Source organism: Tetrao urogallus (genome assembly GCF_951394365.1).
Source record: "Tetrao urogallus genome assembly, chromosome: 1".
Lineage (NCBI taxonomy): Eukaryota > Metazoa > Chordata > Aves > Galliformes > Phasianidae > Tetrao > Tetrao urogallus.
In genome coordinates this window covers 124,193,480-124,337,658 of record NC_136813.1, presented here as the reverse complement: position 1 = coordinate 124,337,658, position 144,179 = coordinate 124,193,480, and the positions used below count along the sequence as shown (strand labels likewise).

General features: G+C 39.2%; 2 protein-coding genes across 2 annotated transcripts; one reads left to right on the top strand and one right to left on the bottom strand.

Moving 5' to 3' along the window:
* Positions 1–28,212: 28,212 nt before the first annotated feature.
* Positions 28,213–37,354, top strand: NUP50 (nucleoporin 50; the record flags this gene model as incomplete). The annotated part of the gene is made up of 7 exons (XM_079549068.1): positions 28,213–28,281; positions 29,325–29,408; positions 31,355–31,547; positions 32,354–33,013; positions 33,955–34,033; positions 35,257–35,375; positions 37,152–37,354. 7 exons carry the CDS (start codon positions 28,213–28,215, stop codon positions 37,352–37,354), a joined length of 1,407 nt encoding a protein of 468 aa, XP_079405194.1.
* An 11,922-nt stretch (positions 37,355–49,276) lies between these two features.
* On the bottom strand, positions 49,277–111,763 carry KIAA0930 (the record flags this gene model as incomplete). Its single annotated transcript, XM_079549215.1, has 10 exons — positions 49,277–49,317; positions 52,441–52,596; positions 54,591–54,753; positions 56,922–57,116; positions 58,912–59,052; positions 59,524–59,625; positions 62,594–62,671; positions 63,943–64,050; positions 81,931–82,079; positions 111,619–111,763. 10 exons carry the CDS (start codon positions 111,761–111,763, stop codon positions 49,277–49,279), a joined length of 1,278 nt encoding a protein of 425 aa, XP_079405341.1.
* Between the last annotated feature and the right edge of the window lie 32,416 nt (positions 111,764–144,179).

Sequence of the window (144,179 nt, the reverse complement as noted above, 5' to 3'; positions counted from 1 at the left end):
TAAGACAGTAGGCATACAGCTCCTTCATTGCATTAAAATACCATTTTCTTATGTTATGTTCAAGCTATGCAGACTAAATATATTGGATGCTGAACTCAGAGAGGATGTGAATCTGTGGCCTCTACTCCTTCAAAGTCCTGGACCTCCTCAATACAGGGATGAGTGAAGGCAGTAATGCAAGTCAAAATGAAAATTTGCCTACAGAAAAATCAGTACATATTTCAGCTATGTTTAAACACAGACATCCCCCTCCTCCAGCAGTAATGATCCATTTGGTTTGGTATTAAAATATCACCTAATCCTCTCAAGTACATAGAGAATTCAAAGCATTTGCAACTTTGCAATTTCCAGTGCATTGCCCACAACATTTTTAGCCAGGTTATTAAATTCACCACACTCTTTTAACAGGGATGACTTTCCAGATTCACCATGATGACCAAAATGCCTCAGCTGACTGAGTCATCTTCCTTGTGTCACAAAAAGCAGCTAGACATAGAAAAAATAGCTTTCTGCAGACAGGCACAGTTGGCTGCACAGTCAGCCATATGTGTCAGCTACTAATGTATAGATTAACATGCTCTCTTGAGGAAAAAGCATAATCAGGAGTCTTTTAGAAATAAGAATATTATAGGGACAATGTAGTTACATTACTAATGGACAATACTGCTAAGAAGAGGCTTTTTATTAAAGCCTATTATTTGGTTTAGTGAAAATTATAGCTTAACTGCTGTTCAGACTGCTTCCCCCCTGAAGAGCACATTATTTCAAGTATTTCTAGATGTGAAATGAGGGCTTTATTGTCTCAGATTTTGAAGAAGAAAAGATGAGAACAAATCATAATGTTTCCTGACATTTTTTCTATACTTGTATCACAAGGATTTAAAAAATACCTTATACAATAGCTCTGAGTACCATTTTCCTGTAATACTTGCTTCCAACTAAAGTGAATTGCTATTTCAATTGATTTGGATATTATGGGTAGCCCCCTTATATTTTGATCCCTTGAGAGTCTTCTCTTTAACATTGAGTTCGAAGTTGTTGCGTTGTTGTTTTGTTTTGTTTTTTCAAAAATGCTTTCCCCCCCCCCCACAAATAACTTGGATCATTTGTCTCACTGTTGACATTCATTAATTATACACACTGGGATGAATCTACATCTAGCTCGGCTACCGGAAAAGCCTCTTTTCTCTCAGGGAATGGCAGTGGGACCACATCATATCATTGTACAAAAAAAGTGGGCTTGTTGCTGTGGACAGACAAAAAGGTGAGAGGATTCACAGCCAACATTGTGTTAATTATCTTTAATTCAGGCAAAGCCTATTCATAATATAACTCATGTTTATTAAGAAAAAAAAAAAGAAAAAGGAATGGCTGCACACTCAGAAAAATAGCTGGTGCTTTCTGGCTGGTGTTAAATGAGCTCACTGCAGTGGAAAGATCCAGTTAGTCAACGATGTATTTAGGAGGCACGATAAAGCACATTTTATAAAGCTGCTTGATACAAATTCCCTCATATTTTTGCATCTAGCTTAATAATCTCTAATGGTAAGGAAAAGGTTACTCTTTGGAGTACGGTAATTGCCAGTAACAAGGCCTGAGTTGGTATTGTTTTACATAATGATAGCGTGTCAAACTTTCTGTCATTTCTTCTCTGTAATGGAAATTCGCAATGGTAACATGGTAACATGCAGAGAAGTTAGCAAAGTAGTATTGAAATAGCTTTTACTTGCTAGGATAAGAGTCAAAACATGTATCTTATTAAATCCAGAATCAGTGTTTCCCCATCCCATAAATATTTTAGAGATCTCAAATCTAACTTCTTCACAAGAGCAAAAGGTGGGACTTCTGAACAAGAGAAAAAGCAAGAGATTGGCTTTTGAAGTCAGCACAGTGAAAACAAAGCAACAAAATAACAACAACAACAACAAACAGATATAAATTGTGCACTTCAGGCATGATCCAACGAGGGTAACACAAAATATACTGCCAACACTTAAAATATAAAGAAATAAAATTATTAACTTTTTTCTTAACTATTTTATGGCCCCCTGAGCAGTCACAAAAATTAAGAAATGATTTTATGTTAATGGACTTAGGCAAGAGCAATGCACACTAAGGGGACAAAATACCCATGGTAATGAAAAATTATATGCCACAATCACAGAGGTGAGTGTCTTGCAGATAAATGTCTGCTTAAGGCAGCCACAACTTGCTGCCTGCGTGGAAAGCATGAGCTCACTGAAGAAGAGCAGGGTGAGGTGAAGGAGGGCAGACTGCTTCCAGCTGCTCCTCCCATTTCTGGGAAAGGAGAGGGAAGCAGGAGGTGCAATATGTGCTCATTCATCTTTGTCTTCTGTCTCTGGACTTAGAACTTGAACTGGATTAGAGTTTTAGCATAAGCAGGATGGAAAAAGTGGTAGAAAGAACAAAATATATATGCACATTCAGATTCTACATTAGAACACAAAGAGATGGCAGGGCCTCTAACTCAGTGAGATAGTCAAGGGGAGCAACTGGGAAAGAAGAACCTTAACATCAATCTGCTTCTCAGAGGATGGCCATGTACAACCAAAGGGCATGGACTGGAGACATATAAACATGATTGTTACCATGAAGTCATTCTAGAAACAAGTTGCAGCCCTCAGACTATAGTGGAAGGAACAAGATTTTATTTCTACAGACTTTCCCAATCCTACTAGGATGACATTCCCCACTCTCACTTTTCCAAAACCCAAGTAACCTATTTCAGCTACACCCATGACCACAGAAATTACCATTGCTACTACCAGTAATGAGATCACATAAGCTACTCTTCCTCTCATCCTGAGAGAGGCAGAACTTCATTTTGCTTATACTCCTCAGTAATTTTGAACTTGCTGCCTACTTGTGTAGCAGTATTTCCTCAAACTCTTATCAATGTTAAGAAGCATTTTACCATTACCTGTTGGTAATATAAGAGAACCAGCCATGAAAAACTCTGTCTTCAGTATTGTGAGAATTGGTCTCTGTTTACTTACAATGAAAGGTAATACTTCTGTTTTCAGTATATATAATAACCAACAAGTAATTATTTGAATTGAGTTATTCATCCCTGTCCTTGGGAAGATGATGAATCAGCTTGTTATGGATGTCATCACCAAGCAAGTGGAAGAAAAGGAGGTTATCAGTAGTCAACATGGATTCACCAAAGGAAAATCATGCTTTGCCAATCCACTAGCCTTCTATGATGTCATGACCAGCTGAATAAATGAGGGGAGAGCAGTGAATGTTGCATACTTTGATTTCAGCAAATCTTTTGATGAACTTCCATAACATCCTCATGGAAAAGCTTAGGAAGTGTGAGGTAGGCGAGTGAACAGTTAGGTGGGTTGAAAACTGGCTGACTGGCAAAGCTTGAAGACTTATGATCAGTGATGAAGAGCCTAGTTGGAAGCCTGTCATTACTGGAGTTCCCCAGGGATCAATACCATGTCCATGCTGTTTAACATCTTCATCAAAGGATGAAGGGATAGAAAGCAAGCACCCTCAGCAAGTTTGCAGATTAAATTAAACTGGGAGGAGTGGCTGACACACCAGAAGGCTGTGCTGCCATTAAGTGAGACCTGGATAGGCTGGAGAGTTGGACAGAGGGGAACCTGATGAGGTTCAAAAAGGGCAAGTCCTATGAGTCCTATGCTGGGGAGGAATAACCACATACATAAACCAGTACAGATTAGGAAGTGATATGCTAGAAAGGAGCTCTGCAGAGAAGGACCTGAGTGTCCAGGTGGACAACAGGTTGACCATGAGCCAGCACTGCATTCTTGTGGCCAAAAATGCCAATAATATCCTGGGATGCGTTAAAAAGCGTTAGCCAGCAGATCGAGGGAGGTTGTCCTCTTCCTCTATTCTGCCCTGGTGGGACCACATCTGGAATACTGAGTCAGGTCTGGGCTCCTCATTTCAAGAAAGACAGAGAAATTCTGGAGAGTGTCTAGTGAAGGGTCATAAAGATGATGAGGGATGTGGAACATTTCTCTGAGGAAAGGCTGAGCCTTGGGACTTTTCAGCCTGGAGAAGAGAAGAAGACTGGGGGCGATCTTATCAATGTTTATAAATATCTCAAGTGTAGAATTCAAGAGGATGTAGCCAGGTGCTTTTCAGCAGTGTCCTGTGACAGAACATGGGCAATGGGCACAAACACTAGAACACAGGAAGTTCCATGCGGACATGAGGAAAAACTTATTTTGATAGTTATTTTATTTTGAAGGTTATGAAACATTTGAGGGCTACATAGCGCTGGAACAAACTGCCCGAAGAGGCTGTGGAGTTTTCTTCTCTGGAGATATTCAGAACCCACCTGAACTCTTTCCTTTGTAACCTACTGCAGGGAACCTGTTTTTGCAGGCAGTGGATTGGACTAGAACTGGCATACCCAATCCATGGCTGAGCACAGCCCATATGCAGGAGAGCTCACCCAACCTGTGGCTGCACCCTGCCCTGCACCATCATGGTGGCAGCTCTTCCCCTAACCCAACCCAGCCCAGAGTGTGCACTCATCATTCAGCAACAACCAAACATCAGTACGCAATTGAAATTCTCTGGGCTGAAACCAAGGCACGGGGAGGGCACAGTGCAGTGCTAACTCAAGATATAGCAAATAATCACATGCATTTTGAAACACTGCCTGAGATAGAAGAGTCTTGTGCACAAGGTGCCCTTGTGCAGGGGCTTGCAAATTCCTCCCCTCTTGATGTCAGTAGTTACTTTGTAAACTCTCACCAAATAAGGCTTTGGTTACAAAGGTCAATTGGCAACTTGAACTTATGAACTTTGGACTTACTGTACAAACTTAATAACCAGTTAATGTTAATGTCTCCACCCTAGGCAGCATAAAGTTGTAGGGAATTACACATGCGATACATGTTAGGAAGGGAGTCACATACAAGGGGAAACACATATTTGGCAAACTGGAAAGTTTGTATCCTCCAAGTACTTCAGAAAATGAAGAAAGGGGAAGGGACAAGGCAGACAGAAAGTAAGGATAAGAGGAGTCTGTCCTCCAATACTTTGAGAGACCTTTGAGGGCTGTTCCCATGGAGTCTCCCTTTATTCAAATAAAGAAAACTAAAGACTTTCCTTTATCTCTTTTTGGGATAACTGAGCAAGCCTATTTGAGAAAAAGTTTTGCCCACAACTTGGAGACTTGTCCAGGATCCTTCCACCCTCTGGAATCAATGAGCATTTGGGTGAACTGATGGGCAACTTCACTGATTTATCACTCTGGGGACTGTCAGCACTAGGGGATTGATTGGGCTTTTTAGACTGTCCCAGAGACAGATGGGACAATGGACTGGGAAGTCCAGTGAAGAAAGAAAAAGAAGGTAAAGGAGGAGGTGAGGATTCCATGAAGAAATCTCACCGGTGAATTGATATGGGGAAGGATGCCTGAGGATGCAGCTCTAGGTCAAGTATGGATTCTCCATACCTGTGCTAAGGCCACACAAGCTCCAGAAAACTGGACCTTCGAGTTGAAAGAAGACAGAGGATTGTGGATAACTTTTAAATGAAGCCCATCATCTAGTGGCCCTAAGCAACTAGTTTCCAGGAAAGCTTTAGAGGATAGTGGCAAGGGGACACATGAACCGGAACCACCATATTTTGAGTTTGGATGTTAATTTCTTACAGATAGGAATTCAGAGCAATACTTCCAGGAAAGTATCTACACCAGGGGAAAAACGGGTGTGTATGGTTAGCTTGGAAGCTGTCAATACCTCAGCTTTTTGTTTAGCGGGACAGTCGGTGGATGACACAATGACCACTTGCATGGTGGCCATATCAACCCACCCCCACATGATACAAACTTAATCTTTCCTCACTGATTTGACATTAACATCATGTATTGGATGATCAATAACTGTGGGGGAGGTAGCTACCCAGTGACATGCCAAAACATACACATTTAGGTTAGCAAAAGTAACTTATGCATCATGTTGTTTGTAGGTAGTGAGTTGCACTAAGCCCCAGTACAATTTAACTAATCCAGAATTACGGTGTAATGAGATGATGAATGCAACCTTCATCTCGGTGTATGTAGCTTTGCCAATGGGATGGTTCTTTCTCTGCAGGGGGGTCACATACTCCTGTTTTCCACTAATACTACAAGTGGCCCCTGCACTTCAGGGAGAATTATCACATCCATATCTCCTTATGATCATTCCTATATCTATAGAGGCTGGTGATTCAAATGGGGTGAGACTCTGCAATTTGATGCAAAGTGCGATAGTAATGTAAACCTATTGTCAAAGGGGAAAGCAGTTGCCCTAGCCCTATCTTCAGTGAGCGTCCCAGGGCTAACCATTCACAACCATTGACAGCTTACTGTAGTCACTTGTACCCTCACAAAAACAATTAATTTTACATCTCAGGCTCTTGCAGCCTCAAATAAGGAATTAGGAGAAGTCTGGCATGCCATCTAACAGTGCTACTCTTCCCGTTCTGTCACTAAAACACAATCATGGGTGCCAGGAATTTGAGAGAATGAGTTGCTTTAATATTAGTGATACTTTCTAGTTGAGAAAATGGAAGACTGAAGGTCTAGAACATGTAATGGAATAGTCGTAAATAAGATGAGGAGGAATGGCTCTCCAGTCACTGGGATTAGCTGGCCTTTTTCAGTCACTCCTCTTATCTAGATGGGGAGCTTGGCTGGCAAAGATCAGAACCATGTTGTTGACTGGGGTTTGCTTCAAGATATGGGCCTAGTGAGATGCATGATAATTCACATACTCTACTCCACTGAATAAACTGGGAGAGTACAGAAGGTAATGGCCCTAAGGCATACCTCCACACCCAGAACTATACTATAAATAATAAAGGCTATGTTAGAAAAAGTTTGCAAGTACAATTTTTGGGATAAAGATGATTGAATTGGCTTCAAGCTGCACCAGGGGAGATTTAGGCTGGACATTAGGAAATGCTACTTTTCTGAAAGAGTGGTCAGGCACTGGAATGGGCTGCCCAGGGAGGTGGTGGAGTCACCAACCCTGGAGGTGTTCAAGGAATGTTTGGATTTTGTGTTGAGGAACATGGCTTATTGAGAACTATTGGTGATGGGTGGACTGGATGATCTTGTAGGCCTTTTCCAACCTTGCTGATTCTGGGAACAAGCCTATTTGAGAAATTATATTTCCCAACATTGGCTAAACACTGTTCTGAAAATAGTGAAAAATAGACATTTTCACTTCACATTTTTATAAGAGAATTTGAGAATAGGTTTCAAGATTAAAAAAAAAAAAAGGTTTTTTTTTTGTATATTTGTGATTCCATTTTCAGTCAACATCAAAACATTACCCACACATTCTCAAATGGAACACACAAAGTTGCAATCAGGCATTCAACTCAAAAACTTGATCATGTCTCTTTACCTGACTTTTATTAGATGTCTTTTGCCATGGAAAAATATCCCCCATTTCACCATCATGCCTTATTCATGTTATCACTTTCTGGCAGTACAAACTTGTGAAGAACTATTTTCAAGGATGAAGTACAGGAATAGTAAAGTTTCATCAAAAATCTCTGATGTGCACCTTGAGAGCCCAGTAAGAATTGCATACTCTGATACTGAGCCAGTTTGATGTATTAGTTGTACAGAAACAACACCAGTTGTTCTCCAGTATTTTTAGGTCTTTGTTGTTCTCAGTTTTATATTTTAATAAAAATATTAAAGAATAAAATAAGTTTTGTTACTTATATATATGCACAATATTACATAATTTGCAAGGGCTGCTCTGAGTGTAATGTCTCCTATTTTATTATGTTGGCCCACGACATCAGAGGCAGATGCTGGTATTATCGAAGTAAAGGTTGAACCTTCCAGCCAATATTCCATTATGTTGTATTGCTGTGATGACAGCAGAGGGGCAGTCCAAGAAATGGGTCTGACATGAAAGTGCATCTGAAGTAAAGGTGTGTCACTGAATTCCTCACTGTGGAAAAAATAGCACCCATTGATATCCATCAATGCTTGCTGAATGTTTATTGAGACCAAACAATAGATGTGAGCACAGTGAGGCAGTGGGTCTCAGCAAAAATGCTATCATAGCAGCAGTGGAACAGTGGGTCACCTTTGCTATTTGCAAATTTTGACAAGCACAACATGCAGGCTCTAATTCATGGCAGGTGAAAATGTATAGCTAATGGTGATGAGTATGCTGAAAAATAACGTTACCTTGCTGAGAATATGCTCTATCAAATAGTGCTATTGTGCTCTTTGTATGGGTTGTAGTAACCAAGGAAATAAACAGGAGGCTTTACTGCATCCTATGTAGTCCAAGATGATTCCTCTTCATTCAGTGCAGCCCGGGCAAGCCAAAAGATTGGACAGTCATGGACTAGATGGTTTCCAGAGGTCCCTCCCAACCTCTGCAATTCTGCGAGTCTGTGACTAAAAAAAAAAAAATGGGATTAAAATGAAGACCTACTAGTCATATACAACTAATACAGCTGTACACAATAGAAAATTTTCTGAAAGGACAAACTATTCACCCGACTGGGGCATGAAAGATCATCTCCATCTACTAATTCAATGACTATGTATCTACTGGAAACACTGCAGGAAATACTGTCAGCTAGGAGCAGTAAGGAAAAATGGGGCAATGGAAAGATGTTTTGCTTCAAGACCATGTTGTCTAGCTACAAAAAAAAAAAAAAGTTACGTAGGCCTTGTTACAGCTACATGCAGTGTATGAAGAAGTCAAATGCTCAGATGCATTTAAAACTAAAATACATTCAGTACTCTACCAGGGTTGAGTATTGTTATCATTCATGTTTTCTACTTACAAAACAATGTATGCATATTTCTAGTAGACAAGGCCTGGGGGAAGAGAAAATTCAAATGAGATGTGCCATAGTTTGGCTGTCTGAGTCAGCCTGATTAGACTTTCATAAATTCAGGAAGATTTACAAATGGATTGTGTGCCTTTATTTTGAAAACATCCTTGTCTACATGACAATCAGCAAATCCAAAACAGCTGCCCTTTCAAGGACACTTGTCCTGAGCACAAGAAGGTGGAAAAAATATTGATAATGGAATTGAAAATGTTTCTAGCTTCCCTAAAGGAGGAAACAAAAAGGCAGTCTGGAGGCTTTGAAGAACTGCAGCTTAATATTAAACATGCATTCTATCGGCTTTGAAAGTGGATTCAGTTGTAAATACATAACCACAAAGAGAAATTCATGGTTGCTTTTTTTTTTTCCCTACAACTCCCTCAAAGCATAGTCTGTATTTTTCTTAAAATACAATTCAATGTCTTTTTGTAGCCTTTACACTTCACGTAAATTTACATCCCTCCACAATAGCTGCCCCAGATAGATTCCAGTATCCTTAGGTCTGTCCTTAAGAGCAGCTATATGGCTGATGTAGATGTAAGCAAAGCAGGAAGGACCCTTGACCAACCATGTTCACTGCTATCCTCTCATGTCTTGAGAGCCTGGCACCAGCCCATGAAACTGCTGTCTGATTTCTTTTCGTTTTATGGACATCTCTGTCATCCTACTGACAGCTGAATTTCAAACCAAAAAATTTGGCCTACAATGAGATTTCTCACTGTAACATTTATGCCTTACCTCATTACAGACTCTTCAAACCTTGCCAGAAAATGTGTTGCCTTTCTTCTCAGTTTTTTAATGACATCATTTTTATTTGTCCTTTCTTCAAGACTCATTCACCTGCCCTACCATTTGGGGTGTGTACTTCATACCCCACACCTGAACCCTGAGAGGTGCCAGATGTCAGGACACCACACCAGCTGGCAGCTCTCTGGGAGCAGTGGAACTCTCCATAGTGTAGCAGAGCAAGGGAAGACCTAGACCTGGAAACCAGACTCCTCTGTGGGAGCAGTGATGGGACAGGACATCAACAGGGTTGCACGCTGGCACTGCTGAGGTGTGGCTGGGCAGGGACTGATGTCCCTGGGCTGGAGCTGAGGATAAAATGCGGTCCTGGGTATGGGTGGGAGGGTGTCCCAGGTGGTGCTGGGCAAGGCCAATAAGACCTATTAGTCTCCCCAGCATCTGACATTGCCTCACAGACAGGTTACTTGTACTGTGAAGGTCAGTGAGACATAGAAAACCCTATATTGTGTTTAGACAGGCTAAAGCTGGCTAAAAATCCAGCTGCTTTTATATGCTAATATTCCCTATATCTCACATCTGGTCACTGAGGACAGTGACAAAGGCAGACAGGTTTACACTAGAGAAGCCTGTATAAATTACAAAGGCATTTATGAGATACCTTCAGAGCTACAGAGCACTGGCATCAGCATACAGAAAAGACATGACCTATCCATCCCAATCTATGCTGTGCTCTTTGCCCTGGAAGCCAGAGGGTGATCTTTCCTGCACCCACCAAATCAAATTAGACATAGGCTCTGTTATTCAACCCACTTTAATTTGTGGATTCATAAAGTCCCATGGCAACTAAAGCAGGATTGCCGCTAAATAGCAAAAATAGCTTCAACATAGGGTTTAATTCTGGTCTTTGTGCTGCTATTCTCTTGAGCTGGCAGAATTGTTTCTACAGCTGGATGGTGAACCTGATCAGAAAGCTCACCTAAGTTGAAACCAACCTGGTAAGAAAATATAAATTAGCATTAATTCACACCAGTTCTCTAACCTCAGCTGCAGGAAACATCTGCCAACACAGCGGAAAGAATAGTTCAAACTGTGAATGGTAGTAAGACTACTTTTTTCCTCTTTTTGGCAGCAATGCCAGTTTAAGTGATTATAAAACCATAGTCTGCCCTATTCAGTAAGACCTGTGGAGCTAGCTGGAAATACAAGATGTTACATGTCTTGTGATAAACTCTCAGAAGAGAGTTATACCAGAGAAAGATCAGGATGAATGACCTACCCTCATTATTTTATGATCAATATTTTGTGTTTTATTATTTTTTTTTATAGAAGGACAACATTTCAGCCTGCTACCTAATGATTTAAAGGCTAAATCATTATTTTGCTGAAGAGACTCTAGGGAAAACTGGTGTTACAAAGGGTACAGTGATGATATGTAACTACTAAACCAGCTACAAACTTCCTTTATGAAGTCCAGCTTTAACCGCCTTGCCTCCTGGGCTCGAAAGATTGACACGAACAGAAAAATACCATAGTTTCTGGAATGATAAAGGATAGTGCTTTTCCAAAGCCTGAAACCACGCTACTGATAAAATGATCATCTCTAAGAAATATGAAAATCTATTTTTTTCCCTTTTCCATCAAGTTAGAAACATCTTGTTAGTGCTCCTTCCTAGCCCTCTCCCACCCCATATCAACGAAATCTCCTTAAAATCTCACCTGCCAGCTCTATTTGAAGAAGATACAGAAAAACAAAGCCATTATAGATTTTTTTTTTCCTGTGGACAATCAGAAACTCACAGTGATGTCAAGATTTTTTTTTTCCACCATATTTTTTTCAGTGACTTCACTTAAAGAAGCATTTTGAGCTACTGCCACTATCCTCAAGTGTAAGTGAGGAGCATTTAGAGCAATGAACAGTAGATGGATGTGGGAATATGGTCTCCCATTACTTTAATATGACATTTACCACTAAGTGTGTGTGAAGTTGCTGTTAAGTGCAACTATTTAAACACAGAAGCATTCCTTTATGTTCAAACTGAAGAGACAGATATTCACTTGTTCTCTCTTAGCAAAAGAATAAAAAATATTGAGAAATGGACTTCCAGTCCCACGGGTGATATGATTTCCATTATTTAACAAGTAGGGGAGCTATTATGAAGATTGTATGGGTATTCCAAGAACGTATAGAGATCAAATAAGAACTCCAAACATCCAGCATGTATCTTCAAAACTGTGACAACTGGAGAGTGTTCTAAAAGTTCAATACCTTTCTAAGGTTGAAATATGTTCCTATACGCCTTTTGTTATTAATCTATTGTGTCCTGTAGGTCTTCGATCATCTTTCTATTCACTGATATCGTGATTTACCACAACACAAAACAGGGCTGCATCTTGATAACAATGCCTAGAGAACCTAGTTTCCCAAGTATGGATAAAATGATTTAAAACATACTCTGTACTTTGAAATTTATTAGAAGATATTTTTATCACAAATCTATAACTAAAATTAGTTTGCTTTTCAAGATTTAAAAAAAAGGAAAGAAATATCAAGATCTGATAAGAGAAAATTTATTCCTCCCTCCCCCTTTGGTATTTGAATGACTTGCCAAAAATATATCTACTGGAAGAAAATGCAGAGAGGTTATATATAGTGTGATGCATTTACATTTGCTGAAAACTCTTTATTTATATAGACATGCAATAAAACAGGTTAGTAGCACAAGCAGACATTTTTCAAATGAATGGAGATATTTGCAGTGAGATTAAATGCAGATAAAAATATTACACCGAACTGCAAAGCACTGGTCTAGACACCTCCCTCATATCCATGTGAACAATAGAGATATTTATCACCAAATTTAGAAAAGTCAAATACTTAAAAGCAAGAAAATGAGTATTTAAGTCTGCAGAAGTACTGGGATAAATAAATGTCTATTTCATCATAACAAAGCATCCTTAACTACAGAATTCAGAATAAACACTACTATCTGTGTAAACATTGCACAAAAAGTCCTGGAAAAAAAGTAGTGTGGAAGTATGTAATATAAAACATTGTTCAGCCTCAAAGACAAGACAAATGTAAATATTTTTACTATAAAACAGAATTGGAGACTGTTCATCTTGGACTGTAAGTACATTATTGTCAAGAAATAGTACATATAAATATTTTATCAAGTATTTGTTGACAAAGGACTTTTTTTTATCAGCTGAAAGCATGCCCACACTAATTTATGTGGTGCACTGCATATCCATATAACAGCAGACACTATCCAGAAAGTGTATATCCCATAACGTCCTCTATACTACCTTCAAGTTCGCTGCCTTGTAGAAAAGAGCTCTCATGCATCAAAGGATAGTTACTGTATATTGTAGGTACCCCATATTTCCATTCAGAAAAAAATTGTAGCTTTCCTTACACTTGATAACATCTTTAGATTTACTTCCAGCAGGAACCTGCTTTACTCTGCATACAGCATGATGATACTCTCATAACACTTAGCTTTTCCCTCAGTTAGTGAGAGACTCAAGCCTATTCAAACCCTGCTCTAAAAATAACAGAATTTTCTCCTTACCTTTTAATCACCTCAGTATTTTTTAGCAAGCGTGCACCTGATTGCCTCTTGAGTAGTGAACTTGTTCTCACAAATACCTAGCAGATACTGAGAATATTAGTGGCAGCTGAAGTCCTGAAATCAGATGAATCTACTAATTTTAAATGTTGAAACTGAGGTATAACTTCCAACAGATGGCAAGACTAGCAAGGAGAGCATCTTGTGGTGTATGCTTTCTAGAGGCTACTGTAGAACTAGGCAACTTCCTTGCAGCTTTTTCTATCAGTTTTCAAATTTAAGGGACAAACTGCTATTTCTGTCAATCTGAAGTACCTCTGAATCCCATATCAGTGAATTTTTATGAATTTTTATGAAAAAATATGTGGCTTTATGTCCATTTGAAAATTGTAAAGTCTTACTCAAAGTGCTAAATGCCTTTTTTTAAAAAAAAAACAAAAAAAAAAACAAGTGATTGCTATTGACTCCTTCTCATTTTTCATTGCCGGATCATAGATTACGATTTGCAGATGTCTCAAAAACTTATGGCTGTAAATTCATTCTGTTCTCACTGTGCCTAAATATATGAAGTACTCAGTAAAACTAACAGCTGTAAAACAAATCAAACCCAAACCTGAAAAAAAAAAAAAAAAAACACAGCTTCAAGATGTCTCTTTTATCAAACCACCTATCTTCCTTCCAACCCCATGTTTTCTAACTCATCATCAAAGTTGATGATTACTTGATAATGTCATTAGAGAGCTCACTTTCGCACAGGGTAGAGTAACACAGGGGATGTGACACCTATATCAATTAGATAATTGGAGCACAGGGCAAAATGAAAATACTATAATATATTGCTTTTAGATGCAAGATGCCTCATAAGCTTGAGCACTGCACATCTGCAGTACAAATTGTCTAGGATCCTGAATAATCCACCCATGGATAAATTAAAAACAGATTGACTGTACACCATTGCAAAGATTATATATGATACTGATGGTTACTGAGAACCTTGAAGAACTCCAGAAGAAACCTTATCTCCAAACTCCTCAAATTCCTGAATTTTTCACCAATTCTCTCAGTTCGATTTGCTATCAACCCTAGCAATAAGGGATGATAAGCAAGGTACCGATGACCATGCAGAAATTTAGTATCAATGCTTAGACATATGCATAAACACCTTGCTAAGATAATATCATTGCTTTTGCAGAACAAAGCCAAACGAAGACAAAAATAAGTATTCATTTGTAAAAAAAAAAAAACTAATTTTTTTTTAAAGCTTGTTATCTTCCCTTAAGCTATTTATTTTTGCTGTATCAGCTTTGCAAGACATTTTCCTCAGTAGTGACTTCAAATCTCAAATTAAGTGCTTAGATATCTTGAAAGCTCAGTAATTCACTTCCCTTAGGTATTAATGCTTCCAACAGAATATTTGATAATATATTAAAAGTAAAAATACAGTATCTTATGTAGAAATACCATTATGCCCCCTTTGATTTTTGCAAATAATACTGAAGTTCAGAGATGAATCAGAAACAATTATTTATATAACTGCTTATTTTGTTTAACTTGTCTTCATCTCGCCTTTACCTCGTTGCCCTGGAGTAAATGATATTTTAAGTTCATAAATTGATGAGATACAATAACCTTTGACTTTCAATACATTTCAAAACCCGCAGGGATTTTTGCTGTTGTGGTCAATAATACACTAACACTCCAAGGTTGAATGCAACCTGTAACAAAATCAGATTTGTTTTAAAAGCCCCAGAAGAAGACAAAACTACAGATTTTCTGGAGTAGCCCAAAACTCTGTCTAGTAGTGCGGATAGTGTATAATTGATGGATATCAAGATGTTACAATCACAAAACAAACAAGAGAGTTAGGCGAAGTGGACTATGATAACAAGAGAGAATAAATGGAAGGCTTACCCTTATGCTAAGCTCACCACAAAACACCATAAGGAGGGATCTCCAGACAAGATCCTTCCCTCTGGTAGCCAGCTCTTAAATAGGTCTACGAGGGATGGAGCCTGGCTCCACCCCTTCTGGCAGCACAGGTGAATTGCCTTCACCTGTGCTCCTCTGGCTGACTCATGGCTCGCCTCAGGTGATCAATCAGATGTTCAGGCCCTGACTCAGTAGTTCCCATACAGTATGGTAAGTACCATTTTCTGTCTTACACTTCCTTTTACTACAGACTCAGCCATTATCTTGGGATAAACACACATACCTAAGTTAAGCAAGACAAAAGACAACACTTTGTGGATGCTGATATTGTTTTCAGGCACATTACCTCTACGTTGGAACAAGGGCAGACAAAGAAGAGCAAGTTTTTAAAACAGACAAGCAAGTTTGGTTTCTCTGTGAAAAAAATTCTACAGAAAATAGCAGAAGAACCACAAATTCCATTCTGCCCAAATTAGGTGGAGTATGATACTTCTCACTGTATCAAATTCCATACCTGCTATGAAAGAAGTTATGAAAGGAAGTAACAGAGATACTAGGGACAGAGTTCAATTTTGAGATGAAGACATGTGATGTAGGTGACTACTTGCAGATGATTACATATACCTTCTGTGTATATGTTTGCATTAGAGCAAATGGAGATACAGTTAGTATTATTACAGTAGCATCCAGAAAGCTTGTGGGCTGACCATACAATGTCTAATTTAAAGCAACCCAGTGCTTCAATGAGAATTTAGAGCTGTCATGATATTATGCACCTATAGCACACACAGAGTCTCAGACTTAACTGAGAGCTTTAGAGCAACAAGAGAGATTCCAGACATTAAGGAAATATCCTTCTCTGTCGACTTAAGTGATTAGCACCACTTACTTCCGCAGAACTGCTCATCTCCACACAAATTAGGTTTCACACCAGGTGAAACCCCTGGCCTATAGCATGGGATGGAGCAGGGGAACCCTCATCTTGCTGTGCAAAGCAGGATATAATAACTTTCTACTAGCAGAGGCCCCCCCATGTGACCTAGGTTTGAAGAACAGGGAAACGCAATGTATTAGAGCTGGACCTCTCTGATCAGTGAGTTTGCATCCCCTTAAAATGTACTTATCTTTGAGGAGGCCTATTAGGTTAAGTTCAAAATCATACATCTCCAAACTTTCATTGACACCAGCCTATGCAGGCAATACAGAAACAATGTAATTGGCCCATTGTGAGTTTGGTTTCATCAGGAATCTTGCTAGGGAAATATATTTGTGTAGAGAGGAGCGAAGATGCAGAAGAGGAAAGAGCTTAAGAAGAAAAGACGCATGTCAGATTGTTTGGTGACTGTGTTAAAGATTTAGAGCTCTGGGAAATAAAGAACAAGATATAAACTCTGACAAATGCATGTTTGTTTGGGGTGTGACATTGGAATGAATCCCCTCAGGTTCCCAGTTGCTAAAATACCTCTAAGAACTCTATGAAAGGCATCGATGATTTATGAAAGTACGAAAACCACAAGGACATAAATTAACAGTGCTATCATTAATAGGGTAATGATGAAGAAGGAAGATTTACGTAACACACAAAAAGTCATGCACCAGCAACAATTTTGACTTAGGTCAAAATTATAATGCTGTCTTATGAAGTCAGCCTTACAGACTGCTGCATTCACAGGAAGCTAGGAAAACATTAAGGACAAGCAAGGCTCAGCACAGAACTACCTATGTCACATAAATTGAGAGATCACGGTAGGTATTAATGGGGAAATCTACTGACAAAAAGAATCATCACCATTCTTCTGCCTCAGAGTTTTGTGCTTCTACTCAAATGTGCACACAGAGTCCTGGATGCAAGGCCACAAATAATGGAAAGAAAAAGAGCATTCAACAACTTGCACTGAACTAATTGCAGAACACCTCGGGCTTCTGAAAGTTTGGCAATGCATGACAGCTAAGATATTTATATGTAGTGAGAAGCCTGGTCTTCTTTTAGCATGTTTTTTACCTAAGTGAGTATACAAAGTCTGATTTTCTTGAACGGTAAACTTGCTCCTTTTTTTAGAAAAAATATATACATACTATTTAGAAATCTTGTGCGTAAGAATCAGGACTTAGAACTTAACAACAAAAAAATAATGAACTAATGATTCATAAATAAATGTGCATCTGCCTTGCTGTCCAGCAGGTGATGTCACCAGCTATCCAGAGCACTTCATGCAGAGTGTCTTGAGATTTTTGGCTTAGAACTGGCAACAAATGCTATTAAGCAAATGGGGCTGATTTCTCCCCCCACCCCCAATATTCTTTCAGTCAATAACAGATGGAAATTTATTTTTCTAACAATTACTATAGGCTTAGAATAGGCCTAGAATAACAACTCTTATTTCCAAATGAGAAGATGGAAAGCAGCAAAAACAACTTAAAAAAAAAAAAAAAAATCCCACACAAGCATTGTAGCCATCTGGACACTGAAATGCAGCAATAATGTTTCTCTACAGATAGGCTCTTACAACATGCATACTCACCGTCCCACTGTGGATAGAATTAGGCTCTGTATTTCTATAAACTGCCGTATGCAGATAATAACATATCATGTTATCATAAAGAAACAGGTTTCTATAAATATAGAAAATGTTAATAAACCTGATGGTTTCCTAAAAATTCATGGAAGTCCAGCCAAAAATATGGCATCTGTTTGTAAAATGAGAAAAAACTTATATGTGAAAAATAGCTCAAGTAATTAGTATTTTTAAAATTAAGATCATTATTGTTACAAAGATCTGCAAAGTTGGTACAAACTAATCTTTCGTTTGAAGTCTGGTAGAGCAGAATTTGCATGACAGTCAGAGAATGACAAAAATTGACAGTCTTGACCTATTTTGCAGCTGAGATGGAAATGAAGAGTGCTTTAAGCACTCTTAGAGTGCTGAGATACATCACTATGACAAAATATTTCAGTGCTTTGTATTGTTTCACCTCAATACTGGTATGTTCGTAAATATTAATTAGGACTAATGACCCCACTTTGAAGTAAGTAATTACTATTACAATGATAATAAAGTAGAGTTCTATTAACAGAATAATCTTGAAAATGGCATGAAAGAAATCTCTTTCAGAAAAGGGATAGCATTTCCACAAGCATTTTTATAACTGAGTTAGCAGAGGCCAACTGCTTCCCCCAGCAACACAGGGAAGAGCACAGAGAAATCTTCCTCCCTTTCCCTTTCCCTATCCGTATCCCTTTCCTTGCCTTCCCCCTTCCCCTTCTCTTCCCTTCCCTTCCCCCTCTCCTTCCCCTTTCCCTTTCCTTCCCTCCTTTTTCCTTTTTCCTTTTTCCTTTTTCCTTTTTCCTTTTTCCTTTTTCCTTTTTCCTTTTTCCTTTTTCCTTTTTCCTTTTTCTTTCTTTTTTCCTTCCTTTTTCCTCTTCTTTCCTCTCCTTTCTTTTTTCCTTTCCTTATTTCTTTTTCCTTTTTCTTTTCTGCCCTTTTCTCCTAGTTTCAAATTGTTAAACATACACAAAAAATGAACAGAAACATGTAATTTCATTTTTTAACCAAAAAAAAAAAAAAAAATTGTAACAGGAATATCTTGGGGAATGAACTATTCCTAATTACACTGCTCCTATAATATAATGACACTCCTTAAGATGTTGTGGAGCTCTGCATCCTTGGGGAAATGGGTGTTAAGCCTTCCAGAGGTGCTGTGATAAACATGCCTTACATTCAGACTCCCAGAAATACATATAATGTGCTAACTAGCCTACAGAGTGTTCTTTGGTACTTGGCAGCAGTGGGAATGAACACATCAGATATAGTTTCTAGCAAAGAAAACTCTACATTGAGACTACAGAAACAGCAGTTGTGCTCTCTCTCCAAAAGCACTGTGAGAAAGGTGAGTTCTCATACATTCTCAAAGGTCTTCCTCACTAAGGAGGAGAGCTGTGTTTGGCACATTGGTTTTAGAGGAACTGCAAAAAATTGTTTTGAAAACACTCGCTAGTGGTAACTTTGGGTAAATTAAAAGGGAGATGACTAATAACTGTAGTCAGCACACCTTATGAACCACTGGATGAAATTTTGCAGTTTCTTAGCTATAGTAATGAAAAAAGTTTGGATATTCTTGTGGAAGTGCAGTTTATTTTTAATCTTTTTGTAAGAATTACATTTTATTCTCATTTTTTACATCAACTTTCACATTTCTAAATAAATCAATATTTTAAAATGCAGCTTCTCACATGACCCTTGACTTCCCAGTTATGTTTTTAGTTTTTCAGGAGTAGTACAAACTGCATTTCATTTCTACTTTCTCTCTGAAGACCAAGAGATAACGAGGTATTCTGAGAGGCTAATTATGAGATCAGTGGTGACACTTCAGCAAACCCAATTCATTGCTACAAGATATTTCCTTAATTTCCTCTTTACTATTTTGGATCAGAAATAACGTCACAAAAGCCAAGTCTTTTCGTAGATAGCTTTACTGAGGTACCTGAAGGTTTAACGGATAAACACTGCAAAATGGAGACAATGACAAGAAGAAATCATTGCAATTCTGGATCAACACTGAGTTTGTTACCTGCCAACAGAACAGTAAGTTATAACACCTGTATAATTACACAGCATTAGATACTTTCTAATCATCAAGTCTTTTACATAGTATAGAATAACACGTCCATTTCCAATTAAAATAGTTGTTAGAGACAACTCAGAAACCTTCTGGACAACAATGCCCAACCATACAAGCATGAAAAACAGAACCAGTAAGTGCCTAGCATCCTACTAAGTGACCCCAGAAAACTTCCTACTGAAGGAACATTTTATAAATGGACCTTTTCTTAAGCACTAGGGGTGCTTGAACTACAATGAATGAGAGTTGACAGACAAAGCAATCTAAAAAGCTACAATTCTGGAATAATAAAATGTGTAAACAGTGGATAAAACCTATATTTTAATAAAAATGTATTTAAAATTATGTTTTCTTTCTTTCCCGTTGGTTACTTTTTAGAATCGTATCTATATTTGATGTTTGGGGTTTTTATCAGCAAACTACACCTGAACCCCCTCATCTTCTATAAAAACAGAGGACCTGTCAAAGCCTCAGACCATACTCAGACTTGGCATAGTGGATGATGCAATCATGTGGGCAGTGACCTTTTCAGTTTAAATAGAGTGTCTTTCAAGGGCAATGCTGGATTTGTCTTTCAGTTCCTCTTCACATGCTCTCTGCCCCCTACTGAGACAGAATTATAATCTTTATTTTCAGCTTTCAGGCCCAAGACAGAGTTGGACATAAAGCCCTGCCTGCGGATGACTTTTGTCTTGTCTCATAAGGTTATTTCTCATTATTTTTGCTGCTAGAACAAGATGTTATTTAACATTTTCTATCATGGGTCTTGAATTACACCTGTTTCTCCTGAAACTTGGCTCATACTTTCACAGTGCTCTGGAGTAGCTGCAGTCTCGAGTCTTGGCTCAATCTGGCTGAACAAAGATTTCAGCTAAAAATGTTGGAGTGAATCAGTATTTCTACAGCATATTTGCAGTCAGTGTTTTAATTGGATCCATTCTGAATGTTTCACAAACAAATTCTCTGGGGAAATTTTCCCAGATCACTGTATCTGCTCCCCTGTACTTTCTGATGAGTTTTTTCATACATTTAATGGGTCAGAATTTCTCCTGTGCCAAAATCTGCTAAGGGCAGGCTATGGTTCCCTGAGCCCTCAGTGTACACATGAATCATGGGACTGCTAGCGCTTGTGCCAGCTGGCAGAGGGAACCAGTGGGCCAGCTGGCAGCTAAGGCTAGCTGGAGGGCAGGCACACCCAAACAGCCCTCCTCTCACTTTCTGCTCGCTGGAGGACCAGTGCCAGGGAGCAGTCAGATGCAATCTCTATCTGAACGTGCTGTGCTGCCTCTGAGGGGATATGCTGGAGGTAGACTCTGATCTTGAACTGTTACAATAAGGAAAGGAAAGGGTGTTGAAGCTTTTCTAGTGCAATATTCTGTATTTAAAAAGAACTGTGTGGACTTGTATGGGTTTTAAACATCAGTGTTCCCACGGGAATTAACGTGAAAATTCAGCTCGCTGAACAAGCAGAAAAGTATTTTCATTTACTGTATTTGGGTTTCCCACAGTGGAAACTAATCAGCCATTACAAAAGCACAGGAGTGATCTGTGGCTTACATCCAACCAGGATGGTTCAGATATCTTTCACTGTATGGGTAGGAATCTCTGGACAATTGTTCAAACCAATACACAGCTCTGCATTTCCATGAAAACCAAGGAGGCTGAATTTCCTGCATGAAGGATTGCAAGGTCTCTAAGGCATTTACTTTTTTACCCAAAAGCATATTATTTTTTGTACCCAATCTACTCATACCAAATTGTAACAAGACTGTTGTACTTTGCTGTAAGAGTAAAGAACCTGTGATCAAACCCAACCAGTTTATTGAGCTTTCTCCTTTCCTTCATGAGAAAAGCAGATAAAGGAAAAGATACTGCCAATATGAGTAGTTTGTTTTTTTTTTATTATTATTTTTATTTTTTAAATTTATTTAAAGAGGATTAAGTACTTAAGCTTTTAGTTTTTACTTTTACTTAAAAGCTTTAGTAAATTCTATCCACAGGTCTAACTCTATCTACAGCAGTAATTTTAGCAGACATTTCTGTCTGGGCATAAGTGACAACGATTACATAGCTCATTTCAGTTCAGTCTCCCAAAGTAAGACTCTGAGCCTCTTAAACACCCACACCTTTTACCAGGACTACTGAATTTAAGACTGCTCATGTGTCAGCACTGCATATTCAAGACTTTAATATACTGCTATTGCATGCAGTGAAATTGCATTATGCACCCAGCGGCAGCATTGCAAGACTTGGTACAGAAAAGCACTCTGGGAAGAAAATGGTATATAAAATTTATGTACCATAACACATGCGTTACATAAAGCAGAGATGATTAAATTTATACTGAAAGTTATTTAGAAATAGGTAACTTTTTAATGTTATGTAATTGTCTATCAGACTGCTCTACAAAGTGAGTATATAAGCCAGATAAAATGCATTCATAAATGAATGTGTAAAAGCTGACTAGAGACATTAAATTACTTGTTTGGGACCAGGCCACTATATCTGTAAGTGTTCAACATACTGGAAACTGGGAGACTTACACAAAACTATTCCTGAAAATTTTATCTAAATGACTGGTTTGCAGGAACACAAAAATACATTTTTACACAATTAGGCAAAAAATATCAGCCCTTCATTTCCCAGGTTACTTTATCTCCAATTTAAGCTCCAGTCTTTTAGACATACAAGTTCAGTAAGGTTAACTTCAACCTGTTGCATAACTTATTTATTAGAAAATGGCATCTTATATAGTATCATATTAGCTGCATTAAAATTCTGCTCTGAAAAGTACGCATGGCAGACAATATTCCTATTGTGAGTACTGTTATGTGCATTTATTATGCAGGCATGTGTACTTCCTCTGTTTGGATTCCAATATGCTGGGTGCTGCACAAAGCTAAGAAAAAATAGAGTCTATCCTAAAAGCTTTATTATCAGAACTGATAATGCTTTAATATATTTAAGAGGCACTATGAACATCACTGAGAAACTGCACGTGTAAATAAGACATGCAGGTCCCTCTCTCAGAGAACACAAAGCATAGCATTTTGACAGCATGCTGTAAGAAAATTGACAGGAAAAACAAAAAGAAGTAGGAAGACACATGGGAATTGTACTTGGAAATGCACTGATTTGTATTAAAAAAATGCTACATGTTCCCATGTATTTCTTAATGACTACGTTATTTCTGAAACAGAAGTAGATATATTGTGGTGTAACTTTGTTCAAGATTTGCATATGCATTTTTCTTCCGACCGTCATATCTGTCACAGAAGTTGTTTTACTTTGCGGACAGGTTGGCCTGAAGCTGTGCCTGTGTATCCTTCACAGTACTTTGAGATGGCTTGAAGTACATTTTAAGGATAATGCTGAACAAGACTTCCAGAAATTATACAAAATGTAACTGGAATATATTTAGTATTAACCTGTAATTAAAATTTCTAGTGATGAACCTCTGGTGATCTTTCTCAGTAGCCTGTAATAGTACTTAAATATACTTAACAACTTTTGTTATTTCTTCTGCTGTCCATTGCTACAAATAAAGCCTAATACTCATCCCTCAGCAGGATGTACAGGAGGTTTTTCCATTTTCCTAACAACATATTGAAGAACTAATCATCCTTTATTCCCCAGCTCTTCAAATTTCTGCATCAAACAAACAATTATTTTGACTTTGCTTCACTGGCCATCTTTCCTGCACTTTTATAATTTTGTTATGATTCTGGGGGTATCTTGCATCCATCTGAAAGCTTAGTGTCCAAATCTGGATGAATCTGGATGACCCAAGGGTTCATATTTATTTGACTCTACTCAACAGTAAACTTCTAGTCCTTAAACATCTCAGCTCCCAGCATCTGAAGACGTAAAGCAGTGGTTGAACTAAATGGTTGTTCCTGCCAGATGCAAATGAGTTTTTCCCACATTTCAGAGAGATGGGGTGGAAAGCAAACAGGAAACACTAGCATCCAGACAGTATTTAAAAATGATAGAGAAAAAGCACACCAAAGAGGAACTCGAAAGAGCTTGCCTGCAGAAGGAAGCACCTTTTGTGTTTTAGGGGCTAAGCAAGCCAAACAAACAACGTGAAGCTCAGGGAAAAAAAAGCAAAACAAAACAAAACAAAAGAAAAAAACACAAAACAAAAAACCTCCACACTTATAGTAACAAGTCCAGGAACAAAGATGTGAAAATCATAAAAATCAGATGATGGGGTCACAGAGTTCGTTAGTAAGGGCTTTGCATATTTTGCTTTTTTTTTTTTTTTTTTTTTTTTTTTTCTTGCACGTAGAAGGAAACTGCTGTTATTTTTGAAATTCCTTTTAAAGACTCTATCTTCTGACTGTCTTTGCAGCTGTGATGGGGCAAACCAGAGTGCACCCAAACTCTGGGGAAGGATGTCCTTAAACTACTAGGAACCTGCAAGTGTGACATTTAGCACAAACAATAAGGATAGTTTAGGGATATCAGAGCCATATCATAGAATCATAGAATGGCCTGGGTTGAAAAGGGCCACAATGACTATCCAGTTTCAACCCCCCTGCCATGTGCAGGGTCACCAACCACCAGACCAGGCTGCCCAGAGCCACATCCAGCCTGGCTTTGAATGCCTCCAGGGATGGGGCATCCACAGCCTCCTTGGGCAACCTGTTCCAGTGTGTCACCACCCTCTGGGTGAAAAACTTCCTCCTAAAATGAGGTAAAATGATTTTTCCAAGCTCAAAATATATATTTCTTTCTTTTTAGGAAGGAGAGCATTAATGTAGGAAAATACGTTGTTTCAAGGTTGAAACTCAACTGGGGAACAGCTCTCAGCTTCAGAACTCATGGGTCCTGTAGGATAAAAATCAGTGTTATCTACTGGGATCGTTTTTGTCTCTTTCTCTCCCAAGCATTGAATCTGTAATAGAGGAGCACGTTCTGACTGCTTTCATTTGCAGTTGCTCTTTTAAGGTTACACAGTCGCTGTACGTGATGCAAACTCGTTTGGAGACATTGCTAAGCTACAGGAGAGGCTGTTACTTCACGCTGGATTTAATCCCAATTACTGTCATACCATGGAGGCATACCATCATACCACAAGCGAGGCAGTTATAGGTCAGCCAGGCACAGGGCCGGGCAAACAACTGCCACTGTCCCAAACCCGACCTGAGTACAGCGACCGTGACTCGGCGGAGCTGCGCCAGGCGGGGACCGTAGAACCTCTCCTCACCGCGGCAGCGCCAGCTCCGGCCACCGGCACCAGCGGCAGAAAGAACGCGCCTACGTCACGTGACAGCGAATTCGAAAGAGCGGCGCGAGACGCCAACCACACGCAGGAAGCAGCCGGCCGGCCGCCCGCGAGACATGCCGGGGCGAGGCCGCCCATTGGACCGGGGCGGTCACGTGTCTCGCTTTCCAACGGCCGGCGGTGGGGCAGAGGCCCGCTCCGCCCCTCCGTCGCCCGAGCTGCGGCCGCGGGGCGGGAGGCGCATGCGTGTTGGGGCGACCGCCGGGCCGGTGTCTGTCTGGTTCCGAACGTCTGACGGCGGCACGAAATGGCGGCCTGACGCCGGGTTGCCGGACGGTGGGAAGACAGAACGGGCGGCTGAGGGCCCGGGCGGGGGATGGTGAGCGGGCTCCGGAGCCGGGCAACTCCGATCGCCAGCCGTAGCTTCGGCCACGCAGCGACAGTCATCGGGCCGGGCCGCCGTGCCGCGCGGGTGAGTGGCAGCTCCCCTCCGTCGCTGCCGGGTTTCCGGGCCCGCCGTGGCCACGCGAGCCCGCGGCGCTGCGGCAGAACGAGGCCGGGGCTGCGGGGGCCGTTGCCGGCGGGACGGTGCTCGATCGCCGCGGCTCCGGGCGGCCCTGCAGGCCCCGCCGCGTGGGAGCGAGCGGGGAGGGATCGCCTCCCCTCGGGGAGGGACTGCGGGCGGTGAGGGGTGACCCGGTTGGGCGTGTGTCACCCCGATAGGCGGCCGGCGGATGAAAAAGCAGATCGGCGTTTGCGGCGGGAGGCGGGCTGCGTAGGGAGCTCACCGTGTAAGGTGTGCGGGGCCGGGTAGGATCGCGGCTTTGAAGGGCGGGTGGCGTTTTGAGGAATTGCGCTGGGGGATGGCAGGAATACGTTCCGCTGCACGGGAAGGGGCAGAGTTCCCATTTAATCACCGTGGAGGGAAGAACCGACGGTGTTCTGCGAGACTGCTGCTAGCTTTTGCAGAGGAAGAAACGGGACCGCGTGTTAAAGCGAAAGAAGCCGTGTTGAAACGGCACGTCGTTTGAGGAAGCGAGAAGCCTGGCTCAGCTGCCCCGTGTGTGCCCTGTGACTTCCGGGCCTGATGGAAGGCTTAAGAGCGGGGGTGAAAAAAGCTCCATAATGCTGGTTGTGCAGCCCCACGCTAGCTGGCTTAAGGCTCTTGAGTACTATTGGGATGTCGGTGCTTTCTGTCGCTCCCACATCTGAGGTTGTGAGTTGTGACAGTGCAAGATTTTAACCCCCTGTTGTAGAAATAATATTGTGAAATGTCAGAGAAGTTCTCATAATACTATGTTAAATAATGCTATACGTATTAGGCGGGTTGTAGTAGCTCAACAAAACACGTGTTGAGCTTTTTAAATAAAAAGCCGTTTCTCATAATTCTTCCATCTCAACCTGCACAAAGCACTTGTGACAGAAAACTCCTGAAGGTTGTGCTGCATCTAAAAAATAACATAGAGATCGTTTTGTGTTGCTTCCTGTTTCACAGGTTAGAAATGCCTAGAATCCTTGTGCTGCTGTCTTCATATAGGTTGGATTCTCTTGTCAGCTCCTATTTTCAGACCTGACCTAGAGAAATCACATGAAGACAAGTAGGTATAAAGAACCTGGAGCCTGAGCCAATTAGTTTGCCACTTTTTCCTCACAGTGGAGAACAGGCTTTCTGGTTAATATCGTGCTTGTAATGCTTCAGTGGCTGTCATTAAGACTGGTAATGTGATCTTCTGTGGAATCCGATGGAGTAACTCTAGGTTAGTCTCATGAGCCTTTGAGCTGTGGCTGTTGCCAATGAGAGGCAGTCTTGCCTTCCTCTGGTGGCAAGTGTTTGTGTAGCCTGTATTCCCACAGGGAAACTGCACTGGGGAGCCAATTATAAAATAAGTATTTTTAGTTTTTTTCATAGGGTTAATTTAACCAGTTACCTTGTCTGCAGAGAATCATGTAGTGTGTGGTAGGACCTCTTTTTTTTTTTCCAGCAGAATGGGGCTTATGCCTTTTTAAAGCATTTACAGAGAACAGTTTTTTGTTTCTGTCCTTTTAAAAGATCCTATAGATAACTTGCCTTGTAAAATTCATGGCTTTCAGTTATGACCCCTGTAAGGCTGCTGCTATGCAGTTGGATTTACTGTTGTGCTTAAAAAATTAATAATAATTGGCTAAGCGAAATGTTCTGTAATCACGCATTATCATTTTTGGCTCTGTAATTCAATTCTTTGTGGAATTAGTTTTTTTCTGGACCAGCCTAACAGGGCTTTTTGAGGAATTTTATATCTTTCACTTGCTTAACATTTATATTGCTACAGAACTATGTACTTGATAAGCTTTCATATCTAGTGCCAGATGAAATCATCATCAAAACTTCCTTCCATATCAAATTTGAATGTAATTACTTGCCAAATCTTTCAGATAAAATAACTCACCTGGATTCATTCTTTGTTTTTGAACACAGCTGATAAGTTTACAAAAATGGAAGTCAGAAGTTAAAACTACAGATTTTAATTCTCTGAAGTTGACTTTGCAGTTCAAATAGCAAAATTACAGTTAGCTGCATACATTAATAGTTTTAAAACCCCTGATAACACCTAGGTGTCTTTTGGAAGAAAAGTCATCTGATTCATTTGCAATAGATTTTTTTTCAGCATTTTAATCAGTAATGTCTTAGCAATGTGGTTCTTTGTGGGAGGGTACTATTTTCATCCTTACCCAAAGTGAACTGGCTGTCCAGCTTTGGTCGGTCATTATCAGTATTGATTTTAGGTGCTGTCAAGGAACTTTTCTCTTGCAAGGATGTTAGTGTTTACTGAGTATCCTGAAGCAAGATGGACTGGGATGTGTAATCTTTTAACTAGATCCTTTTATGTGTTTTTGTTGTTTTTTTGCAGCCCATCAGCCTAATTGGTGACAAGGTATGGAATACAAGACTGAAAAGGAATTTTTCTAACTTGCTCCACTGCTGAAGAAAAATTACCCTGTGATTGAACTGCATGTTTCTATTGTTGCTTAAATTTAGTGTCAAGTATGGCTAATAACCACAACCCCAGTTTCATATGCCGTGTTGATTGTTGTTGCAACAAATGTTGAAAACACTTGGTTTTCAACTGTTGTTTCAATTTTGAGTTATTTCTGTGTGAACTCTGATTCCAATTACTTGTTCGGAATAACAAAAGTTGGAGATCCTTGCTGCTTAGAATGACTGGGCAATTGATCCTATGCGTTTCTGATATATCCTGCAGGCGTGGAAAAATGGCAAAGAGAATTGCAGAAAAGGAACTGACCGACAGAAACTGGGATCAGGAAGATGAAGCTGAGGAGGTAAGACTGTACATTAGATTCCTCAGATACATACTTATTTACGTGTAGATTTTATTCGTCTTGTGGGTAAAATCTTCAGTAAAATTTGTTAGAAGTGTAGGAGTTAAAGATGATTTTGTTTTGTTTTTACAGCTTCCCCTATGTGCAGATAATATGGCAAAGCAGCTTTTAACAGTCACCACCAGCTTAGAGGAATTTTACATTTCTAAAGGGAAATCCGGGCTTGTTAGTATGTCTAAAACTTTTGAACTGTTCAACTGTATGATGGATATTTATGCAGTTCACAAGAAAACGCTTTTGATTTCTTGAAATAGTTGACTCTGAGTTTCACAGATATAATGTAGTCTAGATATTTTCTTCACATATTTCCTGGCCTTCTTATTTAAAGCATGTGTTTTATCTCTAAACAAACTGTTCTAGTTTCTGTGCTACTAAAAGAAAAAAAAAAGCTTAGGCTTTATAGAATGTAAGAAAGAGAACTGATAGTACTTTTTCCTAAAACTGATAGAAGAAAGCTTCATCTCCTTATTCATTTTTGGGTAGTAATTAGTCATTAGCTAACTTTACCAATACTTGAACTTCTGTTTTTGTGGAATTTTTGTGGAAATTGTGGAAAACTGAAAGTATATCTCAACATACCTTCTCCAAACTGGATATTGTTTGTAACAGGGTAACTGTTACTGATACCGTACCTTCAGCAAAATTAGTTTCCTTGCTTAAAAAAAAAAAAAAAAAAAAAAAAATTGAATTATTTGCCATAAGAAAATTGAGATTGCAGTCTGTATAACAGAAAAATTGAATGCAAAACATGGAAAACAGAGCTGTGAAATATCAGCTAATCATCCAAGCACCTGGTGAGCTAGTGGTAGTACTGTAATATTCCTCATTTTTTTAATGTCTTCTTTTGCTCGTTAGGGAGAATTGTGTTCAAAGAGTACAGTTGTGTTCAAAAAGTATCTCAGGATTTCAGTCATCTCTTCAGGCTATGACAAACTGATGGATTCTGAGAATGCCACTAATAATTCCGTAACTTTATCTCCAAGGTGGGAACCTTCTCAGTGGCTAGTGAGGAAGTCCTGAAGAACAGAGCTATTAAAAAAGCAAAGCGTCAAAATGTTGGATCAGAGGTAATGTAATCACTGAGCATTAGTAGTATAATTTCAGTCAGTTGCAAAATATGACGTCTGTGTTCAAGACTTTACTTATCTGGGCTTGTAACAGTACTATATCAAGCTATTGTTTTAAAGGTATATGCGACTAGCCAACTGCTCCACTTCCAATCCTGGCAGTAGGCTTCTGGAAATCAAGCCTGGAAGCTACTAATTATTCATACTGGAGGCCTGGGGGATGTCCAAGGCAGTAAAAGCCAAATTATTAAGTTGGTCTAAGAGTGAAAGAAATGTCTGCTGTCAAAAACAATAGCACTTTTACCCCTTGAAGTGTGACGTACATTTTACAGTAACAAATGGAATGTAGAGAAGAAGTTTGCCTTCCTTACAGGCTTAGTTCCTTTGAAATCAATAACCAGTCTAACCATAATGGAGTCCTTTCAGAAGTCCTTGACAGATGCTTTGTCAATCATCTTTTTGTGAAACTGTCTTTCAAGATTGCACACCCCATATTAGGAATTGGACAGTTTTTACTTGCCATCCAGATTGCTTTTAGATAGGACAAGACTAGGCTCAATTTTGAGCTATGTAGCTTTTTCTTATGCTCTTCTTTTTCCTTCTGTCTAAGCACTATAAATGTGGCAGCTGTCCCATCTCACTTTTACCTGTGGTAGTTTTAGCCACAGATGTGGTAAAGGATGCAGTTACTTTGATGACTCTATTAATAACAGGATTATAGTGATATTAAAAAAAAAAACAAAAAAAAAAAACAACGAGCACCTTGGACAGGAAGGATTCAGGGGCAAAATAAAATGGATGGGACAGAATTAGTTGAGAAAGGGGACCAGATGATTGCAGAAGAAATGATATTAAGGCTGGGATTCAGCTGTCAAATATCAGAACTCAAAGAAGTCTAATAGGCTAGCCTAAAGTCTAAAAAGCAGAAGAGATGTCAGGATAGCCAACTCTGCATGATAAACCTGTGAAACATTTACAAAAAGATAAACTCAGAGTTTACTGAAGTTCATAAATGGAACAAGCAGAATGCTGCAAAGACAAGAGTCTGCAGTTTAACTGGGTTGTCTGGAGAGAGGTAGGACTGATCAAAGGGACAAGATAAAAATAGCCAGCTAGAAATGAGAAACAGAGGACTGAACTGGTAAAGGTGAAGCACAGAGGGAATCAGAGAGAGCCCAGGCCTGCAAGGCCAGATAGTGAAAGCAAACCTAAAATTGCTGAGTTCTGCTATTTCTCAGTGACAAAAGCAGATGAACCTCAGAAGACATTCTCCTTTTTCTGAACACTGAAAGAAGAGGAATTCTACTTCGGTAATAAGTGCTCATTACCTCAAAAGATATGTAGTAGATAAAAGTAGCAGTGCCTGTTTGTGTGTTAAATGTGCTATGTGACTATCTTACAAAAATGTGTAAGAAGCTACATCATAAAATACTATGGTAGTAGTGTTCAGAACTGGGTAATGAAAAGGTTGCAGAATGCAAATGCGTTACATTGTTACGCACAGTTTGTGTTTCTCTTCAGTCAGATTGAAACAATTTTGGTAAGTCTTAGATTTTACTACAAAGTATGCTGTTTTGATGAGGGCTGGACTCTAATTGTGGTTGTTCCTGAAAATGACTCTGCAGTTATATATTGCTCCATGATTATTTGAAGAAAACAAGATGCTATGAATATGCGAATAGGTAGACAAACACATCTGCTGCTCTGAACAATTTCTAGGCATCCATTTCCTGTAAATAGTTTATTTTCATTCCAATCCTCTGAGTCTTTTAAAAATAGTACCAGTAATGTGTCATAAGGAAACTATTAATCCTGTTTACATAGCTAACTTAGAATAAGGGACGTAAGGCATGAAATGACACATTGAAATTTAATATCTAGTGGCTTTAGAAGCACAGTGATGCATATATGACTGATTTTTTATTTCATTTTATTTTTCTATCCAGCCTGAAAGTAGAGGAGCGTTTAAAGGTTTTAAAGGCTTTGTATTGCCTTCTGGAAAAGAAGGAGGTGGCTTCAGCGGATTTGGTAATGGTGCAGGAATAAAGCCTTTAGAAGGCCTGTCTAATGGAAACAGCAGTATCTTCAGTACTCCTTTCAGCAGTTTAAAGACAACATCTGAAACAAAATCTGCTTTTGGTAAGCTTTAAATAAGTATACATTCATCAAAATGTTCAGCTGTAAAATCTGTAGAGTTAATTTAGTAGTGAATAAACAAATTCCAATAATTCTGTAGCTCTGTTTCTTAAAGATTTTAGACTAGTGGAGAGATTTGATATCAAATAAATGCAGTTTTAAGAGGTGGAAACTACAGTTGGATCTGATACTGGACATAAAAAATTTAGAAACAAAGGGAGTGGAAGACATTTGCTACAGTACACTCTGAATAGTATAAAAGAGCTGATGACACATTCCAGTTAAATCATCCCAACTATCTGTATCTTATTATTAAAAAAATACTGCTAATGGAAAATATCCTTTGAGTAGCGCTGACATCTTTGTAGTTTTGTTTAGTTTTGTGTTTAAGGTCTTGTTTCTATATCATTTACTTTTTTTCTTAAGCTTTGATTCTTTTACATCTAGTAAGACTGACTGCAATATAAGAAGCTTACCTCTTACATTTTTACCTACATTTTAAGATGCTAAATATTTTGGTAAATCTAACTCTAGTCTTGTGCTTTGGTATTTAGTCCCTTAACTTTACAAAGCCTTACTAAGTACTTCTGTCAACGTAGCAAGTTTAGATCTGTTTCATAGCATTGCCTGGTTTACTCAGCCTGTGCTACCTGGCACACAGCATTGTGATGCAATGAACTGTACATAACTTAATGTACATAACTGAACCAGACTTAAATGATTTGATAATTTGATACAGAAACAGAGAATGCTTTTTTTTTTTTTTTTTTTTTTTAAAGAAGTTCTGATCCGCATTTTTCTTTTAATAGGATCCCCCGTGTCAAATGGTCCGACTACAACCACACTTACTGAGAAGGCAGCTGCAAGCCCAAAAGCTAATGGTGGCAGCCAACCATCATCATCTGGCTATACTCAGAGTAAAGTCTGTAGCTCTAGTGTTTATCACAAACAGCTAGCAGCTTTAAACTGTTCTGTGCGTGACTGGATAGTGAAGCACGTAAACACAAACCCGCTATGTGATCTGACTCCTATCTTTAGAGACTATGAGAAGTATTTAGCAACTATTGAACAGCAACATGGAAACAGTAGCGATAGTGGCTCTGAAAACGAAAGCAACAAGACACCTGGCACGCAGTCTGTCTCCACATTTGGGAATTCAAAGCTACAGCAAGGATCAACTTTTCTATTTAACAACAAAACTGAGGATGCCTCTGACAAAAAAACCGAAGTTGCATCAGAAAAAAGAGACCCATCAATAGGAGCTACGTCAACTGTCTCATTTAATATTGGCAAGAGTGGTCACAGTTCAGGTTTCAGTTCCTTTGGTTCAGGAACACATAGTAGTTTCTCATTTTCTCCTGGAAATTCAGGTTTGTTTGGAAAAGATGCAAATCAGACAAAGTCTGTCACTGCAGTATCCACCAATACGTTGGAAGCTCAGACAGAAAGTGGGAACAGTGATGATAAAGGTAAATTCTATGTGTAAAAATCTTTTTAATGCTAGACTGTGAATGACTGTGACTTAAGAATACTGCAAAAATCACAGTTCCCGTGCGTGAAAGTTGCAGAATGATGCTACCCATGTGGGATTCTCAGTATTGCATACTGCTTAAGTAACACTGAAAATGTAGGATTATCAAAGCCTACGCATGTCTGTCAGACTTGTTTTCTGTAATAAATTCTTGAGCTGAATGCAAGACTGAAACCAATGAAATTTAAAGCAACTGGTATGTTCATCTTTGAGCCTGTAGGACATCTCAATTCTATTGCTTTTTCCTGTAGCTTTATTAAAAGATTACTCAATCAAATACATAAGATATGAAACACTTGCATGCATCTTATTTGCAAGACCGCAAGAGACAAAGTTGCTTGCTATTGGAAGGTCTGTAGCTAACTTGAATATTGTTAGCTGATAGAAATGCTGTAGCAGCTGAAAGAACTGCAGTGGCATAATCCTGCCCCTCTCTTGTCTGTCGTATCTGCAGCTGAGTACCTGTCTCCCAAATTAAACCTGGCCTTGTGCACTTATTATTACTGAAGGCTACTCTTATGTTAGAACGATTTTTTCCCCTGAGAAAAGGTTGTGACTTAAATTTGACTCATTAAGCTCTATTTGCTGTGTTTAAATGTTTTTTGATTGGTTGGTGGGAGTTTGATATTTTCATCTAATTGAAATTGAAGATGAGCATAAAGTTGCTTGACTGGAGGAAAAAAAAAAAGAAAAAGACTTTGCATAAGTGAAACCATCTAAGAGCCCACACTGACTTAAACATATTTTGGCAATCAGTGACAGGCTATGCATGTTTATATGTATTATGTTATATGTTTATATAACGTCTATAGTATGAATAACTAATTCTAACACAAGCCTGATATTAACACGTGGGATGTATTGAAACTTTATTTAAAGGTGGAGAAGAAGAGGAAGAAGAGCCACCAAAAGTCATTGTTAATGAAATAAAAGAGGACGATGCTTTCTACTCAAAGAAGTAAGTGTCTTTGCCTTAGAATAATGAATCGTAACTTTGGGAATAAAACATGAAGTTCTGCATGTAAAAACATAATTACAAAGACATGTAGGATTTTACTAATATTTTTGTGTCTTAAACACAGCTATTTGTAATAAGGGTTTTTCTTTGTAATTTTTTTTATTTTATAGTGATTGAAGGAATTTCTGCCTTTGTCTGTCTGTAGTGTTTTTATTATTGTTTGTTGAATAATGCCTTTATAATAATTGTTACTGCTTACTCTCTACAGATCCTGAATACAAGTCACTGTGTGTGTGTGTGTGTGTGTGTGTGTATATATATATATATATATATACATATATATATATATACACATATTTTTCTTTTCCCTGAAAGTAATGCTTGTCATTTCAGTACTGAAAGGAATAGCCTCCTGTTACTGAACTGATGTGTACCACTGTACTGTATTTTGGGGTGCATTACAAACAGCATAGGGCAAAAGAGGTGATTCTCCTGTTACGTCTAGCATAGGAGCAGCCTCGTGTTGAGTATTGTGTGCAGATCTGGGCTCCACAGTACAAAAAAGATCTGTGAGTGCTTACAGAGGAGGGCATCAAAGCCACTAAGAGCACAGAAGGGCATGTCCTATGTAGGGAGAAGCTGAGGACCAATGGGCTATTCTGGCTGGAGGAGAGGAGGCCAAGAGGTGATCTCCCTGCTCTCTGCAGCTCCCTAGGAGTGGAAGCAGAAAGAGGTGCCGGACCCCACTCCTGTGAACTGATTACAGGATGGGGATGGCACAGAGCTGCACCAGGGGATGGTCGGACTGGACATAATTATTTACTGTGAATACATTTATTTACTGTGGTATTTATTTCCAGTGGTCAGGCATTGGAGCAGGCTTCTTAGGGAGGTGGTTGATGCTTCATGTCCATCAGCATTGAAGAGGTGTTTGTATACCATCCTCAGTAATATCCTAAAACTTTTGGTTAGCTCTGAAGTGTTCAGGACTCAGTGATCCTTGAAGGTCTCTTCCAACTGAACTGTTCTATCTCTTAGAAAATAAATCAAGCAAAGTCAGGAAGAATAAGGATTTATTACTCCTAGCCCCGAAAGTTAACTGATTATTGTTAAACCGCTGGCTTACTGGGAGTCAGACATATGGCCATACATATCTACACATATATTTGGGGAAACTGCTATTTAATCTCTATACAAACTATGTTTGCTTTTCTTGTGCACAGATGTAAACTGTTCTACAAAAAGGATAATGAATTTAAAGAAAAAGGTGTAGGAACATTGCACTTAAAACCAGCAGGAAATGAAAAAACTCAACTCCTAGTCCGAGCAGATACCAATTTAGGTAAGTAAATTTCTTCTAACAACAAGTCTTGATGTAAGATTCTCTGCAAAGCATTAGGATTTTATACATAGTATAACTGATGAGATTCCTGATTTATTTTTTTTTCCCCTCTTGAATAATTTCAAGCAATTGGAACCTCTAACAAGTATTCTGAAATAATACACTTTAAGTAGTGCAAGGAAGTAAAAAGTTATGGTGTATGATGGGGTACTTTTTTCCCTAATTTTGTTTTAGTAGCTATTTGCCACCTCTGACTTGCTGAACGGCTGTGAAGCTCGGCTTTAGGACTCCACAATCAAGTATATTTGTATCAGAGGTGTGATGAACGTAGGTGATTATAATTTCTGCTATGATGTAGGCCATGCATCACCTGTTTTGATATTAATTGTTGAACAGCTTTGCTACATCTTCAGTACCTCATTTCAACAAATGTGAAATGGAGTTCATATTAAGTTGGCAACTTCCATAAAATACAGTAAATTATGCTTATAAAGATGTGAGAACTGAAGCCATGCTGTGCCTGCAAAGCCACTGGTAAACCTTATCTCAGTTTCACTTTATTAAATGCTCTGGCAGGTCTGTAAAAAGCCCCCACAGACCTATTAGACAAAGTTTTCAAATATATGGTGAGACTGAAACTCCTATGTTGGTCACTTCCAAATCAATGACTTCTTCTGATGGAAACGGGCAAGGTTTGCCTGATAAAAGGCCATTCTTTTTAGCAATAAAACTTAAAGGTAGCTAGAGCAGTGATCATTTTCTTTCAGCATTTTTTTAAGGATTTGAATATGCTGAATGGAGCAGGCGAAAACTTGCTTTCTCCAACTTACATACCCCATAACAGAAGTCTTAGTTTTTAATTCAGCTGATGCTAATTTTCATTATGTTGATTTACATTCCCTCCAACGTCATCTGAGGTGATATTAGGAATTTTTTTTTCTAGCTCATACACTTCAGCTTGATGACTCCAAGCACTGGTTTGTACAAGCAGCTACACTCATAGTGATGCACACTTTCCTTTTTGCTATCTTCACACAGTGCTGTATTACTTTCCTTAAATCTCACTGTGTTTGAAAAACTGAACTGGAAAGGAAGGCGAAGACTGACTTTTCCATAAACACTACTACCGTGTTGTGAGCTATTTACCAGGTTTACAAAACGTGTGCATCTTCTGTTGAAGCAGATTTGAGTTTGTTTGCAACTGTTTTAATAGACCACTAATACTGTGCATCTCAAACTCACTACAGAGTGACATAGAACCATTGTTAGTAAGAGGTAGACCACAACAGCTGTGGTATATGATTTACAGAATAAATACTTTGTATTTATACAATAGTTTGTCCATTTTTAGATTAATATGTCTGTATGTGTGTTAAAGCTAACTTTTTTTGCTTTTGCTTACGAGCTGTGCTTCTGAATGAGTAACTTGCATAAGCATAAACTAAGTAGTGACTCAGTTCCTTATTTGCTGATTCTCCCACGTTCCTTTTTCACTGTATGTCTCTACTGTCATTTGCTACACCTCAGCTCCCTCCCTTCAAAGCAGGAGGGCGTAGTGTTTTTCAGATTCCTCCTTTCTACTGAGGAAATAAATTAGGAACAGGGGCTGTGAGCAGATGCTTAAAGAATAAGACAAGTATATATGACACTTCAGAAGGAAGTGTCTTTCCTTCTTTCCAAGCAGACTTAAATCCCTATTTAATAAATATACTAACATCCAATACTGTAAAAAAAGCTGGAAAATGGCTAATTTTTTTTTTCTCCCTTTACATGCAGGAAATATACTGTTGAATGTTCTAATTCCACCCAAGATGCCATGTACAAGAACCGGAAAAAACAACGTTCTTATAGTTTGTGTTCCTAATCCACCAATTGATGAGAACAATCCAACTGTTCCTGTCACTATGTTAATAAGGGTGAAAACAAGTGAGGATGCAGATGAATTGCACAAAATCTTACTCGAGAAGAAGGAGGCTTAAGTATGTTGCAGTCAGTGATTTGAGAAAATATTGCCAAACTGCTGCTGCTCTATTTTTTTTTCCTTCCATATCTTCACTTGAACACTTAACTCTTTATTCTGATACTAAGAACTACTATAGAAATTCTGGAAAAATCTGTGAGGAAAAGGTAAACTAGCTAATAAAAATTTTAATAGAACAAGTTTTTGGACTGTGCTCCCTCATTTTTCAACGTTGAAATGCAGGACCTCTTCTGGATAAACTACACTGACTTAAATTAAAGCATGTTTTTAACACTGGTCAGTTTGACTGAATGGACTGAAATCAGAGTATAAAATATGGTACCAGAGATTCCTCACAGACTACAGTGCAATGCAACAGCCTCCTATTTTGAGAGGATATTCAAATGTAATCGTTGAAACTGTTTCTGTACTCAAGATTTTTATTTTTAATTGGTCTATCATGCTGGTGAGACTAATTTTTCAAACTGTCAATAACGACAATGTACCCAAACAATGATGATGTATATTGTACTGTGTTTTAACTCTTACAAACTTGTGTGATTCTGGGACTTGGAGACTGCATCTCCAGCTATTTAATACAAAGTTAGCTTGCATAGTCCTGTTGACCATAGTGTTTCTTAAAGAAGAACTGTCATTTCTGTTCTTACTGTAGCAACAAGCTAATGATGTGCAATAGTATAAGCAGACAACTGGAAGACTGTTTATCTTGGACCACAACCACAGCTGGCATTTACTGCCTTCTGACAAGTCAGAGGCAAAGGTTCTAATGTATTCTTCCCTAATCTGTTGGGCTAACACTGCAATTCAGCAGGGGCAGAGGGTACTTATCTTGCTAGTTGCTAGTACTCCACTGAAAATAGCTTTTTCACAAAGTTCAGGATTTGTAAAAATCCTTGTACTCTCTCTGGCCATTACCAAGAATGCATGCACAAATGTATGTCAGTAATTATCTTTCCTATGTGCTCAAACTACAGTTCATTGCTGCACTCCCTAAAGCAGTAGTTCACAGCTTTGGGATGAGCTTTCTGTCACAACGAGGGAGCACTTATTTAATCTGTAACAGGTTTTAGCAGAGTTGAAATAAACCATATGGCAGTGATTCACAGAGCCACAGAACAGAACATTGTTTTGTCCTAGGTTTCATCAGACTTTATTCAGTTAGTTAATCCGTTTCTTTTTCAAATCTTGTCCTGGTTGGCTGGCAACTCCTTCATAAATATTTTTCTGCTTCACTTCCATCTTTGAGAACTACGAGAGAGCTGGATGCTGATGTTCAATTTGACCTCTGATTTGTTACAGTGACCAGCTCTGGGGATCTGGAAGAAACATGCCACCCTGCTTCTGGCTAATAAGGCACAGAGGGAAAAACCAAATATTCACTAATGCAGCAGCAGGATGCAGTTCTCACAGGGGATGATACAATCTGTAACAGTGACAGCCTGTGGTGGGGAAAAAGCAGCACCATTTGAGTAGATTTCTTCTGTCTGCTTTCCATGAGGGAACAAATGGCTGTCTTTAGTCCTAATTTACTGCACAATTCAGGTTAAGGCCTCCCCCCCCCCCCCCGTTAACTACAAAGGAGAAAAACTTTACAGCATCTACAGCCCTCCTGACCAAAGTTCAAAAACAAAGGCCTTTGTTCAACATGTCAGCTTCATGAGATCACTGGAATTGCATTTTTAACACTCAAGTGTAAAGGGAGCATAGATACTGTTTCAAGTATTATTCAATAAATACAAAGCTGTGCCTTTTTTTTTTTTTTTCTTGCACCCAGCTTAGTGTTTAACTGTTAAAAATAATTGACGTTACTTTCCTCAATTTTGATTTTTCCTAAACTGGAGGCCAAAAGTTGAAGGCTTTCACGGTAACTGTGTGAATGAAAAATAGAACTAATGCCTGAAACTTTATTTATAGGCTCAGGTGTTATCATCCAAGGGCTCAGTAAATCTTGCATTTGTCTTTAGATTATAGTGTCTTAACCTGTTGCCATGAAGCAGCATTTATAGGTTAAACTGCTGGATGGGGTGAGCAGATTTTTGTTACGCATCTCAATTTAAGAGTAACTCAGTACAGATGGTTTCAGGGGTCTTATTTTTATGTTTATTTCCTAAATCTCATGGATTTATAACTTACTGCATATCCATTGAAGTGTGGACCAATTAAAACAGTTAATTAAGAGACAAACTGAACTTCCTAGGTATCCTTAATGACTTACCTCCAAAGCGAGGCAGTCGCAGGGTTTTTTGCACATGCCTCTGGCCCAATTCTAAAACTGCCTAATGCATCTTTGTTGTGTTTTCAAGGGTGGCCATTCCGAGGATGAGCAGAGAGTCTAAGAAAAAGGTAAACAGAGTAATAGAATACACTGATACTCTGGAGAACACTGTTCATGGTAGCAAGCAATATCTTCTGTTAGCTGTGGGAAAGACTATTAGAGATGAAACATCAAAATTCTTTAGCAGTGTACGTATTTATCAGTAAAGTGTAGGGAAAGGTAATAGAAATCTTGTGTTAATCACAAAGTCAGATATCTAGCTTTAAAAACATGGTTTTAAAAGTGGGAAAGATAACTGCAAATTAGAGATTTAATCAACATTCTTAGTGACCCTGCAATTATCTGACTATGAAGCAGTAGAAGTCAGTCAAACGTTTCACGTGGTGTTCAATTATAAAGCACAATCCTTCTCAGTACTGTTACTAAAACAAATCTATGATAAACCTTCAGTTTCTATCTAAATATTAAAATAAAATGATAGATGATTATAAAAAGCTAGGGATCATTACATAGAAAACTAAAATGAGTTAAAAGCAACTTAGCGGGGAGAACGGAAATCAATTTATGCCTTCATAACTAAGTGGCTACACAGGGGAGGACTTTGATCAGAATTCCTGTTCAACGAGGCATTCCTGTATCGTGGTTAATATCAAGGTAGTTATCAGACAGCTGATATTAAAAAAAAAAATCTTAAGTTTCCTCCTGTAATTTGAGTTAATGCCTAGACTGTTAAAGCTGTACATAGGTGTTGGAGTGTCTAATAGATGACATGCATTCTTCCTTTTGTTGCAATTTTGAAATTTCAGCAGCTTGAAAGCCTTTTCCCTCCCACCTTTTTGCTCCTCCAAAAGAAGAAAGTGAAGATCTCAGCTTCTTTTCACTTCTCCGAATCATCTCTAAAAGAGATTATTACAGTTGTTGTGAATTTTATTTAAAATACTAAGTTGCTATTTGCAAGTCCTTTGTAATGTACTTAAATGATCTATTTGGGAACACAACACCATCTTCCTATAATCTCTTTTTGCTGATGGACATGAAAACTCAAATCTGTAGTTTAAATGAAGATGTTGCAGAACACAAACCAATTAAGAGGTAAGGCTTTAGTAGCAGGAACTTTAGTTCAGCTCCCTTTGCAGCACTGTAACACTTACAATGTTCTTAAAGACTTACTTTCTGATGCCTTAACTTATTTGCATCTGCTAAAATTTTGTAGCTGGTGCCTGCGTGCAAAAATTTACTGTCATTAAACAATTTTCAGTGGCATGAGGTAGTATAAATTCAATGAAAATGCTGAATGTGATTATCTCTTAATAGACTTCAAACTGCTCTGAGTTTTTCAATGGATACTTACTTTTCACATAACTTGTAACAATGTTTTCATTAGTTCTCATGCATTGAGGAAGTGTACAAAAATCCTTGGAAAATGTGAATAAATGAATGAGAGAGATGTCTTGTGTGTATCCCTTTCACTTGGACCGTAAGCACTACGAACAGAAGGAATTCTACACTCAGCTGCTTGCAGGTGAGCTGCCTAAGCTGCTATCACATCCCCAAAGGCTTGGTCAGCAAAATACTGACCTGACGGGAGGTAAGAAAGAGCCAGGGTGGCCTTTTACTTGGCAGAGAAATGTTAGTTCTTGCATATTAAGAGAATTACTGTGGGGACTGAAATCTAAAAATCTCTCCAGCTTGAACATTAAAAGATGAAAAGCAGTCATCTCTGTTTGCCTGACAGTATCCAGTGAGTGACATTTTTAGGTCAAGCCTAAAAGCTCTACCCAAAAGCCAGGCCATAAAGTGATTCTTAGCTGTTTTGTGACAGTATGCTAAACATCAAAAACAAATTTAAAAACAGACTTGTAAAGAAAAGCCATGAACTGAGACCATGAGAGTTACACATATCATACAACTGTGCTTTCTTCCATTAGCCACTGTTGTTCTGTTCAGCCCTACCTCAGTTGTCTCTTTAGTTCTGGATGTGTCCATTCCCACAAACAGGAGCTACTTTTTGCATGAGGGAATATTAACTGGTGAGCAAACATTACATTGATTTTAACCTGGATAACTTAGTCCCTAACCTGGCACAAAATTTCATGCTCATTTGTACAAGTCAGTGTCCAAACCTGACAAGTTCATAAAATACTGATAACTTCCTGCATTTTCCATCACCCTCCAACCCTAGATGTTGCTGAAAACTTGAGTTAAGATATTATACCACACTGAATATAATACTGCAGTGTATCCATCAGTGAAAAACAGCAACAGCAACCACATTTTAGATGATTTAACATTAAGAAAGCGAAAGTAGTATAGTATTGGCTCAGGGTGAAAAGATTAGGTTTCTACTGATACGTCTCCATTTGAAAGCGTGTAATATCAAGAAAAGTTGCACAAAAAATACAAAGAGCAAACTGAATACTACCACAGTGCAAATTACTAAATGTAACACAAATAGCAAGATGGCAGTATCCTCCCATCTTCTAGAGTACTTGTAGCTGGAGTTCTAAACCAAAGATTTTACCATTTGCAAACCAGAAAACGGCAAGAGTGAGTGCAGATGACTGCAACTCCTGAATATCCAGACTCAAAGAGCATGTACTTCAAAACAGTCTGTATCATCAAAATCAATCTCTTTCCTCGTCTAGTAAACACCTCTCAGAGCAGACTGGCCACACAACTGAGTCATACAGAAGAACAGATCCACCCAAAAAGCACGTTAAGCCCAAGCTAAAGGCTACACACCTACTGCATGCTATTAAAACAAGTGAAGCAGACAAGTAAACTTTATCGCAATACAAACAACACATCCCCAGACAGATTATGGGTTCTAATCACTCTATAATCACTCTAGTGCTGAAGACAAACTGAAAGCCAAAGTAAGAGCAACAGCCAATTGAGCAGTTTTGAGTAACACAGCCTTCCAGATGACACAACATTTGAAACTGTGAAAAAGGTCAGACAGAAGAGCAACAAACTTCCTTGGCTATTCAGTAGGTGGTGAGTGGATTATAACCTCTACACCACTCCACAAGTTACGGTATGGAGCTGCACAAAACATGAGTGGCACATGAGAGCCAACAGAAGGATGGTGATGCCACAACATAAGAATACAGCTAGAAGAAAATTACACTATCTGACAGTCACTGATACACCTTTCCAAGTTTCTGGCAGGATTCTGCTCAGATAAAACATGCCGTTCATTTTTCAAAGATAGAAGATACAAATCCTTCTATTCTTACCCAAACATTCTGAATATTAGTAAGCATTATAATCACAATAAGTATTCACTGTCACCAGTTTCGTGGGAATTACAATTAGGGACAATCTTCACTGAGAGGTCGTGCAGAAACTGGTCATCTCCGGAAACCAGCATAGGCTTTAAAGACACTAGAATTCACAAGCTCAGGTAATTAACTGCATGTAGAAGTTTCCAACTTTGGTTTGCTATCTTCCATCATAAATGACATAAGATTTTGTTTCAGTTATGGTTTTTGAATTCCACCTAAACCAGTGGGCACTTCACACATTCCTCTGACCTGCAATGAGTACAGTCTCACAGAAAACCTGCAGATGGTTTCTCCACTGTAAAAAGCAAATATCCAATACTGAAGAGAAAACCATAGGTCACATACCAAATATAACACCACTGACAGTTTACGAAATCAAGTGTTTTCTTACCATTAAAATGAAGTCAGAATGATTGCAGTGAATTATCACCTATGCCTGGTACATACGGAGAAGATGAACAGGTTATCTATGGATATACTTAACAGGAAGTATGGAATTCAGAATTCCTCATGGGGAACCAAGCTTGAACAACACCCCTTCTTGTTTCTTGATCATCTATCTTTTTTTTTTTTTTTTTTTCCTCCCCCCAACCACAGTATAACGCCACACTTGCAGGGAAATGCAGGGATAAAGGAGTGGGCTCTACCAACCTCCTCATCTTCAAGAGCAAAGCAACACGTCCAGACTTAGTGCAGGCACTCTATTTCTACGTGGCATCAGGTGTTGATGAACACACTGATTTGCATATAAATTAAAGTTTGCATCAGTGCTACCACCTTAAATTTATAATTGGTTTGTGTTTCATTTTAACTGTTTTTATGCAGAAGCCTACCCCCTGAAGATGCCTACTGTGAAACATTAGTCACAAAAGTCAGCTAGAAAGGTAAGATGCAGTGCCTTGTAATTCTTCAAATAAAAAAATGACTCAATGTCATGGAAGTGCAACTTAAGATAGCAAAAGCAAGTACGAGCTAAAGAACAATTTTAACAATGCTGTATAGGCCCATATTGAAGCTCTTCCTAAACTTGTCAGGAAGGAATCCCTGTAGCCAACCAGTATTAAACTCTAGTCAAGCCTAAATACTTACAGCTACCCTGGCTTAGTTTAAAAGAAAATAACTGTTTAGAAGAACTGATTTTCTGTTGTTTGGTTTTTGATTTGTTGTTGGGGTTTTTTGTTTGTTTTCTGTAGGCTTTTTTTTTTTTTTTGCTTGTTTAATTTTGCTTTTATTGTGTCTACCTAATGGAGAACTCAGACATTTAAAACAGATTTGGGAGCAGTGATTTGAACCCTCTTTCCCTTCATACAATGTGATTCAGCAAGCAGAGTTAGGCTTTGCCCAAAGCGGAATAAAAATGAAGAGTAAATAGGCTATCTTTTCTCACAGGTGTCTATTTGGCAAGTATTACTTGTTAGAAGTGCCACAGAGTGCTACCAGTAAAGAATACATTCAAACTCAAAAAACAGCAGACATGGTTGAGAGAAAACACTTAAATGTTCACGGTCGTTTAAGAGGTCTGTTTATTGGCTGCAGGGTCCAACACCTTCTTTGCTGCTGCCATATGCAAAATCAACTCTGTTTTTGGTGCACAAAGGTTCTCCTTGCACTTTGTTTCTAGGGCTCAATACAGTACCATCAAGATTTCCAACCCAGCATCTTTTAATCAACACTGATGATCAATGAGGCAAAAAACAAACCATGCAACACATTTGTTTGATAAAATTAAGCTGAGAGTATTTTTATATATATATATACAAACACACACACACAGAACATTCAACACTGTAACCTTCTTGCAGCCTTACATTTACTTGACCAAGCATCCAAACACCTAAGTTCTGGTGTAAAATACTGTTTCATAACGTTTGGTGTAAAAGCTACTTATTTAACAATGCCTTTCACTGGATTCTACTGCACCTATTTTTGACACAGAATTTTTGTTACATACCAACGCCATACACTTTCAGTCATATCACACAGGACAAGATAAGGCATTCACAGACATCCAACTGCTCTGATTGCAAGATTTCAATTTTCCAGAGCTTTCAGCCATGACTTCTGAAGACGATGAGAACCTAACAGGAAGGGTGAGTCTGTAGGAGATGGAGAGCTCTTCCAAGAACTATAAACTTATTTCCTGACACTGCTATACACCACACAGAATTTAAGCATATTCTGTTCGTAAATAAAAATTCATTCTTAAACCTCATGGGGTAACAACAGGACTTAGGCACTTTTAAAGATTTTACATCTTTAATAAGGGGAAGCTTTAGACTACAGGGCAAGCAATCATCTGGGAAGTGAAACATTCGTGATTGGCAAGAAACAGCTGAATAGCTTAAACATGTAGACTCTTTATGCAGACTTCATGCCTACAGAGAACCTCAGTGACTAGCACAGGACTCTGCACATGAGGGTCTGCCAGAAGAAATCTGTTTGCAAAACCAAGGACCCAACTGTTAAATTAAAACATGGTAAAATAACACACTTCAGGCTAAACACTGTACGCTGAAAAAATCACTCTTGCAAACAACTCTCTTTCCAGGAAAGCACACTGTGCCCAGAAATGGAAAACTGGGTAACACGGATTCACATCTCAACATGCTCAAGCCTTGTACACAACAAAGCCTAAGAGAACAAAAAAGAAGGAACGTGAACCTACACAAACTGGATTTGCCAAGACAGCTGAAAGATCTGTTGAATTTCTAGAAATGGCTTCTTTTCAAAGGAGACTTGGATCCCATCCTGCGCTGGCTGGCACTAAGAGAATGTGATTTTACATACACTGTGGTCTCTAAGGCAAAGCAATAATCTGCTAATATAAAACAAGTAATTTAAGAGCTTTCTTTACAACTCAAAGGCTTTCTACATGCTAAATTTATAAGAGTGAAAAATCTGTGCAGGCTGAAAAAATATACAACCTTGTATATTGTCAGACGTCAAATGCAACATCAGTGAAGAGTTGAAGCGGTAAGCCTCAGGTCCCCAGAGAGAGTGAATGGACAGGATGAGGGAAGCTAACTCAGTATTGAGGGATGGTGAGATTCTGTAAATAAATAAAACGATTCTGCAAAGCAACACCAGTTCGTTAACAGTGCTGCCCTCTCAGATAGAGCTGTTGTCAAGCATCAACAAAAATACAATGAAAACCGCCACACTACAACAGTCAGGACATCAACAGCCATATATGGCTGCAGTCCTTACAGCATGCAGAACATTCCAGATCATTTCTCCGCAATTTAAGTGGCCAACACAGGCCCAAATCTATTGGCTTAGTGCTTCAGAGCATAGAATTTACCTCCCTCCCCCCAAAATAAAAGGGTGAGAGGTTTCTAACTAACATTCCCTTTTCTTTTTGGTATAGTGCAATAGCAAGCTAAAAGCCCAGCTGTGCCACCCTGACCCAGACAAAACTTATATCATCTTCCCTGCCAGTGTGTCTGTATGAGGATTATACATTACAAATTTTTAGGGATTACTTAAAAGAAAAATAAAATACATAACTTTTCCCCCTCTCACCTGATAACAAAGTAATGAAATTCATCACACACAAGAACTGTAAGTCAGTTGTTTAAAGATTGAATAGCTGAGAACGGAGTAAATCTAGTTTGCTCCCAAAAGTATCAGACATTCAATACATGTTTTGATCTCTGTTTACCAGCAATATCCATCTGGGCATACCTGTAGCCCTTTTGTACTAAAAAAGTTGAGTCTTCAATGCATATACTGCACATCTGCTAGCAGGATAAAATACATCAATTAACTCTTCCACAGGACTTTCACATTCAGCCCTTCAAAAACCAGACATCAGATTCATCCACATACACATAACAAAGCAAACACTACTTTTTGCTTAGTAGACTTGAGGTTTGCACTGTCCTTTCTCTAACATTGCCTTTCTGCTACTTCAGAATCTTTCCTCATTTGCCATTTGCCTAAAATCTTACGCAAGTTCTGCTCAAGTCTTTCAGACCACATGAAATCAAGCTGTCCAAACTTAACACACTGGTATCAAAATGCATTAAAAGTTACTTTTGACTAGGCAGTACTCAAGCACCTACCACTCAGGTTCCAATCAGTGTTCATTGTTTCTGTTTGACCAAACTGTTATCAATTGGCAGCAGCAGTACAAATACTAACCCTCTCTCCCCTCCCTCCCTAGTGTTTATTTGAAGGAAACAGCACTGCCTTTCAATCCAATATGAAAATGCAGAATATGGAACATCTTCAGAGGCTTCTGAGTAGGACAGGCCTCCTAGCTGAAGACTTCTTGGCATGGACATAAGGAAGGAGAGTATTTGAGCTGTCTGGCATTAGGTGCACTGTCAGGGATCTCAAGCAAGCACCTGGGCTGCCTATGAAGTTCCCTGAAAGAACATTTCAGTTGCTCTTTCAGGAGTCCACCTCTCTGGTAAGACTGCCCAGATATCTCACCTACATGCCTCAAGTTAGACTGCATGAACAGCCTCACACAAAGTGCACACTCCTACAGAGTAAAACTCAGTCTGCAACAGGCAAAGTGGCCGTGCTGGCAATGAAAGTAAATTTGTCATAAAGTACTGCAGTGAAAGTAAATGCTGTCATAAAACATCTGCAGCAAGCAGAAAATGGTCAGATGTCCCTGTTATGCACTCATGCTGCCAGTTTCAGAAATTGGACAAAGGTGACTGCTCCCAGGTCTAGCCTCAAACAAGAAAAGACCACCTTACCACGCTGGATTCATTGCGTTGGACTGAATGACAGTTAATCTATCTTTAATGCTGAAGTGGAGCTATTCCCATGGAACTTGGTCTGAGGAAAAAAGCAGAAAGTTCTATCTGACAGGTTAAATCATCAGATGCTATTGAGAGAATAACACAGCACTTCGGGAAAGGTTGAGTTTGAGGGAGACAAAAGGCCCAGGCTCAGAGCACACATCATATTGGTAAGTATGGCACCAGCATTAGAGTTCAGGTGCTCAGTGTCCAAAAAGTGAGAAAAATGGCACCTCCACTCTCTACAGATCTTTGTGCGTATATCAGAGTGCCTCATGCTCTAAGTGACAAGCTATCCCACGCTTTGCTTCACCAGTTAGGCAGCTATAAATAAAGTGACCTATGGCTAGATCCCACATCAATGTGGTGAATCCAGCTGCAGTAGACTCAACATCTCATTACTTAGATTTCACGTGTCAAGGACAGCAGTTGTGCTATTTTGAGAAAGCTGCATTTTACCTGTAAACATAAGGCGTTTTTCCTGAGAGCTCCTGACACAATTTTCAAACCTCCCACTATGACATTTTTAGTCACTTTTCAGAGCAGGATCACATTTAAACCTTCTGCCTCGAAAGAAAACTCCTTGTGCTTCAGCACGTAGCAGTACAGCAGAACGCGACCAGGAAAAGAAGAATCTGGAAAAGCTGCCCAGACATTAATCAGCTCTCATACCCTCCTTGGCCACAAACACTACCACAAGGACAACTTTTTGTACTATGGTCCAGTGCATGCAGGAGGATGTTGGTTATCAATAAGATTTTAAGTTTCTGGAGTTCACGTGAGGTTTCCAGTTTTTCCACATTAGCCTCTGACTTGCATGGACTCAGCTAAAAGAGATAAGCAGCATTAGTAGTGGATATGAACCTTAGCTTTACTATAGCAGCACATTTTAGCCTTTTCTTCCCTGGCTCAGTTTCTTCACCGGTTCTTGAGGATGAAAATGTTGCTGTTCTTTGGTAGATACAAGAATTTGTCAGCAGAGTTCTCCTGTCCTAACACTGACACATGAACAAATGGGAACATTTTAAGCCTCTTTCAATCTCTAACCTAACCCACTGCACATAACCAAGTGGCAATATGTTTTTATAGCATCTTTTCCCTTTTCCTCCCTCAGCAGGAATTCGTCTTATCCCTTCAGTCTCAACACATACACACGCTCACACACAGGAAGCCAATCCAACAAGGAGAGTATGGGCAAGAGTCAATGGAACAATGCTCATTAGTACATCATTATGAAATTGTTTCTTTCAAAGAATATAAAGTTTAACACATTCTGTACACATTGTTGGTTTCTTAGTTATAAAGTAAACATAGTAATAAACTGTTCATAAAGCAATGACACGTTTCAGACACAGCCCCTTCTTTTGTTTTGTTGAAAGTCCTCTTCCAGTCAGAAACACTCAAGTGATGTACTGCAAGTGTGCATATGGTGTATGACAGCAGAGGAAGGAAGAAAGAGGCACTTTTGATCGGCTGGTATTCTTTGACTTCCCTTTTTCTGCGGAGGTTTATGTTCCTGACACTAGATGGTAGTATTAGCACAGAAAACTGCTGAGGTTAGGCACTTGGCAACAAGGCTCCAAGGCTGTGCCCGCTCTCTGCTATGTCATCAGAATTGGTTTCTGCCGCACTTCCAGGATATCTGGGAGAGAAATAAAAAGAAACAGCACACTTAGGAGGACCTGGAAGTAGCCACCACACAAGCAATTCTGGACTGCAGCATACATCCCTTGTTACACCACAGAATTCAAAACACAACTAGCATGAAATTTTTCCTATAAATGAAGTCTGATCCCATTTCTCCCTACCTGAAAGATGCTAAGTCTCAAGTATGTCCCATCACACAGACATGATATATCTGACCTAAATATCACTTATAGCGGCATGAAACAACATGTGTCTCGACATGGAGAGAGTGGCAATCTTCCAAAGAAAAAAAGTTTAAGCATGAAAGGATATACCAATTATTTATTTTTCTTCTTGAAAGGAGAAATGCACCATCCTCAAAAACCTTAAGACGACTTTTGGCTCTGAAGATGTGCATACAAGCAATTTAACAGTCTCATCTATTTTATAGCCTGAAGTCTACATTCCTGCACTCTAAAGGCTGATCCCATTTGTTGGCTCCTCAGTTCTATACTGTCTAAGTGTGACAGAATATTAACCTTCAAGATACTTGTCTAATCATAGTCATCTTCCCAAATAATAAAACTAAAGTGTTGGCATGGAAATATGCAGAAACATCTGGAAACTGGGCTGCTAGGTCTTTTTCCAGGCTACGTGGAGAAAAAAAGAATGTGGAAAAAGGGAACGCATGCTTAATTAAGAGGCAGGTCACACACATCTGCACACAGAAGGTGACGTGAGAAAAAAAACTGATCCATGGCTCCAGAGGGTTTGAGTCACACTTATTAAAAAAAAAAAAAAAAAAGAGATGTAGTGGAGTAATCCAGTAAAGAGCCACAAAGGCGATTAAGGGATTGGACCTTCTGACATGCAAGGAAAGGCTGAGAGTTGGGTTGTTCAGCATGAAGGCACAGAAGGCCCAGAGCAGAGGAAGTCTTATTAATACACAAAGTCCAGATATTTTTGACTTTGATCCCTATCCCTAGGATTTTAATTTTGCAGTACAGGCTTCCCTAGGCTACCCAGGGGAGATCAACATCTCTCTGTAATGCTCCCCTCCTGTAGGAAAGCTAGCACGACACTAATGCATTCACTACACGAAGGACTGCAAATAGGCTCTACCTGATGTGCCATGCTAAAGTAAACACTCACAGTGAAGAACTGCAGATTAAAATCCTGCCTTATAACCCAGACATTTTACATTCTATTTCTGTGTGTCTCGATATATGCACTGACTCCTGCAACCATATGTCAAATAAATTAAGTCTCAGAAAGTACATTCAAGCTAAAAGCAAATATTTGGGCATGGAGGCATTTGTGCCATCACTTGAGCAAGTATTACATGCCAAAAGGAACAATGCATTTTGTGTGAACTCTAAAATGCCTGTGGCAAGAGAGAGAGCAAGCTTGATAACACCAGCTAATTAGCTATAACAATGCCAACACAATTGTTGTAACTAATAATTATATATTTTGCTGAAACAAATCAAAATCCACTTTTAATTATAGGAGGATCAATTCTTACTGGAAATTTTTAAATTCTTCTCAGTTGAAATCAATTCCTATTCTATATGCAGTGAAATGGCAAATAATGTAGAAGCATCTGTAAGTATAATTTTCTACCTTATCAGCTACAGTTTATTTACAGAGAAGAGAATGCTTAAAAAAATTAAGAAAGCGATAGTGCTAAAGTATCCCAGAGTCCCAGGAGCTCCCTCATACTGCTAGCTATATCCCAGAGGGGCTAGCACGTCTGCTGAAATAGTTTTCCTTGGTTCATCTGCAATTTTAGGCATACGAGGATTATTTGGGTAAAAAATTGAAACCTCAGTACCTGCCTTCAGGTTGAAAACTACAACTGATTGTGATACCATAGTCATAGAATTATAGAATAGCTTAGGTTGGATGGGACTTTAAAGATTATGGAGCTCCAACCCTTCTACTGTGGGCAGGGTTGCCACCCACCAGCTCAGGCTGCTCAGGGCCCCATTCAACCTGGCCTTAAACTCTTCCAGGGGTGGCACATCCACAGCTTCTCTGGGCAACTTGTGCATCACCACCCTCTGAGTGAAGAACTTTTTCCTAACACCCAAATTAAATGTTCCTCCTTTTAATTTAAAGCCATTTCCCCTTGTCCTATCACTATTAGGCCATGTAAAAAGTTGCTCCCCTTCCTGCTTACAAGCTTCTTTCGGGAACTGGAAGGACCACGATGAGGTCTCCCTAGAGCCTTCTCTTCTCCAGCCTGAACAAGATCAGCTCCCTCAATTCATCTTCCCAGAAGAGATAAATCCTCCAGCGCTTTGTAACATTTCTAATAACCCTCCTCTGGATCTGCTTCAATAGCTCTGCATCCTTCTTGTGCTGGGGGTCCCAGGCCTGGATTGCAGCACTCCAGATGGGGCTTCATGAGGGCACAGATAATCATCTCCCTCGTCCTGATGGCCACACCTCTTCTGATGAAGCCCAGAATACAGCTGGCCCAATGGGTTGCAAGTGCACTCTGAAAACCCTGAGCAAACACAGACTTGACTATCATCAATATAGTAATTGGCAGAGCTAGACCATCAACACAGGACTGATTGTTCATGGTGTGACACACAAAAAATCATTTAGTTTCGTTAACGAAATTGGGTGCCTAGAAGACTTACAGGCACTGTGGACTCCTGGATCAATCCAAGAAACTCAATTAGAAAGCAAATCTAGGACTCGGCATTGGCAGAGGAGGTCACTAAATTCTTAAGCTACCTTTCCATAGCCCTTTCAGTCAGAGGTCTCTGCTATATACATCTATTGCTCAGTGGACAGGCACAGAATGAATTGCCTTGCATTCAGGAAGTAGATGAACTTTATATCTATCTCAGTATTAAAGCCACTAACATTCCTCCGGAAGTAAAAACTACCATCTTGTTTGAACCCTCACAAAGGAAAATCAGCTCAAAGCCTGAGAACAATTTGACACCATTCTGCTTGTTCACACTGATTTGCTGCTACAGTCAGCAAATGGGGGTTTGTTGAGGTTACATTTCCTTTCATAAAAAAGCTTGTTCCTCTATCTCAGTAGTAAAATCCCACAACACAGGGGCAATCTGGGAGAACCAAACAATTCTGTTTATAGGTAATGCATCTTAAAATTCACCTGTTAAAATTCGATGCAATGGCAAAGTGATGTAAGTTAAGTGTGCATAGAGTAGAAAATTTTCATCTGTTCTGTTCAGTTTCAGCCACGAGCCCACCAGAGACCGTCCTGTTCCAGATAAGGAACGTGACCTCAGATTTGTTGCATTGTGCAGATCTGTAAAGGTAGAAGACAGCAAATTTTAAAGTGATTGTACTTTCTGTAATTCACTGTAAGACTCAATGAAAGCTTGTGAAAGCCAAAGAAAAAAAAGGAAACCCAACTATTCACCTTCAAGAGGTGAATCACACAGGCATGCCACTTATTTTTAAATTAGTTAGAACATGCCCAGTACAGAACTCACTATTTACATTGAAGCTAATGAACTATAGCAACAGCTGGCAGCAGCAGTAAACCATCATCCACTAATAGGCCAGCTAGAAAGGGAGGAGGAGGGAAGAACCTGCACAGGCAAAATCCTATGCAAGCCCTCCTTCGTATATAAAATAATAGAATATCCTTACAAAGTAGTTGTTCATGTTGAAGTGTAACAGAAACAAAATTCCATCTTATGAAAAATATTGTAATTTACAAGATGCAGGGAGAGTCAGTATTAGTAAGCAATTTCACTGTGGTCTCCGTGCATTCCCCAAACCAAACCAGGGATCCTTCTGCCAAAGTTAGTTTCCCCTAAAGTTAGTTTAGAGATCCACAAATATAATTTAAAACAAAAAAAATACTGAAACCCCTGTAAGCTCAAGAAGATTTTTATAGTGTAAACACAAATGCATGAGTTACATCTTCCCAGTGTTCTTAAGTGTACTCTCCATTCCTCTGGCGAACTTTGCCCTAACCCACAGCACTAAAAAGCACATGAAGTAAACATATTCCTGAACCAGTCTGATCCAAGCTCTGAGAAGCACTTGCTTAAAAAATAGGTTCTGATCAACCAGAGGCCTTACCAAAGAAAAAAGCAGCAGCACATAACATAGGATTAGAAAATGTTGATTTCTTTCCCTATAAATACATATGGCCAGTCTATTCCCTCTTCCCACATATTAGAACTACGTCAACAGCACCACAGTGATCAGGTCAGAATGACCTAATTCTGGTAGCTATAATAGGATCAACTCTCCTGCTGTGTCATGCTTGCACACAGCAAAATCAAGTGAAGTCTCTTGGGCTGTTCATGTGCACATCAGGTCTGTCTGTACTGGAGTCAGATCTGCAGCAGCAGATCCAGAACACTACTGACCTTCAAACAAGCCAGTTATTCTCCACCAACAAGGCCAAGAGATAGCAGAATTTCCCTACAATAATCCCAACTTTGGGTGAAATAAGGTCAACTTTTTCCCTTCTGGGTAAAAAAAAATAGATAGTAATAACAATAATGAAATTTCATTACTGCAGTGCCTGATTAAACACTGGTAAGACATTCAGGTTTCTACAATTTATTAAGAAATCTAATGTAGGTATTGCTTCTTTCGGAAAGCCCATTCTAGAGTAAATTAAACTTCCTAGCATAAGCTTTTAAAATACTCGTTTTAATAGCTATATACGTGTATTTTTAAATAAGGCCCAGGAACAGTAAGGTCAAAACATCCACAACTGTAAACAAAAGCACACATCTCAATATTTTATACGTACGCTCTAATATTTGCATGCTATAAAATGTTTGGAAAAATCAGTCATTTTTCCACTCAAACATTTTTAAAGGAATTGAAAATGAAAATAATAAGAATGTTCATCATTATGACCATTACCATACTAGGATCAGAGTATATTAGTATATTGAGCAGGCACCATCACCTGGAAGGAAAGCTGCTGGATAAAAGCTTTGAACCCCAGCCTATCTTCTGCAGCCTCCAGGAAAAAAAAATTGGGACAGCAGGACTCCATATGGGAAAGCTGCTCTTCCCATCATACTACATAGTAACTGATCCACACTGTAGCCTTTACATAATTAAACATGGAGACAAATTGGTTTTCCGCCTTCATATAGATGCTAAATCTGTGAACCCAGTTTTGGAGTGGCACCAGAGTTGGACTTTCCGTGGAGCTGTGTTTTTCATGCTGCAAACCTTTTGAAAAATCCAGCATTGGGATCCCTTTCCACAGATGTGTTTTCCCTTCTCTCTGAAAGTCTGTTTAGCTGATGTTACTTGTCTCACCTCCACCATCATCATCTCTGAAGAACTCCTCACTGTCATTCGCTGAGTGGGATTTTTTCATCTCAGCAATTCGATTTCGGGGCACTTTTCTCTTAAGAGATGGGGAGAAAAAGGATGGGCGATTGTTGCGTTCTGGGGTTGGTGGTGTGCTGAAAGACGTGAGCTGAAAGAGAATAGAAGAAATGCTGGAGAAAATTTTGCTCGTGTCTTATTAGAAGCATAGAACGTTTTAGTCTGAAATGTGTCACAAGGCAGTCACATTTAAAACTAAATCACAACTGCATCTAGCTGCAGTTTTTAGCATAGTGGTCAGAGAATGTCAACTGCAGAGTCACCTCAGCTTCAAGCTGCTCATCGAAATAAGATATTTTGATGCATCAGCACCCTTAACTATCACGTGAAAAATAAAATAATGAAAAAACCCTTTCTCTTCAGAGCTGTCATGTGATCACTTTACACAAAAATTTATAATCACAAAGGATTAATAACTTATTTAGGCACCAACAATGTCAATCTTATTTTTGCGTGTTGAAATGCAAAGAAGACTTAATAAGCTAAGAACGTACTTAGTGAACACAGAACTGTGCATCATCATGTAAGCACAAGGTAGTTGTTTTCCAGGTTAAATGGATGCCACATGAGATCACCGTAAACGTCACTGTGAAGCAGGGTCACCAGGCAATTACCTAACCCAAGAACATGACACAAAAGCCCAATCAATGCTCAACTGTACGTGTATTATTTCTCTATAGAAATAATTTCTTTCATCTCAGCCTTCCTTTCTCACACTGTTGATTTAACAATCCCGTAACGTTTCCTAAAATGAGATCTGATACTGCTTGTATTTGTCATTGTAAATATGGAGGGAAGTGATATGCAGTGGAGAATGATAGCTAAACCACATTGGTGTTGCACTGAAGAAGCCCTTATGTTATCCCTCTTTCATTAACATATATTTTAAAAAAAAAGGCATTCAATCACCCAAATGATCCTCCCATAATTGCACTTGATCTCTAATCTATGCTTGTCTCAATTTCTTTTTAATTCCATAGTCATTTCTTATCACACCTGGAGGGTAAACCAGAAACAGACAAAAGGCCATCAAAACCATTAGCAAAGAGTAACAACGATACATCAACAGAGACACTGGAAGCCTGCTAGCTATCAGCTCAGGAAGTCCCACCAGGCATGGTTTCCACAGACTGTATCTCTACAGTACAGAAGACACACATTCAATTAATGTGTTCAGTGTGACTGCTCATCTGCCCTTTTAAGAATCCAGAAGTCATACTCTTCCATGGGCACATCTGAAAGCAGCTCTGTGGGTCTATCAACTACAGGCTTAGTGATGTTAAGTAGGAATCAGTAATCACACAGCCTGGGTCAGGACACACCTGTACAGATATTTTGAAGGCAAACGCTGTCTAATCCCCATTAACTAGGTTAAATATCATTACTAAAAACAATGCGTAGGATTGATTAAGGGCCAAATCAGAATCTCTGGATACTTCATTGGTATTTTACTGCGCTTGCTTTAGAATTCAGCATATGCATAATCACAGTTCTGCATCTAGATGTATAGTCCTTGCTTTAATATTACAATCTTCCTGCTGCTGGCAAAATCTCTCCATAAAACTCCTCAAAAGTTACCTGGGAGGTTTAGTAAGAAAGCTACACCATACACAAATTCCATGTTTCTAGGTAAACCCCATCTTGTACAGAAATGGAATTAATTTTCATAGAAAATAGGCAGCTCCATCATTTTCAGCATCAACACTGCTGTTGTTTCAACAAAACACTCCTCCAGAAATATGAATCATGCATTCTTCTCTGTATTCAGTATTTGCTCAAGGAAAACTGTGACTAAAATCCATCTGCACATGGGGAGTGTATAAATAGGAGGGAGAACATCTGTTTAGATGGGTTGATAGTGATAGGACAAGGAGGAATGGTTTTAAACAAAGACAAGGGAGGCTTAAGGCTGGATATTAGGAGGAAGCTTGTCACTCAGAGGATGGTGGCACACTGGAACAGGCTGCCCAAGGAGGTTGTGGATGCCCCATCCCTGGAGGCATTCAAAGCCAGGCTGGACCTGGCTGTGGGCAGCTTGGTCTAGTAACCACTAGACCCTGCACATAGTAGGGGGGTTGAAACTTGATGGTCTTTGAGGTCCTTTTCAACCCAGGCCATTCCGTGATTCTGTGATACGTTGAATATATTCAAAATATACACATGCAAAACTAAGTTCAGAACCATCATGTCAGACAATTCCAGCTTTAGTCCCTCAACTGACTTTGAAGTAAAACATACGCTTAACCTCAGCCTACTTACTCTCTCATGAACTGGGGAGTCTGGATTTGAATCTTCTTCTGTTCCATAAGGTGAAGTGTCGCCAGTAGGAACTCTACTCACTGCCATCTCTGCATGTCCTTTCCCTTGGGGCCCTTTCATTCGGACAAACTCCATGTTGTTATATTTATAAAAGCCAAAGGACATTCTTTGAGCCATCTTTGCTGCAACACTCACCTACAGTGCATGAGATAAGAAAGAAATACACACAATTTAATTCCCAGATACAAAATATGATTTTATTTAAGTACAAGTAAAAACCTTGCGAATAATGGTTAATATCTTGATTCTTAGGAAGCATTTTAAGCCCCAATATGAAGCAAATTCTAAAGGGAAAGCAATGTTACAGATACAAGAACAGTGGCTCAGAGAAGAATCAACTCCTTCAGCTATCCCAAAAGCAGAGTTATCCAATGACGCACTGAGATAACAAGTCTTTTCCCAAACCAACACACCATGGCACATTGGAACACAGACAGGCACACGCACAGCTCCTCACAGGTGTGCAGGAATGTTTGCTTGAGTCAAAACATCACAGACAACTAAACTTGAGCAGAATGGGCTTGTGTGCCTACCTTACGGGAAGCATAATTCTGACATTTTTATATTCACATCGTCAAGCACAAAGCGTAATGACAGAGTCCTTATGCACAATTAACAGCTGCACGACAACATCACCTGCCACAAAACCCTGACAGCTTTTGAACTCATGGCAGAGAAGGGTTCTGTTTCCACTCAACACAACTGAACCAAAAACTGAACTGAGAAATGGAAAAGAGAACAGAACAATATGAAAATGGTCAGGGTTTAGTGAAGTAAAATAAGAAGGATCTATGCACAAACTTCAGTGGTTTATCACAACTTTCAGCACTTTAACCCCTTAAGGAGCCAAGCTTGTTCATAATATAACAATCCATACTGCACTAAGAATTAAAGCAGACAACTAAAACCCAAGTAACCTTCAAAATACACATAGCTTACTGCTGCTTTCTTCTGACAATACAAAGAAGTCAGAAGATTTACCTTTACCTGTAATCAAATATTAAAACAAACCATACCATTTTTCATCGAATAGAACTGCAGCATGGTCAAGCATAGTCAACATGGTCAATTCCTCAGCTATAACACGACACTAACACATCAAATGTTGTCTCTCTACTGCAAGACTTTCTTATTTAGTCCTTAGAGACTCTGCAGTCTCATCTGCTGATAATTTCAGACAATAAGATGATAGCAGGACAGAGAGAACTTTAGTTTCATGTTCTTTGGAAGAAAAACTACAAAACAACTCTCGTTTCAAATGGGGAGAAGAGAAATTGTTCAGAATCTCTATTGAAAAGGGTAAAAACAAAGAGAAGTGAAGAAGTTTACAGTCACAGTGGGTACTGATTGGCTTTCTTTTCTTTTTAATCCTTCAGTACTGTCTTCGCAGCAAATCTTTGGTGAAATTTATTGGCTCTTGCCACCTCTCAACTTCAAAACTAAGTACTGAATTTGAAGCTGGGAGAGATGGCATTTCAAATTCCTATCCAAAAACAATGAAAACTTATTTTGCAGGAATGAAACTCAGTGTAGTGTCCTCTGTACTTGTATACAGAAACATTTTAAATATAACAGATATCAGAGTTCAAGATCTCCCTGTAAAACATGCTTTTTCACAGGTAAGTAGAAAAACTCATGAGGTTTCAGAAAAACGGAAGGGCTCCCAGAACTGTGCTATTCACATCTATTTTGGTGTCACATCCTGCCACGGATAAGCTTTACTCCTTTTGGCAAATACAAGACTAATATATCCTGATCTGAGAAACTTCAGCCATTTGAGACAAAAAGCACCAACTACGGAGCAGCTTTCAAAGCCAAATAGGATAAATTATGATGAAGATGATCTAACAGGACAAAAAGCCAACAATCTCAGTACCAAAACTATGGTTAACATCACTGCTACAAGACGTTGTTGTTCAGATCACCTTACCCTGTTGTCATAGACCTTCTTGAGTGCTTCATAGCGGATGGATCCCTGGAAAATCACCCCTTGGAAAGTGTTGCTTTTGTCACTGGCCACCAGCTCCACACAGACCATTTCTCCTTCTCCCACAGTCATGTCACTGAAAACCTGGATGATGCAAGACAAAACACTTAAAGGAAAATTGCAGCTGTCGAAGTTCAAATACTTTCAGATTCCCTCTCCTTATGTCTAATGCAGATTCAGTGCCAATGGGAAAATGCAAGGAATCTGCAGGCTCCATCCAAGCCTTTCCAAAGATCACAGACTCTAGACAGTACTCACTGCACATCATGCATTAGGATAGGCATCTCTTAAAATCATCCTCTCTTGCTTCAATCCTTCATAAAAGACTTACATCAAAGCTCTAAATCCAGATTTCAGATATTAAATAATGAGGAAGATCTCATATATATAGTGTATATACACACACACACACGCATACTATGTATACTATATATAATAACCATGACTTGCACAGTATTCAAATAGCCAAAAGTATTTCTTCAAAAGTGCCAGAAAACAACTCCTTAGGATATTAGACCAGTATAGGACAAAACCCCACTGCAGCAAGTAACTCACCTCTTCAAAACTGTCAATCATGAAGAATATGTTGGGATAGCTGATCTTTGACTCTTCTCCTTTGCTATCCATTGGGTGTTTACTAGGAGATGCAAACACTTGCTGAGAAAGATATTGAAAAAGAAAATTACATCTTCTCAGTTAAATGTGCCCAGGAACAGGCACATCAATTTCCAGGCAAGCAATGCCTAAACACCATGGTCAACATTGCACAATCAGCCAGCACCTGCACTTAGGTTGGACATCCTGAAAGCAAAGCTCACCTTACAATAATGACAGAACCTTCCACTCATGAAATTCATGAGTTTTCACGTGCAAACAATCAATTAATTCATGGTAGATGTTTCTGTACGCATCTGAGCTCTCACCAACCTCTCATGCTTGCATCAGAAACAGCATTGCCAGCAGGAGCAGGGAAGTGATTGTCCCCCTGTACTCAGCTTTGGCACCTCAAGTACTGTGTCCAGTTTTGGGCCCCTCACTGCAAGAAAGACATTGAGGCCCTGGAGCAGATTCAAAAAAGGGCAACAAAGCTGGTGAGGGGTCTGGAGCACAGGGCTTATGAGGAGAGGCTGAAGGAGCTGGGAATGTTCAGCCTGGACAAGAGGAGGCTCAGGGGAGACCTCATTGCTCTGTACAACTACCTGAAGGGAGGTTGTAGTGAGCTGGGGTCAGCCTCTTCTCTCGTGTAACTGGTGATAGAAGTAGAGGGAATGGCTTTGAGCTGCACCAGAGGAGATTTAGGCTGGTTGTTAGGAAATACTACTTTTCTGAAAGAGTGGTCAGGCACTGGAATGGGCTGCCCAGGGAGGTGGTAGAGTCACCGACCCTGGAGGTGTTCAAGGAACATTTGGATTTTGTGTTGAGGGACATGGTTTAGTGAGAACTATTGGTGATGGGTGGATGGTTGGACTGGATGATCTTGTAGGTCTTTTCCAACCTTGGTGTCTCTGTGATTCTGTGATTCTATGGCAATGCTTTTCATTAACCAAAAACCATCCTGAGTTGTCGTTAAGTTAATGCAGTCTGCTGTAATGTAAAATCACAAACACAGCAAGAGAGTTACTGTGAAGCTGCTGACCTGACACTGTACAATGAATGTTGTTGTTTGCTCAGTCTCACAATAAGACCAGTATTACTCAGTAATGAGACATGAGGGCTCTCAAGAAGACAAGAACTCAATTTCTCATCCCCACCTTCCGCTTCTGTTTCTTTCCTTCGCCACCGTGCTTCCTGTAGTACAGTCTTCCCCCTCTGAAGCAATTCCTCATCCCCTCTTTGTTCATTTCCTCTCCAAAACTACTAACATTTAAAAAGCTGACAGCTGTAGATTTCAGCAGTCCAACAGGACTACAAACAGCTTAAAAAGGAGAGGAATTTATACTAAGTAGCTTTCTTTGCTTCCATTTCTGTTTACAAAGCTTTGAATTAAAGAAACACACCAAGTTTCCTCAACGCATTCACCATGGGCTAAAAGATCTGAATTCACCCAAGCTGTCAAGCTTGGGACATCCTTATTCCAAGCCTTTCAACCAAATACATGATTTACACATAGATCACTAAAAAGAAATTCTGCTGCTTCTTGAACTGATGCCTGAAACAAGGATATCTTCAAGGCATCTTTGTTCCTATGCCATACAATGTAAAGAAAAAAAACAAATCAAAAAACCCATAATATATACTTTCTAAAGCCACAACAATCAGAACAGTAATATAGATCTTAAGAAGTTGATTCATGCATGTTTCAATATAATGTCCTAATGCAAACATGCTTTCTACAGTACACAGAATTGCCCTTTCTCCTCTCTCTATACAACAGCTTCACAATATTAGGATGTCCAGGTAAATTTTAATGTTCCTAGTTTCTCCTAGATAGGAAGAAACAAAGCAAAATTTGTAAGCAGTCTCACATTATGAGCCTCAAGAAATGAGGAAGAGAAAACCTCACTCTTCCACAGAACATTGCCCAAGTGCTTTGGGCAGGCCTCTTATTCTCATCTTCCTAGTTTTCAAAGGCACGCTCAATATTTACAGATTTGTTTTTCTCAAAAGAATTTTGCAGAAGTTAACTCAGGGTGAAATCTGAACTTGTATACAGCAGAAACAGTAATGAGAAATAAAAGACTTGTTGCCTTAACAGCATCACATTACAACATTGACTAGGGATCCCTCCTTAAACTAGGAGGGATTTTTATGCCCAACGTGCAAATTGTAAATAAAATAATCAGCAGTGCTAGTTTTCTTTGTAGGCAAAACAATTTATTTCAATGAAGTAAAACTGGTTAAAGGATTTTAAAACACTGACTTATTTTAGCTAAAGCCACACAAGCAGCTGAGAGAACAAAAGAAGTTGAAATCTCTGGGACAAACAGTTTATGCAACAGAAACCTTTTAGAGTAGAATTTCTGTCAACCAGGAAAAAGTATTGCAAGAACTGCTGAAAAAATGGGTGAAGAAGTCTAGGGTTTCTTATTCCCATCCACTTCATGCTTATCATTCAGTCTCCTCCCCTACGTTAAACCCTGGATTAACTGTATGCTGCACACATCAGTGATGAAAGTCCTCTGTGGGCTGATGTAAGGAATAAGCAATTTAAGGAAGAAAATAAGAACTGCATAAAAAGCAATAAAAAGATAAGATGCCAATCAGTAAATTGCCTACTGTTTAATATAGCTACATTACAAATGTATCCTGCAGGATTTTTTTTTTTTTTTTTTTTTTTTTAAAAAAACTCATGATTTGTACAAACTGGGTGAACGTCTGATTTCACCCTAACAGTCCGACATACTCCTCTCAGCTCACTTTTTGCGAATCCACTAAGCAAAGATACAAATCTTGAGAGTGCAGAGAGGTCTTTATGGCTTTTTGAGATGGGCTATAAAGCACATTTAGAACCCACATTTAGCAGACTGCTAAGATTTATCAGCAGGCAGACCTGAGCTGTTTCAGAAGGATGAACCTGTGACAGAGCACAGCATGAGAACTGCTGTGCTGGTGTTGACACAATTTTTAGGATTAGCAAATACTGGATACCAACCTCTTATCCACAGTAAGAATAGGGTAATCTCACCTGAGATTTCTTTTTGTGAATGTGAATATCTCCTCCATCGGAGCGTGTGCACACAGCACATGTCACCACATAATCCAGCTAAAACAAGGACACCAGATAGAAAAATGAAGTTTTAAAGTCGGAAAAATAAAGTGTACATAGCAGAACACATTCCATCTTCATCTCTTTCAGCTCTCTGGCTAAGTAGTAAAATGTTTTGGTATTGCTATTCTCTTTATCATCCTGAAACCCCTACAGTTTTCTTGATAATAAAAAAACATAAATTTGTGGGCTAACTCAGCAATGCTGAAAAAATCTTCTATGAAGATGCTTGCTAGAGTGCACAACCTACGGGTAAAGAAACATCTGTCAGTATTGTTTAACACTAAAGCCAACTGGTCAACTGGAGAATGAGCATAACACACAGAACACTTTACAGTAGAAATGGAAAATATTTCCTCCTTTCAAAAGGGGCATAATGAAAACAATAATCAACATAAGCAAAAATGAAAAAGATCAGAATGCATTGATGCAGCCTGCCAAACAACCCAAGAACACTTAGAAGGTGCATGTGTAACAGCTCTGGACAGCAGTGTTCAGCTGTAGCAGCATCTCCAAATTCTGACTGTAGTGCTTCCGACAGATTATGTTTTAAATCAACACCAAATACATACAGAAAACACTCTTTGCAGTGAACTTCTGCAATTTGAGTTCTGGGAGGAAGGGGAGAAAGAGGGGGAGAGAATAAAAAATTTATTCTCCAGGATGTGCGCAATGAGGCAGCAGCCTCATTTTAAAACCATAATCAACAAAACTTCTCAGAGATCTGGAAAGACTCCAACAGCATTCACCTTCTCAAAGCAACAACATGACACACAGTAACTGAACAACACAAGATAATTTAAAAAAAATAGGATGTGCTAGTTTCATCTTTCCACCAACAGAAAGAAAAGGCTTAATAAAGCTCTGATGTATACAGCAGAAAAATCCCATTGCGGTTTCATTTAGCAGTTCCCTCTGTTGGCTGAACTAACAAAATCACTGCTGGTCAAATAGTTATTCACACTCAAAAACTATTATACTTGACAAAGCCTTCCATTCTGCAGAGCTTTCAGATAATATTCAGCTCAGCTTTACTGGATACATTCAAAGATTTTGAAGAAAGCTCTTATGACTCTACTAGAAAAGAACAATTATTCCTGGTTTTGTTCATTCAGACTCTAACAAAAGCAAAAAACATGTTTTGTTTCCATTTTCCAGAAATGTTCAAATCCTCCCAATAGTAGAGAGGAATGTGGACAGACTAAAGCTTTCCCTTAAACCTTTGCACCATTAACAACATGTGAAAATTAAGTAAGCATCACTGTTACCTTCTGTAGAATGAGATTCAAGTAGACACTCTCTTCCCAGTCAATGTCAGGATCTCCCAGCCCAGGAAGCTTCTTGGAATCTCTTCGATAAACTTCAACTTCAACCTGCTAAGAAAATAACAAATCTCTTTGAAAAATACCCAAAGGTGCCAAATGCATATTTAATATTGACTCCAGAAACTACACATTGCCAATAAAGATTCCTGACATGTTTTTGTAAGGATCAGATTTTGCTGCCCAAGACCATTCATGGAAGCAAAGCTTCATTTATTCCTTATGTGTGGGTATGTTTTAGCTATGGTGAAGTAAAGATTGCTGCCCATACCCTGACATGCATTTCTCTTAACATAATCCCTTGGAATACAAACACATTAGATGAATGCACACATTTATCCATCTGGTAGCTGTTTGGAGAAAAATACCATGCAGCAGGAACTGGAACTCAAAGCCATCACACCAGCAATGAGAAACCTTCATCCCAAGAAGCCTATAAATGCTCTGTGAAAAATACCATGAAAGCAGAATATCACCAGGGATAAAAAGAGAACACAACACATCTGCATGTCACTGTGGAGGCAGAAAGAAAGAATTAAGCTTGTTCCCAAGTGTAGTGGGAGACTCTACGATTAAGTTCACAAGTTAATCCCTCAGAAGGCACATTTTGGTAACCCTCTTCTACACGTTCGCACTGACAGTACTAGGCTGGACCAGTACTTACATACAACATTTTCATGTATTGAAAAAAGAAAAAACAAAAAGCCTAAGAAATCCCAGGAAGTAGAAACAACTCTGCAAAGGCTATCAAACTGAAGCAGTTGAAATAACAAAAAACCTGACTTGATGTAGTGCACATGGTTAAACAGAAGTCCAGTGTTTCACAAAAATTAAAATATCTATAGAACAGCTTTATCTCTGAAGTTGTACATAAAACAGAGACACAGGTAGCATACTTTGATATCAAAGCTATGCACTATCTTGATACACCTGGAAAAATATTTGTTCCTCTTTGAGAAATATTTTTAGTTAACATTAATGTTTCCTAAACATCTGTTGAGATTCCTGGAATACGGTGACTAGTTAACACAGTTACAAACAGGGTAATTCCTGAACCTGTTGTGGATAGCCCAAAGAAAAGAGGTAGAGCTAGCTTATTAGACAACAGATTATCATAAAACATTGACTACATGAACAAAATCAAACAGAGTAACATTAAGCCCCATAGTAAATGCATTTTTGTTTCAAGTCCTCCAAGAATGACAAAGCTACAAGACTGAAAAATACAAAGATGAACAAAATACTGCATGACACCATCATGCAGATACCATGAAAGCTGAATGCATTATTTTGTTATTAATTTTTTTTTCCTTACAAATATCTTCTAAAAATACTAGACACATATGTACTCCTTTGGTTTTTATTTCCAAAGCTCCTATGTTACTAACGAAAAAGATTATAACTGCACAGATCAGGTTACTGTGAAAACCTGAGACCAAGCTGTGAGCAGCTGATCTCATAAAAATTCCTCTCCAAATAAACTAAGGTGAGATTTGCACTTTTATGCCTAACAGCAAAGAACCACCATAGTAACAAGATGCCGGAAATACCTTGTGAGACAAAGTTGGGCTGTCTAGAAAGGAAGAAGGACTGGATGAAGGCAAGCGTAACTGAGCACAACTCAACAATTAAAGGGTAAAAGTCCAGGTACAGCTAACAACAGGTCAGGGGTGATGAAGCACACAGCAGACACCTCAGGCCATTCCACCTGCATCCACAAAACCTTTATTTTAACCCCTGGCAGAATCATCTCTTCATGATGAAGTCCAAATCTTTCTCTACAGAAGCTGATCACCAATGTTCTCTACTCATAAAATTAATTCACGCGCTGGTAGGGAGAAGTAGATCAGAGACATTTGACTACAACTTTCTCACATAACACCATTCCCACCCTGTGATAGATCATGACAGGCAGTGGCCTCTCTCTCATCAGCTGTGACTTCTTTTTTTCCCAAGCTGGGAAGAAGACTTTTCCCTACTCATTTAGCATCTGACTCCCAAGCAGCACAGCTTCTGGGTCAGAGCACTGCAGCTCACTGCAAATCCTTTCCACAGGTGCTAAGCCCTTGAGCTTCACTATAACAGAATGGGAAACTTATTCAAGTAAGATGAATCAAAACTTTTTTTTTTTGCCAGACAATAAGCCACGTGGGTCACAGACAGGTAACACCACCTAGGACATGGGCAGTGTCTTCCAGAGCTCACAAATTAACCTCCTTCTTTCACCACAGTGCCAGAGGCTAACAGCAGCCACTTGATTCAAGCCTGTTGATTTATTTCCCATAACATCAATTTGTATGATGCAATCCCAATGCTACTGGCACATTAGAAGGATGACTGGAGCTGAATCCACCTGCAGCAATTTGTTCAGCATCAGTCACTATGAAAGGAGAGATTCAAAACAAATAAATAAATCACTTTAAGCAAAAAAAAAAAAAAACAAAAAAACAAAAAAACAACAAAAAAAAAAACAACCTTCAAATATGAATTCTCAGTGTTTCATACACATTATTAGCTACTGTTTAGAATCAGCTATCGAAATTCCTTGACAGGTTGATCTGATTTGTTCAGTTCCCTAAAAAAATTCACTCAAGCATTCCTATACTCGTCTTCCTGGTACTACACAGCAGCAGCATACATGTCAAACACATAAAATAAAAGCCAGAAGCACCCGAACAGTCCCATTTTTCTGTAAGGTTACTTATGTGCAAAAGAGTTGCAGTTATGCTACCTCAAATATTGTAGAAGTGACTCTTAATTGGCATTAAGAGATTTCTTAATTTAATGAGAAAACATGAAAACCAGAGGGTAAGTACTAATCTTTTGTATTTAGGCGAACTATTTTAAGTGACTGCAGTGCTGCTAGGAGATACTTGGGATTGAAAGTATGGTAAACAGAAGATCAACATGTTCACTGTTCTGACTTTTAAGTGTTCTAACAAATAGGAGAGATATCAAAATCCCAAGAGGTCCCCAGTAATAGAAGCCAGTACTGTAGTTTAGATAAACTGGTGCTGCCAGTGCTGAGCACAGTGTTCTATGACTGAAGAGAAACACTTGCCTTACAAAAGCATTTTCTTAGATTCACACAGAAGTTGTATGGCAAAACCCTTGTTTTGTTGTTGTTTGGTTTAATATACGTACTTATAAATGTGTAAATGTACGTATGGATATATATACACAGCATATATAAAATCTGTGGGGGTGTGTGCATATGCACAAAATTTCTCAGGGTCTCATGGTTCTCAGTGAACAGTTTTGTGACTTTCTGGCCTTAATTTACATTGCCACCTTCAGCTTTCCAGAGTTAGGAAATGATACAAAGTGGAAAACACGCTGGCTTTCAGGGGACAGACGAGTTCTCTCAAGAAAACATCTCTACCTAAGCCAGGGATCCAGGTCTGCTGCTGATTCACTTGGCTGGCTTTACATTAGGCGTGCTTTGCTGCACGTGAGAAAAACTAATAAACTGCATTAAGTACTAATTACCTACTCTCAGCAGTCCTAAAGCCAACCTGAATTTCCTCATTGAAATCAGAATGCAAATGCACCCTTTTACAGTTGGAGCAAGCTGAAAACCATTATGCCATCTATATAAAGTTTTCAGCTAGTGAGTTAAGGCTAGAAAGAATTACGTTAGCTAGGATGACCACCTATGCATCACAGACATTTCACCCTGGTACTTTTTTATAATACCCAGTCAACCATATTTGACTAGGCAGCACCCAGGGAAATACCATGCTTTGAGAACAACTTCTTGGCTAAAAATATGCAACTTCATTTAATTCATCTACTATCCTTTTTCCATCCTCTGGTTCTTGACATGCCTGCTTCTACTACTCTTTAGTACTCAGTATATGTATATAAGTTGTTTGCATCAAAAAATCTACACACTTTAAATTTGTCATTCATTAGCCTTTCACACACAACTGAGCACAATAATTCCTTTAGGAGGTCTCTGTGCCTCCCACAGTTGGACAACTGGAAACTGTGTCTTTTTTTTTATCCCCTCCCACTCTCTCAGTATTTCACCAGTACTGGAGTTCCCTGGCACTAGCACAGCACTGGTACTCGCACTCTTACTACTCCACTGTTCACACACATCAGGCCTGCGCTTTTTCTGCGCAGCAGCTCCACGATCTCATGCTAAATTACTTATGCTTCAAGACTTGTACATTCTTCTCAGAACCCGCATGCACTCCTGGCACTGAAGTACTGACCTACATCAGTAACAAAGAGTTCCACGCTTCTCAGGGAGCATACTGTGCAGTGACAGTCTTGCCCTCACTAATACATGCACCACCAATCTGTGTCATCTACAAATCTGCATCTGCTCTGATGCTACCATCCCAGTCAGCGATCTCTGCTGAGCCTCTTCACCAGTATCTCCATTTGGTGTCTGCTCCCCGACTTTACTGACTTCATTTAGGAGTCTCCCATTGCCTCATTTCTTTGTCAATCCTGGCAAATTCTTGCACATTTCTTGCACACTAGCTAAGCTACGGTCCATCTCTAGGATTTCTTTTAACTGAAGACTTATCCAACATCGAAACTCAGTAGCAACCCTCAGGACACATCAGGAACACTGAGTCCGTACAAAGTAGGGTATGAAGATCATACAAGATGACAGAGTTTTTCAGTTTTCAGATCAGGAAGCAAATACTTCCTTGCTTGCTTTTTTTCTTGCTTTCACCTTCTCTCAGACTTCATAAATTCTGTCTTCCATTTAGAATCATAGAATCATTTAGTTCATTCTTGCAGCCAGTTCCAGCCTTTCCAAATTTCAATCTTCAAAGTTCAGATCATTTGTGGTGATGAAAAAAAATACATATATTTTGGATTACTTGCTACAGCTACACTAAATCTTTTTACAGTGAAAATCTTCAGAAAATGAAGCTCTAAAAGAGAGCCTAGAATGTAATTTTCAAAATAATGTAATTTGATTAAATTTTAGTTTGTTTTGCTGGATTCTTTTTAGCAGACCTGTGAAAGGTACATCTTTGCATTAGATTGCTTTCTTGCCAGGTGTCACAACTTTAAACTAACAGTGGGGATGGACTGATGGTTGAACTAGGTGATCTTAGTGGTCTTTTCCAACCTTAATGACTCTATGATTCTGTGATTCATGCAATGCCTGTGACTATGCTGCTGTGACACCAGAGGCACTGGAAAGAGCCTGGCAGGGCCATCAGTAGGCTATTGCAGAAGGGAACATACAGTATTACTGGAACTGCTGGAATTGATGATCTGCACAAAAGAACATTCTAATGAGAAGGAGCAAAGCATCTACTACAGTTTTATCCACAGAAACATGACTTTCAGAAATGTAATACAACTGGATATGTTTGCAGAACAACTCAAGTGACAGAAAAATTACAGATCTTATGCTGGAAACACTGAATATGACAGACATATTAGTTATACACATACAGACAGCTGAAGCACTTCACCATAAAACCCACCTGAACTCCAGCTTTAAAAATCTTTGAGATATACTGTATACGTTTCCTCACCATGTCCATTTATTCCCCAAATAATGGAATGCTATAATATTTAGACATGCTCCCCCTACTTTTCACACAGGACAGCATGAATTCTACATAGTTGCCAATGCTATGCTATTTGTTCAGTTCACACAGGTGTTGTCATTGCCTCACTTGCACGGTTTAACTCATAAGCCTTTGAAAAACTCCTGAAAAGAAATCTAATCAAAATCAATACAAGCTGTTAGTTGGGCAGCAGGGGAAGGATGACTTACAAGACTTACTATTTTGTTGATATTCAAAAGCCATCTCTAAAACAAATAGATTCTTACTCTCTTTTAAATGAAATCCAATGGGATTACAGGCATATCTCGTAGTAGCACCTCTTTTCAGTTTCCTAGATCACATTCATCAGAAAACAGTTCAGGGGAAGTAAGCTTGAAGAAAGAGAGGAGGAAGAGACTGAACAGCATCCAAGAATTTTTCACAGAACAGCTTAAAAATTCAGTTAGGAGATCCTCCTACCATCTCCAGACCCAGCTGCCATTCAGCCATTTAGTAATAAAGGCCAGTTTTAAAGAATTTACACTGACAAGTTTGGGGTTCAAAGGATCAAGAAAGACACTAAAAGCTGTTCCCCAACCCCCCCACGCCTTCTTCTTCACTCCTCCTTCTTGTACAAAACCAGAATAACACCAAACATATTCACTAGAGTACAGTTGTTTTAAAACTGTTTCATCACACAGTGCATTCAACTTTTGAGAAGCCCAACAGTTTCCAACAGTGGAACTTTTTCTTTTTCCTCTTGCATTTATCACATTGCTAGTTGTTGCTTTACTAGCTTCCCCTGCACCAGGCAGGTATAATTCCAAAGTGGAGCCTTAGAAGCACTCATGATGAATGTTATGTTTTTCTAAATTCACTGACTTCAGGAACTTATGCCCTTCTCTCCCATGCTTCAGATTCCTCCCTTCTCACTCTACAAACACAGTCCCAGTTTGTTCTCCTCTCTCATGCTTTACTTAAAATTTTTTACTTAACAGAATGAAAGATCCCTAAAAAGAAAAGATCAGCTAAAATAAAGAATAAAGAAGTAGTGCTAAATGCTTAGAACCAGTTATCAAGCAAAGTTTAGAAAAAAAAATTACATCAATGTTGCAGTTAATCATAAGTTTAGTTACATTCCTAAGCTGGGTAGGATGTTAAAGCTCCTTCTGCTTCTTGACCCTTTGAACATGTGTGTTAGACATAACTTGAAATACTTCATACAGCACAGAAGAGCTATTATAGCAAGTTTTATGGCAGTTTATGGATGTGAGGGAGACAGAATTTATTGCTCTAGCAGTTTCTTAATTGAACAAATTGGTCAGACAGCAAGAACAAGCTTTGGGGTACCAACAGCCATCTTCAGCTCCTTCCACCACAAAAAGCAATTTCCTTTTCCTCCACTTTCGCAAAGATAACAATTCTCACTACCACTACTTCAGTGTGTTTCCAAAAACCTATAAACTTCTGCATCATCTGCATGACTAACTCCACCAAGGCTATCATTGATATTTTTATCATGGATATTTATCATTGGTACAAATATACTTCATAGACAGCCTGTAATAAGCTGCTTGAATTAATTTTAAAGAGGCATTGAGAGCAAAGTCCAAGCACAAGTCCTCTTATAGAAGTTAATGACGCTATGCTATAAGAAAATGCTGAGGATCTCCAGTAGAATTTTTAATTTTACTTTCACCATACCTCTGAAGTACTTCAAATCCCAGTAAACTTCCTCTTAACTGTTTTAACTAAAAGAACGAAACACACGTGTGCATCCTCTAAATATTAATATTCTGAAAGATAAAGATGTTAGAACCCTAAATTTTGAATCAGCATTACAAAAAGTGTCAAGCTAATGTAATATACTGATGATGGGAAGAGAAAAGGTTTATATTGATTTCTGTATCTAAAAACCAAACAAACACCACAACAACAATCAATAAGCTGCAAGTTCCTGATTTAATGCAAAGCACTCTACCCAGTTTCATGGAATTTTTACTAGTACGTATCATGACTGAAATTAGCAGATACTAGGTTGTAAACTCAGCCCAAGTCAAAGCTCAGTACCAGGAAAGGATGTGAAGTAATGTCTGTTCATCTTGCTCTTAGAAAGGTGGTAGAGTGCCAAAATCTTGCAATGACTCTGGCTCCAGCAACTAGTCCAGCTCCTCAGACCCAAGGCTGGCTACACAGATCTGCCAAAAATCTGCCAAAAATCTGCCAAAACTTATCCAAGCTTACCCTAGTGCCTGAAGCTAGCTGCCCTTAGGGCAATGCTCTCTCTCTGAGCACTCTCTCCCCTCCAAAGCACAGAGATGCAGGATAGTCCACGCTTCTTTGCCAGCATGCAACAACAAATCAACATGACAATCCAGAAGGAAAACATAGCATCCCAGGAGCTGTCAGGACTTTCTGACACAGAAATATGGGATTTTTGCAGAAAAAGAAATCTTGGAAGTGTAGCATAGAGGTCACTACTCCAATTTCTGAAGATTTTTATTTCATATGTATTTAACAGGCAAGCAAAACTTGCAGACGTATGTGAGACAAACATTTATGTTTTTAACAGGCTGCCAAGCATCACTGTAGAGTATATATCCAGTAAGACAACATGAGCTGATCTGACCAAGTCAACCATGAAAATCCATCTGCTCATTCATCCGCTCGGCACTGACAGACCTGTCTCTATTAAATGGAAAGCAAATCAAAGCAGTCTGGCATTTTCTTGAGCATACAGAGAAGCCCTATGGGAATGGTGCATCCCCAGTCCTGTCAAATAGAGTAGCCAAGAAAGGACAATGACATTAACAACAAATTACATTCTATCCCTTGCCTAGAATATTTATAGCCAAGACAATATTTAAAAGGGGACAAGCGCATGCAATCATACTAAAATGAAAAAGATTCTTTCAAATGTAATGAGTTTTCATCTTAGGTTTATTAGCTACCTTAACATTCATCGGCAGTAACTCTAGAAGGCAAGGAGAAGGCCCTCCAAAACAAGATTCCAATTCCCTTTTCCCTCATACTATTAATTTTTTAGAATTTGCACCTGAGGCTCCTGGAACATATCCTGGAGTCTACATAAAAGGCAGCATAATGCCCCGTAGTTATGGCAGCCAGACACACCTAAACTGAAACAAACTAAAAGCTGAAACAAAGACCACTGCAATAAAAGGCTCGTGAACTGCTTTGTGTAAGATGTGTTCAGCTGTAGGCAAACAGTTTTTTAATCTAACTTGTTTCAATACTACTTTTGCCACAACCATCTCAGTACAGTCAAAAAGCCAGATCTACAGAAAGAGCAGTAAATAATCTAAAAAGTTGATTTTACGCTGGCTCTAAAGAAATCAAAACAGCAGAAAGGTTTCAGTCTCCAGTATCTTTCAGAGGTCCAAATGGGACAAGCTGCATGCTCAACAGCAGTTCTTATTTTTTCCATAACACAAGCACCCAGGAGAATCTGTTCACAGCTTTGGACTCTTTCATTTGCTGGCCTAAGAAATGCTGGGCGATTAACTTCTGCTATTTATTCAAGACCTGCAGGTGAGAAACTCAGCAACCCACATCACAATCCCAAAGTGAAGGCTTATGACCTTCCACTGCCGCCACCAAGTTGACATTTAACTTTAACATCAACTTGACTGACTTACTTCAAATGCTAAATGAATGTACAGGTATGGATTGGGGAGGGTACGTGCAGATGGAATAGAAGCCTTAGAGAAGGGTAGCGGAATACCCTTTTCATCATCCAAGTTTAGTATGGCTGATAACAGACACTGCTGTAATACTGTTCCTATTCCAGACTGCGCTCATAAGGATCACAGGACTCACAGAAGGCTACTAGCAAAGATAACTTTAAAATGAAAATGCAAACAAAAGTTTTGGCACATTTATCAGTAAATGGGAGACCTCCTTAAGTCTTCATTTAACTTCTCAGTCACAGCAGACAAGAGAACAAGCAAGTGTAGCTGGGGAGATTTATTTATTTATTTATTTTTTACTAGGGATCACAGAGATTTGGCTATATTATTCTGCAACTCACTGAACAGTTTTAGAACTTTCATTTAATGGGAATGAAAGCCTTGCCCACTGAAGTCAAAAGCAAAATGATCACTAGTTATAGAAGAGCTGGGACTTCCGTTCAAGATCTTCCAGGTATTCACAAGTTCTACCCTCTTACCTCAAGTATATTTGACAATGCTGTGTCCACAATCATCTTTGTGGATTCAAACAGATTGAAGTGTTTAAAAAGCAGGCTAGTCACTAAAACTATGATCAGATTTCAAAGAGGAATAGCTACATATGATGTTCATTAATAACAGATTCACCAAATACGACCTTTTCTTTTGGACCAAAGTTGATTTGCTAGATTTATCATCCTACTCACAGTCCTGGCACTAAAAGCTGCAGACCTTGCAAGACCTATTAGTCTTCACATAAGAAATACATAAAGCAACAGTAAGTAAATACGGTAAGTAAGTGCCAGGGAAGTTGAAAAAAACATCTGATTGCATAGTATATTTCTATTTGGTATAAAAGTGTCAATAAAATATTGCACTGTAAAATCAATTTATATTTTGATATCACTTAAAGACTCCACTTGTTGCTATGGAACTGGAAAGATATGTTTGGGAAACTCTTCGCAAGAGGAATCACTTGTATGATGTTTGGGGTTTTTTTTTTATTCCTAAGGATTGATATCAGTTAAGAAGGTTAATACCCACTTGGTAATTTCACCACATCTGATCAGGTTCAGCATGGCTCCTAATCACCCAAGTTTATATTTAATCAGGCAAAGAGAAGAGTGTTTTTCTTTTTTCCATAGCTAACTTGGGATTTTCAAGAAAGCAAGATGACCAGGATTACTGTTCCCTCTTTTGACACAGAAACAGGATTTAAATACTTCAGGTAATACCATGACTATAAACCAGGTGGCTTGGGAATTTTTTCTTGGACTTAACAAACAACTTTTTAGGATAAAGCCTCATACATCTGTGAACAGCAAAGAAGGGCTTTGCACTCTGCCGTATTAGTGTTTTGCCTGCACTGCTGAAGTGCTTTTTAACACAGGCTAAAGGGTAGAGGCAGTGTATAAAAACCATTATAGTTCATTTACTTAATTCCTAAGATGAATGTTTCTTCTCCTTCCTGTCTGAACAATGAGGTATCTCATATTTTCATACTTCTGTTCAACAAATAAATGTTTCCACAAATAAAGCCCTGACGATGTGTTGTGGTTTAACCCAGCAGCAGCTCAGATCTACACAGCTGCTTGCTTACTCCCTCCTCCCAGTGGGAGGGGAGAGGGAATGAGGGGAAAAAGAAAAAAAAAAAAAAAAAAAAAAGAACTTGTGGGCTGAAATTAAAAAAAAAAAAAAAAGAAAAAAAAAAAAAGATTTAATAAAACAGAAAAGGAGAAGAAAATGAAAACAGTAATGATAACAATATTGTATATACCTACAAAACAAGTGATGCACAACACAACTGCTCACCACCCACCAAATGATGCCCAGTCAGTTACTGAGCAGCAGCTGTCCCCCAGCCAAATTGCCTCAGTTTTTAAAAGCTTTTTTGCATGATGTCACATCATGTGGAATATCCATTAGGGCAGTTCAGGCTATCTGTCCTGGTTCTGTCCCCTCCCAGATCCTTGTGCCCCATCAGTCCTTTCCACTGGCAGGACAACATAAGAAGCACAAACGTCCCTGGATATGTGCAGCACTGCTCAGCAAGAACTAAAACAGGGGCCTGTTATCAACATTGTTTCTATCCAAAAGCCAAAACATAGTATCATACCAGACACTATGAAGAAAACAAACCTAACTCTATCCCAGCTGAAAACAAGGGTAGCAAGATCTGCTGAAATCCTACTCTTGTACCATTCAACTACACAATGTTCAGATATTTTTCACTGATTAAAGTGCAGTAACACAGAAAGACTGAGGCTGGAGGATAGTAAAGGTAGCTGTATCTGCAGATGCATTCACTCATCACAGTCCTTCACTGGATAAGCTCAGTTGCAGTCTGAGCCTAAAAACAACAAAGTCAATCTACATGTAAGCCTTCATTCTCTTCCACTTCCTTTCTTCCTGATACTCAGTTCTGCAAAGCTATTCTCACTACTCAGGTCAGTGTTAGTGCAGCTATAATTCCTTACAGCCTAATAATTCCCCTGTCACATATTGATCTGGTTGCAAATGACAACTTAATGGCACAAGACTGCATTAGAGTACACATTTTAGCATCCGTTAGAGTGAGAAATGCTCTGATTTGAGAAGTCTGACCTCCTGAAATTCAAGGTTAATTACACTGCTCGTTACTCCAAACTCATTCAGAAAAGACAAAGCATCACTGCAAATGTTGCCCAACTTCAATCTGTTTGCATCATCTCCTTCCAAGCAACAGCACATCTGGGGCAGGAACTGAATTTGTTCTATGACTGGTTCTGAATTGAATAGTGAAGTTAAAGTCAGACCTCACTTACCTCCCATGAGACAACAGTAGAAGGCACAGAGGATGCTTTCTCAATGGATTCTTATCGCCACTCTTCATCATTGGGATAACTAATATACCAGTAGGAAAGGAAGCACCTTTGAAACTGACTATAGCCCTCGTAACAAATAATTCCTCATCACAAATAACTCCTACCAGATATATTACATAATATTAAATAATATTAAAGTAATTCTAGCTGCTACCTAACACTTGTACTCTGTGAATTGCATTGTTAATTCCCAAATTCAAATTCCCTATAAATTTTCTAAACCAACATTCAAGAACTGAAAGGATAGATATGCGTCACTACTTCAGCACTATCAAGTGTGGTCACAGACTACAAAGTAAGCAATATTTTGGGATGAAACAGGCTGCTTACCACCGCCTCATTACCGCATTTGACAACCTCTTTGAAGTCCTCCACAGAGAAGCACAAGTACCTGAAGCAACATACAGTGTGCTGACTGCAGAATCCAGTAAGCAAAAAAAGAGAAGCTATGTCTCATCGTGAACTCAGGCAGCAGGCAGACATAGGAAAAATAAGGTTATGGAACATTAATAAAGTATCACATTTAAAACCACTTCTGTTGGATGTAGAAATGTATAAACTGGATTACTGAACAGAAAACATGAAAAAACTAGTAGGTAAATTAAATCTTTAAGTCCTAATTACTAGTGTCATTAGAGACCTGATTACAATATTCCAGAGCTTGCACAATAGTGCAAGTTTCAACACTGAAAGCAGGCATTTTCATAACCATAATGAGCAAGCTGACACCGCCTGCATAACCCTCAGATCAAGGCTATGTGCTATGCTGAAGCAGCAGTCTGATGAGGTTTTCAGGGAGCTCCAAGCAGACACTGCACCTTTTCCAGGCTGAGCAGCCCAGCCAAGCAGTGCTCAGCTGTCCCTCAACCTCGTGGTGACTTAGACACACAGCATTTGAGATACTGAATTGTTAATTCTCTTTAATCAGTAGGGTAAAGTGGCCTTGAGCTTCTGCTCTTCCAGATGAAGTTTCTCTGTCACAGAGAGCTTGATAAAAATACAGCACAAGCAGAGGTTACCAAGTAGCAGTTTTTTTTATGTTCATGTATTTAGACAACCAAATAGCAGCAGAATAACACTGGAAAAACAGAAATATGAGAGGGTTAATTGTAAAAGAAAAGCCAAATCTTTACATTTTAAATGTTGAGATCCCTACAAGAAATCATAATATTAATCTGGTAACACCAGTGCTCCTCTTTCACATTTCAAAAGGAGAACAATATGTTTACCCTCTCCTTTTCTGCAGAAGCCCCTGTTCCTACTCACTGTAACATCTCCATAAGCTTAGCAAAGCAAGAGAGTTGAAACAGAACAGTAGTCTTCCTGCTGACTTGCATATGTCGTAATCATTCTTTGTTCCCACAAAACTGTTCACGTACAAGACAACAATTTATCTGGCAAACAATATTCAGAATTTGGCCATTTCTTTCTCTGTCGTAATCAGATGGTGATGTGGATCTGTCAGCACATCAAGTATCTCTACAGGAGACATTCTATTTATTTACAGTGTTAAAAAGCATGGGTCTGAAGAGTTCCAAGAGGGACAGAAAAGTAAGAGAATCTAGCAGAAATGCAATGTTATAAATTCTAAGTTCAGGTTGTCAAATCTTCCAGCCAGGCAGATGGTTAATGTGAATTAGATATTCAGCTAAGAAATACTGTGAATTTCAGTGGGAGTCATGTGCCTGAAGTCATTTAGAAACTAACTAGTCTCCCACTCCAGCCAATATTTGTTGTGTCACAAGTCCAGATGCACATAAGTATGTAAACCATTGCTCCTGCACAGTTCTGTTTCTGAAACCACAGACAAATCAGTAGCTTAAGCTTAGTGAAGAATTAGCAGCCTGAGTGACTACCATATGCATTTGGCATCAAATCCACTAGCTCCCAACTGTAGGATGCTGTAGAAAAAAGGACCTACTCCAAAATCCAGGCAAGCTCACTTGTACTTATATCTCTGCCATATAAATTCAGCATCCTTGCCAGATAACAATGCCAGAAGGTGTACCCTGCTCTGCTGATACACTGTTCTTAGAGGTTTTACCTTAGTTTCCCTACTACACAGTTATCCATGCTAACACCATCCTAGTATTTTTCTTAATCCCTAAGAGAAGGTAAAGCTGCTTTCTATAGAATGATCAGAAGCTTGCAACTGTAACAAAGCATAATCCTTTATAAATGGCTACTGGGTTGGAAAGATTAAGAAATATTAAATTTTGATCTAATGCCATTTTAAAGTCAGAATCCCAAGTCCAACCACTGTAACCTTAAAGGTTTTGGCAACACAAAGGACTCTTTTTAAGTGAGGATCAGAGCTTGTATTTTCCAGTCAGTCATATTAGATACAGTGTAAGGCAGCGGCAAAAGGATTTTTCTACTCTTGACTTAATTGCACATAAAGAGCCATGGGCTAAAGGGATTTTACCTTAAAAGCATAGTAAATCAACTTTGAGAAGAGCTACATTCCACACTGCCCTGCTGTCACTGATCCTACAGGGAATCTATAATTTTGCTTAAAGACATAGGGGAAAAAAAAAGCATCTTCAAAACTTGGCACAGAGAACTGAAAGACTGTTACTGCAAAGTGCCAAGAAAAGAAAACATTCAAAGGCACTTACCTGGGATCCAAGAATCTGTAACACATATAGCATAGAATTAGATACGGCAGTTCTGCCCTGGCAGAGACCATATTAAGAGCTTAATTGCTGCTTCACTTGTATACACAGGGCTTAGAAATTGGTGAAGTGGAAAGGAGAAGCAAATGGAAAATTCCTTACACTATGAGGTCTATGAAGCAGGTCATTTAAAAGGCTGTTCAAAATGAAATTTCAGATACCAGGGAAGTTTACCATCAGCATCTACTGATAAAGGATTATGAAATCTATTACTTCAAATTGTTGTTAATATTAAAGCTGAATTCAAAACCCTTCTCACTGAGCCTTAAAAACGAACCTCTGACTGACGTCAACCCTAACAGTTTTTCCTCTGCTTTTCATTTATTACACTAACTTCACTTCAAATACTTTCATCAACTGTCTTCAGCTACAGTATTAAAAAAAAAAAAAAAAAAAAAAAAAAAAAAAAGCATGAGCAGGAATGACCTAAAACACAGAGGACAACTATCAAAACATGTAATGTGTGTGCTAAGTCATCACTTGTTTCTTGCTGACATGAATCATCTTTATAGCATGCAATATGAGCAAGCTGCATGAGCTCATTATGTCAGAAAACAAACAACCCTACTGCTGGTATCCAAAGCAGCCTATAGGAGACTACTGTGCTCAAAGCTGTGCAGGTATTATTCTCATGAATATAACTAATACTCTGAGATACCAGAGGGCAATTCATCTCCCAGGCCTCTACCAGCATTCTTCAGTCAAAACTGGCAGTTGCCAGATAAGTGCAGAGCAATTGTTTAGCTTGGAGAAGAGAAGGCTCCAGGGAGACCTCACTGTGGCCTTCCAATACTTGAAGGGAGCTTATACAGTGATAAGACAAGGGGGAATGGTTTTAAACTAAGACAGGGGAGGTTTAGGTTAGATATTAGGAGGAAGTTTTTCCACACAGAGGGTGATGACACACTGGAACAGGTTGCCCAAGGAGGCTGTGGATGCCCCATCCCTGGAGGCATTCAAGGCCAGGCTGGATGTGGCTCTGGGCAGCCTGGTCTGGTGGTTGGTGACCCTGCACATAGCAGGGGGGTTGAAACTGGATGATCATTGTGGTCCTTTTCAACCCAAGCCACTCTATGATTCTATGATTCAAATAAATGCCTACAGAAAAACTACAGTGAGTTTGCTTTATCATATACCCAAGTTACATAGACCCAATTCTACAAATACCCGATGTTCAGGCTTCTGCATAACCAACAGAGAAGTCACCATTACAGACAGCAACCATTAGTGACAGCTTGACACCACTTAATCACAAGGCACGTGCCTGCAGGGCAGCTCTGATTCTACCTCTGGGGTCCCAGGCAAGCCAAAACACCTCCCATTCCCCACTTTTGCAATATACCTCTGGGGATATAAATGAGAGCACACAGCTGGGTGGATGACAGGGATGTCTGAGGTCAGTGGGAGATCAAAAAAACCACTGGTCTCCAGCTTTTTCCTCTTTTAATGATATTACTCCAGTATTTTGATACCATCTTTCAAGAAAGAAATGCCAAAAAGTCAAATCAAAAGCTGTTTATTTATAATTCAAAGATCTCGGGAAGTCCAGTTTATCACTGAACAGGACAGGTGCAAAACAGTATTTTATAAACCTCCACTGACTACGAGCTACATATAACATATGCTCTCCATGTCAGTTGTTATGGCAAGCAGTTCACTAAAGCAGTTCACTAATGCTGATTCTGCAATAACTACCACTTACGATAGCGCTCACAAATCAAAATTATCTATGAGGTTTTTAATGAGGCTTAAATAAAGCTCTGATAGCAAATGCAAGGGTTATTTCACTTTCCTCTCCGAGGGAGGTTCAAACAGTCTGAACTTATTTAATAAGTTAAACAGAGATTGATTGGAGTCCATAAAATAATTTTAAGCCATCAGAATTCCTCTAGGGTCCACCTCCTGTGTTGGGAAAGAATAAGAGGTTAAATGGACGCATCTTTTTATTATGCTAAACAAAGCCACAGTGTTGTTTGATGTGAAAGATAAATGTATTTGTAATCATTCGAACGATTTAGAATCAAAGTTTCCTCCAAGTCTTAAACAAGCAAATATGTTATCCTGAATTCTTTGCTGAAAAGTAAGGAAGCACCAGCCAGACAGGAAAAGGTCAATATTCTATCATCCTTTCCTTAGTGGTTGGCACGATAGAACTTGCAGGCATATTGGAAAGAGAAGATAACCCTTTGCATTTCCCGTGTGTCCAGCAACAACAACAACAACAAAAAAAGCAGCAACCAAAAACATACCTTTGGAAAGTCTCTTTTAGGATCCTTTTTCAAGGAAATTGACAACTGTAGCTATGTGACCATATTTTCACCCAAACAACACACCCAATTCAAAATAAACAAACAACTCGCACTATATACACACATCTGTGATTCAACAGTATTTATTATTTACATAAGTAAGGAAATTAACCCCAGTTTCTTCCTATCACAATGACCTTCCCTCTTTTGACCACCCTATAAGTCATATTCTTCATCTGCACTAAAACTATCACTTCTCTTGCTTCTGTTTCCCTCAACTAAGGTGAAAACTGCCACGACATGCTGAGAAGTTTCTCTTACCAGTAACTGCAAAGTGCCTCTGCAGCAACATTAAGCTACCTGATTACGTTTTCAAGAAATAGTACTTCTACAGGAATGCAAATTGTCTTAAGTGTACCTAAAAATAGTTTCTCCACTTCTTTCACTCGTATTCCAGCTCTAGCAGCCTGCATGTATTTTGCCAGCAGTAGGTATACACATTACAGTACACAGTAGGTGTTTATTCCAGATACTCTGGTATCTTAGGAAGCCTTTTTCTAGAAAAATTTCAGTGATGATCTTTCTCCTCTTTTTCCTACCTTCCCACAGATTTAAATTCTCAATTCATTAAATATTATCAATGAAAAGGAAAACAATAGTTTGGATACCCTCCCTTTTCCATAAATGCAGGCAGACCACTACAAAAAACTTCCCAAAAGATGTACAAACTCACTTATCTCTCCAAGCCCATGATAGTGAAGCTCATTTAAAACTTCGCAATGTTAACCTTACGGATCAGCTTTGCTCATGGTAGGCAAACCTGGGAGTTCCTCATCATTGGTCTGCAGTTCTTCAGATACATTAGGTTCTCCAGAACAACAAACACCACGTTCACTCGAATTTCCCAAATTAAAGTACATATCATTACTCACCTTTTTCCCATCTGTACTATCACCACTAACATAGGACAGTTTTCGACGGACATAGAAGAGCATATCATCTTGCCGGGGAGCCCATTTCTCCATAAAATATGTAGAAAACATCCAAGTCCAGAATACGATACGGTCATCTTTAAAACACCCTAAGAGAGACACAAATGAAAGGGGAAATAAGAGTCATTAAACATCATATTTCATTGAGCCTAATGTGACACACAGTCTTTGCTAGGCATGGCACAGTCAAGTCCAACAGCCCCAAGTAGTATCTTCTCTGTTGCACAACACAGTCACTACTTGGCACAAACTCAGAGCCCATCTTTGGCCATGGTCAACCAAAATCATCCTCTTCAAATCTGTCTGCTCCCCTACATGACAAACACAAACCAAGGCCAACAAGCATGTCCTGCCTATGCCTGTAGTATTGAGAAGTACAGGACCAGTAAAGAGCCAGAATTTCTCAGAAGCATTAAAGGAATAGTTTCAAATACACATATTGCCAATATATGCCCAGGATAACGACATGAATCCATCAGCAGATCTATTGTACACTCTCAAGGAGCGCTGCTAATCCCTCAGAAGCTAGCAGCTGTCGTTCCTTAAATCAATACACAGCAACAAGAACATACTTATGCAGGAGCTACTGTACCTTCTTTAATCAGGAACAAAAATCAGTTCTACATCAACAAAACAAGGTGCTTTGAAGTCATGAATCCCAGTCAGGGAGGAGAAGGGGAACATTGGGAAAGAAAGATAACAATGTGTCTTATTCGAGGAGAGGAAAAAATTACAGCACCAAGAACATGGCAGTTGGTTTCTCACCAGGAAAATGGGGTACAGCAAAGGTGACCTCACCTTTCATGAAACTCTTCAACATAGTTAACTATAACAAAAACAGCTAAAGTGTTGCAACACTGCAATGCCTGCACATTCACCAACATTCACACAGAGAGAGAAATCTCAGATCTACATCTGGTGACACGGAGCTGAAATTCTTCAGCACTGCTTAGCCCAGTCACAGACTCCCTCAGGAGTCTTGGTAAGTGGGAACTGCAGCTGTTAGCCACTCACTGGCTGCTTCAAAATCTGTGAGAATGGCACTGAAAATCCTACATGGCTAAGAAACAGAAAAACCTGAAATTGGCTACATGTAAGACATGTGCACACGTGTCCACATGTGACTGACAGCACAGCTTCCAGACCAACTATCCCTTACAGCAACTTATTTCCCCAAAAGCTCTGCACTGGCTGATGCTCCCCAGCCCAGCAACTATTCCCACTTGCGTGTTCCACTCCCAGAGGTACACAGAGCATATTAAATGCTGCTGCAGAGAGATGAGCCTTGCATAAGCTACATTTATTTACAGTGATACATGAATTAAGCTTTAAAAGATTTTCCAGTCAATTGCAAAAGAAAGCTGACATACCACAACAATGAACATGATTTTTCTTAGGCACTGGTGGCTAACTTCAGGGCTTTATGAAGCAAATCAATCAACCTTCTCATCCACAAGCATAACTCAGCACATTTTCTTCATTATGAGCGCGGTATTCATAAGCCAAATCTTTCCTCCAATCTTTAATGACTTTGGTGGGCAGGAGATTAGACTTTCAAATTTTTTAGCAAACAAATGAGTGACTGAAGTATTTTATTTTTTTTTTTTAACATCTTTTCAACTAAATCCAAAAGCAATATTGAAAACAAAATAAAACTTCACTGATGAAACATACAAAGACTATATTAATCAACATCATGAAGGATAATTTTCAAGAGTATGTATATAGTTGATTATATCTAAGTATTAATGAAAAGGCTATGAAAGAACAGCAAAAGACCAAGTTCCCAGTAGAAAGTTCCCAATAAAGGCTACTTTCAGGCCAAGCTGCAGTTGCTTTATCTGCATAGCTGTGCTGAAGTCATTGCGATTACTTAAGCCAGCATAGAGCACAATGTGCAATTGTGAAATAAAGTCTACACTGTATTTCAGTTTTTCCAGTAGAGAAGGTGAATCTTGCACAATTCCAAGGTTCTGTGCTCCTTCTCCATCTGAAGCCTTCCTCTGGGTGCAAGTGAACAGGACTGCATGGCAAACAGCTGCCTACCTACCAATCCAGAGCAGTCTCAGATGTGTTTGAGATTCTCACAGCTAGGCTGAGAAAAGATAGAATTACCATCACTTAGTATATTCCTAGATAAATGCTAAGACGATAGAAGAGCTATTCAGGCTTAACGATATACTGCTGACACAATGACAAGCAGCTCTGAAATACCCACCGATGTATCTGTAGGTTGGAGGAGTATATTCCAAATATTCAGCCTACTCCAAAGCATTCAGGCCATGAGCGTCAGGAACAGACTCCTCAGTACTAACAGGGAAGGCAAAAATCCCTACAGCTGTAAAGATAGAGCTAACCTTATTTAAGAAGATTGATGTGATACCAGTGACACCAGAGGACATTGTGACCCAGTCCTGCCTCTATATTTAGTGAAGAGTAGGAAACAGGGCATGCATCAGCATGATTCATTAATGGTCTCAAAAAAATTTACTAAATCTCATGGGTTTTGAGTACCCGAATTCAGAACCTTAATTAAAGGGGAGGGATGTGAGGTAGGAGGAGGGAGTAGAGAAAAAAAATATTGCCCTGAATTCATATGGAGTTTTAGGAAAAAATGGAGATAAAAAGAAGTCTATGGAATTTAAACGAACAACTGAAGACAACCTAACACCTAGAAGTACAATACTTCAGTTTTGGTTTACACATAGGCAAACAAAATAAGCCTACGCAAGACACTGATAAATTTACAATGAAAAGTTTTTCTATCAGTGAGAAATTTTGCTTTCCCCTTAGACAAGAAGAATCACGTTATTTAAATTCAATAGTATAAATGAGGGTTAAATAAATTTTAGATTCTGGTAGTACTTGCACAATTCTAAGTGGCTGTATGAGTTGCTGGTAGCATCATTAATAGCAGGACATTAATATACACAGGGGAACGGCAGAACAGAGAAGGATACCAAGACTTTATGTGCCCTCCTACCCTTGCTGGAGAACAAAGAAGAAATTAATTCAATGTATTTTATTAGTGTAAACAGAAAACAAGGGGACAGAAGTGCTGTGGCAGTGAAGTTATTTCTCCACTGCAGCACAATGCAGGGGAAAATCCCAACAGGAATGTTGGACAGCCATCAGTTCAAAATCCTACCTGCAAAAGATTGGAGAAAGCTGTCCTCCAAACTTCAGAAACATTTCCAGACATTACTGTATCATTAAAAGTGGTCTGAAGATGTTCTAGTGATTCTGACTGCAGTGGCTGGAGGACAAGAAGAGTCAAACCACAGCAGTACAGCTGCTTTTATTTAATTTTAGTAGAAGCAGGAAGGATAGGGAGCAGCACATGAAGAATTAGCCTTTACAATCTTCTATTAAATGGCATTAACTTTGAAAAGGAAGTAAGAAAATTTGTCATTGCAATCCTAACTTCCTAAAGCTCAACAGAGGGGGGGGGGGGGGGGGGAGGGGAAATCAATTCCAATATCAAACCAGGAACTGACAGATCAAATAAATCCATTCAGTCTTGCCTTCAACAATTAGATCTTCAAAGCAAGTCACATCCTTACAAATGTGTCATTAATTTTCAGTGTATCACTTGAAGCCTTCCATCTCTGCTAAGGAGAAACTTTGAAACTGCTTTTTAAATTATTTTAGGTAATGGCATTGAGATGGCCAAAGAAAATTTTTCTTTTCAATAAAGAGAACAGGGAAGAGGCCTTAATTTTTCAGACTGTCACAGTTATCTGTCAAGAAGCCTCAGCTGTACTTGAGATGCCAGGGCTCAGAGGAGTTTTGGCCCCATCAAGTGCCAGCCACTGAAGAAACAGACAGACTCAGCTCTCAGTTGGTTTGCTGACCTTAGCCCTCCACTACTGTATTCAATACTACTTCTATGCACTTGGTAAGGACTGAAATAAAAAGGAGAGAGAATTTTTAATAGTCCAGACAATCCTGAGTTGGCAACAGCTTTCTATTGCATTGCTCTGTCACTGGTTTGTTCAGATGATGTACACATACACATGTACAGCACTGTCAAGCTGATGGGTGGAAGCTATGACTCCAGCTAGTTGAAGAGTCCTTTTAAAATGGTAAGGTTTATTTTTGCTGGAGAATTTGAGCCTTCTGCAACACCAGAATTAGACAGTATTTGAAAAGGAACCAACTTCCATTTCTAATTGAGAGCAAGTAGCTTCTCAAAACACTCCTCCCCCAACAAATTCTGTTCCTGAATAAAATGGAATTAAGAGTTGAGACTATAAATCTTAATACACTAAAAGTTGATTATATAATTATGAGACCTTTGAAATGAATAAATCCTAATTACAACCATTTACTGTAATGATTAATTTACATGGATTTTATCCTCACTAGAAACAAGATTTATGCCAGCTGCTATGAAATAAATCATTTTTACCTATTAAGATTTTTATATTGAGCATTCATTCCAGGGAACTGACTCCAGACTGACATAAGCTGGGGACTGCAATTTTTTTCTCTTCTTAAATTAATGCTTTCCAAAAAGTCAGTGGATAAAGAGATGTGCCAGCGTATTGTTTTGCTTCAAAAGAATAAAAGACAGTTTCTCATTTGGTGAATAATCATCTTTTTTTTGTTCAGCATGTACCACTCTGAGCTTAGCAAAGCAATTATTTCAAGGCAGACAGGGTTTACTGTACTTTACTCCAGACTGCTATGAGCTACTTTTGACTGTGAAATATCATAAAACTCATTTCACCTAGTTTTGTCACAGTCATTGCAGACCCAGAATGAGTTCTGAGCAATTCACACTAATTTCGTTTTGAGTTTGGTGAAGTATTCTGCAAGGACAATATGAGAAGTGCTTCGCATAGATTAAAGCTACCTTTCGATATGCTAAACTACAACTGCATAAAACCAGAACACACGTCCCCTGTCTTGTGTTAATTGCCAGCACCCCAGATCATCACTAAATCAGAAGTTAAGTCTTCTACTAATGCAGACACAAAAAGCCAACGCCTAAACCCTTGAGTCTGACCTCACACAGACTTCAGCAAGCATTCAAAAGCTTGCTAGTACCCAACTGTTCCCAGTCAGGCAACACAGAAGGAACACACTACAAACTGAGGTTCCCAGACCAAACCCTTGCAGCATATTCCTCTCAGAAGCAGTTGCATCGTGAAATGAGCACTTCCATGAATGCCAGCTGCAATGACAGAGCATAGCAAGAAGCACACTTCTGCAAACACTAATCACGCTTCTGCAAATGCTAAATCTGTCAGAAAAGTCAGCATACTTTCAATGTTAAGTTTCTCTGGCATAACTCCAGCTAGAAAAGGAAGGCAGCACAGTGACAGGGACAAGATAGACACCATAGCTTACCTTCCTTCTCTGCCACAGACAGCATGCCTCTTTTCTTACCTCAAAATAGAGATAGCTGTTCCCCTACTCTACCACATGTTGCACAAACACATCCATTAAGGTAATATGGAGAGTATAAACAGAACATTATTTTTTTTTTGTCTGTAATTAACAGTTACACCACATGCTCCCCTACTAACATAGAGCAAGTAAAGAGAAGAAAAGATCAAGCCTAGTTTGAAGCTGAATGAAGACAATCTAGATTAAATAGAAGCGTTGCTGCTTTTCCCTTTCTTTTCAAGTACTTTTAAAGAACATACTACCATACATTCAAATACACATCTACTTAAGCCTCTTACAATAATACTTATTTTGTACTTGGTTTACAGTATCTCTATGGGAGATTATGGCAGCTGACAAAACTTAAGCTTTGAGCATTGGGTCATCAATGTTAGAAAGCAAAGAAAGAAAATTAGGCCAATTGATTTTGCAGCTGCTGTACCCTATTTGCCAAGATATTGTACTACAACTCTCATTTTTCACCTTCACAAAACACAAATAAACTGCAGACACCCACTATGAGCCTCAGGATCAATACGCAGTTTCAGTGTATTGAAATTTAAGTACCTTAAATTCAAAGCCTGTTGCCACAGGTAGTTAGCTGAAAGGCTAAAAGGAGACAAGCAGCCACTTGGATGAAATGCAAATGTGGTCCTTTGTGTGAAGAGGGAGAGAAACACATCACATTTTACTGCTGAACCATAAAGTCTTCCATGAAGGCACGTGAAAAATACCATGAAATAACAAGACCAAAATGCTTATGACTGGGAGAAACTGAGCTTATTTTCAATTGATAACTTCAATTCCCTGAAGCAAAGGAATGACTCAGAGCTGACTAGACAAATTACACTGAACAAAAATGACGCAATTATATTCTAAAAACCAAACACAGTTAGTTTACCTCTCTCAGTGAAAGCTTCCTTCCCACACCAGAGATTTAACTTTGAAACGGTCTATGAAGTCAAACCATGACTGTAGCAATTCAACTTCATGGCTCATAACCATGAAATATCTGACAAATAAATCACATACTTATCTTATCGTCCACTTGCAAAGTGATGGAATTATCACCTTGGAGAAAAAAAAAGAAAAAAATGCCAAAAATATAAAACTTTTTTATTCCCAGTATGAAAATACAACCTTAAAACATATTTGACATTCCATAGCAATGGTCGTCCACTGCTCCCTTGCTTCTCTTGACAGCCTAGACTCTGAAAATACTTCTATTCATATAATTAAATATGGAGTTCATCCAAACAGTCTGTATAATCAAAGCAGTGCCTCCCAGTATCCAGGGACATTTGTTGCAGATGGTTTTTAGGAGTTATAGACCTCCTGCCCTATAACCACACCACACCATTACCTAGCCACTGGTTCTTTCATTGGGTGGGATAGATTTGTGTCATAAAAGTTAAAATAAAAGGTTATGGTTACAATACAGCACAGTTTCCATACACAAACAGACAGAAACTTCAGATATCTCATCTTTATAATCATGATTCAGTACTTTCTTCAGCACAGCACACATGCCAACTATGACTGGCCACTTCCCCAGAAAACAAGAAATACAATATTTTTTTACTGCAGCATCATTTTTTTCCATCATAAGGAAGCTCCTCATTTCTGCCTAGTGCAAAAATTAATTCATGCAAATTAAACTTTCCAAATATCTCTGTGTTTTCCAGAGTACACATTCTTTTCAACTCTGAATCATCCATGAATAATCACGCTCCCACATAATACTCCTTATCAAAGTATCCAACAGACCTGAGAGGGGTAATCTGACTTCTGACTCTCATCTATCATTTAGTAAGAAGTTCCTTTTCCCCTCTTTGCTGATTTTATATAACACATACAGCTAGTCTTGATGAGGGAATACTAGAAAAGGGGAGGATGCTTATTTCAAAAGTTAACTTTTACAGTGTCTTCTGCCAAATCAGCAAAGAGCTACCTAGAGTAGGAATGTTCCTGGAGGAAATCAAAACTCCCCTTGCAGCTCACAGGAAATTAGCTTATAATCATAGGAATTGATTAGCAATCCCAGCCAACAGTAAACTGACAATTTTATTTCAGAGTACCACCAAAATATTGTTCAGACTGCTTTGTGACAGATAACTATTTGCATATTGACACAAACAGGTACAAACCAAGCACATATTAGGCTACTCAAAGACAACAAAAGAGACTTAAGAATTTGAGACAAAACTTTTTTTTATATAAAATACATCTAAGCTTAAAGCCTAATTCCAATTACCAAGCAATCACAAGCACATGCAGTATAATTACCATGGAAAAACAAAGAACGTGGGTTTTTAAGTGTCACATTTTCATATGGTATTATTACTATTATACACAATTATAATATCTTATTTTCTTCTGCTCTACTAATTGGCTAACTACCAATTCCCATTCTTCCCTGAGGAAGAAACAACACAGAGAACAAAATCAAGGTATCAAAACAACTAAGAGATAGTAGCTAAATGGAAAGCATCTTTTAATACCTGAATACATCCATTCATGGAAGGTAGTACTTCCTCCCTCCCTCAAAGGCTTGAGTTTCTCCATTAAAAATGATTTTACAGATTTTTTACCATAAATTAAATGAATGATTGTTCACTTTTTTTAATGCAAAGAAAAATAGCTTGGATAAAAAGTACTTAATCATGATAAGGGGAAAGGCTAATGGAAATGCTAAAGATCTCCTGAGTAGAGACAAAGACTATCACAGATGATGTCTGGTTTTGTAAGCTGCCATCATCATCTGAATTGGTCTAAATTCAAGTCCCATTCTAATAGCTGTGTACTTATAATAATCTGCCACATGAGATAATAGCAGGTGCAAAAAATAACCTTTTCAATATATTATGTTTAATATACTCCCTGTGGCTACAAAACAGGAATTTCAAATAGATTGCAATTTGTATAAATACACATTGAGCTCAGGAGTGGTAACAGAACAGTAAATACCTACATCACAAGGTTAAACTAAGTGTTAGGAAATCTTGACTATATGATAAGATGCAGTGCAAAAAAATCTACAAAAAACTTTCAGCAAACGTGCAATGTTTTAGAAAATACTCAGTTACACCAGCAGTAAAAACAAAGATGTAGAACAGTTATCTTCTGCCACAGTGTTTATGAATCCTTAATATTCACACACTTCAAAAAGGAAAGAAAAAGGTTAGATTTAAAGCAAACAGCTAGCTGAAGGTAGCAACTATACATTCACTCTGCAATGCTAATAAAAGCCCACACTGATCCAGTTTCAGGTGCTAACATTCAAATCTTACTTTCCATTATAACTAGGCAGGCAAAAAGAAAGAAGCAGGAGCACCTCAAAACAATACATGACAGAAAGCAGAGCTAACATTACAGGAAAGGCAGCTTCCTCATCAATGCTTTGCTTTTGGTCACATGCAACTCTGGCTACCTCAGGAAAAAAGGATAAGGGATACTTTTCTCCCATGGTCTGCATTCCTTATGAAAGTTATAAACATACAGCTGGGATTTTTTTGTTCATTTGGTTTTTTTTTTGCCTCCTTTTCAAGGCTCTGAAATTCCCTAATGGTTTCTAAATTCTCTTCCGGTGTAACACATACAGCAAAAGTTATTTTAACTGCAAAACTAAGACAAAACAGAGATGCATGCCATCCCTACTTCAGTCTCATTCTGTAAATGTTAAGATATCATTTCAAGGCCTTACTCAGCCTTTTGTCACTTACCTATACGTCAGTAGCCATGCCAGGTTAAGGCTTACATAACATGGGGATGATTGCACATCCTGTCCCCAGTTGCTGGAGCATACTAATTACTGTTTCCCATTCATAGCACAACAATGATACCAGAAGGACATGCCAGCTCTCCAGTCTGTGTAAAATTCCTTCCACTCAGGCTGCAAAAAAAATCAAAATATAATCTTCCTGGATTTTCTTTTTCCCTCCTCCCTTTTTAGCTTTCTGGCTATGAGACTGGGCCAGAAACAAGCTTTCTTTGCAAGTTTAGTCTATGTAAGTGCCCCAACATCTAACCCCTACTGAGATTTGTGTGAATACTGATTGAACTTTACCCAGGCACACAAACTCTGAAATGACAAAGCAGAGCATGAGGAAAACAGAAACTAGTTATGTCATCAGCAATTAGGGGATTGACACAGGAAAGCCTTGAACACAAGTTTGTTTGCCAGGCAGCCAAAATGCAGATTAAAGAGCTCAGAGCAACATCTACTTAGGTAAACCGTACTACAGCAAGTGTAACATAAAGGAGAAAAGTTGGGTGGAGCAGAACAGAAACAATAAAAAAGGCAACACAATTCATTCTATGTTTTCTAACTTCATTTTGTTGGCTTTGTCAACATAAAGCCCAGACTCATGATGTCACTGCAAAGTGAAAACTAAATCCATTTATATTCCATGCATTTTAGCATCCAGTTTCCTCACCAGATACCAAATTGTGGGTGTTCCCACATATTTTGGAAGAATATGGAATCTATCATCAGGCTATTAGCTCTATTTTGATACAGCTACTCCTGGCTATGTGGAACAAATGCGTTCCTTGAGTCAATTATTTTCAGCCAAAATTTGAAAACAAATCATAACATGAAAAAATAATTTAAGGAGGGGGGAAATTAAAAGCCATAAACACATAACAATTACTCTATAGTCCTTTGACATACATATACTAAGCAGACAAAAAAAAAAAAAAAAAAAAAAAAAAAGAAATACTTCTCTTTTTTAGTAACAAGGAACCTAACCTTTCCAGCTTCCAGTGAAAGAAGAACCTCAATACATTACAATACAAATAAGCAGATGTAACAAAATGAGTGGCTGGTGTTTTGGGTACACAGGGCAACTGGAAGAAAGATAATGAGTAGGACAGAGTAGGAATACCCAGCTCCCCATTTGCTAAAATGGGAAGTGGAAAGAATAACCACTTAGACACAAAAATTTGTGCTTCACAGATAGAACATCTCGATTCACAACTGCCACCCCATCCAGTTCTTTTATGTAGGAAATGTGACATCTTGATACCTTTGACATATGCTCTTTCCTGCAGGAAAAGAAACAATAATACAACAACCACCACCACAACTGAGCTTTCTTCACAGTGTATCAGTTGTCAAGCTGTCAAGATGCCTAACCTTCACATCACTACTCCATCGCTACTGTTGCCCTTTTTAAGGTCTGAAAGCATTTGTCAGAAATTTTCTGTCAAATTAAAGTATGGAAAAGAAAATAGCAGAAATGATTATGAAAGAGGATTCCCAGCTGGAGAGTGAAAGTCAAATCACGAGCAAAACACAAAATTATCTCTCCAGTATTAGCATGGGCAATTATAATATCTGGAATAAAGACAAGTTATTCGTATACTCGATGCGTCAGAATGATAAATCGCAAAATAGAAGATACTTTCATGCATCAGACAATAGCACAGCTAGATCAGTTGACTGAAACATGTAAAAATGAAAATTTGGAAAAAAAAAGAAAATACTACAGTTTTTCTCTAACACAGCACCTACTGAAAATAGCCTAGGGCAGTATTTGGATCACAGATTTTCCTCTGAGATGGTGCTAGTATTTAGGATTTGAACAGGTAACCTGAAGACAAAAAGGAACATATGCAAGAAGCTCTTCTCACCATGGATATACACAAGCATGACTCCAAATACAGACAACTGCTGTTGGAAAAAAATCAAAAGCTGTTGTCTGTAGTCGATAGCTCCTTCTTCCACTGTAAAGTACAGCCTTGGGAGCAGGGACAGCAAAACAGGTGTTGAATTCGCGCCTCAACTGTCAAAGGTTCAGAGTATTAATGCATCACTGATTTTATTTATTTATTTTTTTTTTGTTAGTCTGCCAGGCTACGAGCTCCTTATGAACAGACCAAGAGACCGTGCCTCGACCTGTGCTATGTAGGCAGTCACCCCCAGCAGGTAGCAGGGTGGATACAACTGGGGATGGCAACCTCCCAAATCTTCTCAGCATGAGGCTGCTGATTATTTACTAGAGGTCTTTTCACATCAGTTCTTAGTACCTGCTCCCTAAAAGCCCAAAGTAGTACCAACATAGATAAGTAGTACATACAGAATAAAGCTTTATTCTAGAGTTAATAGCAAATTAAAAGCACTAAATTAGTAAGTCTGGCTTGATATTGTTCCAGCAGCCAAACCTGAGATAGGTATCTTAATGCTCATCCAGAAAACAGATGGAGAGAAGAAATCCAAAATGGGATGCATCTGTCTGCAGCCAAACAAGTACTAATTTCAAGGAAATCCCTGTCTAGACTCCATTCTATAAATCTGTGTTACTACAAATTCACAAAGCCAACCCACAGCATCAGTGTCTATTAACCAAGTTTGTGATTAGATACCAAAATAATGAATCAACTAGAACAGGAAAGATGCTGAAAGAGTAGGATCAGCCTAATGCAAATTAATATTAAAAAAATAAAAGTTACTTGTCTTTTCTTCAGCCTACAGATCACACTGCTGGGTTCATCAGGCCCAGCTGCACCAGAACTGAAGGCTGAACGTAGAGAAGTACTGAGAGCTTGCTGGACTTTGTAAAGGGAACCACGTGAAACACATCAAATCCATGTAAACAGCCCAGGAATGCTCCTTGTGGCTCCACCAAATTAGAGCTACATTAGACTAGTCTTATATTTCCCAGCAAGCTAAAGGGTAAGAATTTGTGAGACACGGGCATTCGGATGGTGTTGGTGAAGTCAGTACCTATTTCTCTCTGGATGTGTTGCCTTAGCCAACACCATGTGAATGGATTCTATCTGTGCACTGAAGGAACTGCCTTCATGCTGGACAAGAATTCACATCACACCTGTGTCAAAGACTCATTACAATAATTTTCCTTACAAAAAGACACAGCGAGGGGAAAAAAAGGACCAGAACAATTAAAATCATGGAAAAGCTGAAAACAAACAAAAAAGTATTACCAAGAGTACTCCAACTTCCCCTCTGGCCAGTAATAACAGTTCAGCTTTTAAGGCTCTAAGACTACCACAGCAGGTCTGTCCAGACATATCAAAGTGCATGTACAGAAGACAATAAAGAATTTAGAGATCCTCCTCAAGAAGCACAACTACTTTGCACATCCTTGGGATTAGGGTTACTGAGAAATTACAACACATTAAACATTGGCAAAACTAACATTAATTCACGAAACTAAAAAACAAACTCCGAAATTTATTTTTTTCTGAACATCCTAAGTTTCCAGTGTAAAGGGAGAATTCATCCACAAATAGTAGATTTGGGGTTGACTTCTGATGTGGAGGAATCATCTTTCACCAGATAGGTGTCATTATTTGTCATACACAAGCTGTACCTCACAACACAGGGATAGGAGAATCACAGAATGGCCAGGGTTGGAAGGGACCTCAAGGATCATGAATCTCCAACCCCCCTGCCACATGCAGGGCCACCAACCTCCCCATTTAATACTAGACCAGGCTGCCAAGGGCCCCATCCAACCTGGCCTTGAACACCTCCACGGACAGGGCATTCACAACCTCCCTGGGCAGCCTGTTCCAGCACCTCACCACTCTCCCTGTAAAGAACTTCCTTGACATCCAACCTAAATCTTCCTTCCCTCAACTTAAAACCATTTCCCCTTGTCCTGCTGTTATCCACCCTTTTAAAGAGTTGATTCCCCTCCTAACTGGAAGGACAAGCCACTCACCAGGTTTCCCTAGCATTGATGCCTCCAGGGATGGGCCAGTGCTAATCTAATACAGAGATGCTAATAAATGCAATCACAGTATTCTGTGATCTGTTTTGTGTCCTTCTCTCCACCTCCTAATCAGATACTGGACAACAGGAAAAGCAATGACAGAATCAGTGCTTCAATCTGGTCACCATTTCTCACTTTTGTCCATCTCTGTACCACATCAGCAGCCAGTGGACATTTAGCTTGCTTAATTATTTCTGATGCATTTACAGTATCAGAAGAAACACTTGGAGCGAACAACAGAAAGAATAGTGGTAGATTTGTCCCATTTGTTTTATCTGAAAGTGTTTCAACATGGTTCTGGCACCTAGTCCTACCAACATAATGGATAACTAGGCATTGCCCTCATTCCCAGAGAAAGTTTGTCCTAATTGTTCCTTTAGTTTATTATTAGAAAAAAAATCTCACACAAATTTCATACATTAGATACTGCCTTGAAGGTTACTCTTTATTTTCAAATGTTTCTGTTGAAGTAGATGATCTTGCTATCCTACTACCGTATTTAATGCCTACAGTTTCTTTACCTACCTTTTCCTGTCAGCACCTACTGTTTAAACTCGTAACAAACTGCTTCCTTTCCATGAACCTCGACAGAAAAATACCAAACTACAGCTTCCAGACTTATCATCATACCACCATGCACTCTCCTTAACACATAAATAGCGGTACAAGAAAATAGCAATCATTACTGTAAGTCTTCCCTACTGTACTGAAAGACTTAATTTAGCTCCAATATGACTACTGGACTCGGAGACTTTTGGAAGGGGAAGGAAAAAAAGGAAAGAAAATCCTCAGACAAGGAAAAATCCCACAGCATTCAGTTTGAGAAAAGAAAGGTCTCAGCAGGTGTTCAACAACCAAATAATGCAGTACTTCAGGATAACTCTTACTTACCTGGCAAAGGCTGAAAGGAAGACAGAAGCAATGAGAGAGGTTCTGCCTTTTGAAAACTTATACAGGGCAAAGCAAAGCGAGGGGCTTAATTACCCAGGAACCAAATGCTCTTTTAGCAACATTTAATTTAGTACAAGTAGCAAAATGGAGAGGGCACACCTAAATCACGAGAGAAGCCTCCAGCCAAAAGGAGATAAAACTTTGGGGGAAAGAATGAGATCACAACAGCTATAGCACCTGACCATTTCAGAGGAATTCATTCATATACTTAGTATCTAAGTGAAGTGTTCCCAAATGGCTCTGTTTTATATGGAACGCATGAAATCTGATATTTGCTCACAGTATTGCTTGCATAACATTACTCAAAATGCACCTTTTGCAGGGGAAAAAAAAATGTTTGGCAAAAAAAATTAAAAAATAAAAATCAATGATTAAACATAAACATGTTAACAAAGAAACTGAATGCAATACATTGCCCTTCAAGTGAATCAGAGATTCACTCAAAAAAGCTAACATTTCAGAAAAAAAACTTAGGTCAAAAACCCCCAGAAGAGGGTTGTCTCCTCCTCTGCCACTCACTGTGATTTGAGGATTGTCATCAGCTGTCTAGAACTACTACTTTGTAAAATGTGACAAGTTACAGCATTGACTCTCACTCAGAGTCATGAGCAATGATTAAGATTTCAAATTTGTTCTTACACAACTTTAGATGAGAGTGAAATGTAGCTCTCACAAGCAAAACTTCAAGTACAACTACAGTATGAAGCCACACAACTTTGTAATGTGGAAATTCAGTCCAACTGTAGGACTATCTCTCATTAGTAAGAAATAACACAGGGGGGAAAGATAGTCCAAAGCAAGAGGCAAGAAAATGAAAACAATAAATGTTGAGCTGTACTCAGAATTCATAAAAGACAACTGGCAATAACTTAAATAATTCCATCCAACTGAGGAACATCCACAGAGGTGAAGAGCAATCTACCAACACATTTCTCAGTTGCACTGTTACTCTTCAGGCCATATACAACTGATTGCTTCTGGATTCAGACCATTCTTTTTGGCTATTTTCTGTTTTATTGAATTTCACCCAAGAGAAAAGCAATTCGCAGAAGCTATCTTGAGTATACATTACAGATGCACCTGAAGCAAACACAAAAGGAGAATAATACACAACAAGAAAATTTCTTCACAGACTTCACTGCCATTTCTAGGTCAAATTACTACAGGGAGGACTGTAGAACAGGAGAACAACTCCTATGAAGAGATGTTAAAAATAAATAAATAAATAAATAAATAAAAAAGAAAGAAAGAAAGAAAACCCCACCAGAAAAACATGCTTCTTTATTTCATTTCACTTGGATTTCACTTTATTTCATTTCATTTCAAGAAAGTAATGATAGTAACAGAAGAAAACAACTGTTATCCACACAAAAGCATTAAAGAAACCTTAGAGTTTGGATCCCAGGCACTGTAGTTCTCTCCTTTATTTTCCTTGTGATGGTTTATAGATTATTCAGGAGGGAGTCTTCCTTTTACCCACATTTCTTATTTCTTAATTTTCTATTTCCATGTGCATATTCTCCATATTCTCTAGCTGCAGAATACTGCTGCATACGATGATGGCTGAGAATACAAACACAACCTCTTCTAAAAAAGCCCAAAACACCTGTAAATGGTATTTCTGAAGCTCATACCCTTTTCTTACTGTCTTCTCTGTTCTATTACTGCATCCACTGCAAAAAACATTTTAGTTAATGTGGAATCAAAGGTCTTAGAATTTCCAAGTACAAACTACTCCGCAGCACTTACAGAATTCCCTTTGAAAGTGTGGAATTCAAACTGAACTGTAAGCTATTTGAGAAATATTGAGACACAGCTATCTTAGAAGTTAAATTTGGAAAGAAATAATGTCATTATTAATCACCAAAGGAAGGCAGCCTGTTAGATCTGCCAGCTTACTTTAAATACATAATCACAGCAGATGTCAACACCATTGGTAGGGTACAGTTATCTGCTAGTAAACTTCAATGCACAGAAGTAACAAATGTCTTTTCATCCAATAGTCATCATACGCATCATGTAATAGTTCAGTCTCCAACGTACAGCTAAGATTTAACTGACCTACTCCAACTGGCAACAATCAGATGCTCTGAAGTCGCTGGAAGTAACCTGAACCTTCTTCAGAAACTGCATACAAACCTCACTCACTTCAGAATACAACTCAGCTCTAGCAGGGACTGAAGCATTGCTCCCACAGTTTCCTCTCATTTAATTTACTCATTAGGATAACATCAGAGGATTCAATTACTTCATCTTTTCACATAAGAAACTAATGGAGAATGCATTTCCATGTCTCAACTGACACAGCTGCAGAAAATTTGTGTAGGTGTAGCTCTCTTCCTGGAGCAGAAGCAATCTGAACTCCACTGAATGCAATCACTTCAATCCCAGCAGAAGAGGTACAAGTGGCTACATGTGTCCTATTGCTACTTCCAGTATCTATCAACAAAGACCCAAACCTCCCAAGACTCCCACTCCAGGGGCACCATTTGATGACTTAGAAAGCATGTTGGCGGAAGCCTGTCTACAGCAGGACAAACAAAATCTATGTTGTATATACACAGAAGCATTCTTGTTCTCTGCCAACTCAATCATGCCAGCTAGCTGAATGTTGCCAGTCCTGTAAGTTTATGGCATCTAACATCTCTATTTTTGTAATTAATAAACATTACCATCAGAACACTAACAGACTATTGTTGTTGATGTGATAAGATCAGGAAATTAGTTTTCAGCAGAACTCTAGCCTTACAAAACTACCTAGAGTTTGCATGTACATATATTCTCTCACATCATCTCCCTACTGCATGCTTCTAGCTAGCATCACACTGGAGACGAACAAGCAAAGAGCAATTGCTACAACAGCAATTTGTAGGGAAACAGATTTCCTACACTGATCATGCACTGGTAGCAGCTGAGTGACTGTTTAGCAGTTTCACAACGGAAGCTGCAATTCTCACTCCCATTCCCAACCACAAGCCTATTTGCTTCCAGAAGCTGATGATCAACACTTTTATCCATCTTGTGGTCAAGAAACAAAAACAAAAAGAAAAAAAAAAAAAAACACACCAACCTGTTTGACATACATATAAGACGACCAGTTTAAAGAAGGAAGAGATTTTGCATTTCTGAAAAACAGTTGTTATTGGCTAAAAGATAGAAAAGGGAAGAAAAAAAATAAGAGGAATTTTAGTAACCTCATACTACCCTTGGTCAGAAAGAGCTCAAAACATTAACTGCCCTAAAGACAGCACCCTACAATAAGACAAACAGCAACTATTACAAAGATACCATTAGGTTGAACCTATCATCAACATACGAGCTGCTGAAAACATCCTTTTCCATTGCTAACCAGCATTACCCTGATTTCTCCTTCAAGGATGACACTTCTGTTCAGCTACAAACTCCTATGGATCTAGAAGGCCTGCACAAGTGTACAAACGTGGGGTCTGGAGAATAGGGTACTGGACTACACATTTAAGAGACTTACTAATTTTCCTTCTGACCCCATTTCACATATATGGTTAGATGCTTTTGCCCTGTTTCTCCTGTCCTCTTCCCCTCCCCGGGTCCCTCTTCCACCCATCACATTTCTCTCCAAACATACACAGCCAGTCTCTCCAGACTGACAATGGTTAAAAAATTATTTTTAATTAAGTTTATAAAACCAAGAGCAGCTGCAACATTTACCTGTTGAGAAATCACCACCTCCATCTCATGACAGTTGCAAGGTCTCTAGTACATACATGTGAGTTGAGAAAGAAAGGTCTTATCTAGAGAATTCCCCAGCACAAGATGGAATGTCATTTTCTGCTTTTTCCTATGACTGGCCAATGGCTACATTACAAACACCCTGCTATGGTATTTCAATTACACAGTTCACTACCTATCTAAACTGCCATTAGTAAAGGATATACACCTTAATAGCCCTTCATCCATTGAATCATAGCACTGCAGCATAGACAGTACTTTTGAAGAGATGCATGAAGGTTCCAGATACAGTTCCAGAAACTCAGATTTCCCTCCTGCCCTTTCTGTAAGTTTTAGATAACGTCATCAACTTCAAGCTTAAGAGAGGGTGGCAACCAAGTACAAGATGAGCATTACACTAACTGCTGCATTTGCCACAGCAATTTGCTGAAAAAACATTTGTGATGCACTTCAAATGTTCCTTGCCAGGAGACTAGAAAGAAGAGCATGTTTACAATTCATTTCATGCTCGATCTTTCTGCCTAACAAGCCACTCAGAATCAAAGAGGATCATTCGTGCTGTGTGATCCACGCTTTCCCTGGTGCGCTCCACTATTGGTACATTATTCCACTCCTCTGGCATAATGCACAGAGCTCAGCTGCCACCCATCCTTTGACTGTAAGAAATTAGAAAAGTTCTTAATCATAGGAAAGTTTTCCCTCTGAGGAAATGCCTTGTTATTACCCAGTAACAAGCACAAGGAGTGTCACCAACTTGCCCAAAATGACAAGAAATCTATAGAAACACCGACACTGAATACAGATCTCTGAAGTTCTGCATTAATTGTTGGTATATTTTTTCTCTGGGCATACCTTTTGAGTTAGATTTCAACTGGGTTCTAGTTTAGAGAATGACTCACTCTTCCACCTCCTTACATAGTGTTGGAAATATCTGGTAAAAACAAAGGTAATAGAAAATCTTCTGTTGCTTTAGGACTCAAAGCCTCAAGTAAGTATCAAATACATGACAATCTTCTATTCCCCAGGAACGCCTGAAAAACTTTTCCAATAATAAAATATTGCTCATTGAAGACTCTGCTCCTGTCCACCCTACTATGCAGGGCAGGCTGCCCTTCAGAGGGGAGCACAGTTTACAGAAATGCACACAAATCTGCTAAGGGTGCATTGTCTACATTTCCAGTACCACCTACAAACCCAAATCACAAGGTCTTTGAGCAAAACAGGAGTGAGCCTACAGAAGGAAGGCCTAGCAAGTCCAAATCTTTCAACCCAGAAACCTTATTTTATTACGCAAAACAACAAAATTTTAAAGTTTACTTTGGAACACAAATTCTGCTCATCTTCTTTTATTTTAGGCTTAGAACCATTTATTCCAGCAGCTTCTTGGAGCAGCTGCAAACAGCCAAACATGAAACAAGTAGTAAACGCATCATCCTTCCACATTCATCCTATGACCGTCACAGTCAATGTTTTGAATTAAATACTTATATAATCAATATTATAGCTGTTGAACAGAAGTAAAAACATTACAATTGTTATTCTAATCCTACAACATTGAGAAACTCACCAAGCACATCATGTCTTTACATCTATTATAATTTTAACTGAAAGGAAAAAAATCTGCCTATGAAACACAATCTAGTATGAATATTTGGCAAGTCAGGCCAAAAGCAACAAAACAAAGTAATCTATGCCATTAGTATCAAATGATCAAAGAGGATGAAATTAGTTCCCCTTCATTCACATAAGACATGACCTACTAACAATTCACATGATGCTTTGACTACAGAGAATTTAGTCACCCTTGTTATGAAAAACTCAGGTCATCCATTCACATCACTGCATAGGGAGAAATTAACCTTCTCATTAAAACCAAGCAAAAAAAAATATTAAGCATTCCTACAAAACGCATAAAGCTGGATTATTCTTATTTAGGAAGCTAGCTGGGTTTACAGAGCTTTATCTCCAGACATACCATGATAAGCTCGTTCCTTTGTTTTGGAAAATATGTGTTCAGGCAATAGTCAAGCAGGAGTGACGCTTAGGAAGTATTAAACTCATCTCCTTAAGACTGATTACTTAAATCACACTGACCGCCCTGCATTCTATGGAACAATGAGATTTATTGTAACTTAAAACTCCCAAGATCCTTTAAGGTGGTAAGCAAACTACTCTTTATTGAAAATATAACATTGCTAGACACTCAACAATTCCTGTATTTAGTCTCTGAACAGTGAGACAAGGAGAAGAGTAAGTTTCTGGTGAAACCTTCCATGTATCTTAGCAGAATATACCATAAATACATTTCAAACCATTTCCCTCACCATGAGGATGTTTCAGCAGCTACAGAAAACTGGAACTCTTCATAGTGGAGAGACAGCTCCAGTTTCACCATTGTTCTAATCCATCTCCCACAACCATGTGATCAAGAGAAGTACCACTCAGCACCCAAAGGCTGAGCACAGCCCATCCTCCAGACAACTCAACAAACCATAGGCACAGTTGTCTGTGGAAGCACTGGCTTAATGCAAACCTCCCGAAATTCAGAATCCAGGCATGGAGGAAGCCTCTGGCAATTACTGATATATGACCTCTCTCCTCTATATGGTAGCTGACAAAAAGCTAGGTCTTGATTGAGCTGTAAAGATTTTCATCACCCACACATCAACACCAATGTCAGGAGCAGTCTCAGTCAGTCTGACTGAGCACATTATGATTAAAGGGGAATGGCTCAAGCCCAGTGATGTAATCTCCCATGAAGGGCACCTGACAGTGCAACAGACGAGGTGGCTTCAAACCTATCTGTCAAGGTTCAACCTGGTTTGGCCTAGTTCTGTGACAGGGAATGAAGGGATCCACAGTCCCATGTCCCAGCAAAAGGGGAAGAAAAAAAAAAGTTTTACAAGGAGACTCCCTGTCATGCTTTGAAATTGTTCCTAATATGAGGGACAATTCCAGAGTGGAACAAAATACATATCTCCAAAATTAATTTATTTTAATGGTAGAACATGCTATCTGCCCACAAAGCAAGGCATTCACTTCAAAGATTTGACTTCAAAAACCATAATGAAATGCTTAAGGAAAACCCAAGTATATTATAGCTCTATTGCTTTCATTCCATCTTCATGTCTGAAGAAGATAAAACTATTGTTACTTACAGAGTTCAAAGTCTGTTTAATCAGCACACAGAGAGAACAGGCAAAACCAAATGATGAGAACTTTAGTTTTAAAGCTTTGTTTCTATAACAGGATTGCAGGAAACCTGAAGATTCACACCTTTAATGGTAAAGATTCAGAGGAAAAAATTACTCGGAACAGCTGCTGCATCTTATTAAGTTCTTCAACAGAACTGTTGAAGCATACTCAGATTACCAGGACTCCTATAAAGAAGCAGTATGATGATTTATCTGGCCTTTCTGAATCCTGACTGCATGAAGGAAAGTAATTAATTCATTATTTGGAGTCCTGCAAAGAAAGTGCAACCCTACTTCTTCACACTGCTTAACTTCCCATTTACAAGAATAACTAGATGCAACATGTATTAACTAGTCATCTGCAGGGGGTTGCTCTTCCAGAGATGCACATTAAGGCAATAAAGTCTGTTTCAATCGCTGGAAAGTTTGCATCCTCTCAAGTTTTTCTACTGATGAGTTCATTCCAAACACAGAAGATGAGTGGGGAGAACCACATATTTCATCCACCAGGAAATTGAATTTTCATTTCTTTGGAAAGAATCCAAGCAGATACACTGTTAAATGCTTTGATCTATCCTGAACAGTAATGATAGAATGTATTTTAATCCAAGACCTCCTATCCATCTTACAAGAACAAAATAGAATACAGACTTCAAAATGGATTTGTAACCAATAATACCCTTTAAAAGATTAATACCTATATTGCTAGAACAACAAAACCAAACAGCAAGAACTACATCTATAAAAGATGGATACTTTAAAACTTCCCATCATCAGACTTCATAGACTGATGGTCCAACTGTAAGCGACTCATTTACCAAATAAAAACAAAAACACAGCAGCTACCAACAAACAGTAACATGTCTTGTTTTAAGAACTAAACCACTTATTTCATTGAGGCAACACTGACCTAGAGGGTAGTTTGAGTACTGCTGTTTTATTTTGTTGTTTGTTTTTTAAAAATCTGCCTCCATATTTCAGCATCTCTGGCCTGTCTCTTATGATTCAAAGATGTATAGCAATCTGCAGGACACAGAAATCCCATAAACCATCTCCATTAAACAGAACGAATAAACAAATAATCCAACTGCTCAAAAATACGTAAAAGCTATAATAAAAAGATTGTATTATATTATCGATCTGGGATGATGCCTGTCAAGCTCCTGCCAGAAGCTAACTTCCATAACCAAATTACAAATCCCCTAAAAACACTGGCGTCTAATGGAAAGCCTGAAAGGCTGTTAGCTTCAATAGTGTGAGAAGGGCTCTAAACAAAACAAAACAAAACGGCATATTTAATGAATGATAGTAAAAAAAAAAAAAAAAAAAAGAAAAAATTGATCCATAAAAAAAGGTATTTACCTTGGAGGATCACAGCCCTGGGGTCGTACCCTAGACTACCATTTTCCACAGCACAGTAGCTGGTAACAACAAATAGAAGCAATTAGCACTCAGACTCCAGGAGCTATTTTATATGACTGTCCTAAGGTGACATATTAAAAAGTAGATCAGGAAACACATGTTACTGACTTGATCCTAAGCTGTTATTTCTAAACATTCCAGCACTGATCATGTGGCAGGACTGGATCATGAGGCACAAGATCTCTGCGTTTGTTCTGGAAACAGATATTTTCTCTCCAGCCTTCAATATTAAACAGTACTTGCCTCTGCCCATAATTTCACATAAGCCTATCCCAATATCACAAGGTCTCCCACTTCCAATGCTCAAGTCTCATTTGTCCCTCCTCAGACCCTACCAGCACTACATAGCAGCACACCACAGCAAAAATCACAGCCTATTGCTTTGTAATAGCAACAGAACGCAATCTCAACAAAAAGCAAGCAACATGGCACAGCCCTGCCAGAAAGGACCTTTCTCTGCAGCCACGTTCTGCTGCTTCTCCGCTGCGCTTTGCTGGGACAAAAGCAAGAAAATCTCACGCAGGAGCTATTGAGCAAATCCCTCGCTTTATTGGTCCTGTGTGCAGGGCTGCTGGACAAACCCTTTCCCACTCCAGGGCCAAAGCCAGGAGGTCTCAGAGCCAGATCCAGCACAGGTTCCTGCACCATGCTGTACAAGCACTCAACTGCACATCAGATGTATACAGGCATGCTTGACTTCAAAGGTTTAATCCAGCAAGTTTCCCATATAAGACAAAGAAGGGGAAAAAAAAAAAAAAAGAAACATCAAAATTACCACAAAAATCATATACCACAGATTGAAAGGGATCCACAAAGATCTCTGAGTCCAACTCCTGACTCCACACAGGGCCACACAAAATCAAATTGTGTGTACGAGAGTGTTGCCCAAATGTTTCTAGAACTCCAGCAGCTTGGGGCCATGACCACTGCCCTGGGAAGACCATTCCAGTGCCCAATCACCCTCCTAGCTACTCTGTCTTTCTCTTGAAGAAAAAAATAAATTCTTGGAATTTATTTGCAGCTTGCTCAACTTTCTTCAAAGTAAACCTGAGATTCAATACCCAAAGGAAGCTGGTTAAGTCAAACCACCTACCCTTAGCACAAATTCAAATTACCTATTTTAATTTTGCTTTGCATTTTACTTTCTAGAACCTTTCCTAGAAGGAAATACACATTCTCCCTGGCTGGAACACTGTCTTATTTTTACTCATTAAGAAGCTGCTCTTTTTTTAATTGTACTATTTATAAATTACTTACATAAGCACCCTTTTTCAGAATTTGAATATTCATCCTTTCTTGAACATTTCACACGTATTAGCTGCAAAATGTTTTATAAATAGGACAAAGAAATTTGTACAAATATTGAGGTACTATAAAAGATGACTTCAAACTCAAAAAAAAAATCTAGATGTGTTGAATGAAAATCAACTTAGAAACACTGGTATATTAAACTCATTACAGAGGGTTGTATCCATTGGAATTGATGGATATATGCTCTTCAGAAGGAACAGGCAAGGAAGGAGGGATAGTGGTGTGGATCTCTACGTTAGAGAGTGTTTTGATGTTGTTGAGCTTGGGGCTGCAAATGATAAGGTTGAATCTTTATGGGTAAGGATCAGGGGGAGGGTCAACAACGTGGACATCCTGGTGGGGGCTGTTACAGACCATCTAATCAGGATGAAGAAACAGATGAGGTGTTCTACAAACAGCTGGCAGAAGTTGTGTGACTGCCAGCCCTTGTTCTGATGGGAGACTTCAACTTCCCTGATATATGCTGGACATACAACACAATGCAGAAGCAGCAGTCTGAAAGGCTTCTAGAGTCTATGGACGATCAATTCCTGACACAGCTGGTAAGACCTGCTGTTCCCAGAGAAGGACCAGTGGGAGATATGGAGGACAGGATCTGTCTTAGAGAGACCACAAAATGATAGAGTTCTTAATCCTTAGTGAAGTCTGGAGGAAGGTCAGCAAAACTGCTACCTTGGACTTCCAGAGAACAAACTTTGGGTTGTTCACAACACTGGCAGGGAGAGTCCACTTGGGATTCAGTCCTGAAGAGAAAAGTGCCCAGGAAGGTTGGTTGTTCCTCAAGAAAGAAGTTCTGAAGGTACAGAACATGCTATCCCTTTGTGCCACAAGATGAGCTGATGGGGAAAAAGACCAGCACGGATGAACAGAGAGCACTTACGGATGCTCCAGGAGAAAAAGAGAATCTACTTTCTGTGGATGAAGGGCCAGGCAACATGGGAGAGTACAAAGTTGATAGGATGTGCGAGGAAAAAAAAAAATCAGAAAGGCAAAAACCCAGCTTGGCCAATGGGATAAAAGAGAACAAAAAACCCATTTCTACAAATACATTAAGCATACAGTAAGAGGGGGCTAAGGAGAATCTCCGTCCTTTACTGGATGTCGTAGGGAATGTGATCACTGAGGATAAGATAAAGGCTGAGGTTCTCAACGCCTTCTTTAGGTCTGTCTTTAAAAGTCAGACCAGTTGTTCTTGGGGTACTCTACCCCCTGACTTGGAAGTCTGGGATAAGGAGCAAAATAAACCCCCCCACAATTTAGGTTAGAGACCTGCTATGCACCTGGACTGCCACAAGTCCACAGGGCCAGATGGAATCCACCCAAGAGTGCTGGTGAAACTGACTACCAAGCCCCTTTCAATCATCTAACAGTATTCCTGGTCAACCAGAGAGGTCCCAGAGGATTGAACGCTTGCCAACATGACTCCCATCTACAAGCAGAGCCATAAGGAGGATCTGGTAACTACAGGCCCATCAATCTGACCTCGGTGCCAGGTAAGGTTATAGAGCAGATCATCCTGAGGGAGATCACATGGTATGTGCAGGACAACCAGGGGATCAGGCCTCGCTAGCATGGGCTCATGAAAGGCAGGTCCTGCTTGACCAACCTGATCTCCTTCTGTGATTGAATGACCCATCAGGTGGATGAGGGAAAGGCTGTTGACATAGTCAACCTAAACTTCAACAAAGCCTTCAACATTGTCTACCACAGTATTCTCCTGGAGAAGCTGGCAGCTTCAGGATGTGGTGAGATGCAGGTCAGCCTCATCTCCCACGTAACCAGCAATAGGACTAGAAGGAATGGCTTCAAGTTGCAGTGGGGGAGATTCAGGTTGGACACTACTAAATAGCTTTTCTCCAAAGAGAGTAGCGAGGCACTGGAACAAGCCGCCCAGGGAGATGGTAGAGTCACCAACTCTGGAGGTGCTCAAGAAACATTCAGACATTGTACTGAGGGACATGGTTTAGCAGACAACATTGGTGATAGGTGGACAGTTAGACAGGATGATCTTTGAGATCTTTTCCAACCTTCTCAATTCTACAATTTTTTCTGTAAGGTAGTGAATTTGACTGCTTGTATATGTTCCTCAAGCTCTCAGAAGAGCAGAAGTGATTTACAGACCTTCTTGTTACTCACAGTTCAAGAGAAAACAAAGCTTTCCAGCTTTTCTAGTCCCTCACCTTTGACTGGACTAAACACTGAGCCAACTCCACAAACACACATGAAGAAAGAACATATTTTCTTTCTACATCCAAGTTACTCCTGTCAAACTAGCTTAGCAAAACCCTCAGTAAATCCTCCCACCTACTCAGTGGTTATATTTTCTTCAGAGCTTCAGAAGCAAATATATACTTTGTGAATATTATAATTTAATTAACATTATTACCACTCTACGCAGGTCTGATTTTAATACATTCAAGTCCTAATTATTTGTAGTTCTCCTCAATTCTTATTTTAACATTTCCAAACATTTGTTTTGCTGTCCTTAACTTTCTTTCCCCGCATTTTCCCACTCAAGCCTTCCCATTCCCATCATATCTTCACAATGTCCACAAACACTTGGTAACGCCACCTCACCCTCCCTTCTCTCAGGAAGGTTTGAGACCTACTTATTTCCGAGATTTATTTATTCATCACGATCATTTGGCACATGAATCATCCCCTTGCCTTTATTCACACGACAGGCTCTGAAGATCACTGCTGCACAAACAAGTTCACATAGTCCTGTGAGGAAAAAGGTTCCTTTTTCTGCTGACCCTCTGCCAAGCGTGCATTCAGAATCACAGAATTGTAGGGGTTGGAATGGACCTCCCCTTGCCCTCCTTTTATCAAGGGTCAGAGGAACAAAAGAGCATTTCCTCCCCAAACAAGAAGCCAAAGAGAACGTTTAATTAGTGATAAAACTATCAGGACTTCTGAAGGGCCTAGCCTCTCAGCCAGCACCTGTAACCACTGCAGCTGCTGTCACCAGCGCCTAGTGACAGCAATTTTTGACAGCTGGTTTAGTCCCGAGCCAGCTGCCTCAAGACTTTTGCTTGGCTACATGTCTGTCAGTCAGCTATGGTTCAAGATGGTATTCAGACCTAATTTTTTCTTTTCTTACTAATTATAAGGTAGCAAGTCATACCTCCAACTGAGAACATTAGGCTGCACTGAAGACAGGGCAACTCATCCCTGAAGTGATAAAAGACAGAGAAGTTAAGCATCTGACAACACTACATATCTAGCTTCAGATTTAACTTAAACTCTATCAGGCCAGGGCTTTGGCCAAAAATTAACTTCAGAGCTTTCTACACAACACTGTTGAGGAGAGCAAGCACAACACAGCAAGGGATTCCCAACAGAAAAGCAGCGCTTGACAAGTCCCCAGCTCATATTATTTATGCTTTATCAACTAGGTCCTAAAATGAAGAACACAGTACTCACAGCCACCCAATTAACATTATATAGAAACTGTAGGCATCTAAAACTTTCTTATAAAGGACATAAAGCAATCCTGTCATTCCCTAAGAAAGAACTACTTTGACAGTGTCATGCAGTACCAAACTGCACTTCAGAGCTAGCTTTGAGTGCAATGCCCTGCACAGCTGGATGACACTGACATGCAGCTGAGACGTCTCATAGTGGCATCATCATTCCCATTAATCAGCCTGGCACAGAGTCATATATGAGTTATTACTCTGAAGTGTGATGTCAGAGGGCTTGATGTATTTTCTACATTACACAAAGAGGAAAACTAGGAAAATCCCTTATGAGGGGATTTACATTTTTGGACAACACTTGCCTAACTGCTGATGTGATGCTCTTGAAGTGTTCTTGCTCACAGAAATCCGGCATCAGCAAAAATAGCAGTCTCCTGCTTAAACTGGGGAGCAAACTTAAAGAAAACACGCAACGGGAAAAAAGCTTCACAAATTTGACCTATTGAGTTCCATTTACCACAAAGGGGTTAAGAACAGTCAGAAAAACCTACAGTTTAACAGGATCAAAGCTGATTTTAAGAGCACTCAAGCCAAACGCACAACAGATTGAGTTTACTATGACTCCTGACACCACTGGAAAGAATTTGTCCATTATGAGAAGACAAACCACCATCTTAAAACCAGATGCAGCTATATTTGTCCCGCAGCCAGGCATGGGACTTGCCCAAGGTCAGCATTACCATCCTCAAGGCTGGTTGTTTCAAATGTGACAATTTAAATGTTCATATTGTGACCTGACAGCAGTCTCACTTGGTATGTTGGCACTCCTCTGCCAGCAGGACACATTGGCGGGCAAGGTATAGCAGCTACAGACTGGCAAACAGCAGCATTTGCAGCTGGAGCTTAGCTAGATGCAAAAACTGAACACTCAAGGCACTCCTATGCTGACATATGACCTAGTTTCAAACAGGCACAGCCACACACAGGAGACCCTTCAAAGCCAGAATTAACCTCAGTGTAAGGAGCTCAGTCATTTCCCTGGAGTTTTATTTATATATCTCTGTCAGGGGTTGGGAGGAGGGATGGGGGTTGAAAGATGCAATACTGCCCCATGGCTTGCATGGTCATCCCAAAGCCATGCTGAAGCATGACCTGTTTCAGTTATACCTTCAATTACAAGCAGCAAGGAAGCAGTCTTACGTTATCACCAGCCAATTTCACTAAAGGAAAGTAGTGATAGCATTTCTATTCCTGCAAGCTTTTATTTTCACTCAAACTTGATATGGCCAAAAACGAGGCAGCAACAAGTTTTCCACGAATGCAATCTCACAGACAGTTGGCTTCTTTGCTGCTGTTGTTTGTACTGTTTTCCCCCTTTCATTCACATGTTCTTTGCCACAAGGCTTTATTTGACCATAATAGGCGGGTTTTTTTTGTTTTTTTGTTGTTTGTTTGTTTTTTTTATTTGGCCATAACACTTCCATATTCCAGTTCAATTAGAAGATGCAAAGCCATTAGAAAAAGCATGAAGAAACGAGAAAGACTCATTTCTTTTTATCTGAAGAAGCTTTCATTAAATGCAAGGTAGAGACAAGGAGAGAGCCCGTTCCTCCCTGTGGAGACCCCAGTGAGCACTGGGAGCTGACCTGGTATACAGAGAACAGAGGGAGAACAGGGCTTCCCACACCAACATGCACCACAGAAACCAGTAAAATCCAAGTAAAACTCAGTTTTTACAAAAAAGGAGACAGAAACATCTGGGAAGTTGTAAGCGAGGAGTGGAAAGATGAGCCACACGGAAGCAACAACAACAAATTTCACTTAAGTGCTCCTAATTTCAAGCCCCGACCCTGCAGGGACTCCTATGCACGCACCCCTTCCAGCACAGCGAATACTGCAGCTCTGAAGAATGCAAAAACCAGTGCTCACATCAGAGCTTTCTATGCCCACGATCTCACAGTTACACATAACGAGCGATTTCTATTCATTACCCTGGCTGGCAGAGTTTCCCGGCCCAAAGGCTCTCAGCTAAAGCAGCTGTAGTACCATCGCCACCTCAAGTCAACTGGAGCACAACTCCCAGCTCCCGTTTTGCAACAGGGGCTTAGAAAACACCTGAGCAGACGTCACCCGCGACGCACGTTAGGATGTAAGCCCACCAGAGTTCCGGGAGGATCCGTCGCCACTCCGCTGCCCAAGCTCCCGGTACAAGCCCCGAGTCGCAGAGCAGCGCGGGGCAGCTCGCCGGGCGCAGGGAAAAACCCACCGGGACCACCCGACGGCCACGCTCGTCGGCGAGAGTGCCGAGCGTCCGTACTCCAAACACGCGACACACACTTTCTGCTCGCAGTAATTCCGGCCGCTGGCCCCATAACGCCAAACAACGGAGGAGCGGGAGCCGAGGCGCGGCCCCGCGGCGTTCAGATCCCTCCGGCCCGCCTCCCGCCGCCGCCGCCCGCTCCCGCCCCGGCCGCCGCCGCCCCTCACCGAGGCCGCTGATCTCGTGGCGGAGGCCGGTGCGGCTGCGCTCCTCCGCTATCGCCCGCAGCATCAGCTGCAAGGAGCGGTCGGGCTCGCCGTTGGCCTCCCCGTCCCGCGATGCGGCGCGGCCACCGCTCCCGGCAGAGGCCATGCTGCTGCCGCCGCCGGCGATGATCTCATGTCAGGCCGCCCCCGCCGCCCGCACGGCTCTCCCCGGTGGCGGCGGCGGGCGGAGCCGGGGGCCGCTCTGTGACAGCGACAAGAGCGCCGAACCGAGCCGCTCCTCTCCACTCGCGCAGCCCGACGTTCACCGGGCTCTGCCCTACTCAGCGCAGCCCCCGACCAAAGCAGCCGCGGGCACCGCCCTGCCTGGTACGGCCCGGCCCGGCCCCACCGCTTCCTGCATCGGCAATCGCCAGCACCGCCCCCCCCCCCCGCATCAACCAATGGTGCGGCGGAGGACGGGGAGGAGGGCGGGATGTATGTCAGGTCCCCGCCTCCTGTGCCGACGGTGTTGGCAGGTACAGCTGAGCAGTGCAAGGTTAAGAAGCCGGACCAAGTCGAGGGCCATGTCACTGCCACTGAGTACCCGAAGGAGCGGCCTCGAGTCCCCCCTGCTCCTTCCATCAGGTGCTGCAGTTGTTAAGGGTGCTGTCCCGCAGAACTGAGGTCCCTTGTGACTGCTAGCAACCCCAGGGACTATTTCACCCTCTGATAACGGACCGTTGGGGTTTCTTGCATTGATGTAAGCGAGATAGATAGCTAAAAGCATTGCTGCATTAGAGTGTATGTGTTGTACAGCAGAAATCTCAAGTAATGTAATACTTAAGCTGAGTAAGTACCAGCTGAGTTAACATTGTCTTTTGAATTAGTCAATAATGGTCAAGCTTTGCTACGCCTACATAAATAACTTGTTCCAGCTATGTGCAAGTCTGCATTTTTCTTGCTGTGCTTGTTTTAGTAGCAGCTAATAGGGATAGCTTGCAGTGCACGTTAACAAAATCACCAGAGAGTACCTAGCAATTAAAAGGGGGCTGGAAGTCAGTAGATATGGGCTTATTTAATGTATCTGAATGTATTTTTAATAGATGAGACAATAATATATATGCTTTGCATTGCTGATGCTGTCAAGGCTTGTTTACATACTTGCAGCCTGTTAGAGATCTGAATTACTTAAATACATCAAGCTATGCACTTTTGCAGGAAAAGTATGTTCCTTTGTAATTCTGACATTTTCGAAGTCTCATTTAACCTGCTATGAACATGGAAAGTACCTTCACTTTTAAATATTCTAGATTTATTATTTTTGGTAAAGCTTTAAAACAGTTGCTTGCAGCAAATGAAAGTTAGATAAACTCTACAGATACAAGACATGAGAAGCAGCTTTCTTCTGAAGAAAAAAAATGCTCAAAAATCCTAATCATATCCTGGTTATGTTTTTGTTTTGTTTTGTTTTGTTTTTGCTGCTTTCTGCTGAAGGCATGCACATTGTTCAGTGGGCCTTTAAGTGAGTGTGCATTCAAAGATTAATTCTGCCATTTTTACTTAATTGCCTACTTAACTACATCAAGACATTTAGACTTAGTAAAGAACACCTTTGGGCCCCCCGTTATGAAACGTGTTACATTGGGCAGGTTGGAATATGCTCCAAAATTACCTTTGGAACCTTACCGTGTACAGCACAGAATTAATTCTGCTCCCAAGATGAAGTATGCAATTAAAGCTTGTGAAAATACTATTTTTAGAATGTTACAAAATTTTTAGCTAAAATTATCCTTACGAATACTCCCCTGAATGCAGTACAGACCATTATAAGGTCACGTATTTCAGAAATTAGAGGTGTTTCATTTGTTCAGCTTTCTCTAGCCCTTCTTCCCCTTCTCTGTACTATTCTTGTCATACCTGTCTCTAATTCTATTAGTTAACTGCCTTGGGTTATGCTGAATGGAAACCAGAGGTGCTTCAGCTTTGCACTGTAGAAGTGGAAACATGTCTGAACTCATACAAGCAGCTTTTGAACTCCACTGATCCCTCTCTATTTGATCAAAAACAATTGTGCATTCTGTGCCTTTTATTCTAAGTTGCTCCTGTGCTGTTCCTGAGAGTGCAATTATCTTAATTGGATTGAGATGTGAACCACAGCCTTTGTGATAACAGGCTTCTGGGTTTTATAAGCTACTTGCACGTAATCCTTGTTTCATTGTTTTACTTTATCTATATTGTATCCAGAAACACTTCACTACTTACAAACCCTCCTCAAACCCTCCATCAGTTCTGCAAATTTAAAGTCCAAGAAGAAATTCATTAAGTTTTGGGTTTATACGGCTTTTTATTTCATGAGAAGAAATGGGCAGTCCCTCAATTAACCTAAAGCACAGGAATGCACTTCCTGCCAATCTGAAGATGGCTTTGCAGTCAGATGACAGGGATTTGCTGAAAGAGCTAAAGTAACTGGGAAGCTGCTTTAGACAGCAGAGATAAGATGGAGCTTTGCACAGACCAAGTATCTATTGAGATATAGAATGCCAAGTGGGAAAGGACCTACAGGGATCACTGATTTCAATTCCTGCCTCCACAAAGGATCACTCAAAATCCAAATGCCATGTATAAGAGCACTGTCTAAGAGCTCCTTGAACTCTGGCAGCTTGGGGCTGTTATCCAAAGTCCAAGAAGGAAAACTCTCTAACTCCATTGTGGTGTTAGAAAGCAGCATGTAGTTTATCCTTTCATCCCCCAACTTGTATTGATAGTGGGGTTTGCCATGACTCAGGTGCAAGACTTTGCACTTGGATTTGTTGAACCTCATGATGTTTACCCAAGCCAACTGCTTGAGCCTGTCTAGGTCTCTTTGAATGGCATTCTGTCCCTCAAACATGCTTAGTGCACCGTACAGCTTGGTGCCATCTGCAAGCTGGCTGAGAGTGCGCTCAATCCCACTGTCAATGTCATTAGTGAAGATGTTAAGGGGCACCTGTCCCAGTACTGACCACTGATGTCCATCTAGATACTGAGCCATTGGCAACCACTCTTTGGGTATGATCTCAAAACCAGTTCCTCATCCATCAAATGGTCCACTGGCCAAATCCATATCATTCCAATTTGGAGAGATGGATGTTACGGGGAACTGTGTCAAAGGCCTTATTGAAGTCCAGATAGATGACATCTATGGCTCTTCCCTTGTCCACAGTCTCAGTTAATGCCATCATACGAAGCCACTAGGTTAGTCAGTCAGGATCTGCCTTTGATGAAGTCATGCTGATTATCCCAAGTCACCTCCTTCTGTTCCATGTGCCTTAGCACAGCTTCCAGAATCTGCTTCATGATCTTCCCTGGCAGAGATGAGGCTGACAGGTCGGTAGTTTCCCAGGTCATCCTTTTCTGCATTTTTAAAAAATGAGTGTGACATCATGTTTGTTCCAGTCTCCAGGGACTTCAGCCAACTGCCATGACTTTTAAAATACCATTGAGAGTGGCTTGGTGACTATGTCAGCCCATTCCCTCAGGACTCTGGGATTAATCTCATTGAAACCTACAGATTTATGGATGTTTGGGTTGCTCAGGCAATCATAAACCCGATCTGCACTTACAGCAGGAGGGGCATTGCTCCCCTGTTTCCCATCTTCTGAACCATCCACTCAAGGGCTGTGTGTATAGCAGTCAGTAGTAAAGACAGAGAAAAAAGTTGTTGAATACCTCCTTGTCTGTTGTTACTAGATGACAGGTCTGGTTAAGGAGAACCAATGGTACATCCACAATGGCTCAGAAATATGAGTCAGAGCTGTGAACTGACCTTGTGTAACACTTGCACCTATGCAGTTACCACTGCTGGGATCTCCTGTCTATTGTCAACATCTGTTAATGGCAGGGGTGAAATCTCTGTAACAACAGAGAGTTTCAACCCACTCTAAAAAGGAAGTTAAATCTCATCAGGCAGCAATAGAGAGTTTTAAAGAATTACTTGCTTGTAGAAGAGATCAGTCATGCACAGTTTACAGAGGATGTAATGGTTAACTTACGGTTAAATTGTGCAATAACTTCATAAAAAAGTGGATTTTCAGCAGGAAATCCAAAGTAATATTTTAATTAGAAACTGGTGTTTTAAAATCTTGGCAAATTTGTGAACAATTCTACAAATGGAAGAGCAAATTAAAATTTGAAAATGGGAGATGATTGTATGAATACAAGTTATTATGGTTGAATTTTTAATTTTATTTTTAGAATTCCATAACAGGGGCTATTTTTAAAGTTGGTTGCTGTTTTTTGTTGGTTTTTTTTTTTTTTTTTTTTGCATTTTTTTTCCGTTTTATTCTAATAAGTTATCTTAATTATGCTATATTTTACAGTTACATTAGCTTTTCAGTATTTCAGTGGACATTAACTAATATTTTAAATAACATACAAAAGGGAGCATGTGAGTGGAGAGTAAAAGATTTGTAGACTTGCTTTCATGGGAACTACTCTAATGAATGTCATAAACAATAGCCACAGTGGGTTTCCTTTGGATTAGTTTATTTAAGTAAACATTCTAATTGATTCAACTACATTCAAGACAATTCATGTAGTTTCCTATATTTTTACCAGTAAGACAAAGTTTCTCTCCAGATCACATGGCTGATCTCTGCTCAGAACCTCTTTTCCTGATGTCTAATCAGGCTATTTAATCACCTTGGCAAAATACGCTGTTACTCAAATAGGTGTAAGGTGAAATATTAAGTAAATAATAAATATATAAAGGAAGTCAAGTTTCAAATTAAAGAAATGCTTTCCTGCTTAGAGAAGAAAGAACGTTAAAGCCAGGTGACTGCATGTGAACAGATGATCTTTGGGTAAAACTTGAACTCAAGTTTGTAAAAGGAAGGTACCAATGGGGTCAGAACATAAGTGTAATATTTAGTCATTTAGTGCTTGAATTTCTGTAGGCCTCTGAAGAATATAGATGGTTAATATTTTTCAGAAAGACATGAAGTAATTCATGTATAAGGAGCGCTCAATCTCTAATTTTCTGACACAGAATTTTATTTGCAAAGCGAAACAAGAACTGAAGACTCATTTCAGTTAAGGATAAATATGTTTAGAATAAACCATATGAAGTGTTGACTTTTCTCTCAAATCAAAACATAATTATCTGTATTCTGGTCAGCAGGGTGTGGGAGTGGGAGAAGGGAAGGAAACAAGTTAAAACACTAGAAGTTTCCTTTTGAACATGGAACATCAACTGTTTTGGTAAATTGGTGCTTCTGACTGATGTATTCATGAGAACATCATATTTTTGTCTGGAGTTGCTTGAAGTTTTGATGGTAAAATATTAAGCCAGCTCAGTTTTCTGTATGATACCTTTGTTCCCAACAGAGTTAATTGCACTAGTGGTGAACAAGGTGAACCGTAAAAATGTGGTTAGCTGGAGTAGCTATAGACTTAAGCTGCGAAAATGATCTCATCTGTTACTCAGTGCCTTGTACAGCATTTCTTGGCCAGAGCCATTATTACTTCTGAGAAGTCTTATCAATACAATACCCCTTTTAATAAGTGTTTAAAAATCTTGGGATTTGCTATTCTTAGAGAAGCTTAAGAAACTATACCTGTATATATTTCTACACTGGTACTCATCTAGTGTATTCACAGCAATTTATGATAATTTCAGAACCTCATACTTTCGTTTAACCAGTATGTTTGTAAACAGCTGCCTTACGAGTTTCAATCTATTTTTTTCTATGGCAGTTGCATATGGCAACTGTGCTTTTATTGTATTACAATGTGTTTTATGTGCAGCAGTGCCTGGAAAATGATAATTATTATTTAAATGTAGACCACACCTCCATGAAAATGAATTTGTATTAAAAAAAATTAAGCAAGTTCATCCTCAAGAGTTGAAGCACAAGAAAATATAAAAATAAAATATAAATACTCTTAATGCCTGGAGGCTTCAATGGGTTTGGAACCTCATTTATTCCAGCAGCAAAAAGTTGGTCCTTTCTCTCACTTCCTGCACTTCTCAAGCCCCCATTGAAATAATCTTATGATGTATGTTTTACTACTTTTGTCCCATTATTTCCTCTTACTCTTTGGTAATGATGCTACTTCTTGAAAGCCACATGCTTCCAGCTCCTCAAAGCACACATCCTCTAGCATTATCACTTGTTGCTTTCGAGGCTCTCTTCTTTTCTCACTCCCTATCTTGAACATTATTTTCTTAGGTGCCTTTGCTCTAGGCCTCTGTTGTGAATACGCTTGCCTATATGCTTAAATTTCAAATATTAAACAGTGATCAGGTTCAGGCAGCTTATTTAATCTAATTCTATGCATCATAGGCCATCATACTTCAAGAAACAAATCCTACACTAAGCTGAACGCAACTAAAGGAGGATATTAGACATTTCAGTAGGCTTTTTCTGAAAAGCATATCAATAAAATACAATAATGGAATATATAAGGTTCAACAATAAGAGCAGTAGTGAAATTGCTTTTCATTTTTCTATAGATGCAGTGGTAGTTTACATAAACAAAAATAATTTGAGATACTGAAGAGCATCTTTATGTGGCTGAATGTTATGGCTTCACTTCTGAAGTGTCTACGGTTTTCTCTACATTGTTTAGATATTGTTCCCTGGTAAAGGCAATTTACATACACATAAACTTATTTATTAATCTTAACTTCATGTGTAGCTTCCTGTTACGATGCATAAGGAATTCCCTAACAGGTATTTTGGAAGGATTGTGTGTCTTAGAGAAATGAATTTCGTTACTGTTCATATACAAGATTACCCTCGTCTGTAATGGATCTGGGTCACATTAGGAAAAAAGAGTTGAAAAGCAAGGAACTGAGGTGTCTACTGATCTTCTTGAGTTAGATGCAAATTGTTCACTGGCCAGTTGTACGAAACATCATACAATGCTAATCTTGAATGCTAAGATTTTTTATTTTTTTTTTATTTTTTGGCCAGGATTAATAGTAAAAGCAAAGCAAATGCATGTTAATTTATTATCTGAATTTAGATACCCTGCTTCTGCGCAGCTGTGACTATTTGCCCATCTCTACCTTCTGGGAAAGTTGAGGAATGAGGCTCATGTCAGGCTGAAGCAGAGAATGAGAACAGATGGTTGACATAGGCAGTCTAAGGCAATCCATAGTTTCTGTGTTTTTCCCCTGCAATGCACTCTTTCATGCAATGTTTTTATTCCATAGATAAATATTTTAGACAAAGAAAAATGCTCCTCCAATTAGCTTGAATGCAGTGACATATTTTAAATTTAGGGAGCTTATGTGCTTACCTTGAAAACAGATGGCAATGGGATTTCTTTTCCTGATACACTGCAACAGAAAGACAGGCAGCAAGGGTAACTTCAGGAAGTGAAATGCCTTTTCACGCTGGAGGAGATAAAAGACTTTATGGTGCATTAGGACAAACTGAAGAGCATCAATTTGAATTTCACAGTTCTAATTATTCGTAGTGTTATCAGTGATTACTTGAGGTCATAAAGGCAGGAAGAAGCTTTTCCCTCTTGAAACCTTAATTTGACTCTTAAGGCCAAAACCAACAGTATGTTATAAATGTCTCCTGTTACAGATATCTTTTCAATCCTTCCAACAGATACTGTGGTTGTCAGCTTCTCTACTGGAAAATCCTTGATATAATCAGAGATCAGGAATGCCAAGGAGCGCTGCCATGGCTGCTCTGGGTGGAGAACTTTGTTGCACCTGCCAACTCTTACATCTAGCCCTAGCTGCTTATAGTGACTGCTGAAGTTTCATGAGTATCAAGTGCCAAATGCACAGAAGTATTTCCTGCACTTTACTAGGGTTTTTTTCGTTTTGTTTTGTTTGTGTGGAAACGTTACAAAAGAAAAGTAGTTTCCTGTGAGGAAGAACTAATGTCTCTAAATGAAAGTGCTACGTCCCTGTAGAATGGTAAATTTGCATGCTGAATCTGCTTGCCAAAGTCAATCAAGTCAATGGAAAGACTTGGTAGGTAATTAGCTAATGCTTCATTGTCTTTTCATGGATGCCTGGCTGTATGTTAGCTCTGACAAATGGTTTGTTTCAGCAGTGTAATTGATAACTGACAGAGTTTCTCTTAACAAGCTGCTCTGATGTCACATGCTGTATTACAGTGCCTTTTTTGCACCTTTGCAGGTAAGCTTAGGTCAACATTTGCCCTATAAGGCCCATATGATCAGAAATGTGAATGCAGCTGTAGATGTTTGCAATAGGCAAACTACTCCACTTTGGAAGACAATATTCTTTTGTTGGGCAGTATATAACAAATATTAAAAGTAAATTTTTTTCTCAAGTTAGACTGAAAAAACCCACCAGACACGTTGCTTTGAATGTTCCAGTCTCACATGTAACACCTACAGGCTCTAGTTGATGCAGAGGTATTATTATTATGCATACACAAAGGAAAAGTTTGTTTTCTGAAGGGATTAAGCAATAGTTTTATTATGTATGCATAAAGCTTTGGAAATCAGATGTCAAAAGTCTTTCAAAGTCCCTCAAAGATTAAAGTTGGCAGCAATCAAGATAAAAATATTGTCATAATGAAGGCATCTTTGGGATGCTCTGCTGTAACTTGGATGTGACCTGACATTTCATCCATCACAGTCTGCCTGTCTACACAGCTGACTGCAGATTTCATTCTCATTTCATTTTTGCTTTTTATTTCCATTCTCTCCGAACTTTTTTTGTCAAACCTGAATCCTGCAACCAATGAGAGAAAGAAAACCCACTTACATTTCAGACTGCTCACTTCAGACATGTTTCACTACATCTGTACCAGCAAACCAAGCAGACACACCGCTGGCCCTGAACACAATTCCACACTTGTTGCAGTGCCAAGTGCCACTGCTTTATTCTGGGGAAATTGTTTCCTTCTGTGGCTTGGGGAATTGCAAGAGTTGGTGACTTGTCAGCCACGTCTGTTTGTCTTGCGGACAGAGAAGGGTCTCTGGCCTGTTTGATGCACTAGTCCATGGGTGCACAAACTTTTGGCTTGCTTGGGCTGCATTGAGTAAAGAGGAATCGTCTTGGGCTACATGTATAATATGTAGGTCTCCAAAAATAATGCCTCCTATTTATTTCCGCGAAAACTAAAACAGATATAAAGAGCACGATAACAGGTTGACACTTGTTCATCACTCGCAAAAATGCATAGCTGATGTGTTGAAAAATAGTGTTTTATGGCTAAGAATTTACTCTAACAAATAGCATAATTGTGTTCTTTATTGTCGTTTCCATGGGAATAAATAGGAGTCATTACTTTCGGAGTGACCTACATAGATCATGCTGTTAACAAGCACCAATATTTTCCTAACAACTCCTAAGTAAAAAGAAGTTCTTAGCACTACTTGCCATGTCTATTAAACATATTCCTAAATTGAAATGTTACACAAGTCCTTGTGATGCTCTTTACTGCATGCTTTTATTACCATCTGATCATATTTTAGACTTCTAATGTCAAGAAAATGAACACCATATTGACAAACTTTCCAGGTTCTAATAATTTTTCTTCAACTTTCAATTATTCTGTTATTCCAAAGAGAAGTAAAAATGTCCCCTTTCCTCCTATCCTTTTCCAATTGTTCTACTCCATTAATAACTTGTTGAATTTTTTAAAAGAGAATATTTATAATTTCTTCATTTCTTATTTCTGCTGTTAGGAAAAAAAAAAAAAACAAACATTCAAAGCTATTTGAAAATGTTAAAACTTATACTTTATTTTCATAGAATCATAGAATGGCTTGTGTTGGAAGGGACCTGAAAGATCATCTAATTGCAACCTCCGTTTGCAGGTAGGCTTATCAACCACTAAATCAGGCACTAGAGCAGAGCCCCATCCAACCTGGCCCTGAGTGCCTTCAGGGATGGGGCATCTGCATTTTCTCTGGGCAACTTGTTCCAGTGCCTTTCCACCCTCCCACTGAAAAATTTCCTCCTGACATCTAATTTAGATCTACCCTTCTTTAGTTTAAAACCACCCCCCTTTGTCCTATCACTATCTACCCATATTAAAAGTTTATTTCACTCTTTTTCATAAGATCCCTTTAAGTACCAGAAGGTTGCAATGAGGTCTTCCTGGATCTTTACCTTATCTGGACTTTCTTTTTTCTTTTCAGAGAATCATAGAATGGCTTGGGCTGGAAAGGACCCCAAGGATCACCAAGTTCCAACCTCCTGCAGAGTCACCAACCTCCATATCCCTCCATATCTTCTCCTGGACCAGGCTGCCCAGGGCCCCATCCAATCTGGTCTTGAACACCTGCAGGGATGGGGCATCCACAATCACTCTGGGCAGCCTGTTCCAGCATCTCAGCACTCTCTTGGTAACAAACTTCTCCCTGACATCCAATCTAAACCTTCCCTCCTTGAGCTTAAAACCATTCCCCACTTGTCCTATAACTATCTTTTTACTTACCCAAGTAAAAAGTTGATTCCCCTCCTTTTTATAGCTCCCTTTTAAATACTGGAAGACTGCAATGAGCTCTACTTGCAGACTTCTCCAGGCGCAGCTCCCTCAGCCTGGCCTTGTAGGGGAGGTGATAATCATCTTCATGGCCCTCCTCTGGACCCTCTCCAATAGCTCCACCAAAGAGATAAGGCTGTTTGGCCTTGCCCCTCGCTCCTTGACTCATTGTTCTTTTTTTTTTTTCTTTTTATTTCTTCTTTGCCTTTTTTCTTTTTCTTTTTCTTCTTTTTCTGGCAAGTTCATAAACATAGATTGCTTTCCCATTTAAATGTTTTTTTTTTTTTCATAACAAGTGTTTTGACTTGATTTTTAACCATAACATTTGAAGAAAATACGTTGCCAGTTTCGTTCTGGAAGAATGTATGAGTTAAATATATATATATACACATATATATATCCATGGCCACTTGGAATATTTCTTCAGAGATATGTATCCTATACATTTTTAAAAGCTTGATTCCTTATACAGCTGTCAGCTGATCTTTTTCAATTAAAGTCCTTTGATCACTACCACCTGTCCACAGATTTTGTTTATCTGGAAAGCTCGGTTTCAGACACACAGAATGTAATTAAGAAACTTTACATGATCTCTTTGGCAGGAAAAGAAAAGGACAGATCATTATTTCAAGAATTTTTTTTCTAAGAACTTTTTAACAGACAATAGCAGGATTCTAAAATAATATCTTTATCCAGTTTAAAGATCTGTGAGACAAATAAGTAGAATTCTGATAACACTGGAAAGCTGCTAATGTGTGGGATGCGCGTCTGGTTCTACCTACCTGTGCACTTTAAAGGAAAAGATGGGAATAAGGGAAAAGTTCATCTGGAATCTGTGGGATTTAAACCTTATACTCTTTCTTTTATAGAACACTGCAAAATAAAAGTTTAAACTCTCAATAATGCCAGCTAATGGCAATGGCTCTGAACCAAAGAAATACATGCAGAGAAACTTAACAGCGAAAGTTTTATTACTTTTAAGTAAGTATTCTTACTGGCAGCTCTGGATGCACGGGAGTAATCCTCCTGTCATGCATAGCTTATGCAAAAAGATCCTCAGTTTATATACGTAACTGGTGTTACATATGCAGAAGTTTTCCAAGAGGTACATTACATATTCAGAAGTTTTCTCAGAGTTATGTTACGCATTCAGGTTTTCCCAGAAGTATGTTATATATTCAATGACCCATTCCAAGCTGGACTTGCTATTTCCTTGGTACAAAGACTCAGCAGGACTTCCTTATCTCCTTGGTTCAGAGACACAGCTCTTTCTGTTATCTGAGCAAGTTGCAGGGCAGCAGTATCAGCAAACATTAGCAAGCTTAACTGTACTGTCACTACTTGTATCATTTTAAAGCAGAACTGTCTTAGAACATGCCTCTCCATTTACAAAAACATCTAGATTAGGGAGGGAAAAACAAACAAACTGAAAACACAACAAACAATATAAACAAAAAACACTCATGGGGACAGTCAGAGGTTGAAGGTCTACGCTGAAAACCTGGAAGTTTTTCAGTGGATGCAGTGGATGCCAGACTAAACAGAAGCCAGCATCATGCTCTCCTCATGAATAAGGAAAACTGTAAGATTGGCTTCTTGGTACTGGTAAGGCTGCCTCTGGATTTCTGTGTTCACTTTCATGACCTCCTGCTTCAGAATGGTTTCTGAGAAACTAGTGTGGATCTAGCAGATTGTTGCCAAGATAATAACAGATGGGATACGGAGCTAGTCTGGTTTAGTCCAGCAAAGAGGAGGATGAGGGCAGCCTCATAGCATCCACAGCTGCTGTTGGAGAGCAAAACAGAGATGCAAAGTAGTGTAAGATGATGTAGCCCAAGGCAACAGCTGCAAATAAAGGCTTGGCAGGTTCAGACTGGAACAGACTTAACAGCATGAGGGACTGAAGTGAGGTTCAGCAAAACCTTGAAAAAAGGCAGAGAGCTGACTTGGCAAGAAAATGTTGAGAAGCTGCTCCAAAAGAGTCTAGAGGCTTGGGTGCCCGGGCTCAAGGCCAGGCTGGAGTTTATGTAGGTGGCAGCCTTGAAAGAAAGCAGCCTCAACAGAGACTTCCCCAGACATCTCTGCCAAGAAGCTTCATCAAGATTTCTCCTTACTTCTCTTTGTAACTGCTTTTAAGCTGAAACTCTCGCATTTAGTAATCTGAGCTTTGCTGCAGCCCTGTGGCAGCTGTACCTGGCCATGTACCCTGTTGATCCTGGCCCAGTCATGTGGTCTTGACCTCCCAGTCTGCCACCGTGAACTTGACTGAGACCCTGTTTCAATGGCTGCCCTGGGCATTCCCTGAACCTCCTTTGCTCTCTGCATGGTTGGTGTGCCAGGCTCTTCCCCACGGGGTGCCCCACAGCTTTTCTCCTCATGTGGAGCAGCCAGCCATCTCAGAGCTGCGCAACAGCTACTTGTGGGGATCCTTCACCAGCCCATGATCCTGGAGAGGTTTTCAACCGTCAAAAACATCAGCCAGGGTGAAGTTCTGATGCAATGCTGGAGTGTTCTATTAGAGCCTTCAAGAGCAAAAGGGGCTGATGTCATTGCAGCATATATCATTATTTTGCATGATAAGAGCTATCACTGCAAGTAGTAGCTATCTGTAAAAATTTAGTATAGCTGATTGATAACTGCAAGTGGTTAGCACAGTAAATATTGTTTCCTCGATGCTAAAATACCTCAGTCCAAAAGTAGCATACTTTGGTTTGGAATTGACAGCATGGTATGGAAGTGTGCAAATCTGATGCTCAAGTGGTCCAGCACTGAGGGGGTGCCATGACCAAGTGGCCTAATTGAAATACTTGTTACTGATTCCACAGAAGTTTTTGTTTTTAAATTAATAAATTTCCTTTTAGGTACTAAGCGATTTTGTTTTTTAAAAAATAAAATATGGTTGCACGGGACTGTTCTGGACAGCTGACATTTCACAGAAACTCCCTTATTTCTTCCCCCCTCCCCACTTTCATCAGCAGGAGGGAGATCCAAAATATTAATGTTCTCTCAGAGAACTATTCAACATTTTCTACCGTGGTGATAGCTCCATAACATGGCTTTTGACACATTCTGAAAGTCCGCATCCTGAAGGACTGTGAGGAACGCTCTGAAAATGTTTTCATTTCACAGTCTGTCCTCATGTCACAGATAGAGATAATTTTTGAGATAATTGGATGAGAGAGATCCTGAGCTCCTTTATAAGCAATCAAATGAGCACATATGTAAGGAAAATGAGATGGTGAAGGAAAGGAAAAAGGAAGAACAAGAAGAGGGTTTCATGAGAGACACTTGTCAATTCACTAGCTATAAGGGAAAAAGTTGTTATTATTGATGCCGTACTAGTAGTTATTCCCAGAATAGAACAGAGATACAATATCTTCCTCAAAGAATGTACAGTCTAGCTGTAGCACAAGAGAAAATGAACAAGTACAAAACAATAGCATGGACACAGGAAAACACAGTGCATCCAGAAATGTCTACATTGGAATTTGCATAGCCTGGACAAATATTCAGGGCAGATATATTCACAGATTGCAGATCTAATGTGGAACAGAAAAAACAGAAATTACACCTTCTATCCAACTGCACCTGATGCTGGCACTCATTGCAGTAATACAACTGAGGTAACTGGCACTGTTTAATCTGGAGAAGAGGAGGCTCAGAGGAGACCTTATAGCTCTCTACAACTGCCTGAAAGGAGGTTGTAGCAAGGTAGGTGTTGACCTCTTCTGGTTAACAGCAATAGGACAAGATGGAAAGACCTCAAGCTGTGCCAGAGGAGATTCATGTTGGATATTAGGAAAAACTTACCCAAAAGAGTGGTCAAGTGCTGGAACGGGCTGCCCAGGGAGGTGGTTGAGTCACTATGCCTGTAGATGTTTAAGAGATGTGTACTAAGGAACATGGTTTATTGGACAACATTGGTGGTAGATGGATGGTTGGACTAGATGATTTTAGAGGTCTTTTCTAACCTTAATTATTCTATGAATAGAGAATTTTCTAGTCCTCACAAGTTATTGCTGGCTGCCCAGCAGCAATCATTGTTCATTATTTTTTGCATCACAACAAAGTCAAGAGGATCTGCAGACCATGTGCAACAAAGGTCAGAAGACACATTCTCAAGGCAGGAATGCAGAAAAACTGGAATACGTATCCTGGCTGTGCTCCTGACCCGTTGATCAGTCCTGAATGAGTCAGTTCACAGCAGTATGCCTCTCTCTGTTTACTGTCCAGTCTCTTCTATCTCAAGCTTTTATTGAAAGTAAGTAGTAACATTTTTTCACATATGTGTATGTGGGTATGATGGGTCTTTTAGCATGATAGAGCCTGTGGGCATTGCTATGATAGCAATACTAAAAAGAAGAAAGTTCTTTATTTAAGAAGTGAATTACATATATATATGCATATATATATATACTTTTATATATTATATATAATTTTATATATTATATATATATTTTTATATATTTTATATTATATATATATATATATACACTTTTGTTACGGGCTTTCCCACACTAGTCTTACCAATATATCTCTATTTTGGTCTTTAAGGATAAATCTAGTAATGAGAAAATAATCTGACTTCTCAACCATGATTAGCAATAGAGTGGGAGTTGGCTTCTTCCATTGCTAAAAGGAGTGTGATTTGAAAGTGTACTTTCAAAAGCATACAGAAAGTAGGTCTGCCTTATATTAGACTTTCATGATGAGTTCAAAATGACAAGTGATATTAATGGTATTAGTCAAGCAACAGCAACCATATGTCTCATCGCTTTGCTAGAGTTAAGAATCCATCACATTAATACTTTCCACTTGGTTTCAAAACACCAAAACAGTTGACAGAAGAAGTACTGTTCTGAGATGGAAGAAGAACTTAGATGCACTTCTGCAATGAGGAAGAAATTTTACTGAATGCTATAGACAGGTATCCAAGGACAATCTATGGTGTATGACTATTCATATTTCCCATGTTGGCTTGCTAATGTAGCACAAGTTATTTTAAAACAAAGGAAGTATAGAAAATTCTAGCATGGTTATGTTCAGAAAATATCGCAGTAGTGAAATTAATTTGTCCCAGAAGGCCTATGAAGATGCAGCATTATCCCACAGTATCTAATGTATTTAAGATAGTAAGCCAGTTGGAGGACTTCTTTAAAGCTGAGATTAAGCAAGTGAGAATTTCATGTGGAACCTGAGTTTGTATATAATCTTTTCCTTAGTCTCTGTGACATAATATATTCACTTACTGCGTTACTGTAATGAAGTAATTTGGAAAGATGATAGTAACTGCTGTTAAGTGAATCTAATGCAAAGATTATTGCAAACCTAATTGAAGTAAAGGAATATACAAAAAGGGAAAGAAAAAGAAAAAAATATTTCCCTCTCCATGATAGAGAGTTGCAAACCCTGAAAGGTCTGCTGAAACCAGTCTTGAGTGGTGTGAATTATAGAAAATGTTAATATGTTTTGTAGTACAGCGTGTATAAAAGATGGTATGAAAATCAGCACAAAGCTTGGGAAAGTATTGATAAAAGCATGAGAAAACATGTAAAAGCACATTTGATATTCTTCCTGATCAAAGAAATAGATCAAAGAAAACTACTTTTCCTCTTACAGACTTTTGGTTTGATGTTTGTGAATAAACAAAATTCCTCAGAAATACACATTTCTTATTACATCATACAATACTTGACTCAGATGGAAATGAACCTGGGACTCTGAATTTTGTCTGTCTGGGAAACAGTAATTTCGTATAAGTTGAGAAAAAAATGCATGAAGGTTTTAGGATTACAACAGCTAAAAGAAACCAAAGCATGGTTAATCATTCCTGTGCACAATTTTTCATTATGGAAGGTTGACAGAAAGTAACAAATCAGAAATGTCTGTTAGACATTCGATCTGAACTAGTCAAGAATAGTGCTGAATCTGGCTTACAGTTCTAGTTCCAAGAATTTAATAGTATGTCTACAATGTAAAATGGTGCACAGAGATACCACAATTAGTTAGAAATAAGCTAGTCCAGACTCAACTGTATTAGCAGGACACTCTGCCTATGGAAGTTAACTCAAAATTTACTAGAATGGAAATTGCTCTACCACGTATTTCTTTGGGAAAAAAATATCACCAGATCTGTATAACCAATAATAGTTCTGATTCAGACAGGTCTTATTTTGTTGAAGAGGACGATGGTTCTACACACTTTCACTTATTAGCTGCCTTTACAATCAGAACTTAAAGTATAAAAAAGCCAACAAGAAATGAGGCCAGGCTTTGACCAGACATTCTCTGGATAAAAACATTTGAAAAGGATAATGTGCATCTTTCCTTTCTTTTTACAAAGAAAACTGAAATTTAATGTGCTTTGATGGCACTGAATTTGAAGTCAACTGTAGCCAGTTTCAAGCCATGGCTGCCTTCTAATGATGTTTCAGCATTTGTCTCACATTCTAACAGGATATTGTTAAACCCGGACTATGGGCAGTGCAGGAAGTTCTTCTTCCTGCTCTAATACCACTGCTATAATAAGCGGCTCAGAGCAGTATATAATTGCCAAATGTCACCCAGGCTGCATTGTAGGCATAGCTTGGAAGGAATTAGTTTATAGCTCTGCAGCTTGGATATTACACCGTGTCATAATTAAGGTAGAAAATTAATAATTCTGGGCTTTTTGTCCATGCAACACAATGAACCTTGAAAAAAAAAAAAAAAAAAAAGCCAGAGCTTTTCACTTTAGAAGTATTAAAATTTTTCATTGACAAATTTCACATGTATCCCTGTACCACCTCTTTATTGACATTGGTTTTAATTTTAGAACAGTCAGTATCTTAGTTGGACAACAGAGAAAAGAGGTTAATTTAAAGCAGCATCACAACGTCTTTGAAATGGTTGCTGTAAAGTTAGTGTAATCTGTAAAATAATTTTTAGGAAAAGTCAATGAGAAGTTACCAAGATCTGTCTTAAATGTACACACACATGTACACACACATACATAGTCATGCTTCTTCCTGTGCCTTATCCTTCCAATGGTAAAGTGAATACTTATTATCATCTCGCGTGAAAATTGTATGAAAATGTAGTCATTACTGTTTTTGAAGCAATCAGATACAATTATAATTAAACCTAGAATGCCTTTGAGAATATTTATTATTACATATAGAATGAATTTGAATGATTGTAGTATGACAGAGGAGTAGGCAGTGATCACTGATGATACAAGAAGGTACCAATATCTTCTATTTACTGTTCATAATTCAGCTTGGAATACAAATGAATTTAAGGGCCAAAGAAAAATGAAAATGCATGATGTAATGAAAGACTTTGCAACTTCTGCATTTTTTGGAATTCAAGTACACTTTCCTGTTATTCAGAGACTTGAGAATGCCACTATAATAAAATAATAAAATGAAAAACATCACATATATCCACCACATACTTTTGTTTCATGCAAAGGCACGTAAAATAAGGACTTTCTCTTTGATAAAAATTCGACAAAAAGTAACAGAATGAAGAAAGAAAATGCTACTTAGAATGACAGTGACTGTACTGTGACTATCCTTGGGACATGACTTTGAAGGCTGGCTTCTCACCTGGGATGTATTGGCTATGTACCAATGGAGCTGTGCCAACCTAGAAGTGCTAAGGATCTGCTCGTGGGTTAATAACCACTATAAATCTTTAATGTAACTATCTTGGATAGGCTATCTGCTTTTTATAGCATGCTGCATACTTGGATTTGGTTGTTAATGAAATTGGAGTGAAATTTCACATCTGAGTATCTAAGAGGCTTATGAAAATAAAAACAGAAAGGATAGCTATAAAACAATATGACATTGTTTCAGAAACAAAGCTTGTGTTCCACTGTAGTTACCATTTTGTTTTTGGGCTTTTCTGAGCTATGTCATTCCTAATATGTACATTGTTCCTATACTATTGGAGCTCCTTACACTTGTCACCCTGTGTGGTACATTACTTCTGTTTGTGACTGAAAGGTGTGATCCAGCCTCAAGCTATTAAGCACCAGAGCAGGACTTCTTTCCCTATTATTGCAAGCAATGACCCTTAACACCTAACAGGAGACTGTGGTGATAACGCCTCTTAGGGATTTTTCACTAAGATGCTGTTTCTCCCCTGCCAGTCAAAGCTACAGCATATATAGTCAGTAAAAGACAAACCTCTCAGCGGATTCAGTTTTTGCATGAAGCTATTAAAGCTTTGCTAAAATTAGAAACCACAAGAAAAACCAACCCTAGTGTGACTTGCTCTGAGCAACACAAGGTATGGAACAGTTGGAAACAGAGTGACGTCACTCAGCTTTCAAAACATATGGTTAAATGTAGGCATTGCTTTGATTTATGGATACACCTGCAGTACGCTAATTTCAGAGTAGGTTTTCCAAGTTTTCATATGGTACAAGCCAGGACTGCAGACATGACCTATGATATCAGTTCCCGCTGCTATTACAGGAATCCCACTTGTGTCTCTGCCTGGCCACACTTGACCCAGTCATGACTCAGGCAGCGTATGTCTGTGTTTGTGTCTGTACACGTGTCTGTCTGTGTGCTTGCAGGGCTGTGAGGTCTTTCTTACAAACAACACTCACTCCTTTTTCTTATGTGCCCTCTGATAATGAACAGTATTAGGGTGGGGTGTTCTCTTACTTGGGTTTTATTGTTTTATCTCCTTATCTAGCAATAGTTCCAGAACTGCAACAGATAATTCCTTTCTGAGATGAGACTCAAACGCATTATCAGCGTTTCTCAGTTATACCCAGAGGAATTAGAAAAACTTGTGTTTTTTTTTTCTATCATGGCTGCCTGGATGGAATTAAATGACTGCAGAAGTAATAACATAAAAGCAGCTATGCTCTCAGTTTTCCCTGAGAAACAGAGGCAGGATTTAGGAGTCACACTTCAAAGTAAGTTCTAGCTGGATATGTGTTCCTTTTTCATGTGGAAAAAAATTCCCAGATAGTGTTCTTCCCATGCAGCTTGAGAAAAGCACTCAGCCTGCTGCTGTGGAGCGTCTGGATGATTTCATTTTCTAAAAAAAGAAAATGATCTCATCCTCAGTACTTAAAGATATATCACCCCATCATTTTCCCTTGCCTTGTACAAAGGGGAATTTGAATTCATGAAGCTTGAAGCCTGACGACTGTAGAAGTACTGACCTGAATGGCACAAAAGCATTACCTTTAACCCCTTCCCCACTGCTTGCCTGCACATGCTGGTGTTCTGGCAGGAAGAACAGCCTGAGCAGGCAGGAGAGAAGGCTGATGAGGGCTTTGTATGGTGGGTGGCAGAGACACTGTGTTGCTTGGTTGCCAGTAACCTTCAAGCTACTGACTCGAGGCCACAGCATGCAGCATGCTGTGCTCTAGGAATAAACAGTGGGACAAACTGCTCACTGTGTTACTTGAATGGACTGTCAGGGGACTGACAGCCTCCCAGAGGAGAGAGATTATCTTAGTTTCAGGTGGGATGGAATTGTTTTCTTCACAGTACTTGTTATGATGATGTCTTGGCTCAAGGAGATAAGCAATGGTGATAACTCACTGGCGTTTACAGTCACTACTAAGTGTTGTTGTACAGAGTCAAGGCCAGTCACAGCGAAGGGCCCAAGGAGCTGGGAGAGAACAGAGTTAGGACAGCTGACTTAAATTGGCCAAAGGATATTCCATACCATATGACATCAAGTGGAAGGAGTTTTGAGGGGGGTGGGAGTTCATCTCACTCTCTTTCACTGCTCGAGGGCTGAGCTGGACATCATTTGGGGGTAGTGAGCAATTGCTTGTGCATTACTTGTAGTATACAGATATATATTTATTTATATATATAAATAATATATAACTATTGTCCTCTTCTTTTTCTCTATTTTAGTAAATAGTTTTATGTTAACCCATGAGTTCTACATTTTTTTTTTCTGATTCTCTCCCTCATCCCACTGGGAAGTAGGGGGTGAGAGAATGACTGTGTGTGCTGAGCTACCAGGTTAAAACAGAACAGAGATTCTGTATTTCAGGGTTTTGTCAATGATGTCTTCAAAACTGGGAAAGAGTGCCTTGAACTCTGAAGTTTTTTTGTATTGACTGTGATTTATTTTCAAAGGACCTGTGGCACGTAATTAAGTCAGTGAGAAACACGTAAAGTACTTTGTTTTTTGAGTACCAAGATATTTATTTAGGGACAGATACTAAAATTTTTAGGCTCCAGATACCTCTTGATGCAGGATACCTACGTTTGAATTGAGGTTTTAGGAACCAAATTAAAAATGTTTTAAGTCTGGCCTTAGGTTCCTTTCGCCAGTCTGTATGCAGCAAGGATAACTGCAGAGTGGCCATTTCCTCTTAGCTTTCCCTTGCATTTTCATATCATGTGAGTTCTTCTCTGTGGTATCATTTAGTAAGCTTAGCCTAACTCCGGCATGAATCAAACAAAACCACAGAAGGGCAATATAACTGTGGTGAGAAAAGTATTGTGTCCCATGCTTCTTACTTGCTATATTCAGACTGTTATGTATTCTACAGTAGGTTCCCATGAATACAAGAACTAAGAGGATGCAGACTACAATGCAGAAATTGTAACCAGTGTTTTACTAATTGCATTTCTAGATAAATATTCAACTCTTTATTACCACTTTGTTCCAGGCTACAGCTGACAGCACATACCTCAGACTGTGCTTACAGTGCTTACATTTCCATTCCCTCTATTGCACTGCTTCTTGAAGAAAAACTGTAATAACTTCATTAAGCAGTTCTTTAATGGTCAAAAGAGATACTGCATTGCTCTGAACACAATAGGTGTACTAACAAGAAAAGAAGTTCCCAATATTCCAAATTGTCTTTTTCTCCCCAAAAGCATGCTGCTTTCAAACAGATTCTATTCAATGCAATTGAGTTATTTCAGTTTACCTCAGCCAGCACCATACTCAGAGGTTCTGAGAAGATGTTCTATGAAGACAGTGACGCTCTGTACCAAAATTCGCTTTCTACTGCCTTCGAGTCTCAGTTCTCACTGCCACTTGCAGCACCTCTCATTAGGAGTAAGATAGTTATTCTATTACTGCAGCAGAAGACACAGCTCACACAGAAGCCACAGAGGCACTGTAGAAAAGGGTGATTTCAAAATAAATTATTTTATACTGAAGGCAGTAGCTGAGTTGATGTTATGATGCCCACAGATTTTGTTTGGAGGGGAAATCGGGTTGCTCTTGCACAAAGCTCATTTTCCTTTATTTTTTCATTATGCTTTCCTCAATCCTGTCACAAACAACTCAGAAGCTTCGCAAGCACTCTGAAAATGACTGAATTTAACAAGTTAGAGAAATATACAGAAGAATAAAAAAGGACAAATGACAACAATTATGAGTAAAAGCATTTTGCCTCTGTGTTATGTCTTTCAACAAGACATTTCAAAAAATCTTTTAAAGTGTTAATGAAGCCCCAAAAATCTCTTAAAGGAAGATGTTTGTGTGTGGTTTACTGCTAAACCTTTATTGCTGTCACAGTTTAAAAAACAGCCACATAGTTATGTACTGCAGTGTTACAGTTCAGAAAGGAAGGTGTAAGGATTACACAGCTGAAAACATAGGGTGAGTTAGTAGGAGTAAAATGCACAATGATCTTATCTGCAAGTTGACCAGAACTTCAGGAATTATAGCTCTATGAGGTCTCTCATGGCTGACAACTTTCATCACATATAATGTGCAGTTGTGATCTCCCTAAAATGTCAGTAAACCAGAGAGCAACAGAAAGTGTTGTATACTAAAAATACTTATACTAAAAAATACTTTTATCATGAGATTTTTAATACACATTTATTTAAGGGGATGGTTCAGAAGGTGGGAAACAGGAGAGCAATGCTCCTCCTGCTGTAATTGAAGATCAGGTTTGTGACTGCCTGGGGAACCCAAATATCCATAAATCTATGAGTCCCAGTGAGATGCAGCCCAGATTTTTTGAAGGAACTTGAAGCAGTCACCGAGCCAGTCTCAATGGTATTTGAAAAGTCATGGCAATTAAATGAAGTCCTGGAGACTGGAACAAACACGATGACACACGCATTTTTAAGAAACACAGAGAGGATGACCTTGAACTACCGACCTGTCAGCCTCATCTCTGCCAGGGTCCCTTCCAACTTCAACAGTGCTGTGATACCATGATATTATAGCTATTAATGAAAAGTCTTCCTAAAATAAAAGATAAACATGTGGAGAGGAAGATGCTTCCTGAAGTGTCCTTCTACCCTTCAGCCATTCTCAGGCAATCTTGAAGGGCATCTTGTAAGCTGTTTCACAGATGCCTTAGGCTGCCCTCAGGGAAGATCCTCTGAAATAAAGGATTTCTGTGATGGACTTGGAAGCATCACTGACATTCAAGAGCAATCTGAAGGCCTGGGAATAAAGCCAAGACAATGAGCCCCGGGCAGCACCCTTGAGGCTTAGTTCTGTTCAGTCAAGCCGTGGTGACTGCTGCAGTGGCGCACCTCAGACAACTCAGATGAAAGCCTAAGGCTAAGCCTATTGAAACTCTCTCTTGCTTTCATGCTTTCATTTTCAATTTTGAATGACAATTTAACCATCTTGTTTGAATAAACTGCATTGCTTTCATTTTCTTTTAAAATGAACTCCAGTGAGTCTGGTAAATGAGGAATGCCTTCGATTTTTCAAATGGGCCTCAGCAGTGTTGCAGAGAAACCAGGTGAGTCTTGGATGAACTGGGGTAAATCTTCACCAAAGCTGAAATGGCAGCGTGTAGCATTGCTCAGGGCTAGAAGGGGAAAAGCCTCAGCAACTCAAGAAAGACAATCATCAGCTTCAGAAAATCCCAGATCACTTAATGTAGTTTGCAGTTTGAGTTCATCTCAGTAATGTATTGGTGTTATGTCAGCAGGCCCAGAATCAGCACTATTATTATCAGCAGAAAAAAAAAATACATATATATATATATATTATTTTCCCCCTTTTTTCCATGCTTTTTGTCTTTGTCACTAAGAATGACATTGATGGTGCATTTTTCAAACTCATTACTGCACCGAGAACTGGAGTTCCCAGATGGGACTGCTGAAAGTACGTAGCCTAAGGATCAATGATCCAAAGTGAAAAGCGCTAATATAGCGTTATTCAAATGACATTTTAGTGCTAGCAATTTTCTCTAATTGCAGAATTTACAGGGTACATTATGGTGCATTACCTGAATAATGATTTTTTAAATAATTGTGAATCACACCATAGACGTATGACTATATAATGAATCTGCTCTATTGCCAATTGTACAGGGAGTATGAGATGATAACATACATCCGAGTTTTAAAGAGAATGATTTGTTTAAATCCACAAGACACATATTTTTAGTAGTCATTCTCTCTCACTTACATTAACTAGAAATGCAGGTGCCAGTTCTGAGAAATAATTCCTAGTCATCTAGTTCCAATAGAAAGCAAGCGAACGTAATCCATTACAAAAATAATACTTGAAAATCTTGGTTTTGAGTTCCCAAAAGAAGACTTTTACCAGAAATACGATAGGTAGGAGAGTACATTTATTATTGTAACAAGTCTAGCATCTCTGTGCTAGAGTTGGGCAGAAAGTTTTCTTATTCTCTCACATTTCAAGCCCAGTGACCAGTAGTAGTTAATCCCACAAATCCTACAGAACTGATTCCTTGTTTGTGGGCTGTCTGGGTTCATTCTGGATGGCCAGCAGAATTAGGGGAAATCATTCTGAGTTTGTCTTCTAGGGAGAAAATATGGGACAACCATTTCTCAAAAACTGAATGCAAATCCTTTGTTTATTCTCTACCAGTACAAAATTGAAGTTTACGCTGATGTTGAAAAAAAACATTAGTTGACTTTCATTTCAAATTCAAAGTTGTTTTTCTTTTTTTTTAGAAATCTTGCAACAAAATTGGAGGCAGTGAGAAGTAGCACAAGTACCCTGGTCTGTCATGGTGTCCAGCTGTGCAGTTACCCACACCGTCTGCATGTGAGTGCATGGACTGACCACAGAACACCCTGTAGGGGAGGGGCCCCTATATATTTGGCACTTACTAGTGCAAACGCAAATTCATCATTTACAATGCAATGTACGTATCATAGCTGTTAACCAAGGAGAAAATATTTTATTGAACAGACAGAGCTCTGGATGCATGCTGGTTTTTATATGCCTGCAAGGCCAAGCTGCAATAAACTGTGTTTCAGCTGTGGAAGGCTGTTGTTCTCTCACCTAATTAAATCCCTTTTGAGTCACCTTTATTACTGCTAATGACACCTCTCAGAACATATATTGAAATTTAAGTTCCCACTAAATTTTTTCCACTGCTATTTATTAAGGCTAGTTTTTCTAATGTTGGTCAAACTCTCTTATAACTACATCAGTAAGGTAGTCACATTATCATCTACAAAAAGTAAATCTCAAGTGTACTAGTGTTTAATACACCAGACAGCTCAACAAACGTTAAACCATTTTGTATATAATCACTATAATGTGATGGAAAACACAGCAATAATAGCAGGGTAGCAAAGTCTTTAGCTACAACAAACAAGGTCAAACCCAAATTCGGCAGCCATGGATGCAGAAATTAAAAGAAAACAAAACAAAACAAAACAAAAAAAAAGTTGCTTATCTACAGAAGGCCTCAGATAGGAAAGCATCTCCAGTGAGATACCCTCACCTCCACTGCCAGCCCTTAAATGAAATCAGGGGAGGGGTGGATCCTGTCTCCACCCTTTCTGGTGACTCAGGTACATTGCATGCACCTGAGCTCCCCTGGGTTGGCCCTGCCTTCCCACCAGGTGATCAATCACTGGTTCAAGCCATGACTTAGCATTTCCACTGCAATTACCCATTCTGAAAATACAAAAGCAATGCTGTATAGTTGAAATATAGTTGGGGGTTGGACTCGATGATCTCTGGAGGTCCCTTCCAACCCCTACAATTCTGTGATACAATTCTGTGAAATGAAAGGATGTTTCCGTTTGACCATGAGTTCTATTCTATGTCATTCACCAAATCTATGTTAAACTAAAAATGTTGTCTTAGTTTCAGGTGGGATGGAATTGTTTTCTTCAGAGTGTCTGGTATGATGCTGTGTCTTGGTTCTAGGAGAAAAACAATGTAAACATGCTGATGTTTACGGTTACTACTAAGCAGCATTGTACAGAGTCAAGGCCATCCACAGTGAAGGGCCCATGAAGGTGGGAGGAAACAGAATTAGGACAGCTGACTTAAACTGGCCAAAGGGATATTCTGTACCATATGACATCAAGTGGAAGGAGTTTTGAAGGGAGTGGGAGTTCATCTCACTCTCTTTCACTGCTCAAAGGCTGAGCTGAGCACTGTTTAGGAGATGGTGAGCAATTGCTTGTGTACCACGTGCCCTTTTTTTGGTGTTGTTGTTTGTTTATATAGTCATAACTATTATCATTTTTCTTTTCTCTGTTTTAGTAAGTAGTTTTATCTCAGCCCACAAGTTCTACTTTTTTATTCCTGATTCTCTCCCTCATTCCACTGGGAAGGAGGGAGATTGAACAGAGGACTGTGTCATGCTCAGTCACCTGCTGGGCTAAACCACAAAAAAGTATAAATCTAAGTCCTGAAATGTTTTTATGTCTTTTATTTTCATTAGGTACCAGAACATTCAAGATGTTCTGGAATGATATTGGCAGTGAAGTTTTTTTAAAAGCCTTCTTCCAGTATGAGAAGTTTGTGAGTGGCTTTTACTATCCAATTATCTCTTTGAGAACTACTCTCAAGGTAAAAATTTGATGTCTGCATGGTTTCTAGAAAGAAGAGTGACTTACTCTTTCTTTATTTTTCTGAGTTATTTTATGCTGTTCAAGTCAGCACTGTATCTGTTAACTGAAGAATGACCCATACACATATTTACATCACAAATGGCATTTTGTTGCAAAATCTCCTACTCATCTCATAGTTTTCTGTTGTTTTTTGGGATTTTTTTGTTTGTTTGTTTTTAAACTCTTTTATTTTACTGATAACTATGTCAATTTCAGCTTTTTGTACTTGATTTCTTTCAAAACTTGTCATTTTTACCTGAAATTGCATTGGTTTTACCCTGCAGAGAGATTTTTCCACAGCTTTATTTGTGATGTGAAATGATTCAGTTTCTAGCTCTGGCTGTTTAAGCATGTTGTAGAAGCCATTGGATTCTCATGATGCTTGCCAGTGTTCATCTCTAAGTATGATTTGTTCACTGACTTGTTTTCCTTTTGCTGTTTCTAACAGTTTCCTGTTTATTTGTAACAGGTCTTCTGGATTATATGAATTTGCCAGCTTGAACCTTGCTTTCATTAGTTGAGTGCTTTATCGTGATGCCTTTCAGAAACTGTTTCAGCTTTTGTAGCAATGTTAATACTCCTGGTTTCCCCTAGTGCTTCTTTTTCCTGCTGTAAGTTAAACAGTGTTTGATATTTTGTCTTGTTTTCTTTGTTGTTGCTGTTGGTTGGTTGGTTTAGCTGCTTCTTCAGGAGTTTTTTTTTACACATGGATACATGTTTCAGGTTACAGCTCTTCTTTCACACTGCTTCGTGTGCCTTCTCTCATCAAACTTTAGATCTGCTCTTCCTCAGTATTGTCACAGCAAAGGTGTTGTGGTACTGGTCTGAGAATCTCAAAACTTTGAAATTTTTTTTTTTTTTTTTTTTTTGTTCAATCTGGTATTGCTATTCTTGTATTTTAAGCTTTTGCCTCTCTGTAAAATGCTGGAGTTATGAGGATTCAAGTTTCTTTAAATTTCACCTCAAATCTTACTACACATTGTCTACTTTTGCTTTCCATGGCAGCACCTGCTTTACTTAAACATTCCTAGAGGGTTTCTGCAAGGGCTGTTCTAGGAAGGTGATCTGGATTAATAGCAGCCTTTTGTTTTCATTGGGTTGATTTTTAACCAATTCACTTTTCACTATCCAAATGCTTGTGCAGCCACAAGGGACAGCAGGCACTTGCTGATGAGCACAGGTAGTAAGCAGCACCTCTACACAGCTAAGACATTGGATATGCCAGCTTCAACGCTGGTGGTGCTCTGTTGTGAGGAGATGATCCTGTCAGCAGTACCATCAGTCAGGACCTGAAGGCCACTGCACAGCTGAGCTTCAGCTGTACCCTATGTGAGAGTTCATCACAGTGTAAATCGTTCTGCTTGCATCATGCTGGGATGTCATGTCAGTCAGGTGGGCTTCTGAATTGGAAACATTTCACAATTAATGCTAGTTCTACTGAGATTTGCTTCCCTGGAAAAATTAAACTCCATTGTCACCCGCCTGTAACTATTGTCAGCTCCTAAGCACTGATGGCACCTTCTTCCGACAGTTCTGAAACTGCAGTTGTACATTTTTTGCCACCTCATAACATTCACTGTTGTACCCATTTTTCCACGTGACTCAAGCCTACTTTACCCTGTCTTCAAAACAAAGGATTCTCAACTCTGCAATTACCTAGTAGCTTTTACACACTTATCAAGCCTGTCAAGAGAAAACCTATAATTAAAGTGGGCTGCTTGCCGGAATGGCTATCTTAATGTGTTCTTGCATCTTAATTTGTTTCCACTGGGATATCCTGTGAGTTTATGAGTTTATGACCTTGATAATCTGGGTGCTTCTGATACCTTCTCTCAAATTATCTAGTTTGCATGACCCTGTCCAAGCTAAACGTCCTGTTAGCATAGCAAACGACAAGCATTTTCACCATGATAGTGCATACTACAGGGAAGGAATATGTGTGAAGCTGTAGGACTCCTCTCCTAGAAGGAAATGGAAAAGTTACAGCCCTTTTTCTATCCCATCTGTTGGAATAAAGAAACAAATTAAAATTCTTATCATTTCTTCATTTTTAATTAGCTGAAACAGTTTGAGCAATCTTAAAATACACTTGTTAGGCTCAGCAAGTCAGAATCAGATCTGTTGAAATGTGCTGGAAATATTAAACATATTCATACAGATTAGCTGCAACTATGTCCTACTCTCCCTTGTCATAGTCAGTGATGTACTCTACCATTTCTAACTTCCAACATGATACAAACTTCAGCACATTTTCTTCTTAGAAAATGTATGCATTTAATTCATACGGCAAGCTCAGTGAAATTCCTTGTCAATTATGAAAAGTAGAGTTGCTCATAAAAACAGCTTGGGAAGACTGTTGAAGAAAAATGAATTTCCATCAGCTCTGAATACAGACAATCTAAACAATCTAAGAAGCTCTATAATTTGTCTTCATAAAAATAATTTATCTTAAACAAAATGCACTGAACAAATAATTTTCCATGATAAATAATTCTGATGGGGAATTTAATCAGCTTTTGTGTAGGCAAGTGACTCTCATTACAACTCCCATCTCCTGCCCACTTCCTCATCTGTGCCTGCTGGCACACAAGCCTACTTCTACCCCATCCAAAGCATGGAATACAAAGACAAGGTGGTGCAGGTCAAGGAACAGCACAGGGCTCTTGCTCCTTGGAAGAGATTCTTACTTGGCTTTCAGAGTTACTGCTTCAGAAAGTAGGAAGGTGGCAACGAATGTTGCTTGAGAAGACTGCACAGTGCTCTCTTGTCTTCCTTCTGGCATTGAGGAGGCTGGTCTCATACACAAAATGCAGAGACACAATAGCAGCTGTTAGTCTGGAGTTACAGTACTTTGAGAAACTAGAAAGAAAGGGTTGTTTATGAGAGCTGTTACAACTGAGGTACTCTTTGACTTCCACAGCGAACCTTTATATGCTGCATAAAACATTAAGCTACTTTTCAGCTTTTTAAAGAACAATCTTCTCATGGGTATCTTCCCTCAGGCTTTTTCAGAGGGATTTGCTGGCAAGCAGCTATGGACAAAGTCATAAATAGGAGCTTGTCCAAGAAAACTCAGAGCAGGAAGAGTGTTTCCATGACTGAATGAATCCTCCTTACAAACCAAACTCAGTCCTTACTCCTGACACTGCAGTAAGTCAAGCTGTTGAAGAAAGCAGACTTCATGGCAGATACACCTCCCTGTAATGGCAGTGTATTTCCTCAGCCACTTCAGGGATTAGAGGACAAAAAGAGTTTGGAGAGGCAAGTGTACAGAATAATTACCAAATGCTGGCTCAGGCAAGAAAACAAGGCAGAAAATCTCCCTGAATTCTTTGGGAGAAACTGACAGAAATAGCACAAGGGCTTTTTGGAGTTACAGTTCAGTCATCCAGCTGTGCTAGACATATAGGTCTCCATAACAAGATGTGAAAGGGCTGGGAAGTTCCATTACAGGGATTCCAATTAGACAAAATGGGGATAAAATTGGTTAATACTTATGCTGATTCAATGAGCCATATTTAAACTTAAAAGCCAGAATAGTAATCATTTCAAGTATGTTCTCAGTCATGCAAACACGACAGCCTGAGGGTGAGCCGCTTGAGAAGATTCATCTGAGGAGGCTCATCAAGAGCTGGTTGACACACATCATTTGATTTCTATTTTGGCTTCTGCCTTTTGAGTCAATCACTTTTGTGTTGAGAATTTACACTGATACACTCATTAATGCGCTGACTACCATTAACACTTAAAAAGATATATATAACTCTTAAAAAGCAATAGCAAAATTAAAGCAGAATCTAGGCACGTGGCATCTATCCTAGTTTGTACAGCTAGTTTACTGCGGTTATGGACACACAGAGCTATGTTTTCTAACCTCTTTTCCAGTCCCCCAGAATATGAGCCAGACCCTGTTTAATAGCCAATTTGCAGTATTAGCACAACAGAGTGACTGAGCTAAACTGCTTAGTTCTCTGCAAAACCCCTTCTTAGACTCAGCATTGCATGAACAGGAACTTCTTGGGATATTAGTCATTTGTTGAACACAGAAAATACCCCTCTGCTGAACACAGACTGGAAACATTTCCGGCTCTTTCCATTAGTGTGTCAGGCACTTGGGGCAGGCAGACAGCACATACACTAGAAATTGTTCCCTGAGTTCACACCACTGCTCTCCTTAGTCCACCATTTGGAGTGGCTTTACAGGACCAGCTTGAAGGAACTGTGAAAAATCCCATTAAGAAAATTTGTAAAAATAACCCATCAGAAGATTTTCTCTCTAAACCAAATGTTAGTGATCAGTTTGAATCCATCACTTCCCGGCTCAGTTGTTTCTGTTTCATAGAGAAGAACAAAGATAAGAATAAATTTGCTGACAGACAAATGAGTCTCTTTATACCTAAAATAAAATTTAAAAAGTCCTCTTCAAATATCCCATAGCCACTTACAACAGAGTGTTTGCACCTGAAGAGAACATGCAATGTGTTCTCAATGTCCTTTTGTGGCTGGCATCTGTTTACTTTTGAGCCAATTCATGTTTTAAAGAAACACATGGAATCTTTTGAATGTGCCATTACCACTGAGATATAGCTCATGTTTATCAGTATACATCCCAGTTAAGGTTAGAGAAATGGTTAGAAGTGCCATGCATTAGCTTACTGTTCAACAACAATTCCTTAACAATGATTCCTCACTTATGTGAAATCATGGCATGCTGTGGCACATGTCTGCCTGCTCTAGAAGATGTCAGGGCTATTTTAAGATATACATAGTTTTTTTTGGAAACTTGCAAAGCATCTACTATTATGTCTCTGCTGATAATTTCATTTTTGTATTCATTTTTGTTTTCATTCTGAGGCTTCAAATCCATTAGTAACATCCCTGTGGTACTGCACAGTGCTATCAAATGCAGCTAAAATACCTCTCATTCCAAATTTTCTGAGAGTTCTCCAATATATCTTCCTAAATTCTCTTTAATCTAGAAAACACAACATGGAAGATTCTTTGTATCTAACTCTGAGTGCAATTCCCTGCAGCAAATCATTTATCAAAAGGCATTTCCTGTTCTTCATTTAATTACATTTGATTTTCTATTAAGGATAAAAGGTTCCATTTTAAAGGGATACCCAGCGCAGTGCAGTGCAGAGAATACTTTGCTGGAGGGCCTGCAGTCCTGAATCTGAGGTCTAATCTTCTACTGACTTCTTGGTTTGCTGGGATTTTTTTTTTCTTTTTATGTTTAACTGGGTCTCTTTCTCCTACAACCTTCTCTCCATGATCTTGGATCAGACTGCTCTAAAAGAGATTCTTAGTCTATGCATATGCAATAATGCTCAGGAAGTGATAAGCAAAAAAGGCCTTTGCATTCTTCATGTGCATGGAAAGACAGGACACAACAAAACACTGCGCAACACCATCGTATCGAATCTGTACTGGCACTACTTATTTCCTTTTTTGTTTTGTTATTAAAGGATTTCTCCACTGGAGAAATCACACTGTTACTCTTCAGACTTCTATTACAATGTCCTTTTCCATTTTGTGGAAATTCTCTTGTTCATTTTAATAAGCCAAACTATAGTAAAATGTACAACTTGTTCTACCTTTGATGTTTTACATTATTATGTGGCTTCGGGGAGCAACAGCTTGGGAAGTGTCAGAGCTGAGTATGAACATGCTAAAACAAAAGGATAAAAATAAAGCATGAGGAAGATAGCACAAGAAAAGGAAGAAAACTAAGGGAAAAAAGGAATATGCTTGTCTTTTTTATAATCACAACGAAATAAAAGAAAGGCAAAGTAATTTAATAAGGACTACAAAACACACTCATTTTAATACTACTTCACTTCATTCATAACCACAAGTCATCCACATTACACTGTTTTAAGGTGTAGAAGCTGTTCATCTATATATAAACAGCAGCAAAAGTATCAGTTCAAAGCTATGGCTGTTTAGGCTGCAAAAGATGAGTGTATGTGAAATTGTTGGGATGTGCAAAGCATCTCTATTCATAACTCAACATCCAGTAACAACTGAGTTGTGCTCAGCTGTTTGCAGAAAGAAGGTCCATAGAAATTTGCTCTTGTACTGCCAGATGTGGTTCAGGATGTGCTGGAGACAGTACAGACTGCTACAGAAAGCTCCAGAGAAAGTATTTGAAGCAACTGAACCTGAATCTAGATCAGCAAGTAGCTTTTATTCAAACATTGCCATCACTTATCATTCTTATTTGAAATAATTTTGCCAGTTGATGCCTTTATATTTCAAAATAAAAACCAAAGCTATTGGAGAACTCCGTTCATTGAAATGTGGTCACTGAAACTAG